The 144,179-nt window shown below is 40.2% G+C and overlaps 1 protein-coding gene across 4 annotated transcripts; it reads right to left on the bottom strand.

Moving 5' to 3' along the window:
- Window positions 1-53,602: 53,602 nt before the first annotated feature.
- On the bottom strand, window positions 53,603-133,121 carry FAR1 (fatty acyl-CoA reductase 1). Of its 4 annotated transcripts, none has more exons than XM_058688301.1 (13): window positions 132,876-133,119; window positions 130,997-131,094; window positions 91,671-91,866; window positions 87,670-87,845; window positions 80,578-80,757; window positions 78,192-78,369; window positions 77,115-77,159; window positions 76,883-77,001; window positions 75,463-75,530; window positions 73,802-73,973; window positions 65,987-66,116; window positions 59,505-59,632; window positions 53,603-56,758 (listed from the first exon to the last, which is right to left on the bottom strand). In XM_058688301.1, the coding sequence occupies exons 3-13, from the start codon at window positions 91,857-91,859 to the stop codon at window positions 56,596-56,598; spliced, it is 1,548 nt and encodes a 515-aa protein (XP_058544284.1). In that variant the 5' UTR covers window positions 91,860-91,866; window positions 130,997-131,094; window positions 132,876-133,119; the 3' UTR covers window positions 53,603-56,595. The 4 variants fall into 4 exon arrangements, with proteins under 4 accessions (XP_058544284.1, XP_058544285.1, XP_058544283.1 ...); XM_058688302.1 differs by lacking the exon at window positions 130,997-131,094 and adding an exon at window positions 119,054-119,249; XM_058688300.1 differs by lacking the exons at window positions 73,802-73,973; window positions 130,997-131,094 and adding an exon at window positions 73,321-73,492 and having other exon boundaries at window positions 132,876-133,121.
- Between the last annotated feature and the right edge of the window lie 11,058 nt (window positions 133,122-144,179).

Here is a 144,179-nt window from a genome sequence, read left to right as displayed (position 1 = left end):
GTTTTTTTGAATTGACAATATTCTTTAACCAGTCTTTGTTGGTATCTTCTTGTGTTAGCATATTTTGACTTTTCTATTATCTTCATTAATGTCACTGGTTTTGTGGGGTTTTTTGTTTTTGCCAAATTAGCAATGTGGCTACTTAATCACTTCTCTGTATTAATTGGATTCTTTATTTTATGGGATGATCAGGTTTATCACTTCTATTTTAAATTTATCTTTCTCTTAGTGAATTGCTGCTTTCAGAATAATCTGAAAATTTTATTACGATTCACTTCTCAGTATCAAAATAACTTCTATTGATTTCACTATTCATCTCTACTGTTTTTGCTTCATATTCCATTAATTTTAATCTAAATATCTTGTCAGTTCTTTAAAAAAATGCATTTACAGATGCCAAATGGTACTCTTCAAAAACACTCAAAACAGTAGTCTATAATTTCTCATTTTGTTTAAACATTCTAAAACCCCTTTCCACATTGCAGTTATGGTAGAATACTCATGCACTACCAAACATATACTTCCATCAAAAAGAAGAAAACAGGGGCACCTGGGTGGCTCAGTTGGTTAGGAGTCCAACTTCAGCTCAGGTCATGATCTCACGGTCCGGTCCGTGAGTTCGAGCACCGCCTTGTGCTCTGTGCTGACCGCTCAGCTTCAGATTCTGTGTCTCCCTCTGTCTCTCTCTGCACCTCCCCCACTTGAACTCTGTCTCTGTCTCTGTCTCTCTCTCTCTCAAAAGTAAATAAACATTTAAAAAAATTTTTTAAAGAAGAAGAAAACATCTATTGTGTAATGATAGTATCTACTCTATCATCAAATATATTCTTGAAAGGAGGGAACTATTTTGACCTGGTCTTGGTGAAAAACAAATCCTCTGCTTACAATTGTGTATATGTGATGGAATTAGAATTTTCCATAGATTAAACTAGCCCTGCCTCCAAATGTTTCTGCTCTTGATCTTTATATGTATTTCCAATGAAATCATCAAAGTGATCCTGTTTAAAAGCAAGTCAGGTCATGGCAATCATTTGCCCAAGATCATCCAATAGATTCCTATCTCACTGTTAGTAAAAACCAAGGGCTTATGAGACCCTACACAGTCTGGACCAGGTACCGCTTTGACCTCACCTCCCATTCTTCTCCCCTTTTCACTTTGTTCCAGCTACACAGCTTCTTGCTTTCCCTTGAATTCTCCCAGGATTTTCTGCCTCAGGGCCATTGTACATGCTATTCTCTTTGCCTAAAATTCACTTCACCTCTCACTCGCTCACTTCCTTCAGATCTTACTCAAACACCAACCCAGTGAAACCTTACTTGGTCTATTTAAAATCGGCCCCTAATATTTCCTACTACTTAAAAAAATTCCCCCCTACCTCTTATCATCAAAAGTACCTCATGTCCCTAATGTCTACATAAGGATTCAATAAAATCAGTTGATTGAGTGAATGAAAGTCCAAGTCAGGGCCCTTTTTGGTAATGGCAAGGGTTAAATACAACTTAAGAGGAATGATTCTGGAATATCATTGTTCATTGTAGAACAACATATGCTTTGTCATGTATTTATTCATTTCTTGTCTCAATCAGTAAATCAATAAATATTTAGTGTTTGCTGCATGCTTAATACTGCCCTAGGTACTAAGCACACGTTGGTAAGGGAAGAAAACATGGTCCCTGCCTTCCTGAAGCTCATGGCTTCTCGAAAGAGAGAAAGCCTATGAAGACAAGTTGACTGTAGTCTTGGCACATCACTACCTGAACATGGTTGACTTATGAGTGGGCAAACCAGATTCCTGGAAATTCACTTGCAGCATATTCTACACAGCCATTAGTCTTAAACACATGATTAAATAAGACAGCAACATCATGTGCAATGAATTTTAAGCCAGGCATGGAAGATCATAAAAGTTTAAGAAACAATAAATGTCTTCTTAAATTTCTTTTTCATCTCATGTGCTGTGTTAATAGCTGTCATTATTGAGATTTGATGACATCTGTATTCCTAAAGGAGGAGCCAGTGAGGCTGGCACTTTGGGTTTTAGATAGCTTTCAAGCAATAAGATTTAGAATCATTATCTAACTTAAATATTCAGAGAACATGCACATCAACTCCCCAACTCAGGCTGCCACAGATTTTCAACAGACTTTCTCACCCTGATCTCAGATGGCCATGGTATTTTTTGAATATGCGCATCCTGTCTGCTTTAATACATAGTATTTCGCAAGTTTTAGTCATTGCAACTAAAGCGTGGGCAAAGGTGGGGGTGGTGTGAGGGAAGAGCTTCTCATCGTGAGGAAATTTGAGACTAGTAGCTGTTCAGACCAAAATTGTCCATGTTTCCTCTGAGTTCCATAAAATTCAACTCAGAGGAAAAGTGTACCCCAGTGTCCAGCACACTGAGTGTTCTCAAAGACGTATTATTGCATGAATTAAACATTTTCAAAACTATTCAGGAGATATTGCAGGCAAAGCCACACACATCCAAGTTAGTGAACAGAATTGAGGCCAATGTGTTCTTTCTAATAAACTTAATTATACTGCTTTAGTTTGCCTCATTTGATTGTAAATATAACCCAGATGGCCTCAAATTCACTAAATTTCTGGATTCACTTTTTTTTCTTCCTTCGTTCCTTCCATTCTCCCTAACTTCCTTCCTTTCCTCCCCCCCTTTCCTTCCTTACTCCCTCCCATCCTAACTTCCCTGCTTCCCTCCCTTCTTTCCTTTCTTCCTCTCTGTAAATATGTGTGCGTACATATGAGAAAACCCATATACAGAAAAATAAATAAGGGTGTATGATCAAATGATCTATCACAAAGTAAACACATTGCAACCAGCATCCCGGTCAAGAGATAGAACACTGCCTACATCCACAAACCCTCCTCATGCCCCTTCCCCATTGTATCCTCTTCCCTACCTCCAAAGATAACCACTATCCTGACTTTTACACTAATCATCTTCTTGAATTTCTTTTGGGTTCAACCATCTCACGTATATCCTCAAATAGTAGTGCAGCAACTTTCAATAAATGGATTCCATACAATAAATATTCTGCATGTCTAGCTTCTCTAACTTAATATTATGTTTGTGAGACACACATTGGTGTAAATAGCTATAACTTATCCATTTTAATTATCATATAGTATTTTATAGCATTACTATGCCACTATGATTTATGGATAACATAAAAGATGTCTCTGGTTTGGGATTATGACAAATACTCCTGTTATCTATATTCTTACACACCTCAAGGTGCCCATGTGCATGTTTTTGTATTGGGTATCATTGTGGGTTGAACTGTGTCCCCCATAAAGACATGTTGAAACCCTAATCCCTGGTACCTGTGAATGTGACCTCAATCCTTTCTTGTTTTCTATACTCTTAGGTTTTATGAATACTTCATCTAAAGCGTGAATTGAGTTTGTAATCAACACTAGTAATCTTTCATTTTTAATCAGAGTGTTTAGTCCATTTGTTTTCCTATCACTGACATTGGGATGTTTTAATTTACCATTTTATTATTTATTTTTTCTTTGTCCCACATATTCTTTCTCCCTTTCTCTTGAAATATTTTTAATTGCTTCATTTTTCTTTTCTATTAGCTAGGAAGCCAAATGCTGTTTTATAATTCTTTTAGTGGCTGCCTTAGAGATTACATTACGGCTTGTGAATTTATCCAATCCAATATTAACTGGTACTTTTACCTTCTTCTTGGACATGTCAAACTCTTACAACATTTCAACTCTAATTTATGTGCTCTTCATCTTATAATTTATTTATAAATTTAAAGTGTTTAATGGTAAATATTTTAAATGGTTTTATACAGTAAATATTATTTATATTGACTTATTTTTTATTGACCTTTATTTCTTCCTACACAGCAAATTGGTATTATTCCCTTCTGCCCTTTAGTACTCTCTGTAGTTCAGTCTACTGGTTATGAATTTTCTCCATTTAGATGAGTTTGAAAGTATCTTTAGTTTCTACTCTTTCTTGAATGACATTTTTGATGGATGTAAAATTCTAAGGTTGACAGTTTTCTTTTAGCACTTACAAGTTCTTAGCCCACTGTCCCAAGGCTTCCATTCTTCCTGTTGATGTGTTAGTTGTTGATCTTACTGTGACTATGAAGAGAAAATCAGCAGCAGGACAAAGTCATATTAAGATTTTTATCTTGTCTTTGATTTTTGTCATTTTTACTATGATGTGTTTAGATGCGGAATTCTTTTTTATTTACCCTGCAAGATATTTGGAGAGAATCTTAAAAGACTGGACTCATATTGCTCTTTGGGTTTGGAAATTCTTAGCCACTATCTCTTCAAGTATTGCTTCTTCCCCATTCCTTCTGTCTGTCTCTCTCTCCCTCTCTCATACCTTCTATCCCTCCCTCTCTCCATTGCTCTCTCCATCCTCAGCCTACTGGAATGCTAATAACACAAATATTAAACCTATCTAGCATATTCCTATATCCTTCTGTCTCTTATCTTCTACTCTGTGTTTTTCCTACCTCTGCCTCTCTGTGTTTCATTCTGGGTGCTTTTTTTCTATTTATTTTCTAGTGCATTAATTCTCTCATTAGCTAGTAAACCCTTTAATTGTATGCTTAATTTTGGTTTTTAAATCTAGGATACTCACTTGACTCTTTTTTAAAACTAGCTTTCATGTCCAACTCTTGGTTTCAGCTCAGGTCATGATCTCATGGTTTCGTGAGTTCAAGCCCCACTTCAGGCTCTGCACTGCCAGCACAGAGCCTGCTTGGGGTTCTCTCTCTCTCTCTCTCTCTCTCTCTCTCTCTCTCTGTCTTTCTCCCTCCCTCTCTCCCTCCCTCCCTCTCTGCCCCTCCCCCACTCGCACTGTCTCTGACTCTCTCAAAATAAGTAAATTAATTAAAAAATAATTATAAAATAAAAACAGCTTTCAGTTCTCTCCTAAAATCCTAGACCTTGTATTTTATCCCCTTGAATACTCTGATCCCCACTACTTCAAAGTCTGGATCTGATCATTCCAATATATTAAGCCCTATTGCTTCTGCCTCTGATGGTTTTCATTCTTACTGGTTTGCCTCCTTGTGTTGCTGGCTAGTTTTTTTTCTGGTCCAGGATGCTATCTTTATAAAATGGTGGAAATAATTTGTGACCTACCTGATCATATCTTCTTCCTGAGACGACGGACAATTGCTATTGCCTGGTGTTTGGCACTGTGGGTTCATCTTAATTGTTAAGGATTGGGATAAAGCAAAGCTGAGTTACAGTCCCTGCGGTAGGTCTTCGAACTCCATTTCATGCTTACTCCTAGGGTCCAAAATTTAAGGCCCTAAGCCAAAAGCAAGTAGGGTTCACCAAGTTTCCCCCATGCCCAGCAAGTTAGCTGGTTATTATTAAGCTATTGTTACCCAGCTTCAAAGCCACCCTTCTATTCTCTGCTTTGTGCTGCTAGGGCTGGAATTCTGTGAAGAACCACATTGCAAATTGAATTAAACCGTCATTCTGTGATTTTTCAGCTATAAACTGTTGTATGTTAAAATATCTTAAATGCAGTTGTAATCACTGGACTAATAAATGGTTGTATGTGTATATTTAATATTATTTAATATCCTTCCCTGACAAAATAAAATTTGCTAACCCTATGTTTGTCCCTATTGGTTTTTCTTTTTCTCTTATTGGGCTCTGAAAGAAAGCCCAATAAAAGTCTTGGATCGAAACTGCAGTAGACACTGTGGGTCTGGATTTCTGTTGGGTATTTGGCAAGTTCTTCAGGATGTGCTCGTGGCCAAAATGGAGACAGGAGTTGGAGGCAAAGCCTGTGGAGTTAGGGCAGTGTTTTATAACATGTCACCCTGTCCTGAGAGCAGTGTTTTATAACATGTCACGCTGACAACCAAGCCTCACACATTCTCTGCTGCTTGTCATAACTCCTCCTCGTGTGGCTCTCCCCCCTCCACCTCATGTCCTGTCCTCCTTCTGACCCTTGGCTTCATTACCTATTCACAATCCTGCACCTGGTCTTTCCTTGGTGTTTACATTTGGAAATCTGAACATAATTGAACTAAGCATTCCATTTAAAAGATTGGAACAAAGTAAAAGAAATATGAGCGAATTAATAAAGATAAAGTGCTGAAATAATGAATCACAAAACAAATACCAGCAGAAATGATAGATAAACCCAGTACTCTAGGAAGTTTGACTAAGAAAAAGTGCAAGACAAACAAATACATCAGGAATGAGAAAGAAGATAAAACCATAGTTGCAAAAAATAGTAAAAATCATTATAAAATATCATATAAAATGTTGTCAATAAATTTTCAAATCTAGATGAAATGGCTGATTTTCCTAGCACAATATAAATTATCAAAAATTGATTCACGAAAAACTAGACTCTCCAAACACATTAACAACCACACAATCTACTAGCAAGGTTTCTCATAAATCTACCACTTTAAAGAGTAAAAATAAATAAGAACATTAGACCTTGCTTGTTTTACAGGCAAGATCTAACTAACCTAGCTATCAAGGAACACATAATCCTACCTAAATTACTGAAACTCTTTCAGAATATATAAGTGGAAAGTTTCCCAAACCATTTTATAAGTCTGTCATAAGCTTAATACCAAAACCTAATAAATAACATAGCAAAAAAAAAAAGTCAATCTCACTTAAAAATAAATATGGAAAAGTTCTAAAGAAAATATTTGCAGCTGGTATATTAAAACAACAATACCCATATTCAAGGATGACGTATACCTCAATGAAGCACTGTTAGCATTAGTATTGGTATAATGTATATTTACTGTCCTCTGCTGGCTATGCCCCCACCCTTACAGATGACAATCTGGGTGTCTCAGACCTTGGGATTCCCTGCCAAGATGTCCCTAAACCCAGTTAACTGGCCTGCACATGACTCTTCCCCTGTCTGTTCTTCCAAGGGTGGTCTCTGCTATTAGAATATCCATGCCTATGCCCAAAGTGTGGCCAAGGGTGGTTCTTTGCAGAGGGTAAATGATGCTTGAATGCATGAATTAGTGTGTATCCCAGTCTAGGGTAGAAAGATAGGGGGAGAAGGCCATGGGTCAAGGAATAGCTTTTCCCATACTACTTTTTTTTCTCATACTACTTTTCCCATGCTACTTTTTTTTGGGGGAGGGGGGATGTGGAGCAGAGAGAGAGAGGGAGAATCCCAAGCAGGCTCCACTATCAGCAAGGAGTCCTACTCAGGGCTGTGAGATCATGACTTGAGCCCAAATCAAGAGTTGGAGGTTTAACCGACTGAGCCATCCAGGCGCCCCACCCACCCATACCACTACTTCTGATACAGAACTCTGAGGGATACAAGAGTTCTAAATTTGAACCTGGTATTCTAGGTTATTATGAAGATATAAGTGTCAAGGTAGGAGGACAGGACGTATTCTGTTAAACAATTTATTAGCTTGATTCATAGCTAAATATCCTGACATATGGTAAATAAGCTTTTATTTGTACTCTTGTCTCAGGCCCCAAAAAGAGTGAGCCAGCCCACCTCTTCCAGATTTAGCACAGGTGAAAACCAATAGCAGACTAATAAATACAGCATGAATAAATATTAGTGGAATATATATATATATATATATATATATATATATATATATATATGGCATGTATGGGTATGTATACCTATGTGTACACATATGTGCATAGTTATGTATGTGTATATATACATCTACCAATAGGCAAAAAAGAATGTATATGTATACCTGTGCATACATAGACACACAAATAGTTCTACATTGCACACACTCACAAATACACGTACACCAGCAGCAACACAGAAAAGTTGGAGCTTCCAATTCTAGGCAAGATGAAAAACTAACAGCTGCTGTTGGCCCCCTTTCTCCCTACCAAACTAGAGATGCCAGAATAGATACAGGGAAACTGACCAAATGCAGAGCCAGAACCAGAAGCCTCATCCTTACCAGATTGAAAGTAGCCAAGTTTTAATGTAGGAAGAGAATGATATCCTGAAGTCAATGGAGTCCAAAAGCATGGGTGAATGTTGGGAGCCAATATAAAGGAGTTGCAGGCCAGCAGAGGTTTTTAATTGTGCCCTCAACTCCACATTCCTCTGCTGGTGGAGGAGACTGAGACTGGTCAGGCTCAGTCCCACCACCCCTGTTAGGCTGTCCCTCTGGCCAGATATGCACCCAGGATGCCTGAGCTTTTTCAATAGGGACTTTGTCAGGGCAACTCTATGAGCAAACTCATCAGGCTGATGTCCTAACCAATGTTCACTGTCATTGTTCCAAGGGAAGAAAAGTAATGGCAGCAGCTGGAAGGACAGGAACATAGGCCTGGTAGTGCTTTAGCTCAAAAGAGCAGGGAAGTCTATTGGAATGGGTACAGACCAGCTGGCTAGGCCTTGAGCATCCATTCAATCACTTGTCATGGAGAATGGCTATATCAGTTAGCTCTTTTTACATAACAAATCATTCAAAACTCTCAGTGGCTTAAAATGACAATTATTTATTTTTGATCATAGATCTGGAGGTTGACCTCTTAGACTGATTGAGGCCAGGCTCTGCTCCCTGTGTCTCTCATCCTCCTCCGGAGCCAGCAGGCTAGCCCAGACATGTTCTTTTTATGGAGATAGCTAAACCCCCCAAAAGCAATGGGAAATACAGAAGGCCTCTTTTGCCTAGGCTTGGAATTAATGTGCCATTACTTCCACCTCATTATATTGTGTCACCCAAGTCACATAGTCAAATTCAAAGTCAAACGGTAAGAAAATACATCATACAGCTTTTGCAGGAGAAATGGCAAAGTCACAAGGCAGAACATAAAATAATTTGCCATAAACTTTAAGAGATTGGAATCTTACAGAGTATGGGCTCTGCCCACAACAGACAACAAAACCAAGTAGAAAGTATTAATAATAAGATACCTAGAAAAGCCCTTAAATATTTAGAAATTAAACAACAAATTTGTAAATTTGTAAATAATCCATTGGTCGAAGAAGTCACAAGAGAAATTGGGAAATTGTTTCAAATGAATAATAATGGAAACAAAACATACTAAAATGTATAGTATGCAGCAAAAACAGTGCTGAGAGTGAAATTTATAGCTTTCACAGCTAAAGTAGAAAAAAAGGCTTAAAATAAAAAAAGCATAATTTTTACTTAGAGAAGCTAGAGGAAATATTAAAAATAAATACATAAACAAACACAAAGGAAGAAGGGGAGAAATAATAAAAATAAAAGCAGAAATAAATGATATAGAGAACAAACATTAGGAAAAATTGACACAGCCAAGAGAGGATTCTGTGAAATATCAAAACTGATCAATCTCTGGTAAGAAAGAAAAAGAAGGAGAGAATTCAAATTGTTAACATAAAATGCTGGAGGTGGGGAAAGCTTACTGACAATCAAAATATATTAGGGACATAGTAAGAACATATTTATGCCAATAAGTTTGATAGCATAGATGAAATGGATAAAAAAGCACAACATACTAAAACTGACTCAAGAAGAAAAAGAACTTAATGACCACATATCTATTAATGAAATCGAATCTGTAATTAAAAGGTTTCTAACATGGAAAATTCTAAGCTCAGAGCCTTCACTGGTGAATCCTATCGAATGCTAAGGAACATAAGATATCAAGCTTACCCAAATTCTTCGAGAAAATAGAAGAGAACACTTTTCAACTTATTTTATGTGGACAGCATTGCTCTGATACAAAACCAAGAAAGATACTGTAAGAAAACAACACACTATAACTCACGAACACAGATATAAAATCTTCAACTCAACATTAGCAAATCACAGCCAAGAGGAGCCTAAGGAGACATGATGACTTAATGTACATAGTATCATAGATGGGATGCTGAACAGTAAAAGGACATTAGGCAAAAATGAAACAAATCTAAATAAAGTATGGACTTTGGTTGATAATAATGTATCAATATTGGTTCATTAAATGTGACAAGTACATGATTCTAATATAAGTTGTTAATAATAGGGGAAACCGGATGTGTGATATACAAGAACTCTCTGTATTAGCTGTGCACCTTTCCTAGAAATCTAAAACTACTCTAAAATTAAAAGTTTATTTTTAAAAAGCTGTACGTGAATATTCTTATCAGATTTATTCATATTAGCAAAAGTAGATAACCCAAATGTCCATCAACAAGCAAATGCACAAATATATTATGGCATGTTTCTACCACAGCATGTTGTTCAACAATAAAAATGACTGAACTAAAGAAGAAGAAGAAGAAGAAAGATTGAACTACTGACACACAAAACATGGAAAATAGAAAGTGATGTTTGAAAAGACATAGAAGTCTCCAGAAACCTACCTTAGGAAGGAATACACTGAAAGCCAAGCAGGACCTTTACTCGGTTTCTATTATTTCCCTGCCCTGTCCTAAGATGTCAACCCATGGACTGGGGAACAAAACAAGATCCTTCTCAGACACCCCCACCAGCAATTAACCCAGCCCATATAGTTTTAGCTCCCTGGTGTGGAGGGGAAGCAAACTTACTGCGTAAATATTTTTCTAAACTCATTGCTAAAGTCCAGACTCAGTTTTTTTTTTATTTTTTTTTTTTTAAAAATTTTTTTTCCAACTTTTTTTTTTTTATTTATTTTTGGGAGAGAGACAGAGCATGAACGGGGGAGGGGCAGAGAGAGAGGGAGACACAGAATCGGAAACAGGCTCCAGGCTCCGAGCCGTCGGCCCAGAGCCTGACGCGGGGCTCGAACTCACGGACCGCGAGATCGTGACCTGGCTGAAGTCGGACGCTTAACCGACTGCGCCACCCAGGCGCCCCCAGACTCAGTTTTTTAAAGTTCCAAAGCCAAAAAAAAAACCCCAAACAAACAAAAAAAACCCCACAAACTTTTCATTATCATTCTTTTTGCAACAACCCAACACTAAGAGGTGAAAATGCTGAGGTTTAATTTCAAATGTGGTTGGAAATAACGGGGGTTAGGACTGCAGGGGGAAAACATTTAACTCTTGGAATAAAATATTGTTTGTTTTTTTTAAACCAGAGTTTACAATATAAATATTCTATGTTAGAGAAGGGAAATGAATCTTCCTTAAGGCTTTCCACTTTCTGGGCAGATAACATCAGCGGGAGATTCCTGGCTAGACTTCTTTGGGTCCCTTTACAAAGTTGTCAGCACTTTTCATAAGCTACATTTGCTTCTCTATCCCCAAAGAAATGCTAAGGCTCTGAAAACATTCTCAATGAGCAGATCTCCTGGTAATAGAAGGAGACAACAATGAGCTGTTGTGAATTGCTTCCTGTAAACATCCCGCTGACCCCCAATATGGCAGACTTCTTAGGTATCCTGAGCTGTAAGCCCCTGGTGGAGAAAAGGGTGATGATATTTCAAATATTCCTCATTAAAAGTATAGAAATTACCCTAGAACTAAACAATCTAACACCTGAAACTAATTTTCTTGACATAGTCATGGACTTTAATGACAGCTTCATTAATTGAATGGAATCACATGGGGATGAAAATCATGTTTTCCTTAATGACTTGCCAGATGATGGATTTGTTTGGTTACTTACTTTACTATGAAGAATTTCCAAGGAAGGAAAAAGAAAGAAGGATGAGCCCCGTGTGTCATATTACAACCGAGCCTGACCAAGAGGTCCTCCTGGGGTCTTGGTGACGAGCCAATGTGAAAATAGCAAGTTGGATTTGGCAGGATGGGGAAGCGGTGTGATGTCATCATTAGGAACCTTATTAATCAAGGTGAAGTTCGTGAACCAGTAGCATCAACATCACTGGGAAGCTTATTAGAAATTCAACTTTTCAGGCCCCATCCCTGTGCTACTGAATTGCAATCTGCATTAAATATGATCCCCAGGTGATTTTCAGGCACTTTAGAGTCTAAGGAGCACTGGTTGGGAGCCCAAGATTTGGAGTCCAATGGACTTGGGTATTCCAGCTCCACTTACTGCTGACTGTGAATAGGCCATATTATTTAGCCTCTCAGCCTCAGTTTTTCTTTCTGTGAAATAGGCAAATAGTATCTACCTCATGAAATTATGAGGATTAAGCAATATAAGCACTTAGCGTATTTTCAGGTATATACTCTATGTTGAATAAATGGCCTATAATAGTGCTATTGTGGCTTCTTTGTCCCTTCCACTGCAGAGAGGAAGTATCTTGGGAATCAGAACTGAGTTCAAATTCACGTTTTACAATTTAACAGCTATGTGATCTCGGTCGTGTTACCTAAGATTTTTCAGCCTCAAATTCTCTATCTATAAAATGGGTGTAATTTAAATGCCAGAGCCTCCCAAGTCTTAAGATATAGACCAATTACACAGCCTAGTGAAGTCATAATTCTTCACGAGATTTAGGCTGCCGGCAAGATTCCTGCTTAGTCTGTGTTGCATCTCCACATGCTGTCCTTGTCCCTCTGCGAGTCTCTCACAGGGCAAAGTTCAGACCTTTCCACGGTTGCCACAAGAAATCCATTTCCTGCAAGCATTTCATGAGGTGTGTAGAAATTTCTAAAGATGTAGAGCGTGGGTCACAAGGAAGAATCACAGGACACGTGGCCCAGTCTTATGCCACCTCCCCGGCTCCTTCCTTCCTTTCCTCCTATGTCTGCCATCACAGCCCCCTTGTCATCCCAAAGACAGCCTACCTTCAGCAGACGTCGTGGAACCAGCCGTGAACACAGAGTGAGAAGGGTGCGTTCTCAGGCTAGTAGCTCCTCTCTCCAGGCCTCCGGGTCCTCAGCGACATGTCAGCAGGAATTCCTCAGGCACAAGAGCGTCCCAAGAACTAAGGGAGGCCTCATGATTGATAATCCTTATGCAGCCTGGTACCTGATGGGTGGCTCGTTACGAAGCCACTATTGTCTGCCCCAATCTTCCCCTCCTCCATAAGTCCACTTCTGAGGCTGGGGCTCACTTTCTACAAACGACATTCTCCTTTTCCAGCTGGCTCCTTGTTCGGCTCTGTCTGTCAAGGAGGCCACAGGGAGCATGAGGGGTGGAAGGAGGATGAAGACTTTCTCCTTGGTTTGCTTCCCGTTCCTATCAGGTCTTCACCGCGCAGCAGCTGTTGGTTCCAGCTGCACAGGTGGCTCTAGTTTGCGGTTGTTCCTCACCCAGAACCAAGCCCATGAGCTCTCTCTGAAATAAGGCCCCAGCCACTGGCACCTCCCTCTGCAGAGTCAGAATCCCAGCTCCAAAGAGCCACTTCTCCAGACTCCAAGCTCCGAGCAGAGTTGCATTTGAGCATGCCTTCTCCCTAGAGGCTGAGTCCCAGCTCTGCGGGCTCCTCCTAGAAACTTCCAAGTTTTAGTAATCTCGACATATCCCCATCTCTAAGGGAGACAGCTGCTTCCTGCAGCTACTACCTTTGTGATACCTCAGTGTCCCCTTTTTGCCTGCCCAGCTCTCTTCTGTCTGGGAAATAGTTTCGTTATATCTCCCTGCTGAAATAATGGCATGGCTTTTGGCCTCTGACAGGATCCGTCTGATTTGGAAAGTTATGTAAAAGATACTAGTTTCCTTCCAAAACAAATTTTAAAAATCTACCTTCTAAATACCAAGTTTTGCCACTAATAAGGATATTCAAAAGAACATGCCAATGGCTTTGACAACAATTTCCAAAGAAAATTTTCCAAACTATTTTGGGCTCTGCCAGCATTGTGGGAATAGAACAGTAGTCCTGAGCATTTGGAACAAAGAGTCAAAACATGTTTCTAGAGAAAGAAATGCAGTTAGACATAACTCATAAGGCAGAACAGATGCACAATCTAGAGAGATGCTGACCTGTGTAGACACCAGCATAGACAAGAATAGGGAGAAGGTGAGGGGAGCCAGGGAAGGGCACCTATGAAGCAGGTGCAGGTTGTCACGTTTCTAGATGTTAATGAAGTCTATAACCAAAGTCAAACCAAAGTTGATTTAAAAGAACCTGGAAATAGCAGTTTAGTTAGTGGTGCTTAAAATGTCTGCGTTGACCACGGAGGAGTGGTACTTCAAAGGTGGTGGCCATGACTCAAATAGAAATTGAAACGGAACTGAAAATAATATTTTATGCTTATTTAATTAGTAAAGATAAACTGAAAATCGTAGCCCTCATTGTGGGTGATCTTGGTCTAAAGTACACACCTACACAGAGTTGTCACAGTATATATAAAGCAAGAGAGTAATAGCTTAAAAGAGTTAAAATGATATTCACCCCATTTAACCCAGCCATTCCATTACTAAAAATTAATCCTGGGCCACCTGAGTATCTGTCGTTTGTGCATCCAGCTCTTGATTTGGGCTCAGGTCATGATTCAGGGGTCATGGTATTGAGCCCCATGTCAGGATCCACGATCAGCGTGGAACCTGCTTAAGATTCTCTCTCTCTCGGGAAGCAAACCATAAAAAGACTCTTAAATAAATATAGAGAACAAACTGAGGGTTGCTGGTGGGGTGCTGGGTGGGTGGATGGGCTAAATGGGTGATGGGCATTAAGGAAGGCATTTGTTGGATTGAGCACTGGGTGTTATATGTAAGTGATGAAGCACTAAATTCTACTCCTGAAATCATTATTATGCTATATGTTAATTAACTTGGACTTAAATTAAAAAAAAATAATGATAAAAAAAGAAATAGAAGTGAACACATAGATTTATGCAGGAGTCAATGATAAGGACATAGCATGGGCTGAGGAAGGTGGTCAGTGGTCCTGTGTGTACTTAGGATCTTAATTAAATGAATAATACATAGAAAACCTGTTTTTAAAAAGATTCTCTCTCTCTCTCTCCCTCTGCCCATCTCCCCTGCTCACACACTCTCTTTCTCTAAAATAAAAAAATAAAATAAAAAATTTAAAAATTAAAAAAAAGAGTATTTAAATGCACTTGGTGAAATATTAATTTATAAAAATCCTATAAAGGGGCGCCTGGGTGGTTCAGTCAGTTGAGCATCCGACTTCAGCTCAGGTCATGATCTCACAATTTGTGGGTTCGAGCCCCGCCCCGCATCAGGCTCTGTGCTGACAACTTGCTCAGAGCCTGCAGCCTGCTTCAGATTCTGTGTCTCCTTCTCTCTCTCTGCCCCTCCCCGCTCATGCTCTGTCTCTCTCTGTCTCTCAAAAATAAATAAATGTTAAAAACTTTTTTAAAAACCCTATAAAAACATGAAAAATGTTTGTGGTGTGACAGTTAAGTAGAATAAAATCAGGATATAAGATGTGGAAGAGAGTGTAGGAAAGAGAACAAGAAGGAATGTTCAGCAATGTTACTCTTTGTTACCACGGGGATGAGCATAGGGTGCATTCTGAGAGTATTACAAAGGCATCATGCCAGTGAAAAATGGGGCCAGTGAGACAGAACTGAGAAGCCAGGCATGAACCGTCACCCCCTGTGGACTCTGCAAAGACTTTTGATCCTAAAATGAAGAGCCATCCTAAGAATCTCCAAGATTGCATGTGTGCTTGACTAAAGATAAGACAATTTTGTTACAAACTACAATCCTTCCCTTATTCTATGATAAACAGCCAAGTTTTAAAGTTACACCAAGTTCTTTCTCTTCTTGGGTTGGCATTGAAGGTGGTTGTGCTCCAGCAAAAGGAGACAGAGAGAGAATGAAGAGTAGAATCTGAGTTAGGCAGATAAATCTCTTGGGGAAGATTCTGTATATCTCAAGTAGGGAAGGAAGTGATAGACCACTGAGTTAAGCAGCTGGTCAGTGAAAAAAAGCCCCAACAGTTGGCCAAGCAATTAGTTCAAGAGATAATTGGCTGCAGGTGGTGAGTTAAGAGCCAAGTCTGGACTCTGACTAAAGGGATTTGCCAGGGTTTTGTATTTGACCGTCTAGGAGCCTTGGCTGACTGTAGAAAAGCTTGAAGAACTGATTTCTTAAGAGCCTCAGAGACCTCCAGAGTTCTAAAATTGATGCAGAACTGGGCTGCCATATTGGGCATAGAAGGAATTATTCTAAATAGAAGAGGAGATGAAATACTGGTTACTTAGAGTAAAGAGAAATTCTATTTTCCTGATGGTATTTTCTACTACTAGAGAAAACCCATAGGAGTCGATTTCTTCCTTGAGATTGTCCATTAGCCTTTTTAGAGAATAGCCAAGGCTACAGGTCTGCATAAGAATAGGCGGGCTTTCTTGCTTGCTGGGGAATGAAGAAGAGGAAGAGACCCATTTGGGTGAGGGAACTGCCACCAGAAACACTTAATTGCTTTGGAAATACTCCCGGAACCATGTTCTATGTGAGGCCCACATTCCATTAGGGCAGATAAAAAATGGAGACAATTCTGATAGAAGGTAACTGCTTTGCATAACCAAATGATAATGCTTCAGAAAGAAAAGCATGGCTAGGTTTCTTTAGGAGGGACTTCTGGAGGAGATTCCTAAAAGAGATGCTCTCTGAGCTGAGTTTTGAAATAAGAATAGACATTTTCTCAAACAGTGTATTGGGGAGAACAAAAGGGAGTTCTGGGTAGCTGGAATATTCAATATGAGGAGAGTGGTGGCAGGAGATGATGTCAGAGATGTGGTTCTGGCCAAGGTGGTGATGGCTCTTAAATACAGAGTTAAGGAATTGGACATTATGTAGATGTTGAGAAACACTGAACAGTTTTGTTTTCTTTTGTTTTTTAAGATCTTATTCTTAAGTAATCTCTATACCCAACGTGGGGCTCAAACTCACAACTCCGAAATCAAGAGTCACACACTCTACTATCTGAATCAGCCAGGTGCCCCCACACTGAACAGTTTTAAACACAGTAAAGAGGTGCATTTTAGGAAAAGGACCCGTGTCTGTGGGGGGATGGAATAGAGTGGGCCAAGGCTGGAGGCAGAGGAGGTAAGCAGGGAACTCCTCCAATGTTCAAGGCAGGAGAAAATGAACACCTGAATGACAGTCATGACCACAGCAATGGGAAGCTTGCATTTCCGCCTGCCCTTCCTCTCCCTGATGCCAAGGATGCAGGCCTTCCTCCTACCTCTGGCACTCACCCCAGGCCAGCGGCTGCCTGCCTGCACTAGGCTTGCCACCACGGTCTGACGCTGGCTCAGGGCATGGATGCTGGCATGTGGAGGGATCATGTGATGGGGCCCAGAAAGAGAGGTTTGGGAGTCAGAGGAGAGGAATACAGTTCCCAATGCCACCATGTTATGGACCAAGGTGTACCCGCCCCCCACCCAATTCTCCGTTCACCCCCTAACACCCAATGGGACTCTATTTGGAGAAAGGACCTTTAGTAAGGTAATTAAGCTTAAATGAGGTCATAAGGGTAGAATCCTAATCTGAGAGGTTGCTGAGCCTATAAAGAGAGGGAGAGACACCAGAGGTATTTTTCTCTCCCTTCACGTGCATAAAAGAACGTCCCTATAAGGATGCAGCAGGAAGGTGGCCATGTGTAAGCCAGGAAGAGAGGTCTCACCGGACCCTGGTACCTTGCTCTCGGACTTGTAGCCTCCAGAACTGAGAAAGTAAGTTCCTGTTGCTTAAGCCACTGTATGCCACCTAAGCATAAGGATTGTTTTGAGCTGAAGGAAATTGAGAAGAAGCAGATAACGAGAAAAGCTTTCTTTACCTAAAAATAGGACATAAATCTCCTACCCTCTCTAGCAGGAAAAACAAAAGTTAATCACTGGAGACAACTTTAGACCTTTATCAGCCTGGTGCTGGAGAGGAATCTACATAACAAATTTTCCTAACCAGCTTTGACCTACCACTAGTTTGCTGCCCCTAGAAACTCAAGGTTCTTTTCCTCTGTCTTGACACACTCTAAAAATGTATTGTTATTTTGCTAAGAAGCTATGTAAGCCCAATTTCTGTTTTTGTTTTTGTTTTCTTTTTTCTTTTCTTTTTGTAAGCCCCAATTCTAATGAACCCTTTGAGTTACTCATCTCTGAGTGCTCCCATGTGTCAGGGTGAGGCACATGCTAATAAAGCTCTGTTTCTCTCTTGTGGCTATTCTTTTTCTCAGCCCAATGTATAGGACCCCAATCAGAGAACTCATGAGGATAGTAGGAAAAAGAGTTCTTTCTCCTGACACTACCCAGTGTACGGCATTTTATTATGGTAGCCTGAGTTGACCCATATGCACCATTGGCAGCTAAATCTCTTGAAGAAATTATTTAAGCTGACTGAGCCTCGTTTTCCTTATCTCTAAAATCAAATGGTAAAATAATAATAATCCCTACTTCACAGGGCTCTTGGGAGTGGTCAGATGAGGTACACAACCAGCAAATGGAGCTTACATGAAAGCTCTTTGTAAATTGTACATATGAAATTAAATAATAAATATTCCTTCCATGAGTGCCCTGGACTGATGAAAGATGAAAATATTTTCAATCATGGGGCGCCTGGGTGGCTCACTTGATGAAGCATCCGATATCAGCTCAAGTCATGATCTCACAGTCTGTGAGTCTGAGCCCCGTGTCGGGCTCTGTGTTGACAGCTCAGAGCCTGGAGCCTGCTTCTGATTCTGTGTCTCCCTCTCTCTCTGCCCCTCCCCCACTTGCGCTCTTTGTCTCTCTCAAAAATAAACATTTTTAAAAAAATTTTTAATTTTTTCAATCATAATATTAGCTGAATTATTATACTTAACTGTAATATCCATCTCTTGGATATATTTTGAATGTACTTAATTAGCCAATAATCAAAAGCTAATTGATCACAGATGTCTAAAGGGCTTTCAGCCCAAATTCCATGAGGGTAACCCGTGCCAATAAAACTATTTGGGGAATTTCTATGTTTCATAAAAAAGAACACAGGCTTCCAAATATATGAAATACCCCAAATATAGCCTATAGAAGAGGACACGTCCTTCTGTAGACACATTCTAAAACCGTTTTTAATAGTCTTCAACATTCGTTTTGTTTTACTAATGTTTGTCACATAGAAATCTGTTAATAAGCTTGAACAGAAAGATAATCACATATAAAGTGTATTTGTAATTGACATAAATATTCCTATTATCTTAGGGTCTTAAGAGTGTTTCTCTATCTTTTTTCTCTACTGCCCCCAAGTAGCCTTGCAGGCATTTTTTCCCTAATATCATCCCGTGAAATTTTATTGCCACTGACATACTGTCTACCTGTTCATATGTATGTCTGTGCTTTATATACAACCAAGAACCAATTTTCACCTCTTTGGGGTGATATTGCCCCTATTGAGAACGCCACGGCCTTAAGATGATTCATACAATAAATAAATAAAGCTGATTCATACAATAAATCTAATTGGTCTTCACGATGCAGCTGATGGAAAATGCACTCAATGTGAGAGATGAACCCATTTCTCAGAAGGCGTATCCAGACGTAAAGATAGACATAGCTGGAAGGGCCTGGCTTGAAGCCAAGCTGTGGTCATTCTAGGAGCTAGGTATGGCTAGGTATGTCTACTGAGAACCTGTTTGCATGAGAAGCCCAGGAATCTTCTGAGAAGGAATTTACCCTAAAGGGAAAGAGCACAAATTTGAGTCAGAGAGAGTAAACCAGTGGGAAAGATGAGCAGGTATCTAAGCCCCGCATGAGGTGTGTTCCATGGATCGTCCCTCGTCCCAGTGGACTCATCCTAGGTCCTAATGCAAAGATGGTGCAATACAAGATCAATGGAAACTAAAACATCCCACGGGCCTCCCTGCCATTGTTCCCAGGGCAAACAGAAGCAAGGGGCCAGCGGCGGCACCAGCGCAAGGACCGCGTGTGTGCACTGATAGGAGGGCTCCAGTGGCTGCTGCACGTGGGCAAATGTGACCTGTAACTGCTGTCCTCATGCCGGTCTCACCTCCCTGAGCTGTGTGGCCTGGGAGCCATAGATCATACCCATATTACTATGGAGGTTGAGGGGCGTCTGAGTGGCTCAGCCGGTGAAGCGCTGGACTCTTGGTTTTGGCTCAGGTCAGGATCTCAGGTTCGTGGGTTCGAGCCCCACATCAGGCCCTCTGTTGCCAGCACAGAGCCTGCTTCATATCCCCTATCTCCCTCTCTCTCGCCCTTCCCCACCTCTCAAAAATAAGCATTTAAAAAAAAAAACCCAAATGAACAATGGAGCTTGATATGTCCACCCAATGGCATCCAAAATCTTAGCACCACATTCAGGGGCTTTACAAGGGAGTCTGGGCCTGTTTTTTAAGCTCTGGCATTGAAGCCCATTGAACTCAGGTTTGACACCTGTTTCTTCCATCAACGAGCTGTGTGATTGCAGGCACGTCCCTTACCCTTTCTAAGCTTCCCATTTTCACCTCTGTAAAATGGGATAATAATCGCACCGAGTAGATTCAATTAGACAATGCATGCAAAGTGCCCTTTGCACCATCCCAACACAAGGCAAGTGCTCAAAAACTGTTGGCTGTTTTCAGCCCTTGACCATGATCATTCCACTCAATATTCCAGCCACATGAAATCGAGGAAAATTCTCAGATATGCTTCTGACCTTTGTAATGTTTCCTGTCTGGAGTGTTTTTTTAATGACATTTATCTGTCTGGATAACACATAGCCACCCTTTAAAATTCGATTCACATGTCATCTCTGAGAAGGAGATTCCAGAAGAATTAGTGAAGTTCTCTGCAACTCTTTGCTAATCCCCCGTTAGAGCTCTGCTCGCACTCCCTTCCTCCCCCCTCCCACTGGACCGTGAGCCCTTTGACAGAGAAAGCTGACCTCAACTCACTTCCACATCTCCAGGGGCCTAACACCGAGTCTGGACCAAGAAATGAGGCACTGGCGCAGGGCCTATTAATAATATTTCTAGAGCAATGCCCAATTCCAGGTGCCCCCACCTTGCATAGCCCACTTTGGCTTCTCTCTGAAGCTTCATAAAGCCTGAGTCACTGGATTTTCTACGACCTCGGGAATGCCTACTGCTGCTACCTAATCTGCCCAACCCAGCAGGCTTCTCTTCTTCCAGCCCAGGATGATATGCAGGTGTTTGCTGCAAGGATACTCTGTGAATGTTAGCATCTTATGATAAACAGGTGGTAAACACCGCATTTGATATCCCAAACACGTATTAAGTGCCTCCTGTATGCCAGACATCTCCCTTTCAGGACCCAGTTCAGAGCACGGAGGCTCAGCGATTGAGCCACTTCTCAGAGATCACTCGGCGGCAGAGCTGGGATTCACACCCACGCTTTCTGACTCCTAGTCCCTTGCTCTTTTATTATATCATGTTGTCTGTCTCTGTCACTGAAGCAGACCTGAGGCTTGAGGGACAGCTGACTCTGTGGGAGGAAGGCCGTTGAGGGGAGGATGCAGACGCGTTATGCTCACAGGGTTGCTGTGGGGACTTCCCTTCTATGCACCTAGAGGGCTGCCACCCTGTCGACGAGTGGCCTCCGATCTCTGCTCACCTCTGTGCTCATCCTTCCCAATTCCAGGGCCACACACACACACACACACACACACACACACACGTGCACACAGACACACACATTCATTTTAAATTTTAAAAGTATACTTTTTTAAAAGTTTATTTACTTATTTTGAGAGAGAGAGAGAGAGCAGGGAAGGGGCAGAGAGAGAGAGGAAGAGAGAGAGAAAATCCCAACTCGGGGCTCCATCCCATGAACCGTGAGATGATAACCCCCACCAAGGTTGGGTGCTTAACCCCTTTGACGATTAACCGACTGAGCCACCCAGGCACCCCTGCTGTTTGTCTTTTTTTTTTTTTTTAATCTTTATTTTTGAGAGGAAGAGAGAGACAGAGCGTGAGCAGGGGAGGGGCAGAGAGAGAGGGAGACACAGAATCTGAAGCAGGTTCCAGGCTCCAAGCTGTCAGCACAGAGCCCGCCGGGGCGGGGGCTCGAACTCACGAACCGCGAGATCATGACCTGAGCTGAAGTCGGATGCCCAACCCAACCGACTGAGTCACCCAGGTGCCCCCTTGCTGTTTGTCTTTCTAAACCTGTGAAGTGCTTCTGAGCCAGCCTCCCAGCTTATGATGCACAACTCTAGCCAGGTATCTACTCTGGGATGGGTGGACATTACTTCCTTTTTTTAAATTGTGGTGAAACAGACCTAACATAAAATTTACCATTGTAGCCATTTCTAAGTGTACAGACCAGGGGCATTAAGTACATTCACACTGTTGTGCAGCCATCCCCACCACCCACCTCCAGAACCCTTTTCATCTTATAAAATTGAAAGTGTGCCCATTAAACACTATCTGTCCATCCCCCCTCTTCTCAGCCCCTGGGAGCCACTGTCTGCTTCCAGTGTCTACGAATTGACTGCTCTAAGTACCTCATCCAAGTGAATCATACCATATATGTCCTTTTGTGACTGGCTTATCCCACTAAGCACAGTGTCTTCAGGGCTCGTCCATGGCATAGCACGTTTCAGAGTTTCCTTCCTTTTTAAGGCTGAATAGCTTTCTATTGCATGTATATACCACGTTTCATGTATCCAGTCGTCCATCAAAGGACACTTGGTGCACTTCCTCCTTTGGGCTCCCGTGAATAATGCTGCTGTGGGTGCTGGTGCACAAATATCTGTTTAAAATCCCCTGCTTTCCATTCTTTGGGGTATATGCCCAGAAGTGGAGTTGCTGGATCAAACGACAATTCTTTTTTTTTTTTTTTTTTTTTTTCAACGTTTTTTAATTTATTTTTGGGACAGAGAGAGACAGAGCATGAACGGGGGAGGGGCAGAGAGAGAGGGAGACACAGAATCGGAAACAGGCTCCAGGCTCCGAGCCATCAGCCCAGAGCCTGACGCGGGGCTCGAACTCACGGACCGCGAGATCGTGACCTGGCTGAAGTCGGACGCTTAACCGACTGCGCCACCCAGGCGCCCCTCAAACGACAATTCTATGCTTAATTTTTTCAGGAACCACCGTACCATTTTCTGATGTTGCTCATTTTTTTTTCTTAATTTAGAAATTGTTCCCTTAATATTGCTGTTCTCTGTGCCTCCTTCCCACCCTGACTGGGCTTTGGGGGCCATATCTATCAGTATGTACAGGCTCATGTTTGCTGCTCGTGACCCATACCCTTCCATTTCAAGGGCTCCAGCCTCTAAACCTCTGTATCTTTCCTGCCCTTGGAACACTCCACCCGCCTCATATAGGTGAGGCCCAGAACCCACCCCCAGACTTTCTGTGGAAGCTAACACCCCAGAACCTTCGGATTGTGGTAGACACAGATCGGAGGAGGTGTTGCTTAAATCTGTTGTACAAAACGAGGGCCCCATAAGGGCAGCTCTCAAAAAGCAGCCATTGCGTTTGTCTCATTTGGGGAAGGAGGGACAATGACCTTGGAACTTCCCAAAGACTTAAAAAAAACCCTGAATTTAAAGTAAATAACCTTGGGGCACCTGGGTAGCTCAGTCAGTTGAGCGTCCGACTTCGGCTCAGGTCATGATCTCTCAGTCCGTGGGTTCGAGCCCCGCGTCGAGCTCTGTGCTGACAGCTCAGAGCCTGGAGCCTGTTTCAGATTCTGTGTCTCCCTCTCTCTCTGACCCTCCCCCATTCAAGCTCTGTCTCTCTCTGTCTCAAAAATAAATAAACATTAAAAAAATTAAAAAAAAATAAAAATAAAGTAAATAACCTTTGTCTCCATTTCTGGTAAAATAGCTAAGTTTATGTACATTTGTTCTTTGTTGTGATTCTTTAACTCATTTTAGATTTTCAAATGCCTTGTCTGGTCCCATGGGCAGCATCCTTACAACCAGAACGTGCCTGCCTTTGGGAGAAGCGATTATTAAAAATTGGCGTGAGGGGCACCTGGGTGGTTCAGTCGGTTAAGCATCCGGCTTCGGCTCAGATCATGATCTCACGGTTTGTGGCTTTGAGCCCCATGTCCGGCTCTGTGCTGACAGGGTCTGGAGCCTGCTTCGGATTCTGTTTCTCCCTCTCCCTCTGCCCCTCCCCTGATCATTCTCTGTCTCTCTCTCTCAAATATAAATAAACATTAAAAAAATTAAAAAAAAATTGGTGTGAGCTTGGGGCACCTGGGTAGCTCAGTAGATTAAGTGTCCAGCTTTGACTCAAATCGTGATCTCTCAGTCTGTGAGTTCAACCCCCACATCGGGTTCTGTGCTGACAGCTCAGAGCCTGGAGCCTGTTTCAACTTCTGTGTCTCCCTCCCTCTCTGCCCCTCCCCTGCTTGTGCTCAGTCTTTTGCTCTCAAAAAAAAAGAAAAAAATCTAAAAAAAAAATTTTTTTAAATTGGCGTGAGTTTAACGTCCAATAAACTCAGCCTGAATCCTCCCAAGAGAGACTGAGACAAACCAAGGAGAGAAACACACTTGGGGAGGAGGGGGAAGAAGCTTCCAACTATGAAAAAGAACACATGTTTCTTAGCAAGCATCACCTATTTGCTGAATCGGTGACTGATAAAGTTTCATTAAGGAGAGCAACCCAGTCTCTGTGTAGAGTCACAATCCTGGTTGGGGATAGTCCCTGGAGTTTATGTGAAAGGGGATGACCCCCTCCCCCCGCCGCCCCCTGTGGGCCCACCAGGATTGTGACTCTACACAGAGACTGGGTTGCTCTGCTTAATGAAACTTTATCAGTCACTGATTCAGCAAGCACCTACTGGTCCACTCTATGCCAGGTACTGAGATAATAATAATGGCCCAGCTAACATGTTTATCAAGTTCAAGGGCCTCTGCCAACTGCCTTACAGGCATTGCTCAGTTGATCCTCAGGACAATGCTAATTGCTTACCATTGTCCCCACCTTGCAACTGAGGGCTCTGAAGCTCAAGGTCACAGTGATAGAGGGGATTTTCACCCAGGCACCCAGATGCGGAGCCCATGTCCTTAACCACTTTGCTAAAATGCAGACAACCACTAGGCACTTTTAAGAATACAAATTTAAGGGGCGCCTGGGTGGCGCAGTCGGTTAAGCGTCCGACTTCAGCCAGGTCACGATCTCGCGGTCCGTGAGTTCGAGCCCCGCGTCAGGCTCTGGGCTGATGGCTCGGAGCCTGGAGCCTGTTTCCGATTCTGTGTCTCCCTCTCTCTCTGCCCCTCCCCCGTTCATGCTCTGTCTCTCTCTGTCCCAAAAATAAATTAAAAATGTTGAAAAAAAAATTAAAAAAAAAAGAATACAAATTTAATAAAGCTTTATTGTTCCCCATTCCCTGCCCCCTACCAGGGAGCTCAGAGTCCCATCGGGAAGAATCAAGCAATACTATTTCAATACTCCCTCATAAGAGCTAGTGTAGTATGCTGGTCCAGATACACAGGTGACATCAAAAACACAACTAACAAAAGAAAAAGTGGTCTTGGGAGCTCCTGGGAGGGGCATACCCTGTCTGAGAGGTCACCTTCCAGGACTAAAACGGGAAGTAGACCTATCATGGAGGAGAGCACAGAGACGCAAAGTCTCCAGGAGCAGAGTGAGTCCCTGACCCCAGCGCGCAGCTGGAGTTCACTGCGCCATGTTGCTCTATCCAAAGCAGTGGTTCTAGAAGGGGGTGAATTTGCACCCCAGGGGACTTTTGGGAATGTCTGGAGACATTTTTGACTGTAACAACTCAGGGAGGGCTGGAGTGCTACCGGCATCTCGTGACAGTGCACGAGGCAGCCTACCAACAACAAAGAATTATCTGGTCTGAAATGTCAGTAGCACCAAGAAGTTCAGAAACCCTGACGTAAAGCAAGTAAACATTGATCATCAGGGGAGCGGTCAGTCATAGAAAAGCTTAGACAAGGGGGAATTATAGAAGCCAGCTTTTAGCAGAGGACGTCTGTTACGGTTGAATTTTATTCCCCCCCCCAAAGAGATGTTGAAATCCTAATCCCCAATCTCCCAGAATATGATCTCATTTGGAAATAGAATGGTCGCAGATGTAATTAGTTAAGATGAAGTCATACGAGAGTAGGATGGGCCCCGACCCAACATGGCTGACATCCTCGTAAAAAGAACACCAGTGACGGAGGCATGCACCAAAAAAAAAACACTGCCACGTGAAAATGAAGGCAGATATAAGGGGGAAGCCTCTACAAGCCAAGATACACCAAAGATTGGCAGCAAACCACCAGAAGCTAGAAAAGAGACCTGCAACGAGACCTCTTTTATGCCTTCAGAAAGAAACAACCCCGTCCACACCTTGGTCAGACTTCTAGCCTCCAGAACTGTGAGAGAATAAATTTCTCAGGTCTCAGGCAGCCAGTCTGTGGTGCTCTGTCGTGGCAACCCTGACTAACCGACACACCATTTGACAATGCCTTGGCAAATGGACTTTGCACACCCTGGACCCCCAGGCATGGGCATCGTTCAGTCCCTATAATTTCCCTTTGTTTCAGCCTCACCAAGTTAGAGATCATTTTGATACTCATTCCCTCCCCAGCCCAGGGAAAGGATAGGCTGGCTCTTCAGCACACGTATACCAGCCCTGATACCGCTGAAGACCTGAGCTCTCCTGAACGCTGACAGAAAAGAATCTCTGTCTCAGAGCAGAGAGCCAGAACTGGCCGGTCTCACCTTAAGCTGGCGGTTTCCAAAGTGTGCAGGGGGAATGGGCTGCAAGGGACGAACAAGACCTTCCATCAGAGTACAGGAAGGAAATATGAGGCATTATTTAGAATTTCTTTAAAATTAGAAATAGGCGCACCGGGGCGGTTCAGTCAGTTAAGCGTCCGACCTCAGCTCAGGGCATGATCTCATGATTCGTGAGTTCGAGCCCCACCTTGGGCTCTGTGCTGACAGCTCAGAGCCTGGAGCCTCCTTCGGATTCTGTGTCTCCCTCTCTCTGCCCTTCCCCCACTCATACTCTGTCTCTCTCTCAAAAAAAAAAAAAAAAAAACATTAAAAATAAGAAAGTCAAGAAAGTCTTAAGTAGGAAAGAAACTGTAGCCGTTCTGGGGGGATATCAACAGCACAGTAATGAGTGTGGATTCTGGAACCAGCTGAACAATTTCCTAGTGGTAATAGTTGTTACCTGCTTAATCTTGGGCAAGTTATTTAGCTTCTTTAAGCCTCTGTGAGGCTCATCTGTGAACAAAGATCATCAAGAGGAAACACCTCTTGATGTTGTAAGGATTAAAAGAGATACTGCATTCAGAGCGCTTCATACAGGGCACCCGGGAAGCCACGTTATGATTCTATTTTAGGACATCACTCTCTTGGACCCACATCTCAGTGCAAACTAAGATTCAGACCTCAAGCCACCACATTCTAGAACTTGCTCTTCAAATATTGGTGGGCGCTGCCTAAAAAGCAATGTTTGAAGAGACGCAAATTGGCTCCAAAACCTCCTGGTTTACTCAGTACTGGGAATAATGGCTTTGAAGTCATCTGGTAGCATGCAAAGGCAAGTCTGGAAGATACAGGCCAGTATATGCGGCATTTGTATAGAAGATAGAAAGCCAGGTCTACCAGACTCCAGTGCACCAAGCTGTCTTTATTCTAATGTGGTCAAATCAAAAACGAGTTCTTCCTCAAATGCCTTATTTTTTTCCTTCAAAGTATTATTACTTCCTGGTTTAACATCACAGCACTAGGGGCTATTCCTGCCCCCCCCCCCCGCCCCCCAACACTAATCAGCATTAATTCAATTTTTAAATTCAAATGAAAACATGACAGGTGGTGTTATTATGTTCTTAGCCACTCAGGCTTCTAGCTGGTTTTACAACTGCATTCCTCTCCCCATCGGAAAATCCAAGTCATTTGCTTAGTTTAAGAAGGAAGTATTTGCAGGTGCTGAATTGGCCTGGTAGAGCCAACGCGGAGGAGCCCTCTGCCAAATTACGTTCAAGAGCGCCATCTCCTGGTCAAAGTTGAAACTAGCAAATGAAAGAATAAGCAGGTGCCTAAATGGTCTTGTGCCTTTAATCAGCAGCTTAACTACTTAACCATGAAAATGAGCTTCCCAGGGCTAATGAGAGTTGCCCAATTTGCAGAAAGTGGGTGTTTATTTTTGTAGCACAATTTTCCAGCTGCCTGAATCTCACGTCCTTTACAGCATATAGCATCTGCTTATGCTGTGTTGTTGGTGCATATGGTTTTGCTTAAAGGCCCTTCCTGGATGCTGAGGGGGCACAGCGAGGCCTTCCTGGTTTGACAATTAAATTCAGAGATCCACAAAAATCTTTCAGGTTCACCCTATTAGGACCTGAGATTCAGGTGTAAGTCTCTTTATATTTCAATACTAAAGAAATAAACAAACAAAAGATTAAAAGACAGGTTGAACCTTGATAATACCTTATAAAAGCAAGGAAATGAATGAGAACTGAAGCAACATGGTCCAAGGTCAGCATACCGATGCCCATCTATCATTCTGCTCTTTTGTAAAAAATGCCGTTGTTTCTGCAATAACAAGATACGTGCGTTCCTGGGGGAGGGAGAAAACACTTTCTGTAAAATTGCACACTAAAAATAATAAGACTTATGGGAAAATAGGATTGAGGCAGACAATTCAAAACATACACAAGTTTGCAACCAGAGCAGTAACCAAAGCAATAACAATCTGAATTTTTTTTTAAATGCCAGCAGAGTTTTAAAAAGAATGCTCAGCTCCTAATACATTAAAAAAAAAAAATTCTACAGAAAATGAAGGACTTTGACTTGAAAAGGAAGAAAGAAGGAAAGGACTGATAGAAGGCAATGTAAGAGAAGCTGTAATGGAGTCATGGAGATAAGGAACTGATGCCCAGGATCAGGGACCACTGAGTAGGAAGCACTCCTGAGACAGAGACTGTGGCTCAACTAAAGTGACACGAAGCAAGGGACAACTGTGTGTTACTTCCTCCTGCCTCCCCACTCTGCTTGCTGCAGCGAGCTGTGTTCCTGCGCTGCGCCCTCAGCTCCTGGCCGGCTGGCAGCGTCACACATGAACCAGTGCCACCTTCCACATTTCATGGACATCGTTCCCACCGCTCATCCAACACATCTGAGCTAATTTGTGTTAAAATCACTCACAACACACAAGTGTTATAGCAAAACAGACTGAACGTGGGATGCTTCCCTAGCACACATTTGACTCTAACCCCTGCAGAAAGGGTGGATCTGTCGGCCCCACTTCTTCTGGCCTTCTCCCTACAATTTCAATGTTGGATTCACAGATATCCCCATCTCCCAGGCACGGGGGCCCAGCCAAGGCTCTGGGCTTCAGTTATGTCTGAAGTGCTATCAGGAAGTAACACACTATTATTTGACGAGCTTATTTTGATTACTAGTGGCAGCATGTAAGCTAAAACTGTCTTAAGGAGGAAATTGTGCTAAGCTACTCAAACTCCAGATGTAGATATGGCTTCAGGTGTAGCTGGATCCAGAAGCTCACATTTGGTCCCTGTATACTTCTCTTTCCTACCTTCACCCTCCTTATTTGCTGCTTTCTTGGTGATAGGGCAGTTCTTTTCCAGGCCTCGCCCATGGATGGTACATGAACCCTCCAGATGCATAATCCTTGTAGCTAGCTAGCAATCTCAGAGGAAACAGAGCTTCTCTTTCCCAATAATTTTTTAAAAAGAAATCCAGGAATTGCCTTATTGCCCTAGTCCACCATGGCAGGAGGATGAGATTTCTGGCCAGGACAGGGTTGTGGGCTGCTAACACTCAGAGGTTGAGTCAGCCTCACCTAAACCACACAGACATGGAGGGAGAGAAGCACCCACCAAAGGAGAGCCAGATCCAGTACCTGGAAAAGGGGGAACAGGTCAACTCAGACACCACGCATGGTGGTCCAAGCCAGGAACCCATCTAGTAGCTTGTGACATTTGGAGAATCTGGTTTCTGATGATATCTGAGGGGCTATTTATCTTGGACTTAAACAAAGAAACAGAAAAGTGTGGATCTTGCCAGCTTATGTATTTTGTTTGGCTGGATAGTGCTGTTTGCCTTTTTTTTTTTTTTAATTTATTTCTTTAATTAGCTGCCAACATTTAGAAATTGCAAAACTTAGGGCTTCTCTTAAACCGGAGCCACACTGCCCATTTTCCCACATGGTGACAACAGGCTGAGCTGAGTATCGGTTGCCTCTTTATTGAACAGTCCTCCCCTGTTCTGGGTGGTCCCCACTGCTGCCTGTGCTCCTCCACCCTCCCCCAGATCACTAGTTTTGTTACCCACCTGGCCCTGGAGGCATCTAAATTTGTAATTTGCCATGTAAGTGCAGCTCTGGTCACCTAGTCAGTTGGCCAGAATTCTCTAGTCAGGGAGCACCGGGTCAGGTGCCTCGTGTCTTGCTCTGCTGTCTTGTCCTTACTGTGTTTCAAACAAGCCTGAAAGTGAGTGGTCAGGTGCTCTATTACTAGGACTTTGCTGTCTTAGCATTAGACCTTTAAAGTTAACTAGCAGGTAAGTTATTGAGATATCTATTCTAGCTTATTCTCCCATCTATAAGCAAATGAAAAGGTAGATTTTCCCTCCCCCCCCCCCTTCTATAAGATCAGCCAAGCATTTGTGTCCAGGAGATCTAAGTAACCTTTGCCTTGTGGGAGAATTAACAGGTTTTGTTTGTTTATTTTCAAGGGCCTAGTCATATAGAACCTTGAGCTGGATTGCTCCAGAACGGAAAGTCTTCCAGGGGCTGAAAATAGGGAAAACACCCAAACCAGAAAAGAACTATATTCTTGGAGACTTGAAGGATAGAGGGGAGATGCTGGATTCATAAATAGCCATGACCTTTGCCTCACTTAAAGTTCCCAGGAGCAGGACTCAGTATCTGTTGGGATACCTTCTATTGCAAATGATGGAAAACACAGGTAAACCAGGCTTAAGGGGGGAAAAAGACAATGGAAGTTGGGCGATTTATTGGTTGGTTACTAAATAGTGCGTGGGTAACTAACGTCAGGTATGGCTTGATCCAGGGATCTAAAATATATCATGAGAACTGTTTTTATCCATCTCTCAATATTGTATTTCCCTCTCTCTGCTGATTTCATTGGCAGGATCCATGTAATGTTCTCCAGAAGCTGTCTCCAAAAAATCATATTGGCTTTTCAATAGAATATATGTCAGTTACTCGGCCAATCACTAAATCGATGAGACATAGTACTCGAATTAGCCAGTCACATGCTTCTTCTGTGAAACTTAGAAAATTGGGTATTATAACTGAAGGAAGCAGGGGTTGGATGCTGAGTAGCAAAAAACTACGAGAGACTCCGAACAGAAATGGCTAAGGACCCTGGCCACCGGGCACAAGGGCTTAGGAATCTTAGCCAAGATCTCTGTGTTAAAGCGTGTTATAACATGCAAGGGGGTCACTGCTTCTGAATGGATCCAACAGAACATGGGCAAGCAGAACGAAGAGGTGTATCCACCTGCAAGGAGCCTTCTTTGGGGGTTGCCCATAAGCCCCCAGGGCTCTTGCACAATTAGCAGGCAGGAAAGTTGTGCCATGTAGGCATGCACATGTACACACACACACACACACACACACACACACACACACACAGGCACACGTAGTGATAGACTTTGCTTTGCCACTAATTCCGACAGATAAAGGACTAAGCCAAATCCGTTTTGGAGTGTGATGTTTCTAACACCCAAATAACCATAATAAATTCATTTACATTCATCATGTAAACTTTTTGTCTCTGATCTACTGTCTCGTTCCTGCAGTTTCTGAGTGAGCACAACTGTATTCCACTCCATTCTCCTCTTGCTTCTTCTGTCTGCTCTAAGTCAACTCTCTCTAGGGTCCCTTGGTCACCAGGCACCACATGTCACTGGCCACAGCTGGCATTAAAGCTGTGTACCACACAGCCCTGGCTAGTTACAATCTCATTCTAATCTGCCCAAAGGAGATGGTTACATCCCTTCAAAAAGCACCTTCATTTTTGTTAGAGAGAATTGGCTCCCTAACCAACACTATCTATCTCCAGTCAAAAAAATTTAAAGGGCGACTGGGTGGCTTGGTTGGTTAAACATATGACTTCAGTTCAGGTCATGATCTCACGATTCGGGAGTTCGAGTCTTGTGTTGGGCTCTCTGCTGTCAGCACAGAGCCTACTTCAGATCCTCTGTCTCTGCCCATCCCCTACTTATTCCCTCTCTCTCTCAAAATAAATAAACTTAAAAAATTTTAAATTAAAAAAAAAGGACTTCATATCGCAGCACACAGAGGTTTTATGAGTTTTAGCACCTTTTTACGTCCTTACCATGCTTCAATAAAATTCTACTGGCTAATGTTGCATTTGAAAAACAAGTGTGAACACTGAGCACCTGAAGCCTCAACCTTGTGTGTATCAATATGTGCACACATACATATACACTTACATGCCCCATGTGTGTTTGTAAATATCCACCTGCACATAAACATATACTTGGTTCATTTTTTGAATAGCAGGTATGTATTGAGCACTTACCATGTGTCTGACACTGCTGAATTGACAGCAAAAACTAGCCCCTGCCTGTCCTCACAGAGCTTATAGTCTAGCCAGGGAGATAAATATTAACCAAACAGTCTCACAAGTGTGATGATGGAGCTGTGTTGCACTGCTGCCCCAGCTCAGTGGCAATTACAAACTGGTTCTATCCAGCTCTCCCTTGGACAGGGAAAAGGTTCCCTCCTTGATTCTTGCATCCCTCGTCATCAAGACCCCCACCTTACATCCTAGGTATTCATGAGGGTGCTGAGGCATAGAACAGGGGCATGTCCGTAGTGGATGACAGGTGTTTTAAATCCCTTCTCGCCCCTTATCGTCTCTCCCGGAAGGAAAAGAACAGTCACCCTGCAAGTTTGCGCTGGAATATTCAGTCTTGTGCTTAGAAAAGCAACACTCTCTTCTTTGCTTACAGTTAAATATCTGCAGGGTTTTGCAACTCATTCCACAGTAGGGGACTTCTATCTGCCTGTTGCGGGGGAAGTCAAGGAGGTCAGTGAGCTCGGTGGGGGGGGGGGTGGGGGGTGGGAAGGAGATGGGGGGAGAAACACGCACGTGAACTATTTTGAAATATGATCAACAAACACAAGGAAGACTAGCGTGGTGGAGGAGACCCAGCAATGAGGGATCTATTTATGGAGAATTGAGTGGAATCGTTTAATGGAGAAATAAGTGGGCTGAGCCTGGAAGCGATGAGACCAGGTTGGAGGTCACTGACTTGGAGGATAACATAATGGTTTGGACCAGGGTGAGGACAGGGGCAATGTGGTGACTGTGAGCTCCGTCTTGCAAGTAGCACTACTCGCACTTTCTGAGCAGGCTAGATGCGGTGTGATGCCATTTATTGAGCGAAGGAATGCCTGGAGAGGGACAAATCCGGGGAGAGGAGAACTAAAGAGTTTTGACTTGCAACAGATAATCTCTGCATTTCATTTTTATCTTAGGGTCTCAGTGTGTGCTTTTAGGGGAGAGTGAGTGCAAGGGTGGACGAGGGTTTCAATCCTGGCTCTACCCCCCACTCCTTATTTGGCCATGATGAGGACCAAGGTGACCACCCGGAAATGCTGACAGATCCCTGGCCCAGCCTGAGGAACCAGTTTTGAGCCATCCCCACCAGGGGTGGAGGATGGAGGGCAGGAAGTGGTAGGGGTGGGGAGGGTGAGAATAGAGTCAGCTTAGGGTGGGGAGTAGGGTGAAGGTGAAGAGGAAAGAGGACAAAGTCAGAAACGGAGGACACTCTGTTCTTGAAGGACTTGCGAGCTGTTTTAAGGTGACTCAGAGTTGGGGAGGAGATGGTCACACCACACCTGACTCCCCACTGAAGGCTTGGGGCACCACCAACAGAGGCCAGCATGCCGGACAGGGCTGTGTAATAACCCAGGGGCACCATTAGCAGGGACAGAATGGTTTGCAGACACTGACCTGCATCAAGGAGTGGAAGAGCATGAATGGACTCAGCCTGAGTCCACGGAAGCAGAAATACCTGGGGGTGACTTTGAGACCACCTGGAGCCTTTTGTAAGCAGATGGGCCCCACCGCGATTAAGATGTGAAATTCAAAGTTCATTCAACCATGTCTTATACTCTCAGGCTGGCAAAGCCAGGTAGATTTACACAGGTGAGGCTGGCAGTGGCCAGCAAAGAGTGGATATGGCCTACGTGGTTCCCCACCCGTGCCTTGTCCTCTTTCCAATAAAAGTCCCCCCAGATTCTACTGTTTTTGTGCTAGAGTCAGAACCCTCAGTATTTCACCTCATTGGTATGATCTTGTAGCTCAGCCCTTCCATGCTACATCTTGCTTAAAGTGAACATATGTTCTCTGTTGCCCGGCAACACGACAAAAGCTGGGATACGAGGCTAGGTGAATAAGATGACGATACTCCTGCATCCACTCAAAAAAAAAGGAGCCCAATATGTGCCAGGTATTGTGTTGGTTCCCTACTGAACCGTATGCTTACTTCAGAATAAACCCTGATGGTAGAACTGGCACATCTAGAAGCGACATTTGTCCTTCTGTATGGATTTTACTTTTTACATGAGATTTTGCTATTGTAAGAACTAGCATTTACCATTGACGTTGAAATACACACACACCTGCACACACACCTCTTAGCAACTGCTGGCTAAATAGCATAACACCCAGCACACCTGTTTTCAAATATCATTCACTCTTCTTTTTTTTAAGTTTTTTTTTTTTTTTTAATTTGAGAGAGAGAGCAAGTGGGGGAGAGGCAGGGAGACAGAGAGACAGAATCCCAAGCAAGCTCTGTGCTGTCAGTGCAGAGCCTGAAGCTGGGCTCAAACTCATGAACCGTGAGATCATGAGCTGAGCTGAAGTCGAGAGTCAGACACTTAACCGACTGAGGCACCCAGGTGCCCCTCAAATGTCATTCACCCTTAAAATCATGGTCGGACAAGCCAAGTGGGTAATCACTGAGTGTGATCGTGGTCCAGACATATGCTAGAAAGAAGCAGTGCAAAACAACTCTGTCCCGAGAGGTATTATGCCCCAACTGGACAGATAAGAGATATATCTGAAACCATTAAATGCCCTCCAAAAGGGACAGGCACCTTCCAGGCAAACAGTAGGACTGCCTTCCTGGCCCTTTTGGAGGCATGTGGAGGTATGAGGCCTTGTGACAAGTTTGGTCTCATGTTCAGGGCAAACATTTAATTGTCCATGCAAGACACTCCAGAACTCTCTTTCCCCCGGCACAATGATCGACACCATCTGTTGGTGTCATTTTGGGTCCCTAAGTGTTCACTATGAGCAGAGCCCTATGCCAACCCATGATGGACACTTAGCAGGAACAAGAAATCAACCTGTTTTTACTTAAGCCAGTGAGTGTTGGAGGTTGTTTGTTACCAGGGCATGGCCCGGGTTATTCTGACTGAAACACTAAAAGAGTGAAGTGGCCAAACGTCCAGAGTATGCTAGAGCATAGGGGAAGGTATTAAAGAACTCATAACCAGCAAAGGCAGCGATACTTTTTCAAGAGAGCGTTCCAAAAACCAACAGGCCGCCAAACTTGACACTGACTCTCTACAAGAGTCTAGAAGGAATAGGCACAAAGAATGGTGTGCGAACGCTTCGAAAAGAAAGCAGAGACCGTAAGGAGTCGATATGGCTTAAAGACAATCACAAGCAACCAATTTTCATTTACTTTGCAGAGAGGGGTTTTGTCAGGTAACTGATAGTGTACTCAAATTAGGATGGCCTTAGAATTTTATAAAGGAATTATATACAAAGATGAACAGGATGTAGGAAAACCCAAGGGGTAGTACAGTACCCCGGGCCACAACAGGGGGGATGTCACCCCCCTGAGCCTGAAGGTGGGTGCGAACCTGAAGACAGAGCTACTACAGCAGAGCCACACCCCCTTTGGTGGAGGAACCTGGGCGGCCTGAAGTAATCTGACATTAAGGGAGCTTGGAAAATAAATATCTCGATTTGTCTTTCTCCTTCTGTCCAATTCCCTGTCTCTATTGGCCAACCTCAACTGAAAATCCAACCAGAGGGCAAAGGAACTGTTGATATAGTCCAGATAAGTCAACCTCCTGGGGCAAAGAGCAGGTGGAAAGCAGGGTAGAGGAGAAGGGTGGAGAGCAGATCTGGAGGGGCAGATAGGAGATATCCGGCCAAGATTATTAGGAAAATTAATATGTAACATATCTGGACTTGAGCGAGGTATTTGACAAAGGTTGTTAGGAATTCCTTAAGGAAGCAATACTGGTCACACCCTCTTCTCTGCTGCATAGCTCTTTGCACATATGCCCCAGAGTTGGCAGTGGTAACTATGGTTTCATCTCCTTGGCATGCTTCCCCATCTCATTTCTGCCAACATTCTCAAAGAAACTTGCCCCCAGTCCTTGTGTTTGAGATGTAATCAACTGCCACGCTTTATCTTTCCCTAATCCCCAGCTCCAAATGGTGGGCATCTGCGTCCGTCAGACCAGAGTCCTAGGGACATCACGGCTGGAACTAGTGAGAATGATGCTATCTTGCCTTTGGGCTACAGTGCTGGAAAGACGCAGGTTTGGATCACTGGACAGCCATCTTCCCTAGCTTGGCAGAAGAAGCTGTTTATAGTATGAGAGTTTGTGATTCTCACACAAAGAAAAGCAGGGAAGAAATTCTAAAAGATGAACAAATATTCTCTGAGTTTCTTCACACTTGTTTTTATTTTTTGAGAGAGAGAGAGAGAGAGAGAGAGAGAGAGAGAGAGAGAGAGAGAGAGACAGAGTACGAGCAGGGGAGGGGCAGAGAGAGGGGGAGACACAGAATCCGAAGCAGGCTCCAGGCTCTGAGCTGTCAGCACAGAGCCTGACACGGGGCTTGAACCTGTGAACTACGAGATCATGACCTGAGCCAAAGTCGGACGCTTAACCAACTGAACTACCCAGGCGCCCCTCTCTGAGTTTTTTAGTTAAACATTCCTGAGGTCAATCACCTTCTAAATTTCTGACTTACATGATCCACTCCACTACTTTTTTTCATTTTTGCTACTCTGAGCTGGATTTATTTTGCATATAACAGAGATCTCTGATTACCTGTATTGTAAAGCCTTCAACATTAACCTCATAATTAATCATAGCTGATAGTGTCATCACCAATTATTAGAAACAATTTTAATCCAAATACGAAAGGCTAGTATAGTAATAATAACAACTACTATTGAGTGCTCAGTAAATATTCGTGGGATGAATGATTGTCACAGAAGTAAGCAAAAGCCTTGCCAAAAAGCAAGACATGGGGGCCCAGCCTGTGCCCTTCTCTAGGAACTTCAGTTCCTGCCCGCCCTATCCCACCATAATGCCTGCCACTACTGGAGAAGCCACAGAAGGAAAAGAAGCTCATGGTCAGTTTCTTCCCTCTTCCTTACTCCATTGCCTTCCACTCACCAAGCTGCCATTTTGGGGCATCTTCCAGGTCATACGCAGAGATGCGCAGAAGATTTGAGGAAAAGGGCAAGGCCCTCCATAGGTAATGTTGTGATGTAGCCTCAGGGCCCTCTGGGTGGCAGGTCCCAAGGTACAGGCTCTTTCTCTCATGGAATAGCTTGTGTGGTTTCCCAAGCCCTTCCCATTGCACCATCCTCTGCTGTGAGTGACGAATAGGCTCTGGCTGACTGCTCACAAGTGGCCCCTCAGTCCCTGCAGCCTCTCGGTACTGGCAGGACTACATTGCGGTGGCTCTCTCAAGGTGACAAATGTCCCAGGGAGAACATGCCCCTTGCCCTACCATATGCGCAACCCACCTATTCACTCCACAGCCCTCTCTCCTTGCTCTGACATCAGGGTCAACTCCAGCCAGGTGCATCCCTTGGCTTCTCCAGGCACTACTCAGCCATCAGCCTGTGAACTGTACAGAAGCTTCCCTTACATGGCTTAAATTGAAGAGGGGGTCTAACCTCCTCTCCTCCACAGACAGGGGACGGGAATCACACAGCATGCCAACAACTCTTTCAAAGAAATGCTCAATCCTCACTTCTACCTACCCTCCAACCCCCTACCTCCTCTTATAAATGATCCAGGACATTGATGGTAGGATAAGGGTCAGAAAGCTGGTAAGAGACTTCTAGTCAGCTGAGCCTTTCTTAGCCAAATTCCTTTGTTTACAACCACACTATCCAATATGGCAGCCACTGGCCACATACAGCTACTGAGCACTTGAAATATGGCTGGTCCAATCTGAGATGTCCTGGAAGTATAATGGACACACCAGCTTTCAAAGACTCAGTGGGAATAAAGCAATATGAAAATACCTCACTAATATTCTTTATATTGAATTACATGTTGGAATAAATATTTTGATATATTGGGTGAGTTAATTAATATCTCATTAAAATTTATTTCACCTCTTTTCCTTCTTTTTTTAAAATGTGGCTCCTAGAAAATTAAAATACATATGTGACTCTATTTCTGGGAACAGCGCTGCTTTGAAATGTGTGGGCACATGGCTTAGGACCTTGCCCAAGCTCTGAGACAGGAAAAGCCACTCTCAGGAGTCTGTTATGCGAGGTTGGTAGAATTCCTTAGGCCGCTGCCTGGCACGTGTGAACACTCAATAATTAGGGCAGGGAAAAGACTGGAGGTGGGAGAAGGTGATGCTGTTAGCTGATGGTGTTATCGATATTACTCACCTCCCTTTACCCACCTGTAAAATAAACAATTGCGGCTCTGCCGACCTCACAGGGTTGCCGTGTGGTTTGAGTGGCAGAGTGTGGGTGAAATGAAAGCTCCTTAAACTGTAAATAGCTGCACAAACACAGACTGTCGCAGTGATGATAATCACGATAGTTGCTGGAATACCCGGGCCCCCGCCAGGAGCGCTGCCCTAAGCGGCCCCAGGGGCCCAGGGCACTGGCAGGCTGCCCCCCACCCCCCACCCCCACCCCCACCCCCACCTCCCCACCCCGGGCCCGGCTCATCGCGGGGCGCGGGATCGCCGCCAGGTGGCAGGGGAAGCCGAGCTGCGTCCCTGCCCGGTCCCCCTTAGTGCCGCCCCGCCCCGCCCAGGACCACGCCGCTTTCCCCCAGGACCCCTGCGTGAGGCACCTTTTGCTTCTCCTGCTCAGATGAGGGCGAGGGATGTGAGAAGCCCACAGCTGCTTCTAAGATGTGCTCCTGCCCTTGGGGAGCTGCTGCGGGGGAAGGAAGGAAATCGACCTCCGTACAGCCCTCCAAGAGCGGAGATCTGCTGCGGAATGGGGAGGGACCGCAGCTGTGACTGGGCCTCGGGGAATAAGGGGGCGCTTCTTCACATGTGGGATCTGACTCGGGTGTGTTCCGGAGGGCTAGGTGGAGAGGCGGCGGGGTGGGCGGGGTGCGGAGGGACGTTCCTAGCGCGTGCCCAGGGCCGGGTGCACTTGGAAAAGGGGGGAAGGCATATGGAAATGAATCTTGGGGGGGAGGGGGTGGTGAGGGCTACAGGCACTCAGTGAGTGGAGGCCGGCGAAGTCAAACGTCCAGGAATGTTCAAGATAGTCCTGTGTCAGAAGAATTGTACTGCCCCAGCGGACAGTAGCAGCTGTGTTGAGAAACTGATCGGCGGGGCTGGAAAGGGGAAGCGTTGAGTCAGAGCGCATGGTGGGTGGAACGATAAAGTGGGGCCAAGCTCAGAAGGGGCCTCATGGCTAGACTCTGTGTGGGGGCCTCTGGCAGGTGAGGCAGAGCTACTGAATCAGGCAGGCTACTGAGCAGCCTTCCCATCTGCAGGGACACTCTCTCCCGTTTTCTAAACCCCAGCAGACGTCCCTGCAGGGCTCTGGAAGGAGAAGCCTAAGTGGGGGTACTCAGACCTCCAACCCACCTGTGCCCCCCCCCCCCAGGCTGCTTCCCCACCCCACCCCACCCCTGCCCCATCCCTCACCCTGGGCCTCCTGCTCAGATTTCCCAGTGGTCCTGTCCCCGGCGGCCTCCCTTTGAAACTCCAGACTAAGTATGGACACAAACAGGTCCTTAAAACCGTATTTGCCGAATTGAATTCACTGCCCAGACCTGGTGTACCAGCTCAGTGAAAGAAAACCCATGTTCCTTGCTGTTCCTTGTCGTTTGTGCATATTTAGGTTGAGTAAAAGGTGGCACCACTGGGTTGTCAGAATCTCTGCTCTGAGCCTGTAGGAAGGTCTTCATTCCAGGAGCAGGCCAAAGAGCTGGCTTGCCTGTTAATGATTGTGGCTAGCATTTACGAAGCCCGTTAACTGTGGGCCGGGCATTGCCCAGGGTACATTACATACCTGATCACATTTCATCCACAGTGGCCCATTTCACAGGTGAGAAAACTGAGACTCAGACACTAAATGAGTTGCCTAGGGTGCTCAGGTGTGAGAGCCAGGCCTTGAGCCTAGGTCTGCTTGACTCTAAAGGTCTTGGTTCCTTTCCTTACATCAGCCTGTTCCTCTGTCATGAGAAAATGGTGGTTTGTTGGAAGGGAGGAAAAGGGACCTAAATCCAGATAACCCACAGGCAATGAAGACAGGCATCTTCTTTAAGCCACGCGGCAGAACATGGTCCACAGAGGGCTCTCTTGGCCCTCGCTCAATTCAGAATGGGGCCCAGGAGAGCTATGGAACGGAAGCAGGAAGGGGAACAGAGCTTGCGTGGGGCATCACCTTCCAGGGCTGCCCAAGGTGGACTCTACCAATTTCTCGCTTTGGGCTGGCATCGTGGCTGCACAAGATGGTGGCTGCTCGTGGAGGAAGAGAAGCCTGTGCCTGTGGACACAGCACCTCACAGAGCCACCCCTCGCTCCCCAGAGCACCATAAAGGCCCACTGCTCACAGCCACTAGAACCAGAGCACAAGCCACATCCACCACTGTTTCCTTTTCTTTGCATCTTCCTGGGTGAGGGTCAAGCCTCATTGTCAGAGCGCTACTATCCTGCATGAAGAAACGAGAGATATTAATTGCTTTTAGGACTGACCCGTGCAGGGTTGCTGTGCCCCTCACCAAATTCCTTCAACTTGGAACAAGGAATCGACAGAACAGTCTTTTCATCCATCTGTCCATCCACGGAGCACCAGGCACTGTGCTTAGGCCCAGAGAGCAAAAAAGGAATAAGAATAGTCCAATCATCAGCTTTTGGGGGCCATTGTGGGGAAACTGAAAATATAAACTCAATTTTCCCACTCCACAATAACTTGCGAGTACAAACGGGGGCCCATTCATTCAAATAAACTCACTCAGAGTTAATTCCCTGTGAAGGGTCCCTCAAATATTTCTCAAAGTTCCCAAAGAATGTTTGACACGTAATCATGAACCAATCCATCAGTTTAACCAACACTTAACCCTCACTCTACAGCCCGCCCAAGTTTCTTCCTTGTCAATGTCCTCTAGCCTCACAGCTACAAAGGGGAGCTTCTGCACACCAAGAAATGACAGTGCCCTTTCTGAAAAAGCCATAGCTACTCCAATATGGTTGCTACAAGAACACAAAGCCTCTGTGCAAAGTAGAGGAAGCTCTTCCTTGCTTTGGGTGGACTTGAGTCCCATTCCCAACCCTTTGTCTGGGTGTGCATGTGCAAGGCACAACCTGTGCCAGCCACACATGGTAGGGCTGGGAGCCAAGGCTGCCCGACCCCCCCCCCCCCCCAAACCTCTAGGCCTGAAGGTGCTAAAGTGATACTGGGCTCCTTGCCAAGAAGGAGAGGATGGCCTCTCCTCACATTTGCATTGGTCCTTGTCACCAGGGGACCCTGAATTTGTGTTGTCTGAGCCCAGACTATGTGACTCACCACCCCCCCTCCCAAGATTCACCAACATTTCCAGGGGCTTGGCAGAGAATAAACGCCTCCTGTGAACAGCCCTAATGTGTTTCTATCTGCCATCTTTCTGAGTTCCGATCCCACACTCAGTGCTTCTCCCCAAACAACCCTCATGCTTATCCGCTCATGCAAACAGAATCCAAGAAGGCATCCTGTCCACCAATTCTGACCCCCATTCTAGGCTCAGCTAGAACACTCTTTGTGCATAACTACAAGGCATTTATGCCAAAAGCTATCATAGATCTGTCTGTGGACCAGACAAGGGTGTCTCAAAGAAGGAACACTTGAATCAAGCCTTAAACAATGAGTAGGGAAAGTTAAAGTTAGGGATGACATTGCAGACAGAAGGAACAGCCTGGGCAAAGCAGCAGAGGCTTCAGCTTGGTGTTGTTGGAGGATAAGTGCCAGGCAGGGAGGGAGTGGGGAAGCCAACTGGAGGAGCCAACAGGAGCCAGATCAAGGATGGTTTTATAGACTCTATTGAGGGGACTGGACCATACTTTGCTTTAAGGCAAGGGAAGGGTATCAAAGGTATCTAGCAGAGAGCGAAATGATCAGTTGTGTGCTTTAAAAAGATGGCTCTCGTTACCTAGAATGAATTTGAGGAGTACCAGAGGGGAGGGGGTGGATCTACCAGAGAGTGGGGGTGTTGAAGTCCTTGGGCTAAGAGGTGATGAGGACCAGAGTTGAGCAGAGGAACAGGAGGAGGAGGAGGATAGGGAAGAGCAGGAGAGGGAAGAGGGGGAAGGAAGGAGGGTAAGGAGGAAGAGGAGGAGGATCGAGGCAAGTTCATGAGTCGTAGAACAGGGAGGACTCCCAAGTTACAGGCAGGGCAAGCACACTGAGGCCGTTGGCTAAGACGGACGACACAGGAGAGGGAAGAATTGGACGTTGGGAAGATGACCGTGAAGGTGTCTGTGTACATCCTTGAGGGGTGACCGGAAGACTCTGGAAACAGGGGTCTGAAGCTCAAGAGAGGGGTCTGCAGCTTAGTCCCCAGCGACATCCATAAAGAAGATTGGGGAAACGCGGGATATAACTGTTAGGGAAAGCCGGGGAGGGGAGAGAGTCAAGGATGATAGGGTGGCCAGTGGTGTCAGCTGGTGCAGACAGGAGGGCACATGAGATAACCACCTGCTGATAAGCGCCCGCTGGGTGTGACCAGCTAGAGTGCAAGGTGCTGAAGTGCTGGTGGTAAGGGAGAGAGCCAAGCGAAGAAAATGGGCCACTCTGCCAAGATTGGAGGGGACAGGGAGAAGTAAGAAGGCACCAGTGTGAGAAGCCAGTGGAGCGAGTGCCTGCCGGTCAGTGGGGTCCATTTGAGCAGGAGAAGGAAGCGGGGTGGGGGGGGGATAGTGATTGATAACTAGGTATTCTGGAACAGTCGTGGGGAGAAGGGCACCTGAAGTGGGGGGCTCCTCACTTGAACAAGGGGTGCAGCTCCTGAGACCCAGGGGAGGGTGGCCACACTGAGAGGTAAGCCTGGGAGCAGAGGGGCCCCTGCCTGAGGCTCTGACCTTTGCGGGGAGGAATCTGGACTGATGTGGGAACTTGGGAAGAGTGAAGAAGCCACTCCATGATCACATGAGCAGTGGGCAAAGCATCCCACCAGCAATGCCCAGAACATGTGTGTATTGATTTTCCCTGCAGCCTAGGAGCGAGATTATTTGCCCTGGTAGAAAAACAACAGCCTGAGCATCCATGCTATTCCTTTCTTTCCATTTTCTTTTCTCCAAAAAGCAAGTTATCTTGTGCAACATTAAGCTGCCTTTTTCATGTCATCGATTCAGCTAGTGCCACAGCTTTGGTGGAAGGTCAGAAATTGCCCTGAAATAATGTTACTGTTCGAGTTTCCCAAAGGCCTCCCCAGGCCTTCTGCGGGTCTGCCTCCTCAGGCCCCTGTCAGCCATGCCTATTGGGATACTGGCTAGACCTCCTGGAGGGGTCTCTCTCCTCATAGCTTGGCTGGACCTGCCTGGATGAGAATAATTGTGTATGTTTCCGGTGTGGGAGCTGTGTCTCTGTAGCAGACAGAGACAATATTTCAGGTTGAAGAGTCCTGGGCTTGTCTCAAGCTCTCCAAATAGCAGAGGCCTGAGAAATGAGGTCTATCTGGGGAGAGTGAGAGTTGGCCAAGCGAGAGGCTCCAGGCAGGTGCCCTCTTCAGAGCTGATCTCCCTTTCTTTCTCGCACTGTGACTTTCTCTCTTTGAAGATGCTGATGCACAGGCTCCCTGGTCAACCCTTAACCCAGCCTCCTAGGTCAGCCCTGGGTCAGGGAGAAGGCAACAGAGCAACAGGGAGAGAGTAGGGAAGCACCAAGTAAGCACATCCGAGAAAGAACATTGAGCAACAGTACCCTCCCACCCCAGCGGAAGTTGACCTTCTCTCTGCACTTGAATCTGTTCCCCTCCTGCTGGTCACAGACACCGCTGGTGCCTCATCCCTACTCCACTCCTACATCTGCCCAGCCTGTTTCTTCACTCCTCCATTTCTGGATCCGCTGCACTTTCGCTGGTCCCTCAAAGCTCAGCTGTGTCCTGTGCCCACATGCCTTTGAGTCTCCCCTAAAGCCCATTGCCTGTGCCCACCTCATGCAGCCCAGGCCCAGGCCTGACTCTTCCTTTGGCAGCTATTGCCAGCTCAGTCCTGCCCATGGCCTCATGCTGGTACTTCTCCCCATGGGCTGACTTCTCAGTGCCTCCCACTCGCCTGACATTGGCTTCTGAGCCCAGAAGCAGTGGGAATGACCGACCCACTGCTGAGGCCCTCTTACTGTAGGTCCAATCATCTGCCTGGGTCACAGTGATGACTGCTGTGCCCCTGTGATGTCACCCCCACTGCCTCTGAGTTCCTTGAGGGCAGGGAAGGGGTTGTAGCCACAGGTCCCTTCCCAACACCTGACCAAGAGCCTAACACAGGGAACATTTGTGGGCGGACACATGGAGAGATGGACAGATGGATGGATGTGTGGATCAATGCATGTTCGAGGCTGCCGGGTGGCCCCTGCCCCAACTTTACCCCAGTGAGGCTCCATGACAGTCCAGTCCTCACTACTTCCTGGTATCTCAAAAGATGAGACTAGCTGGCTCCAGATTTTCTGACCAGATGGAGTTTAGGAGTGACAATCGGGTTGGGAAGATCAGCAAGAGTATTTGTCCTAAAGCTGCATTTCCACAGCAAGCACCTTTTTTTGTGGTAGCCCTGAGAGATGTACCACCACATTCTCCTTCCAGGGAGGACATGCTGCTCAAATGCAGAGCGTGGTCAGCAGACAGCCTCTGAGACAGCTCCTGCAGGGTCTGTCTTGCTCTGAGAGTTGCCATACCCAAAGTTCGCCCTAACTGGAGCAACACAGATCCGGTGACTGAGTGAGAGGGGTGGGGTATCTAGGTTCAGTCATTCAGCTTGATGCAAAGCACCTAACAGGCAATAGTGACTCCCAAGCTCCCTGCTTGAGGGCTGAAGCCTCAGCAGGCCTCCAACAGAGTTTAATTTCCTCCTCTGCCAACCTGTTTTCAGTTCCTTCTTCTCACAGGTGTCAATCCCTAGTAAACAGCTTGATTCTGAAACCCCAACTCAGAGTCTGTTCCCAAGAACCCAAGTGGCCTCATTAATTTTTTAAATCTACAGATAAAGACAGCAATATTTTATTTATTTAATGTTTCTTTATTTATGTTGAGAGAGCGAGTGCACGCAAGTGAGCAGGGGAGGGGCAGAGAGGGAGAAAGAGGGAGGGAGAGAATCCCAACCAGGCTCTGCACTGTCAGCACACAGCCCGACATGGGGCCCAATCTCACAAACTGTGAGGTCATTACCTGAGCCGAAATCAAGAGCTGGACGCTTAACCGACGGAGCCACCCAGGCTCAGAATTGAAAGATTCTTATATTCAAGCTTTCCATAGCTTTGAGACAAATTATCCCTATCAAAGAATACCATGCAATGGCTAGGGGGTATTGGTGGGGATGATGGAGGAACTAAATCCCCCCCACTGACACTGACACTGACCTCTGACTTTCCTTTCCACGGACACTAACCTCTGGTGTTCGGTGGTTTGGAAGGCATGAGAGTGCAGATGGATTTAGCAAGGGGTGGGGGGGTGGACAGGGAGCTGGTTGCCTCCGCTGGATCTAGTGGGACAAAGGGAGCTGCAGGCTTCTTCCTGAATATCAGGCACATCCCTAATCAGACAGCCAGAAATACCAAGGTCACCTGGCTCTCTCAGGAGGGGTTTCCAGAACCTTGGGGAACCTAGGATTGAGTGTAGCCTTGCTATATGAAAGAAATAAAGATCAGAGTCTGGAGCTGCTGAGGTGCTTGGAAATTGAAATTCAGGATACCAGAGGGGGGGAGGTTCTTCAGGGCAGTAGCTCCTGAAATTGCATATGGACCCCCTTGGGTCTTTGACCAAATACTAATCAGGAAAAGAGTTATCCTTCGGGGTCTGTGTAAGCCAAATGGAGATTCTGAATGTTACACAATCCGAAGTGTTTCTATTCTAATTGGACACAATAAAGTGGCCCCCAGGCACTGAGTGGAAGAGCTCAGAAGGGCTGTACGTAGAAGCAGATCTGTTCTAGCCTTAGAATAAGGGCTACATGAAAGCCCTACTCCTTTAAGCTGATCTACCAACAAATTAACTCCTACAAAACCAAAACTCAATGTTCTTTAAAGGAAGAAAACAAAGTCCAGACTCTCAATACTGTCATATCCACATGGCTCAGCAAGCAATAAAAATTACTAGATAGGAGACAGAGGAACAGGAAAATGTGACCTACAACCAGGAACAGCAGCAGCAACAACAACATAATGGCTCCCTAAAAAACCACACTCTGAGAGGACACAGACATTGGAATTAATAGCTAAGGACTTGAAAAGAGCTATTATGAGTGTATGGAAGATTTAAAGGAAAAGATTGATGTAAGAAATGTCGGTAGAGAAACGAAAACTATAAAAAGACAGCTAAATGGAAATTGTAGAACTAAAAATGGTCATATCTGACATGAAATTTTACTAGATGGGTTTAACAGTAAATTAGACATTACAAAAAGAAAAAAAAAAATCAGTATACTTGGAAACAAGTCAATATAAATGATCCAAACCGAAATACAGAGTGAAAAAGGGACTGAAAAATTAAATATAGCCTCAGTGTCTATAAGACAATATTAAGCAGTCTAATACATATATATGTGGAGTCTTAGAGGAAAAGAACGTGCGAGTGACACAGAAAAAATTTTGAAGTAATAATGGCCAACATTTTCTAAATTTGATGAAAACTATTATTAACCCACAGACCCCAGACAAAACTCAGTAAAACATAAGCAGAATAAACATAAAAAAAAAAAACAACACCAAACAACTCCAACTCAACATATCTATGATAGTCAAACTGCTGAAAACAAAATAAAAGTAGCCAGAAGAAAACGTGCATGTTTACCTAAAAGGGGGCAATATAAGAATAATCACCGACTTCCCATGAGAAGCAATGGAGAGCAAAAGACAATGATGTACTTAAAATGATATATTTGAAATGCTAAAGAAGAAAAGCTGCCAACATAGACTTCTTTTTCCAGGGAAAATATCCTACAAAATGAAGATAAAAAAAGACATTTCCAGATAAACAAAAGCTGAAGAATTCACCACCAGCAGACCTACACTACCAGAAATGTTCATGTTTTCAGGCCAAGGGGAAATGGTACCAGTTGGAAATATGGATCTACATGAAGGAATAAAGAACTCCATAAATGCTAACTACGTTTTGTTTTCTTAAGTTCATTGGCACGAAAAACAGTTGACTATTTGAAGCAAAAATGTTTCTGCAGTTTGTAATACTTGGAAAAGTTGAAAAAAAAGAATATTTGACAACAAAGGCATGAAAAATGGGAAAGAGATAAATGTAACTACTGCTGTAAGGTTCTTATGTGTTAAGTGTTGTAACAATTCAAAGTTAACTGATGAGTAGAAATACTAGCAAGCTGAGCTGAGTAATGTACACAAAAAATAACAACTATACTACAACTAAATTGGGTTTAATCCTAGAAAAGTGAGGCTGTTTTATCATTTAAAGTGGAACAAAGCACCAGATATGCAAATTAGAGAAAAAGTAATCATAATGCTTTTCCTCGTCTAGAATTGTGCTTTTTCATCCCAACAAGCTAACTGTGAAACCGTTTTTATTCCAAGCCGTTTAGAGATGCACAAGTTTGGCAAAAGACGGCAGACACATTGCACACATGCCACGCTTGTTTTCTGCACCCATGACAGATCACACAAGGCATTCTCTTCTGCTGAGTGTCTCTTGAGTCTCAAAATTTTTTCAACACAGGTATCAGTTATTAACCAACTGGCAACAATAGCTAAGATAAAACCTGTTTGTGATCCCCGGTTTGGAACCAGGGGAATGGGAATGGGAATGTGGAATGGAGTTTTATCACAGCCACTGGATCACTTAAGAATAGGTTGGAAGACTGAACTTATGATTATAAATAATACCAATAATGCTGATGGTGACAGTAAATCAATGCTCACAAAAAACTAGCTGCCATCTGGCTTTCTTGGCTATTTGCAGTTGAAGGCATCCCTGATGTGGACTTGATGTCTAAACTGAAATGAGAAAGTTGGAGAGAGTAGACACAATTTTGCAGGTAGAGGGATGTCGTGATCAAGGCAAGAGAGACTAGAGAGATTTGGTAAAACACCAAGTGGTTTGGACATGAGGAATAGGAAGAATGTGAGAGCCAAGAAGTTGTCCAGATCATGATGAGCTATTGAAACCGTGTCATGAAGTATGGGCTTGGTCCTGGGGACAGTGTGCAAAAGGGGAGCCCCTTAGGGTTTTAAGTATATAGGGGTAAATATGAACAGATTTGTGATTTAGGAAGATCACTCAGCTGCTGGAAGAGCATGCTTTGAAGAGGAACCAGACAAGGCATGGAAATCAGTTGCAAAGAGTAGGTCTGCAGGGGTGAAGGAAGAACACTGCACATAGGAACCTTCGTCTTAGGGGCAAATGGGGGACTGTGCATCAGAATTAGAAACTCAACTCAAATGGAATAACTAGAAAGTTCTTGCCAAGGGAAAAATGGTAAAATGATGGGGATGGTTTTGTGTACGTGTCTTTTTGAGAAGACGCTAAAATGTCTGCCCTTATGCCAAGGAGGAGGGTCTCTGGATATGATCATGCTAAAGGGAAGGGTCCAGGACCCCAGTATTGACATTTCTTCAAGAAACAGTCCATTTGCTCTGGGATGGTCACAGATAGGTAGAATTTGATGGTCTGTGAAGCCAACCAAGTGTGGATATACAAAGTGTACTTGCAGGTAAAGTGCATCTGACAATACAGGAGAGGTAGGAGGATGGTCCTAACATGACAGGAGTTAGGACAATACTGATATTATACGAATGAAGGAATTGAGGGTTGAAGACATCAGAGCAGGGTGGGCAATTCTCACAGTGCATTGTGTACTATGAACTGGAAAACAATTCAAAAATTGGCCCAGGCCTGTAAGATGGATTCTGGCATAGTGGGGAAGGCAGATGATGTAGTCAGGTAAAAGTGTTCCATTAGGTCATTCTACAGTGCTGTTAGATGTTACACACAGCCCACCCTCCCAATGGCTTTAGCACTGCTAAGCATTCATAAAGCTCACCTCGAGTTTTTTCTAATCTAAAGCACACACCATTAGGAATCACCACGTTCCAGAAATCAACTCGCCCTTCAACTAGGCTTCTTTGAATAGATATCTTTATCAAGAAAGACTCTGGAGGTAATACAGTCATCAGAGTTATTATTTTGATTATAACCTGCTAAGAGTTTAGAAGATAGAATTTAAGCATGATTTTACATTAGTGGATAAAAAGTCTTGTTGAATAAAAGACTTGGTAAAATTTGTCAGTTGTGGAGTTTCTAACTTGGGGCAAGTGCACTGTCTGTTTTGTTAGCATCTCTAGCTTTATTAAAAAGATAAATAAATGGTTAACAGTGTAAACCACTTTCACATCCTTTTCGGCAAAGTCTCCTCAATTGCAAAATCTTGTACGTGAGGAGGGAGCTTAAAATCTTGTGACTCACAGAAGGAAGAACAAAACAAACTTCACGTTATCAGTAAGTTGGAAGGCTTACTGAGTAACTTCTATGTGCCAGGTGCTTTAACAGGCCCTGCTCTAAGGGAGAGCTCACAATCAAATGCAGAAATCAAAGTGAAGAGGTATTTTCAATCTAATGGGGGAGGTGGGGCAAGTCCTGTTTTCATAAAGCTTAAGGCCACAGAACTCTGATCATTTCAGATTTTCTCAAAGATGACATTCTCAAATTAGCAACACTTTCAACTGCCTGCACCATGTTATGGTAGTTAAGAGAGATCGCCACGGCGCTGGTTCCAGAACTCTGCTTGAAGAAAGAGGAACACCTTCTCAGTCTACCAAGAGCTGAATGGGAGCAGATTCTCTGTCAAATCACAATTAACCAATGTAGAATATGAACAAAGACCTGGTTTCAAGGGTCATTGGTGCCTAGTACGTTGTCATTCCTTAATTGTGAGACTGAATTCCACCTCAAGATTTGGAGTTAAAAATCCAGAATGAATGGACCTTGACTCTTTATTGGAGAAAAGACACATTTTTACATTTTTGTTACTTTTCCAAATTCCATGCACCCACATCTGTAAAGTTATTTTAAAATAAAAACTCTTTGGTTAAAAAAAAAAAGAAAGAAAGAAAAAGAAAACTCAGGCTCACGGCAGAAAACTTAGAAAATATGAGAATAAAGGACAAAAAGCCAAACCAACCATAACTCCACCACACAAGGCTAACTTGAACATTTTGGCATTATCCCTGCCAGGCCAGACCCTTTTCTATGTATTACTATGTGTTTTGTATGGTGTTTTCTATAGTGATTTTTAGTTTCAAGTAGAACTTTCCAGACCTTGTCCCAGATCCTAGAACAGCACTCTGCCTGGACCTTACTGGTACCTCACAAAGACTGACTATAGAGCCCAGAGCTTCTCCACCTTCAGTGCACTTTACAGTCACTTGGGAGTTTGTGAAACAGACTGCCGGGCCCACCCATTTCTGACTAAGTCTGGGATGGTTTGGAAAGCTGCATTTCTATGGAGTTCCCAGGAGACGCAGATGCTGCTGGTCTAGGGATCCTACTTGGAGAATCAAAAAACTGAAGACCAGAAACTAGTTGTTTAAATACTCTTGTGGTTTGTATTCTCAAAAGTACTTAGGGACACGGTAGGAGTAGACTTTTTTCTCTCAAACTAATTTCATTTATAAATGTAATGGGTCAGTACATTTAAAGTCACAAATCTATTGATATTTAATAGGTGGGCTTTGGCTGGGGAAACGGAGTGTTTTAGACAAGAGGTATTCCACAGCCTAGAGTGCACTGACCATGCACAGGCCTTCGTTGGCCCCTAACTTCTTCATCTTCCCTTCGCCGTCTTCCCCTGTAGCACCAAAATATTTCCTCATTGCACCGCACTGCCCAGCCTTAACATGTGCTCTGCTCTATACATGGAATGCATCTCGATCCCAGCCTTGTCCCAATCAGACTTATAACCACGACTTAAATGTCAGGTGTTTGTATAAGCTCTTCCCTGAAACACCAAGGAGTGTTTTTAGTGCTTTTAGTATCTCGTCTTTTTCTTTCCTTGTATGTTGTATTAAAATTATGTTTACTTGGGGCACCTGGATGGCTCAGTTGGTTAAGCATCCAACTTCTGCTCAGGTCATGATCTCGCAGTTTGTGAGTTTGAGCCCCCACGTCAGGCTCTGCACTGACAGCTCAGAGCCTGGAGCCTGCTTCGGATTCTGTGTCTTCCTCTCTCTCTGTCCCTCCCCTGCTTGCTCTCTCTCTCTCTCTCTCTCTCTGTCAAAAATAAATAAATAAACAAAAAGCCTGTTTAAAATTGTGTACTTATGTATGTTAAATCACCAAATCCTAAAGGGTAGGCAGTGTGTTATATTCATGTCTGGACCACTGAGAAGCTTATAGTGTGGTAAGTGATACGAATGGATAAACAGATAACTGCAGAATAAAACATAGCACCAGACCCATAGTAAGTTCTCAATATTTTGATGAGTGCTGGGTTTTAAAATGAAGAAGCCAATAAAGGGGCGTGTGGGTAGCTCAGTCGACTGAGGGTCTGACTCTTGATTTCGACTCGGGTCATAATCTCACGGTTCGCGAGTTCAAGCCCTGCATCCGACTCTGCTCCAAACAATGCGGGCCTGCTTGGGGTTCTCTCTCTTCCCCTCTCTGCCCACCTCTTCCCCCACCCCCACTCACATACATGCTCTCTCTCAAAATAATAAACTTTAAAAATAAAATAAAAGGAAGAAGCCAATAAAGACATTTAGAACAACAGCATGTCAGGCAACTTCTCTGAATAGTCCAGAAACATTTATGTTCCTACAGTATTGTCTTGGGCATTGTGGAGCAGGGCTTTACCTAAGTTCACACCTACGCTCTGCCACTAGAACTGGTAACATGGGTAAACAGTTATACCATTTGCCTCAGTTACCCACCTATAAATCACAGGTGATAGAGGGACCCTCCTCAAAGGGTTGCTAAAAGGCCTAAGTGGGTTGATATATGTAAAATGTTTACAGTACTGGCTGATACACAGCATAAATGCTCAACAAATGTTCGCTAGTGTTACTTCTACTACATGAAGGGTACAAGGCTGGTTTGCCTTTCAAGAAACCAACAACCAGGTGGGGAGAAATGACAAGAATCTATGAAAGATACAACATAAAGCAGAAAATTAGGTATTAAATGTCAAAAAAATTAAGTACTGATCTACAATCTCCCAGGATGACTATTTTAAATGAAACCACATTCTTCTGTATGTTTAGGTTCAGATGTTTTAAAAAAATAAAACCAAAACAGCTCTAATACTAGGTTGAGTCATATGAAAGCCTTAGACCTTTATAGGTCTAAGATGATCAAATATTAGCATTTTTACACGGTTCAGACTAAAACGTTCTAGTTATACTTGGTCACCAAATCTCAAGATCAAACAGATTTACGCATGAGAGAGATACAGACAGCGAGAATGTATTAGGTTTTCTGTACAACCAGCGGAAAATAAAGCAATTTTGTCTCCAAAGCATCTTTGGAGGACACCTACTTCAACCCCATGAAGCTGTAATATGAAAATGAAGTTAAACATCTAGTAGAGAATCTTAAGGTAAATATTTCGAAGACAGTAACTATGAATATTTGTATATTTTAATGAATTCAGAAAAATCTCCAGTGCCTCTTTTCTTCTTGTATAAAATTAAAGGCAGTGTCTGTGATCTGTGACAAAGAAAGAAAGAAAGAAAGAAAGAAAGAAAGAAAGAAAGAAAGAAAGAAAAACAATTATAGCCTTATTCCTTTCATTTCAGGCCTACAGTAAAGATATTAAATTCATACTTCTCACTTTGTGTTTTTCTACATAAATGTATTTTACAGCCATCAACTTGCAAAAGGAGCACGTCAAACTTAATGTTACTCAAACTTGTCTTTAATAAAGAAAAATCAAGGAATTATTTAACAATTAGACACAACTATGCTCAATTGACAAAGATGATTTGCTTAGGAATCTTAAGAGTAACAGAAATAGAAGAACATACCACCATAAAAAAAAAAGATAAATTCATTCTATGACTAGAAAATGCTGTAAGATAAAAACATTAATTATTCAATAAGAAAATATTTCATATTTCTTTTATCACAGAGACTGCAAGTTTAACGAACTCATTTCTCTATCAAGTTATGCAGCATACCTTCCTGTCTCTAGTTTCTCATGCAAATGGTTAGAGAGTTTTTCTCCGAGTAGAGCAAATCGGTGCTAATGGTTTCGAGTCAGGGCTTGGAGGTGGCCTGGAAAAAGGCCATTTACACTCACCCGAACCCAGCCCAACACCTTTTTTACAGTTAGTCTCTATTACCAGTGAGTGATCCCTCATCCTCCCTCAACAGATAAATTACTACAAATGTACCCATAAATTAAAACGGTATCATTCAACATGGAGGAGAGTGGCTGGAGCGCAATGAGACGCTGACAGTCTCCTGGTAAAAACTACCTCATTCCAGACAAATACATGAAAATAATACTTTAATGAAAGGCATTCATCCTGTCCATATGCTTCCCCTAAAATGCTTGTAAAAAACTCAGAATTAAATAACATTAAGATACAAGAGGTAATAAGTGCACCTAAAAAAAGGTAAGTAGCATACGTGAGGCCTGCTTCCTGGAGTTCTAACCACGTCATCTCACGGGTAATTTTCAGGATAATTATCGTAAAAATACAATAAATACTATAATGGAAATATAGGGATTCATTTATTACTTTTTGGTTTACAAACAAAGGCACCCAATAATGCTTCTATTTACTTCTTATAAAAGATTATCAATTTACATTTAAAACAAAAAGCAAAAAAACCCTGAACCAGTTCCTATAGACACACACAAAAAAAGGGGAGAAATAAGATTATTTTCCTCCCTACTTCCAATCTTTATTACCATTTTTATACCGTGTTTATACCATTCTTAAGTCAAAGAACACATTGCCATGCTTCTTTGTTGACTTTTAAAACATATTAATGTTGCCAAGTCAAATTTAAATATAGCCACAAATGATGTCACAATTGACAAACGCACAGAATTATAAGAATCAAGAGTGAAGAGAGGGGAAAGGCCCAAATGTTTTACAATATAGCTTTTTATCAAATGAATTACATGAAATGTCAAATTTATTAGGCTATCATGTTAAAAATGGAGCTCGTGTGAAAATATAATCATCAAACAAAACTAAAACTCTGTCTGACAAACGACATCAACAAAAATGATTTCCAAAATCTTTGAGTTAAGCTTAAGTCTAGCTGGTGGGGATTAACAACCTATGTATTCTTCACACTAATTTCAGAACTAAGTTCTACAATGATTTATTAATTCATTCATGAGTTTCTTCTGACAACAGAATTCTAAACACACAAAATTAATGCAGTGGCCTCAGCACCCGCCTAGCTAGCATTTCCCTACACTGGATTACAAGAACAATGCCATGGTTCAGAAGACATACCCCCCTCTGTACTTCACATGCCTGTCAAAGTTGGACCTGATTCTTTTGCAAGATACAAAGACACTTCATCTGATTCTAAGTATATCTGGCAGAGCACAAACATCATACAAATGTTAGCATGTTTTCAACCCATTACGGAAATGTATTTGGAGAGATGGAGTACTCAATGTATAGAGCATCTAGAGTTAATTATGGGCCACTTTAAATTAAAGGCATCATCATTTATTCCATTTTTAGACACTGTCATGGTCTCTCACGCCTTACACAAGGTATGGTCCTAGACCAGAGACTTAGTATCGTTTCAAAGAATATGAACATATATATATATATATATATATATATATATATATATATATACACATACATACATATTTCTTTTAAAATAATGTTTAAAAGTTTTACTACAGAAAATCTGGCTTCACCATGGAAGCATTTTTCCTTCTCAAGATTACACACCTGCATGGAAGAAGGTGGTTTCCTTTACATTTAGGTTTTCACAATAACAAAATAAACTTCTTGCATTTAAATTGACAGAGAAAGTAAGATGTAAAGTTCTACGTAACGTTTTGTATTGTGAACTGACCTCATTAAACACATTCAAGATATACTGTTGATTTAAATATACTACAACTTGATCAGCTAAATTCGAACATGTTATGCTGATCAATCTGTTAAACCAAACGTATGTTAAAACAGTAAGGACAGTTTACTACTATTAAGGTTTAAAGGTTTAAAGGGAATAATAATGTATCATTAAAATACACATTAATTTTCTTGCTATTACTTGTTTCTATAATGCATCTCTTTAAAACTACATGCAGAAAAAATAAATGATATCTCATTCAACAGTTTGCTACTTTAGGTGGTATGTAAATAAAGTCCTTTATTTAATTTTATACACATTATTTTATGCACTATTTTATTTTTCTTGAAGGAATTCAGCTCTCAAGGTCAAAAGTTAGTATGTGTTTACACACATGTGAGAACATTTTCTTAATGTTAGGACTATCTGCAAATATATTCTTCCATAATAAAGCATTATCAGTTTTCACTGGAAAGACTGTATAAGCCTTAAAAGTCCTATTAATATAATGTACACAGGGAAGAGAGCACAAATATGGTGAATCCCTCCCCACCTGCACCCTTCTTTGCCAGTCTCAAGAAATCCTCCAGCTTCAAAACATGAACACAATTTCACAGGACTGATTTTTATTTGGTCACAATGTGGAGAAGAAAACTGTATTCGTCTTCTTTTTGACACTAATAGTCTTATTGAATTCGTTCTCATTTTCCTTCAAAAAAATACATAGCATATGGTGATATGGATTCTCAAACTCATTAGATCCAGTAGGGCCTTTAGAATAACATATAGCCTTCTGATAATGGAAGCAACTGATTGCTTACAAAAAAATGATGTGCATCAGACCACTAATCAGAGAAAGGAAAATGAGAACATGTCTTTCACGTTGGAGACCACTTAATAACTTACGAAATGATGTAAAAATAGTTTGGCTATAATTTTAACAAAACTAAAACCCACTTCAACTGATGAAAAAAACCAAACACCGAAGAATTAAATATCTACCAACTTAGCTATGTATTCCTGTCCAAATAAATGCTTTCCACTGCACTATATATTAGAATTAGAAACTCACTATATGTTAAGGCATATTTTAATCAATATGTTCCAGAATTGCACAGTTATACTGGTCAGTGTTCCTATTTTCCCATTCCTACCCTCACCCCACCCCTTGTCCCCAGGGATCAAAATGTTAAGTCATGGTTTTGGTGGCTATTGTAGATTTGAGCTGGCATAACCACAGTGTGTTCACTAGATTTTTGTAAGCATAAACATTAAAATGTTACATAAAATGTACCATACTGTACTCCACACTCTGATCTAAGATGGTTTAATGTCTTGACAAAAGGTGAGATGACTTAAGTACATTTTACATTTTGTGCATTTAGACCACCATATGCATAGATGTTCTAATGCTAAATTCTCGTCTTCAGTATCTCATAGTGCTGGATGCCCGGAAGTATGACAGAAACTTGTAACACAGACTAACCACAAAGTACCAGATGTTTCTTGCCATTTGTGATCTTGCAATAAAAATGCGCCAAATCAGGATCACAAGGATAGTATTGAAACCATACCGTATGTTCCTCAACCTGAAAAGCAAATCAAGAGACATATCAGACAATGTTTTCTAGAATAAAATATTGTTGGATGGCAGATAATCAATGCCCCATTGCTGATCTCATCAAAGCTCAAATCCATTACGGTATAATGACTGCAGAGCAAGTCATTTTGAAATGTAGCAAGAAGAAACAAGTTTTCTTCCTCCACTCTACTGTCCAACTATTTGGTTCGGGAAGTTGCTATGACATATAGATCTCTTTGTGCTAGGCTAAGATTGGCCAATTGAAAAAGAGTTCTCAAAGAGTTTAAATATACAGATTGTGTATGAGCACCTATTCGTTTCTCCTTTTCTTTACTACCTTAATGCCCTTTCTACTTGTGGAACAATTCATCCATTTTGCTTTATGACCAGCTTTAATTCCAGTCTGAAAATAATAGCAACCCTAGAGATTGATACAAAACAGCATTGAAATACTTTTTTCAAATGATGACACCTAAAATCATCCACCCAGTTTAGAACTGAACTGAATTTCTATGAAAGAAAGTTATTATTTTAAATGCTAATTATGTTAAAACTATTTAATTCTAAAAACTATGTCTTTTAAAAAAAAATTTTTTTTTAACGTTTATTTATTTTTGAGACAGAGAGAGACAGAGCACGAACAGGGGAGGGGCAGAGAGCGAGGGAGACACAGAATCGGAAGCAGGCTCCAGGCTCCGAGCCATCAGCCCAGAGCCTGACACGGGGCTCGAACTCACAGACCGCGAGATCGTGGCCTGAGCTGAAGTCGGACGCTTAACTGACTGAGCCACCCAAGCGCCCCTAAAAACTATGTCTTTAAACATATTCCAAAAGTTTCACTTTCAGAGGATATTCCTTAAAAAAGGCATACTGAACATAGATGGGAAAGTGTAAAATATTCTGATAGAATTCTTCATTATTCCATATTTAACTTCATGTTTGTTATTGTACCACAAGTATAGATAGTGTCATTCTAGGATTAAAATGTCGGATTTTTTGTTAATATACTTAAAACTGTAACCAGTGATATTAGTATTTTTTATGATAGGTTATATTTTATTTCAATAAACTTTGATATTTAGACCAAAGAAAAAAAGAGTTCAAATCCATTACTAATGTGAAACTTATTTAAAATTAACTAGAAGCCCTTAAATTAGAAAGTCTGCAAAAGTCAAACAAACCTGACCATGCAGTCCATCAAACACCACCTTACCTCTATCAACCACGAATAAAACAAAGATTTTTTATAACAAAAAAATTTGGGACACAAATTTATTCATTCAACAAGTATTACTGAGCATCTTTCTGTATGACCAGGACGAGGTATACTGTAGGTAAAACAGACATGCCCCTTCTGGAGCTTCCCATCTAATCTAAAAAGGTTTGGGCATTATATACATCATCCTACAGATAAAAAAATAAAATATTTTTAAACATCTTTAGGTACTTCTAAGCTGTCAGACATACAAATTCACTCCTTCACTTACAGCTGACAGTCACACTATCAAAGGCCAACTGGACAAATCCTCATCTATGAAAGAAGCATGGCATGGGTCCATATAGAAGGGCCCTCCCAGTCTCAAAGAGTAACGTTAATGTTACTGTACTCATATTTCAAAACATTTTTTATATTTTCAGTGGTGTTAGAAAGGAATACAAATGTTCAGGTACATAACAATTTACATAAATTCCATTACCTTCAATAGGCAATCCAAGATAGGACTATAATATACAAATGATGGTATAGACAAAAGAGCTCATGGGGCACCTGGGTGACTCAGTCAGTTAAGTGTCTGACCTGGGCTCAGGTCATGATCTCGCCAGTCTGTGAGTTCAAGTCGCTGCATTGGGTTCTCTGCTGACAGCTCAGAACCTGGAGCCTGCTTTGGATTCTATGTCTCCCTCTCTCTCTCTGCCCCTCCCCCAATCACACTCTGCATGTCTCTTTCTCTCAAAAATAAAAGAGCTTTGAATTAGGAGTCAAAAATCAGTATTCTAGTTTGCTCTGCTGCCTAATGCATATGACCTGCAAACACAACTTCCCTAAACCTCCATTTCCTCAACTATTTAACTAGCTGCCCTGCAAAGCCTCATAAAGTCAGAAGACCAAGAGGAATAATGTGAGTCTTGAAAGCTGTTTTATAAAAACACTGCAAATAAAAGAGGTTACTATTGAAATTAACTACATCTCTGAATTATGGGTAACAGTGATTTTTCCTGTGTTTTGAGTTTTTTTAAACAATCAGTATATATTACTTTTATAATGAGACTAAAGGAATAATTATAACTCTTGTTTTAAAAACAAAGAAAAAATTCTATGCTGAATGATGTATTATTATATCGCTTTTCCTCTTCCAAAGATGTATTTGACAAAGGGAAAAAAAACAAAAGAAAAAACACAACACTTCAAATAAACTACCTCTAGTTTAAAATACATTTTTATTTTCTCCTAATATCTTTACTTCTTCAGTAGCAATACAAAGGAAGGAAATACAAAGGAAAATAGTGATTTTCAAAACTAAATTCCACCTGAACTTAGTGCTAAGGAACAGGATAAAGACAGTAAGTTTGAACAACCTTAGGCTAAATACTACCATAGTTCCAGTGCTAATGTAAGCACTTTTCCTAAATAAAATATTACACTAGCAATATACCAGCTCACCAAAAAATAAAATAAAATAAAATAAAATAAAAAACTGTGTGATAATTCATAAGGAAGACACGATGCAATCAAGCCCATGTAAAAAACTTACTTGTTCAGATGTTTTCTAGCTGCAGGGAGGCCAGACATTTCTTCATTCAATACATATTTCTTAGTTCCCATGCAGTAGTTCTCTATATATTCTGCCCAATGTAACTGCCGTACATCAATATTAAAGGTCTATAGAAACAAAACAACTATCAGTTTTTCTCTTGAATAACTTTTTCACAACTCGTCAAAAATTCATACTTTTTTTAAAGGCTAATTCCACATGACAAGATTACAAAATGTTTATAGTATTAACTTTTAAAATCTTACTGCTGTTCACAAAGAAGTTCTTAATCCCTATTTTATACCTCCCATGAAACACAGAAACATTTCAGGAGATAATCTGAAAGCTCATGTCAACATTCAAAGAGAAGTACATATGAAGTGTAAGGAAAAAGCAACCTTCTTTTTACACTAAAAAAAATTAAATCCCATTGTCCAAATAATCTATGTGTTCCTCACCACTTTATACACATATTAATATATTTCCAGTATTTCTTCCTGAACATCCTGCAAACCACATGTATTACCTTTCCTATAGAACAGTAATGACATCAAGAGAAAAAAAGACTTTATGAAAGCTAGCTTAGGAGTTTAGGTAACAGTAAGGAGCCCATCTGATGAAAAGGATAGATGAATCTAGAAAATAAAGCTTTACAAAAATGTTATTTTGTGACAAAATAAGAAGGCTATGCACTGCTCAGTGCTTCTCCATACACGATCAGATTATTTTTCAGAGTGAGAAACAGATTATTCACTATTTATCATCACTTATCTGAAAATATCAAGTTGCAGACCAAAAACAACTACCATAAATAAATCACTAAAGTAACACTGCACTAAATGGAGGCTCGATTTGGGGCGCCTGGGTGGCTTGGTCGGTTAAGCCTCTGACTTCGGCTCAGGTCATGATCTCACGGTCCGTGAGTTCAAGCCCCGCGTCGGGCTCTGTGCTGACAGCTCAGAGCCTGGAGCCTGTTTCAGATTCTGTGTCTCCCTCTCTCTCTGCCCCTCCCCTGTTCATGCTCTGTCTCTCTCTGTCTCAAAAATAAATAAATGTTAAAAAAAAAAATTAAAAAAAAAATAAATGGAGGCTCGATTTAAGATGGGAGAGATTATGAGACTATGTTAACTGGACTCCCACAGGAAGAGTGAAAAAGAATGGAACAGAGACACCATCTGAGAAGACAACAGCTGGGAATTTTTATTTCCAAAATGATGATACATTAAGCCACAGATTCAAAACACACATACACCATACACATGCAAGTACCTGAACATATCAAGAATAAAACTGGTGAAAGTCAAAGATGAAAATTTTGAAGACATCAGAAAAAGATGTTATGGGTTACCTCCGAAGGGACAACTATTAAACTGACACTTGACTTCCCAAAAGAAACAATAGAAGCCAAGAGACTATGAGAAGATGTCTTCCAGTGCTCAGAGAAAACTGCTAACACACAGTTCTATACAGTATAAACATCTTTGAAAAATAAAGATGTTTGCAGAAGAATAAAAACTGAGACAATGTGATATCAGCAGATAACTCACACTAGAGGAAGAAGCACACCAGAGGGTATTCTTTAAGCCAAATGAATAGGATTCTGGATTGGAAGTCTGGAGACGGAAGAAGAAATGAAGAGCCACAAAAGGCCAATTATGCTGGTAAATCTATGTGAATACTTAGTAGAGTGCAATTAAGAATAATGGTGGTGAGGCATACAACACACATACAGAATTAAAATATGTAACAACAGCAGAAAAGTATTAGGCCTTGCATTCTCCAAAACAAAAGAAGTATCAATATTATATGTCTTTAATGAAGTGAGGAAGGATGCTGTAATCTTTAGAGAAACCTAGTAATACAACTGAAAAAGAGTATATTTTATGTAACTGATACAGATGGGGAAAATACAAAACTGTAAAAAATAACCTCAAAGAAAACAAAAACTTAAGACAAGTAAGACAAATAGAATGCACTAAGCGTTAGATTTAAATCTGTTATCAAAAATTAAATTATGGATTAAATCCTCCAAATAAGGGCCCAAAATTCTCAAACTGAAAAATGTAAAATACAGCAAAACTATATGCTGCTCATAAGAGGAATATCTGATAGCTAAGGATACAGCAAGTTGGAAATACAAGGACAGAGAAAGATATATTTCTACCAACAATGTATATAGGAACTCCCACTGGCCAACGCCTTACCAGAAGGGTAGGCTGTCAAGTTTTGCATTTTTGCAAACTGTTAAGGAGTAAATATCTCAGTCTAATTTCAGTTGGCATCTCCATTTTTATGAGTGAGGTTGAGTATCTTTTCCAATGGTTAATCATTTGCATTTACTTCTCTGTAAACTGTTCATCTCTAGCCCATTTTCAGTAGGACTGATGTTTTTTGCAATTTCCACACAAACTTTTTATGTAATACGAAATGCACGCTAACATCACATTGAGATACCACCATATACCCACCAAAGTGTCTAAAATTAAAAATTAAAATGAAAAAGTCAACTGTTGGGAGGATGCATATTAACAGGAACTCTTGTACACTGCCACACAAAATGTCAATCAGTACAACTACTTTGGAAAACTGTTTAGCATTATCAACTACGTTGAACATACAAATACCCTTTGACTGAGCTATTCTATTTCTAGATATATATCCTATATAAATGTGTGCACATGGCTCAAAGAAGAATTATTCCCAACAGCCAAAAACTGGAAATAACCCAAATGTTATCAATAAAAGAAATGAAAAAAATACTGTATGATACCATTTGTATAAAGTCAAAAATGAGTATACTATTTAATGTCAGAATTCAAGATAGTTGTTACTTTTGGAAGGTAGTTATTGGGAGGGGGCACAAGGGGATCTTCTGGGGACAAAAATATTCTATTTCTTCACCTGGATGGTCACTTTCTAATAATCCACTGGGCAGTATGTGTTGTGCACTGGGATGGGGACAAGGAAGATGGGAAGGGAGAACATAAGCAATCAGTAGAAGCCACAAATCTTTTAACCTGGGATTCTCTGCAGAACCCTGGTAACTGGGACCTTCTGTTTTGATGCTGCAGGCAAGGATGAAGATTGGCTATTAAGCCTATGGCCCCATCAGTTAAGGTGTCTTACAGAATATTGCTGCAAAAAGATAAAAATTCCCAAAGCTGTATCCTCAGAGCAAGGGTGAAAAAAAGAAGTAAACCCACCGCACACAGAAGTGGGCAAAAAAAAAGTGCACACTCAATGCCTTTATCACGCACGACCAGTAACATGTACTAAATCTGCACTATCGAACATGGTAGCCACAAGCCACATGCATGTCTGGGAACTTTGAAAGTGATTGGTCTGAACTGAGATTTGCTGTGGAGTATAAAATGCACACAGGGTTTCAAAAGCTCAGTATAAAAAAATTGAAAGTATAATATCATATAAACAGTTGTTTAAATTTTCAGTGATTTTTAAATTTCTGTTTAAATTATATATTATTTTGGATATATTAAATAAAACATTAAAATTTTTTAATGTTTATTTTTGAGAGAGAGAGAGACAGACAGAGCAGACACAGGCGGAAACACAGAATCCAAAGCAGGCTCCAAGCTCTGAGCTGTCAGCCCAGAGCCCGACGTGGGGCCTGAACTCATGAGATAAGAGATCATGACCTGAGCTGAAGTCAGACACTTAACCGACTAAGCCAGCCAGGTGCCCCAAAGTACTAAAATTTTTAAAGAAAGACGTGGAAAGAGAAAGGAAACTGTCCCTGGGAAGATGAAAAAGAAATCTCCTTTGAGAAACTATAAGCATGAACCAGCCTATTTAAGGCCCACATTCACTTGAGTTAGGCTAAAAACTTAATCAGATATCTGAAAGTGGTCCTGGCCTGTTAATGCCACCTGGCTAGTTAATGCTAATAATCACTCACTGGGCTACTGGCAGAAGCAAAGGCGAATCCTTATTGGAAAAGTGCAATTTCAACATATGCTTCAAAATATTTCCACAGAAATCCTCAAGGAATATGAATATACAGTCAAACAATAAGAAAAAAAAACAAGGTGCCATGAGTGAGACCCAGCATAAACAACAGACGATCAGGTGTTACCACTGCACAGCCTTTAGAAGTTTGAATTATCAGACACAGAATTTAAAACAATATGTTCACCATGTTTCAAGAAATGTCTGTAAGAGGGGTGTCTGGGTGGCTCAGTCAGTTGAGTGTCCGACTCTTGATTTTGGCTCAGGTCATGATTCCAGGGTTGTGGGATCAAGCCCTGCATCAGGCTCTGTACTGAGTGTGGAGCCTGCTTAGGATTCTCTCTCTCTCTCTCTCTCTCTCTCTCTCTCTCTGTCTCTCTCTCTCTATGGCACCTCGGTTGCTCAGTTGGTAAAGCATACAACTTCAGCTCTGGTCATGATCTCATGGTTCACAAATTTGAGCCCTACATCAGGCTTTCTGCTGTCAGCACGGAGCCCACTTCAGATCTGCTGTCTGCCCCCCTCTTTCTACCCCTCCCCAGCTTACATGAGCTCTCCCTCTAAAATAAACATTTTTTTAAAATTAAAAAAAAAAAGATTCTGCCCCTCTCCCCCGCTTGCTCTAAAATAAAAATCAAAAAATAAAAAAGAGAAATAAAGGAACATCTGTAAGATCTGAAAAACAAATTGAATTTCTAAACATGAAAATCACTGAACCCCCTTATTCAACTGGGTGGCGCAGACAGGGCTGAAAGAGTGCCACAGACCTTTTATTAACCATTAGCTTTCCAGCCAGAAACAAAGAGATAAAATATGAGATAAAACTTAAAAGAGGAAAGAATGATGTAAAATATATTAAAATTTCACAAGAAGAGAATGGTGAAGAGGTGTATATATATATATATATATATATATATATATATATATATATTTTTTTTTTTTTTTTTAAGTTTATTTATTTTTGAGAGAGAGAGAGAGAGAGAGAGAAAGAGATCATGCATGCGTGAGCAGGCGAGGAACAGAGAGAGAAGGAGAGAACCCAAGCGGACTCTTCTCTGACAGCACTGAACTCGATGCGGGGCTCGAACTCAGGAACCGTGAGTTGATCACCTGAGCTGAAATCAAGAGTTGGATGTTTAACTGGCTGAGCTACCCAGGCATCCCAAAGAGGCCATATTTGCAGAAACAATAGCTAAGTATTGTCCTGAACTGCTAACACACTTCAAACTTCAGATCCGGGAAGCCCACTTGTGAAACAGGATACATTTTTAAAAATTATACCTAGACACATTCACAGTGAAACTGCAGGACACGAAAGAAAAACTCTGAAAAACAGACAGGAATAAGAGAGCACCTGTAATGCAGCAGCAAATTAGACTGATTTTTCAACAGCAACAACATAAGTGAAATATTAAAGGAATATAAAAAGAAAGTTATCCTTCATGTACTGAAATCATGTTACAGAAACAGTGAAATAAAGACATGCCAGGCAATCACAAACTGAGAGCTCACTACTAACAGACCGCCTACTAAATCATATTCTGGGATTCTGGATACATTTCAAACTGAAAGAAAAGGGTCCTAAAGAGAAGATCGAATAGCAAAGCTACTGGTAAATATTTAGTTAAATCTAAATACAACTAAACAAAGTCATATCTAATTACAGGGTTTCAATAGAGAACTAAAGTAATGTATAACTATGTAAATTAGTGGGGTGGTAATCACAGTTTAAACATTTTAAGGTCCTAAATATCATTAAAAAGAGGCTATAGAAATTGCTTAATTTAGACTTTGTTAGATATGTATGTTAAAATACCTAAGGTAACCTCAAAAAGAACACACACAAAGAGTTTAAGTTTCAAACGAACAGAGGGCGAAATGTAGAATGATAAGAAATTAAAGAATATATGAGGTAAAACAATTTCAGAGGGAAGGTTTTTTTCTCAAAATTCAAAGAAAACAAACTGAAGGAAAAATGCATAAAGAATTCTAGTTTCTCTCTGAATCTCACTAAAGGGAAAAAAAGAACCAACATTTCTTTTTTTTTTTTTTTTCAACGTTTTTTATTTATTTTTTTTGGGACAGAGAGAGACAGAGCATGAACGGGGGAGGGGCAGAGAGAGAGGGAGACACAGAATCGGAAACAGGCTCCAGGCTCCGAGCCATCAGCCCAGAGCCTGACGCGGGGCTCCAACTCACGGACCGCGAGATCGTGACCTGGCTGAAGTCGGACGCTTAACCGACTGCGCCACCCAGGCGCCCCAAGAACCAACATTTCAATCATACTTTGAAAACATCTCTGCCACTCTCAAGTACTTATGTTATAAATTCTAAGATAAAGCAATTTTATTTTACCACCAACAATTATGATTGAAGCTTTAATGAAACACATATAAATAGGTCAAATGTCTTTCTTTTTGCATTAGTGACTGGAAAATATCCAATTATTTCTCAGGTTGCTAACGGCTGTCCAATTAATATGCTATGTTTTCTAAAATAAAACAGAAAATACTTGCCTTTTTATCTTCAGGGTTTAGTTGATTCATCAACATATTGACATTGTCAGTATTCCAAACCCAAGAATTACTTGTGAAATATTCAAGAAACACCATAGCTTTGTGAAGACGAGTTATTGTTTTCATCATCCTGTATTATGAGAAAAATTGACAGATTCATAATTCGCATAGATTAGGAAAAATCTCATCACCACCCAAGATGCAGTTTCTATATTGAGATAGTAGCAATAAAATTATAATTCTGTAATTCATTCAGTAAGTGACCAAACCACCAGAGAATATTTCTGCATCTTGGAAGAACATTTTATAAATCCAAAATGAAAAAAAAAATTTTAAGCAGCAGCAAATGAATTTAATACTGCCTAAACAGAGTTCTACTGATATATAAAATTTTCATAGGAAATACAATACGTTAAGGTCAAATTTTCTTCTATAATCCTAAGCAAATAAATGGATTCAATTAGTATTCCCTTGTTCTTCGTTCCTTAAATCACATTTTAGTTTGGCTAAAATTACTAAGATTTCCTGTGAATTTATAACATAAGGAGTTATATTGTGATCTCCACTCTTCAGCATCATGGAGGCAAAGTACACAGAAATATTCGTTTGCCATTTGATCATCTCTCCTACATACATTTTTAGAGTAATTTTCTCTTTAACACAGACAGGTATCACTCTTGATTGTCTGAATGTGCTGTGAAATCAATGACTGATGCTGAAAACTTTCTGAAATAGATATTCAAGATATTCACTTACCTCCCCAAGTCCCCCATTATTCATCCTTACAGAAATATTTTTGTTTGATATTTCTTGCTTGTTCCTTTTTAAAAAGGATGAGGGACCTTAATCTTTAAATCTGTCATTTTATAGATCATGGCTCACTGTCAGTCACTGATATCACAACACTACCCAGAGCAGTAACATCTATACAGTAATAATTACCTATGGTAAGTAGGAAAAGGGAAGAAAGAACTTTTTGAAACAAAACACACACCAAAAATTCCTGACCTCTGATAAACAGAAAAATAGTTTGTGGAAAAATAAAAGAATTGTTTATATTCCCACAATAAGGATTAGCATTTACATAGTTTAGAAAGTCCCAAAATTAGGGGTTTTAGAAATGGAGAAAGTGGGAGAAAACTAGACCACCAGAAATGGAGGGAAAGTCAAAACAGCAATATTAGCTAAGCAATTCTGATGACATATTCGATACATTTAGAAAGAAACCCTGAATCCAGAATACCAAGAGAAATTGAGACAACATGGACTATGCAGAGAAAAACTGGTTCATGCAAGAAAAGAATTCCAAAATAAAACCTCCATCAAACACAAAAAGAATTATTGGGCAATGAAGGTTGTATTTGGACAGGGATAGCTCAGACAGATAGAAAGCACATGGCGGGGGAAAAAACAAGACATGCTGCTTTTAGGAAAGATTAGACCTTTTCTTTTTTCCCTAAAAAACAAAACAAAACAAAAAGATGTAACAGATCTGTAATTAAATCAATATCTACCATTACAACCAGTGTAGTATACTTGAATAACACGCATACACATATTTACTTAACATCATTTTCCAACATACATCTTATTAACAAGTTTTTCTTCCTAATTTCTTTGTCACTGACAATTCTCACCTAGTCTTACCTTCAGTTTCACTCAAGTGACAAATTACCCTGCAACCATTCAGCCATTCAAAACATAATTATGATAAAAAATTGGGAGAGGGAGAAGGAAATCTGAAAGGCCATATATGTGTAAAGTTCACAGAATATTTATCAAGCAATAAAAGTACTGGATTGAATACTATGGGGATAAAAAGAAACTTGAAACCTTGCATAGTCACTCTTTGGTTAAAATGCCCTATGAGCAGATAGATGCCTGGGACTACATCGCCATGTATGTTCTGAGTATGTATTCTTTATGATGGCAACCTGCAAAAAATAGTCACAGTCCTTTAGGGTAGGGATAGCTCTTCATGGTCATCTAGTCCAGGATTTCTCAACTTCACCATTACACACATCTTGGGCCAAATAATTCTTTGTGGGGGGCTGTCCTGTTCAGCATCTAATGGCCTCTACCCTTTAGATACCAGTAGCATCCCTCCCCTAGGTATAGTAACAAAAAACGTCTCCAAATATTTTCAAATGTTCCTTGATGGAGATACTGCCCTCTATTAAGAATCACAAAGCTGTGGGGCACCTGGGTACCTCAGTCGGTTGAGCATCTGACTTTGGCTCAGGTCATGATCTCATGGTTCACGAGTTTGAGCCCCGCATCAGGCTCTGTGCTGACAGCTCTGAGCCTGGAGCCTGCTTCAGATTCTGTGTCTGCCTCTCTCTCTGCCCCTCCCCCACTCATGCTCGCTCTCTCTCTCTCTCTCTCTCTCTCTCTCTCAAAAATAAATAAACATTAAAAAAATTAAAAAAAGAATCACAAAGATGAAAAATATCAGACTCAATGAAGTTAAGCTAGAGAGAGTTAAAATAAATAACCAAAAAAATAAGGCTATGGAACCATATTTTTAATATCATTTCTAAGAGTGATGAAATATCTACTGCATTTCAAGAGCTACAGTGAATAATTTATACTGCTTCTATTTGCAATAATGTCATGCATCCTACTCCCCAATGACTATTAACCAGGAAGCCTTAAGATGCATGTTTGATTTGTACTTTTTATAATTATGTTAAGATATATATGTAAGTTAGATTTTTATCTAGCTGACATGCAGAATAATGTAAACAAGTAGACACCACGAATGACATGATTAACATTACTGTAATAAAGAAGGAGGCACTATATTAAGGCCCCAATATAAGATATAAAGCCCACTGCCTTGCTCAGTAAATATCTGAACAAATTACATACTATGAATTATAAGACTTTGTACTTAACATTTATAAAATTGCCTAAATAAAAAACCTTTCTGGCTCTTGTTACTTTTAGACTATAAGCTCCTAGAGGTCAAGGATCATTCCTGCTTTGATACTTAGTCTTGCACGGGACAAACCTCAGTTAAGGAGATTCTTCACTTGATGTTTTCTATTTGGAGCAGACTTTAACTTCCAAAGGTGATTATATTACCTCCTATCCTACACGCTCACCTACAGTATCACCTTGACTATCGCTCCATCAAGAGGTAAAGGTAACGTATAACCAACAGAATGAGGTAGGAATGACACTATGTAACCTCCAAGGGGGGGTAAGAAAAAGTGAGAGAGCTTTCTGCCTTGTTCACTGGAATACTCACGCTTGAGGACTTCAGTTGCCATATATACCATTCAACTCCCTCTAAGGGTGCTGTGTTGTAGGAAGTCCAAATTAGTGCATGTGGAAAGACTGCACAGAAAGGCTCTGAAACCACATGATGTGAGAAAGATGCCCAGCCACTCTAGCTGCTCTGAACAATCCCTTTTCTTTACTACTCCCACAGTGTACCTGAGCCAGCCTCTATCTCTTGAAAGACCCTGAGCTAGAACCACCTACATAAAGCCTTCTAGAATTTCTGACCCACAGAAATCATGAGATAAATAAAATGATTGTTGTTTTAAGACACTAAGTCTGATGTCAGTTATACTTCAAATGAAAAAAAAAAAAAAAGATTCGAAGTTTGAGGTGATTTGTCATGCAGCACAGGTAACAGAATAGGTATGAGTACCAGGAAAGTATCAATACAATCAGTACTGGGAATGAGGGGCTACTATAATAAACATCTAAAACATGTAGTATTGGCTTTAGGATCAAGTCGTAACAGAATCCTAAGGCCCTTGAGGAGACCACTAATGAAACCTGGAAGGACCAAGAAAAGAATGTTGGTGGGAACTTCAAAGAGCTTAAAGGAAGATGCTGGTGAGGGCTTAAAGGAAAGTGAGGAAAATATTGTTGGAAGTTAGAAGAACGAAAGTGTCACTTGTGGTAACATGAAAAATAAAAACCGTACCTAATAAACCTGATCTAGCTGAGAAGGTTTCCTCAAAAAGAACAAAGATGATCATTTAAAAAAATGAACTGAGTAGAATCTGGGAAGGAATGTAAAATGTCAGCCAGGAATCAGTTAAGAAAGAGCTTCCGAGGGGCGCCTGGGTAGGTCAGTCAGTTAAGCCTCCGACTCTTGATTTCGGCTCAGGTCACGATTTCACTGTTTATGAGTTTGAGCCCTGCATCAGGCCCTGCACTGTCAGTGCAGAGCGTGCTTGGGATTCTCTCTCTGCCCCTCCCCTGCTTGCACTCACTCTCAAAAACAAAAAAAAGAAAAAGAAAAAGAAAAAGGCTTCTGAGCATAGATCAAATCCAGAAAGTAGATGTAAGACTCTTTAAGATCTCAGAAAGATCTAAAATAGTACCTCACAGAACCTTTCAGATAAACAAAAACTCACTCCAAATCTTAAAGACATGTCTCAGAAACTCTACTGTTGAGGAGGCAGAATCTAAGAGTATTATTCCATAGCAACCTCATAAGGAACTCAAGATAGAAAAAGGCATGTCCTAAAGAGTTCTGTGGGTATGGCTTTGATATAATGGAGTAGACTGCTTTAAAATTAGATATACAGGAAATGTGTACAGTTTGAAAAAGAATCCTATCAGTTTATACTTAAAGGGACAGAGACCGTACTAAGTGAATAGAGGCCTCTGGATCAAGACTCAGCAAACCAGAGCTTAGGGGCCAAAGCCATCTGTTTTTATAAATAAAGTTTTATTGGAATATAGTCATGCTTATTCATTTACATACTGTTTATGGCTGCAGAGTTGAGTAGTTGCAAGCTGGAAGCTACAATTAACAGCAGAAGCGAGTAACAGCAACAGAAACTACATGGCCCTTTACAGAAAAAGTTTGCTGATCCCAGCCCTAGGGACTCACAACCTTTTATGGGCAAGGAAGTAGGGTAAGAAGATGATTCAGTTGCAAACACAGGCCTTTTTTTTTTTTTTTTTTTTAAATGAAAAAAGAAGGATGACTCAGAGGGCAGAGCCAAGAGCCTCAGAGAACAACCAGAGAGTAGGACTGAACCCTAATTAAGAAACCATCAAACATGCCTAGCTGGAATTCAAAACTGTTACAGACCAGTGATTGCGCAAAATCGTCCAGTCATTTTCCTATGCTTATCCATGTTGGGTGTGCAGGCAGCAGGTAACTTATCACTTTCATTCATAGGTTTTCAGACCAACACTTGAGGAACTGTACCTGCAAAACCACTCCTAAACAGCCTCATCTGCAACTGTGCCAGATTCAGCAGACCCAACAGTGGCTTCAAGCTGATGCAACGAAGGTCTTGGTAGGGGGGAAGAAATAAGTGTATCCTCCACAAGGGAGGAACATGAACTGTCGTGGCCAGGAGGCTGACCACAGCCAATTGCACTTTCCAAAATGGCTTCAACAATACCTTTCAACTCACTTGCTCAATTTTACATGATCTTGAACATTCTCTACATTCCCTTTCCTTGAGTCTCAGAGGACATGTGACTGGCTTGTGACTGAAAGAATAAGTTGGTAGGTAGTGGTGCTGTATCATTTCCATAGGTAGGTCAGAAGCACACAGCTTCGCCAGCCTGCTGAAATGCTTCTCCTTGAAGCCTTCGGTCACCAGATAAGCAGTTCATTTCCCCTAAGGCTACCACCAGTCCTTGAAAAGACACTATAGGAAGAGATCCTGCCGCCACTTTAAGAAGAGACAGTGATACAAGGTGCTCTGCTGCCTGCCCCCTTTCAGCCCCATCTGAATCTGACAATCCCGTGAAAGTCTCCCAAGCCAAAACTGTCCTGCGGATTCCCTCCTGAATTCCTGATCCTGAGAGAAACAATGAACTGAAAGAAATGATAAAATAACTTCTGCTGTTCTGGGGCGCCTGGGTGGCCCAGTCGGTTGAGTGTCCGACTTCGGCTCAGGTCATGATCTTGCAGACCGTGAGTTCGAGCCCCGTGTGGGGCTCTGTGCTGACAGCTCAGAGCCTGGAGCCTGTTTCAGATTCTGTGTCTCCCTCTCTCTCAGACCCTCCCCCATTCATACTCTGTCTCTCTGTCTCATAAATAAACGTCAAAAAAAAATTTAAAAATAAAAAATAACTTCTGCTGTTCTGAGCCACTAAGTTTGAGATAATATGTTATGTAGCAACACCTACTATAAAGGATTTAATAAATTTTGGCTATTCATTCATTTTTCAAGTTTACTAAGCCCCTTTTACTGTATCAGGCAGGCTTTGTTTTTACCCTGTTTTACTTTTGTGGACATAGTTTTGGCTTTTCTGCTCTAACGCGCAATAACCTTATTAATATCAAGCAAGCATGCAATGCCATCTCTCATAAATTTTACATTTGCTTTTTAGCCAGGAAAGAATGATGCCAATCATAAATACTGCATTTCGCAGATCATTCTAGAAAAACGTGAAAATAATTTTGATACACTTTGGATCTTTTTTCCATGAAATATTTCTTTAGTCTAAAGTTGTTCAACACCTCTCACATATTTCAATACTTAACATACTGGGTTAGGAACGTAACGGACAACTGAATCCACAGAAAAGCCCTGCAAGTAACTCAGATCCTGATACACTATAACTGGCAGATACCTCACTTTTATTTTTTGACAGTTGATGGAAGATCTGGAATCAGCATCTTCTTTATACATAAATACTCAAATCCTGAACTCTCCAATCAAAGGCTCCACTGTAATGCCAATGTAGTTAAAAAAAATAAATATATTTGTGGTACATTTCACTATAATTCTGGTAAAGACAGTGGGAGGGGAGGACTTTAAGTCTGTGGGGTTTCAATAAGAAAGAAAAGAAGAAAGAAAGGCTATATAACAACCATAAGAACATAGAAAGTTTTTCATTTGTTAACTTTTGTTTTAAACTATGACATTCTCAACCTGGAAAATTAGTCAAAAACTGTAATTACCATATTATAAGCTGAATGGGCAGCTGAGATATTTCGAGCAATTAAATTTTTAGAAGCATTCTACGTTTTTTTCATATAAAACTCCACAATCCACTCAGAGCAAAATATTTCACCCTTAATCCCCTATAGACTCACCTCTAAGTTTTTAAGGGGGAGAGACGGGCTCAATTTCAGCTTATAATAACAATGACAACCTTGATGCTGGACATTTCCTCTATTATGGGATTTTGGAGGATCAATGGCCCAATAAAATGAGATCCACAGTCTCCCCAAATATCCTCAATTTCTAAGAAATGTCCTAGCGTCCTGATTGTGATTGTGATTATTCAGGTTAGTAATTCTAAAGGTAAAGCTCATGCTAGCAGACTTTTCGTCTCTCCAGCAAGCTTCCACCACCTTACCAATACATAGGTGTATTCACTGCTACTCCTCTTACCACGGTTTCTGACCTGTCAACCTGAGTGCAAGATCGAGCAATAATGCAGGTACTGTATGTCTGACACCCTTCCAATAATGAAGCAATAAGTTGTTGGAATACAACTTAATATTGGGGCGCCTGAATACTTGGTTTAAAGGATTCATCTTGAAGAAATGATTTAGATAATATCCTGTAGGAAAAATAAGCGTCAGAGCATTTTGAATGTTATTTGCTATTCAGAAAAAAAGACCTAAAGTTAGACCTAAAATTCAGCACACGACAATAATTTATTATCCAAACTTTAGAATAAATTAGAGTGACAACACTACCTTCGCTTTTCTGACAAAGTCTTAAATTCAAGAGTCTTCTCATTCACAAAAGGCCATTAAGCCTTATCATAAGCATAAACAAATACAGAGTTAATTCATATGCATTTTAGTGTAAGCATGGGTTGTTTAACAGTCAGAGGAACAGATAAGACAGAGCCAGTCACCATTACCTTGGGCTTCTTCCAGTCATCCTGAGGTAGATATCATACAGGAATGCTGGGGCCTTATGGCTTACAGCAATCCAGTAATGATATAAAAGGTGATTGGAGGTTAGATTTACATTGGGCCGTCTGAAGGCCTGTTCGAGAGGATTCCTCTTGAAAGTGGAAATTACATGGTATTCTGAGGAAGAAAAGTTGTGTAACAGCTTTGATAATAACCATGTAATGAAGTTTTGAAAAACAAAAACCATGTTTTTACAAAGCAAAATATTTTACCAAAGATGTCAGAGTTCGCTCAATTAAAAAACAAACTTTTCTACTCTCGATAATAACTAAGAGAATATGGGTATCAGACTGCTGAGCTCGGGTGGTTTTAGGACTGCCGCTATTTATGAATTTTAATTAGATGAATGAATTTTTGCTAAAATTCACTCTTAAAAATCCTTTTAATGTTTTACCTATGTCAGTTTACAATGTCACTTTCTATATTTCACCTCTCACGATAGCTTCTTTCTTTCTGTTCCTCTTTCCAGATTCTTATTACTGTACTTACTTAAAAAAGAAAAGGAAAATCATCATCCTTTGCTTATGAATAATTAAGTTGCTCAAATTAACATACATCAACAAGCTTAAAACAACCCAAAATTAACTTCTGCTGTAATTTATTTAGTTAATACATTATCAACACAATCAAATCTATGATCTATGTTAATACTTTAATAGAAGTGTATATTGAGATATCCACTTAAAAATAACGTTCAACTTGATTTTTACTAAACTTTTACAACACAATGAGAGATTACCAAATAAACCTAACTCATTTCAGTGTTTTAAAATTCTTAAAAGAATACTATTTAAATAATTATCCAAAAATTAAAATCGCCCTAGATTTTTTTTTTTTTCCTCATATGCCCTAATGGTCAATCTTTACATTGAAATAAAAATGCCACGGAAAAACCCTAGGACAAATGACATAAAGACTTACTTTAAAATCAAAATTGTTCTGCAAGGGTAACAAAAATCGTTCAATGAGAGGTAAAATAAGACCTATTACTAAATCAATGTCAAAAATATATTTTACTTTAAATTTGAAAACATAAACAACTAAAACATTATTCAATTTCAATAGGCTTTAAGTTATATTATTCCTAATTTAGAACAAGCAACACAGCATACATACTCCGTGGATTTGTGAATTTAAACAGATTAATAAATGTCATAGAAAATATTCTGACAAAACGTATCCTTCTTGCTAACTCCTTAATTCATTACTCTTGGGGCAGCCAGCTAGCTCCTTTGACATAAGAACTCTTGTAGTTGGAAGGGATATTGCCTTTGGATCAACAACATCAGGATTGAGAGCACCCACAAGGGAGGAAAAGAAGCCCTGTTTCATTGCCATGGGCATCTGTGAGGGTTGCCACAGACAGCAGCAGAAAAACAGACAAGGGTGGGCCAAGGAGGGAATATACTGCAGGATATTTTTTAATTTGTGAAGTACTGCTAAGGATCACAAAGCAGTACTGGCTAATGTGGCAACTAAAATAAGAATAAATTGGTAACTCAGTGGCTTTAATGCCTCACGGGTATATTCTAACATAACAACTCAGTGAACATTTGAAGTTCTTTAAGATTTATTCTAACATTCAAAAACACAGGTAAAATCATACCAACTTCACCCCAGTGGAAAGGATTAGTGCTGCCTGTTGTGCAGTTATACACCATGATGTTTCTTGGTCTGCAAAGACAAAGATCAAAGCAATGAAACATAAAAAGAGGCTGGACTTATCCAATCTAAATCTTATACAATATTCAATTAGGAGGAAATAAGGATGCTGGGTACCTTTTCTACATTGATTATTTTAAAAATTAACCTTAAAGGATTAATTTTTATGTCTGAAGGACTATATAAAACTACCCTTTTTTCCCTCCCCTACCAAAAAAAAATTATTAAAAAAAATTGTTTTTCTTTTCATGTTTTTCTTGCTTATACTAGCAGGACTATCTGTTTTAAAAATTTTTTTTTTTCAACGTTTTTTATTTATTTTTGGGACAGAGAGAGACAAAGCATGAACGGGGCAGGGGCAGAGAGAGAGGGAGACACAGAATCGGAAACAGGCTCCAGGCTCCGAGCCATCAGCCCAGAGCCTGACGCGGGGCTCGAACTCACGGACCGCGAGATCGTGACCTGGCTGAAGTCGGACACTTAACCGACTGCGCCACCCAGGCGCCCCAAGACTATCTGTTTTTAAATGTAACAAAAATGACAAACAACTACAGCTCGTCCTGTCTCAGAGGCTCTAATTTAAAAAACTTATGGGCTGAGTTCTCTTTTACCAGAAACAATATACACATATAATTGTATCTCTCCTTTTCTGGGATATAAAATACGGGCTTAAAAAAAATAAGGCAGTTTATTTTATTTATTTTTATTTTTTTTAATTTTTTTAATGTTTGTTTATTTTTGAGACAGAGACAGAGCATGAACGGGGGAGGGGCAGAGAGAGAGGGAGACACAGAATCGGAAGCAGGCTCCAGGCTCTGAGCCATCAGCCCAGAGCCCAACGTGGGGCTCGAACTCCCGGACCGTGAGATCATGACCTGAGCTGAAGTCGGACGCTTAACTGACTGAGCCACCCAGGCGCCCCAAGGCAGTTTATTGATTAGGGAAAAAATATATTAAGAGTTACCTGTAAATGCTACTACTCCCTTTTAAAAAGAGGCCTGAGTTGATTCAAGCTGCTCTAGTGTGCCATCTCCGAGAGTTTCAGATTTTTTATACATTGAGTTTACACCAAGTTTTAGTTTGGATTTAAAAAGCAACAGGGGGTGGTAGGGTTTGGGGGTTTTCTCATTTTTAATCCTGAATGAACTTGTCCCATCCTGTAGGTAATATATGAAAATTAACATTAATTCTTAATTATAGCTAATGGAACTACTTGCTATATTACCTGTGATTAAACCAGTTCTTGCAATTGGAAGTGGTAATACCTATACATATCAGTAAGGATTAATTAACATTAGTCATTAGCTCCATTTTCCCAGTGCAGTTACTACATATTTAACAAGTGACATTGTCACCTCATATACCTATTAACTCCGGAATACCAGGCTGCCGCAAGACTCGTGTTGACAACTACATCTACAGGAACAAGATCTGCAAGGGCATTGTTGGAGGCGCGCATTGTTCGAAGAATTCCTTTCCCTGCCTTTGTTGAAATTAAAAAAACACCTTAAGATATATAAGCCAGAATGCATATATAAGACATACAGAAAACAGAAAAATATGTAGAATATTAAATCAATCAAAAGATTTACTTACCGCAATAAAGAGACCACTTGGTCCATTAAAGTTATCAATCCATCCCTAATACAAAAGTTAAAAATAGAGTGAGCTTAGAAATATTATAAAACTAGAGATTTATTATTTGAAATCTACAACCCCATATGTATACTTAGCAGTTTTCTTCTAAAAACTAAAAGACTAGATTCAGGCCAGAATCTCTCTCTCCTTCCTAAACAAAAGCAGTCTGCCCTGAAGTCATTTTCAGAGAGTTACCTCCTCTTCCATTAATTAACTCTCTACAAAGAGAATTTTATAAAAAGGAGTTTATACCTGTCAAACATTTTAGCTAAATTAAACTTGCACAAGTTTGATTCTGTGCTATTTACTGAGGCAGCATCGCGAGATTAGGGGGAAAAGGGAAATCCTCCTCAGAATAAAACAGAGGAAAAGAGAACACTTGTCAAAGCAACAAAAGAGACTATACTTCCTATAATTATAGAGACCCAGATTTTTCCTAAATCAATTCATCTGTTAGTTTATATCATCTTACTCCAGGAATTCATAAATACCGTAATGTCCTGCTTTTCCACAGCAAATTATCATAGAAATGTCTTATACCTTTCTTAGCTTGTGATCTATACAGGGAGAAGCCTACACATTGGAAGGCTTTCCTCTTTTTGGTACTAAAAAGCAAATGAAATAAAATAAGGTCCTGAATATTTTCAGTTCTATTCCCTTCACCTCCACAAGGGAAACTAATCAGTAAATAATTTTAAAAGCCAACAAATGTTGATGTGTCAGAGGCCAGTATCTTGTCAGTCACAAAGAAAACGCGTAAGGCAAGGTATGCTTTGACTCCAGACAATATCACAGCCTTTGATTTAATTTTTAGTTAAGATTTTTAAAATGTTTACCTGCATTTCTATATCCGTGGCATTACATTACAAATAAAAGTACCAAGAGAAGTGTCTCTATGAGAACAATTTTGCCACAGTAAGCCACGCACAGTAAATAACACCTGCTCTTATATCAAACAACTGCCAATTCTTTTTAAACAGAGACAAAACTTATAATTCTCAATTCCATTATTTACAAAGATTTCTAACAACTTACTGGAAAAGGTTCTTTCCAACTGGCACCAACAATCGATGGCCTTACAATCGCCACATTTAGCTTTGCTCCTTCTTGTTGTACAACATATTCTGCCAATGCTTTCGTGTATATGTATGTATTAGGTCTGTCTCCTATCAATTTTGGTGTGATATCATTTACCAGGCCATCATCCATCCACCTGGTTAACAAGGAAATTGCATGCAAAAATATTTTCAGATGTTTTACTATAAAATCAAAACCACTTAACTTTGCATATTCAAATGTATCTGTTGCTCTAACTCAATTGATTTGACAACTTTTACTAAAAAAAAATAAATGGAAGTTAATCTTACTTTCATTAAACATCAACTACAAGTCCACATCTCCTATATACAATTTCTATATCCAAAAAGGTCTGAAAGCCACGAGTTCTTTCATAAATAATATGGTAGGTAGCAATAACTGATCTCAACTGATCTCAACTGATCTATGGCCTTGTAAAAAATACCACTTAGGGTAAATATTCATACACTTCAAATATGTTTAATCAGGGGTACTATCCCAGATCTCATTATTTCATATTGCATAATACACAGAGATTATATTTCCTTTCTGAAGTCCAAATAAATTCCAAAATTTAGATTTCATATTAAGAATTATAGACCTGTATATAATGACCAAAACAGCATAATATGTTGCAATAAACAGTTACAATGAACATACATTTACAATTAATATAAAAGATCTAGTGGTCTAAGTAGTTCATGTAAAGCACTAAAAACTATTATGTTCTCACCAGCGAGACTAACAAATACTAAAGTAAATGATCAAAATAAACTGAACCATGCTATAAAAATTCAACTAGCAACCTACTATGAAGTCACAAAATTCCTCCAATTCTCTCAATATCTCTGAAGAAAAGGTCCACTCTGATCCTATATAAAAGGAGGGTGATACACTAGGTGATACCCATGGTCTTTCCAATTCTCCATTTCCAATTCCATTATGTATGTACCTGTCTGCAAATACTCTTCCTTACTGTTTATAATGTTACACAGACTTGTACACTTAGTGTATTATCACACTCAAAAGATACCCTACTAACTGATGAGGAAGCACAAAACAGAAATTATTAAGGTAAGCTTTCTTCTGTATGTGGAAGTACTTTTTGTGTGTGGAAGAAAAAGAACCTAACAAAATTGAAGGGAGGCTGCTACTCAACTTAGGAACAATTCCACAGTGGAGAGGAGCCTTGAAAAATGGAACAGTTGCTACATTACAACAACAACAATAACAACAACAAACTGGCTAAACCAAGGAGACATTAGGCAGGAAGACTTATCACTGGGAGTTGAGTTCATAAAGCCAATCCATGAGTTACTCTAAAATTATCTGTTAGCTACATTTCTTTGTAAACAAAGAAAGGAGGTGCAGAATTAGAAGGTTACAAGCTCTTTCTCAGAAACTTAGATGTTTGGATACACCAATTGCTAAAAAGAGAAAAAGTAAAAAGCTTCATTAACTTCTACATTCAACTTCTCCCAGAGATATTAAACACTTCTGACTACTGACCTGTTGAGACCATGAGGTAAACATCTGGGACCATCTAAGAAATGGAGTTAGAAAACAGAAACCAGGGAATTACAAGAATGTCTTGGTAAGCTCCCATTCTTATTTTACTTATTTTCTTACAATCTATCTGTTTCCTCACACTGATCAGCAGGAAAGCCTTAAAGAAAAAGACTTATTATGTGCTTATTTTAGGAGAAAACTTGGAGAAGCAATGAATACTCTATAGTGCCCTTTGGAAGAAGATAATATGAGAAAGCAGGGGACAATAACTGAAAGTGGATAGGATTTGGGGAACGAAAGAAGGCCTAAGGGAAACAGACAAGAAAAAAAAAGAAGCCCACAGGGCTATTATATGAGGATTAACAATTATGTTTAGATATGATGTACACAGGAATTTTCTATAATTCTAGTCCATTAAAGAAGAAAAGACCCTACTTTTTGTTTTTGCTCTGATTCTGTTTGTTTGTTTCACTTTATGAGAAAGCGCAGCCTGAAACAAATGAAATCCTGGCCATGCAGACTTTATTGTGGATGAGCTGTTCAGAGACCTTCCTCCAACCATCACACCTGGTCAAAAGTTCAAGCTCAACACTGACTTCACCATCATTCATGCAGATATAAATCTACACAATAAGCAGCACAGAGTAGGTATGTAATAATTTGTTGAATAAGAAAGAGATAAATGTACACATACGTGTAGGTGGAGAGAGAGAAGAGAAGTGGAAAGAAAGAGAGAGAAACTGAAATAGACCAAGAGACACATATAAATAGATAAAACTTTGGCTCCAAAGTTTGGGGATCAAAGCAAGTGTGTATAAATTTAAAACAAACATACTCTAAAGAATCAATCAGTTTCTTGGGATCCACAGGAGGTGGATAGACTACTTCATCAATATGCTTTCGATTGCAGTAGGCATATGCTGTTGATACATGCATGAATACTTCCAGATTCTTCATTTGTTGTGCAAGGAGAATAAGCTGACGTGTAGCAATCACATTTAACTGAACAGCATCTCTGTAAAAGAAAAAGTGACAATGAAAAATTGGGAAGCTTTCCCAGTGAAAAATTCGAAAGGAACTGATTTCACCTGCTAAAAAAAAATTAATTTCCATTAGGAAGACAGAGATTTTTGTTTCTTTTTTTTTTTTTTTTCAACATTTTTTATTTATTTTTGGGACAGAGAGAGACAGAGCATGAACGGGGGAGGGGCAGAGAGAGAGGGAGACACAGAATCGGAAACAGGCTCCAGGCTCCGAGCCATCAGCCCAGAGCCTGACGCGGGGCTCGAACTCACGGACCGCGAGATCGTGACCTGGCTGAAGTCGGACGCTTAACCGACTGCGCCACCCAGGCGCCCCAAGAGATTTTTGTTTCTTTACAACTGATCCCTTAGGTCTGATTTTGTGTATTTTATTTCAATATAAAGAGCATCCATTCTATCCGCTGTGTTTAAAAAGAAAGATTTTCTGATTATAAAATAAATCTTATAGTAGTATTTAAAAAATAAAAGTACAAATTAAAATTTTTAAATAACCCAGAAATAAAAACAGAAAGCTTCAGTCTTTGGCTTTTATACATACATTTTGATGCCATGTTAGACTTCTCTTGCACTTTGATTTTTAGAAGTATACTGTTTCAGGATGTGGAATTACAAAAGAGAAGAAAGCAGAATGGTTAAGTAATTTTAAAATTCTAAGGCAGAGTCACCAGTAAGGCTAAAACAGTCAAAGAAAACTCAGACACATGAAGTTATATTATAACATATAATCCAGAATACGTTTGTTTCCCTGTGTAGTAATTAATCCAAACACTTTAAAGACTAGCTTATAAAATTCAAAGGGGTATTATAATAAAATGGGTACATTTTGTCACAAGATTCAAAAATGATCCATGTATTATTCTATTCTTGAAATTTATTCGAAGTAAATAATTTCACAAATGCAAAAGTAAATATGTAGAAAACTAATCAATGAAGCATCATCTAGTAATAGTGAAAGCCTAGAGAGCCCGGATATTCACTATGAATGAAATGAATAAACTTCAACAAAGTAGTATTTTATCACAATCAAAGAAAAGACTCATTTAAAATAATTATATGACAACTATAAAAACATGGGATATCTGCATGAATATTTTTTAAATATACACATTATAAAAAGTAAAGCAGGATTAAGAACAAGACTCTAGAGTAAGACCTGGCTTCAAATTCTGACTTGGCCTACCTATCAGCTAGCACTGGGTGACCTTGCATCATCAGTCAAGCACTCAGGCCTCAGTTTCCTCACCAGTAAATGGGAACTATAAGAGTCTACCTACTAAGATTTGCATAAAATTAAATGAAATGAAAAGCTTGCAAGTATTTAGCATTATTCCTCAATAGGCACTGAAACAGGCATTCAGTAAATATTACTAAAGGTAATGAGATGGTGGATAGTTTTGCTTTCTATTAACCTTTTCTATTAAAATTTATAGCTTGTTACTTGAAAGGGGGGAAAAAGTTGATATAATACCAGTAATACTGTGCTAAAACTGGCAAAGTAATACATTGTTGATAACTACACTGATAAAACTGATCCAAAAGAGATTAAGACAAAGTAGTAGCAGGAAGTATAAAAAGGATATAATTACTCATCTAGTTAACCTACTGAAATTATCTTGGAGGAAAATCTTGACCTAACACTAATTTTTCAAAGAAAGAAATAAAAATTCCCTAAATTTTCTATATCTAGGGAACAATACATAAATTATGGCATATCAACGTGGTGGAATACCAGCACATCACAAAAATTTTAACAATGAAAGAAATTAGAAATGTGGAAATTGTTTCCCTAAATCAGAAATCCTACGTTTACGTTTTATGTTCAAAGAGAGACAACAAAAGAATTTGTTTTAAAATAACAATCGGTGGTTTTAAGTACTTTCCAGAATTCTTACATTTTTAGTACTTAAGAAGAAAAAAAAAATCCAATTATTCTTTTAAAAGGCCAGGATAGGTCACTGATAGAATCTGGTCCACTTGACTCTAAAGCAGGGCTTTGATGTCTATCGCCTTTGCACAACAGTGGGGATGGGGAGGGTACTGATTTGGAAGAGGTGTACAGAGAATATTCTGTTACGGGTTCCTGAGGACGGGACAACAAGTTCTGGGTCACCAAGAACAAGAAATAATTCATGAGAGAAAAACTCCTGTGCATTATTTTTTCTTTAAATTTAATAGAATCCGAGGGTTCATGAAAACATACTAGAAGGATTTTTTTTTTTTTTAATGAAATAATTGGTTTGAGATTTACAACCAGGAGTATAGCTTTTTTCTTCCTTACCTCAAGTGAGGTGGGAGGGAATCTGTTCAAATGGAATTCCAGCAAAAAAGACATTTCACAGAGAAGATACAGTCCACTGGACTGTAAGGCAATAAGCTATTTTCTTTTGCATTTGCAAAACAATGAAGCTGGGGAGAATAGTGTTTTGGGAGCAGTACACAAAGGATATTCTGTTACAGGTTTCTGAGGACGGTGACAGAATTTCTGGGTCACTGAAAATAAGGAATAACTTCAGAGAGAACACTTGTGTACCTGTCTACTACTCCTGTACCTGAGAGCCCAAACCTGAAGGCATATTATGCCCCCATAAATAACTTTTAGTATCTCTGCAACGCTAATAATCTCGCTCTATTTTACCACCATTCAATTTCTACTCCATTGAACTTCAGGCTGAGACCCTGACATGTTAGATCAGAAAGCATTTAATACTAAAAATATATATGTGTGTGTGTGTGTGTTTGTGTGTGTGTATAAAATATTCTCACGGTTTGATTATATGGAGTCATAAATGCATCTTAAATAACATTAGCTTTTGGAAGATGGGGCAAAATGAACAAATCTTTATAATTATGATCCCTGTCATTAACATGGAAGCCGTTCCAAAAAAAAAAGGAAGAATTCAACTTTAACTGCCAATAAATTTTCTTGTTCATCTATCTTGTACAGACATTCTGGACTGTTCAAAATTTGCATTGACAGGGGCGCCTGAGTGGCTCATCTGCTAAGCGTCCGACTTCAGCTGGTCATGATATCATGGTTCATGAGTTTGAGTCCCAAGTCAGGCTCTGTACTGACAGCTCAGAGCCTGAAGCCTGCTTTGGATCTGTGAGTGTGTCTCTCTCTGCCCCTTCCCCGCGGCATTCTGTCTGTCTCTCTCTCAAAACATTAAAAAAAATTATACAAAATATGTGTTGATAATACTAAGACCTTATACCAGAGATCTCATGCTTGCCATGACAGACACCTGAGAGCTTATTAAAAATGTAGACTGGGGCACCTGGGTAGTTAAGTCGGTTAAGAGTCTTGATTGGCTCAGGTCCATGACCTCACAGTTCCATGAGATCACACCCCACATTGGGTTCTGTGCCGACAGCACAGAGCCTGCTTGGGATTCTCCCTCTCTCTCTGCCCCTTCCCTGCTCATGCTCACTCACACTCTCTCTCAAAATAAATAAACATTTAAAAAAGAAAAGAAAAAATGTAGATTGTTGGACCTCACCCTCAGACACCTTGTAATGTCTGAATTGAAGCCTAGAAAACTATATTTTAAATAAGCTCCCCAGGCCATTCTGATATCTCTTTCCTCCTTCCCCACTTCTGAGAAAATGCTTCCTAAGTGAGATCTCACCACTACTACTGCTGATTTTTTTTTAATTTAATGAAGATGCAGACACAGATGTCTAGGGACCAATTAATCAATCTTAAGGTAAGAGACCCAGACGTCTATAATTTAAAATCATACCCAGAGGTCTTGCTACAAATTAAGATTCCCGGGTACTATCCCAAACCAGAGGGTCTGAATTTTGCAAGTATAGTCTAAGATTCTGCATTTTTAACACATTTTCCAGGAATTCCTAAGATTCATAATGCATTCTTAAGTGGAGAGTTGATGCCCTTAGACTCAACTTAGCTTCTTGATCTCTTCTCATCATCCATCTTCACTTCTACTCCTTTCTTGACACCTACTCTCCTATTCATAAAGTTCATAGTCACATATTCTCATGTTCCAATTGCTACATCTCTGACATCTCACACTAGTTTCTTGATACTCTCCTACTCTCAACTCCACAGGCCCTGTCCGACCTTCACTTTCCTTATTACCTTAGGGGCACCAAAACCCAGGATCAACTATTTAAGAAACTCCCTTCATTATCCTCAAAATCACTCTCTCCTCATCTTTCTCAGGTCACTATTTCTTTATAATGCATAATCTTGATACCCACTTTTTCCCACCTCAAGGTTTATAAACCACCATATCTAAAACTAAATGAGCTCTACTGCCTCTCAATTCTCACAGCACTTAATGTATGCTCTTCAGTAACTCCTTATTTTCTACGCTTTATTATGGTTAAGCAATCTATCTCCCTTATTAGACTATATGGACTTTGCAAACAGGATCTCTGTGCAATTTATCTTGGTTTCTCCCAAAATACTGGGTATAATATTGGAAGTATAATCTGGGTTATTTTTTGCCCTGGCAATAAAGGCTTTGTGCCATTTTTTATTTGTGGGTTAACTTAAAAAATGATTATAAAGAGTAACTGTTTTTTAAGCAGTTATTATATACCAACCTACGGTATCTAAAAAAAAAAAAAAATTAATCTTTATTTATTTTTGAGAGAGAGACAACGTGTGAGGCAGGGAAGGAGCAGAGAGAGAGGGAGACACAGGATGCGAAGCAGGCTCCAGGCTCCGAGCCATCAGCACAGAGCCTGACACGGGGCTCAAGCTCATGAACTGTGAGATCATGACCTGAGCCAAAGTCGGATGCTCAACCAACTGAGTCACCTAAGCGCCCCCCTAAACTATGGTATTTTAGAATGTATGGCCCAAATCTAATGTTGCAATATTCCCACTTACATGTTAATATCCATTAAAACTGCTTACCAGAAAACAATAATTTCAATGTAATGACTAAGATTAGGTCAGTAAATATAGATGCCTTGACAAGGCAACAGAGTTTATAATTCATCTATAATGCCCATTCCACTATGAGATCGCTAGTAAAAGAGAGAATAATGAAAAGATTTCCCTTTCGTTAACGGTAGCCCCGTGTACCCTGAGGAGGATAGACAGAGGGAGAAGGTTCCTTGAAAATTTGGTTCGTAAGTCACTTTGAGGAGTTTCATCCTAATTAATGTTGCCAGTCTGCAAATCAATTTCCCATTTAAAAGCACCTACAGCACAATTATCCAATAAACATATACCTGTTTTTCTTGAAAACAGTTTCATAAGGCTGTGTGAATTTTCTGTTGGTTATGAAAAATAATGAAAGCTAGAACTATGAGGGGAAATATCTGTTAGGTTGACTATTTAATACTAAAAACCTACCTGTAATCACACTGTCCAAAGATAAGTGGCAAGTATCGAAAGATGTTATCTAAATACACATATATGTACACACATCTTTCATGAAAGTGAGATTCTACCATACCTCTACTAAGATTCTTTTGTCACTTTTGAATCATGAACACATAACGGCTGCAGAGAAATAACTAAAAATAAATAAATTATTATCACCAGATAATAAAAGATAAAGTCAAAGTTAAAACTAAGGTATGTAATTCCAAAGCTCATGTCCTTTCTGGTACACTCAAGTATAAAATGGACTTGCCCACGATATCACAGTGGTAACATTAGCACAGAATAAAATAATGCATGAGAAAATACCCTGAAAACTATAAAGTACAATTAAAGAAATGTAAGTGACTACTACAGTGCCCTCACCTGGAACATAGGCAAAACATATTTTAACGCTTTGGCACTGAACTGTCACATTATATATATATATAGTATCAATTAAGGTTTATACTTCTATATAGAAGACGATGAGAAATAATCTCAAAACCCTTTATAATCAAAATTTAACTTAAAAACATTCTAGGAAGGCCTTCAAGTAATTGTGAAACCTAAAATAATCTGCCCCACTTTAACTGGCATACAATCGACCATACAATTAGATTAACATTATAAAATGGTATTTTTGAACATACCATCAAAAAGAATCCTTTGAATAAGCACCGTTTTTCGAAGTACATATTTGTTAGACTTTTTTTTTAAAAAAGTAAACATTTAAAAAGCTTTTTTCTTGAAAAGGCATCTGAACAGGGGCGCCTGGGTGGCTCAGTCGGTTGAGCACCCGAGTCGGTCATGATCTCGCAGTCCGTGAGTTTGAGCCCCGCATCGGGCTCTGTGCTGACAGCTCAGAGCCTGGAGCCTGTTTCAGATTCTGTGTCTCCCTCTCTCTGCCCCTTCTCTGCTCATGCTCTGTCTCTCTCTGTCTCTCAAAAATGAATAAATGTTAAAAAAAAAATTTTTTTTTTTTTTAAAAAAGAAAAGGCATCTGGACAGAAGTCCAGGTTATTTTTCTAATTAAACTCATGTCCAATGTAGCCTATCCCTAACACTGCTACCAAGTTTTTTAAAAAAACACAAGGTATGACTTAAGTTTATAAGCCATTTTATCTTATGCTACAAAACCTGAGCCTAATTCATTCTAATTTTCAGATGGGTATGTGTGGAGTGGAAAAATAAATCTGCTGGGATAAAGGTTTCTGAAAGAGTGGAGGAAGAGGAAACAAACACTATTAGTTGTTAAAACTAACACTCCTACTGAAGGTAAATTTCTCTTTCTTCTACTCTGTGCTTCCCTGCCCTACACTTAAATTCATGGCAACTTCTTCTAATACACAGACACTAGCTATCCAATGTTTTTAAATTGATAACAAGGAGAAAAACTCCTTTAACACTCTTTAGGTCACCAAAAGCTACAATTGACACAGGGCAAACAGTTTCAAATCACTTTCAAAACAATTTGACTAAAAAGAATTCAAATAGATCTTTTAACTATGTTGAAGTTCACATATCATATAATATCTTTACTTACCTTAAATTTTCATTAAACCTTACTGTAGCTGCACAGTGGAATATAATATTGATAGAATCTATGATGATCTCTTTATCTTCTTCACTAAGAGCCAGTTTAGGTTGGGTGAGTTCACTGTTGATCGCTATAACTTTCTCTCTAAAATCTGGATTTTCATCTCTCAATCTGTCAAAGAGCTATCCAAGGGGAAAAAGTATTTTAAGGCAGTATTTTTCAACTTTCTAAAACCCATTAGCACCCCACCAAGGATCGCTATTCTTAAAATGCCAACTAAGTTCATCCTAAAATTTCTATTCTTAATTGCCATCATTCTGTATATAAAACACCCTATGAAGCCCACATTATTATCCCCATTTTACAGATGAGGGATCTGAGATATACAGAGGTTAAGTAACTTGCCAAGGACACAGAGCTGGTAGTTTGCAGAGTTAAATCTGAACTGTTCACGCCTTTGCTGACTAGATTATATTGTCCCTCAGACTTAAACAGTACAGACATTAGGGCAATGTTTAAAATGACCATTCAAATTTCTAAAATCCAGATCTTAATATATCACTTCATTTTATTTTTGGTTTTATTCCATTTCAGTTGATTACAGTACAATACCATTATTCGTAGTCTACATAAAATCTGAGACCAAATTTTAAGGGGAAAAAAAGTACATTGAAGGAAAAAAAATACTGGTAAGCAAATATGCAGATCAGACTCCGGGACGAACTTGAGAAATAGCATATATACAGGATTCTAACCCAAAAATTCAATATTATTTAAGTATTCCAGAAGGAATGAATTAACTAAAGATTCAGTTAGATCCCAAAATGATTACAGTGTAAAGGCACATTCAGTTGTGAGTCAAATTTAATTTTTCATCCCAGATTTCACAGAAGAGCACTGATGCTATCTCCAGATCCCTCCTCTATTACACTTTGACTCTCCATTTCATTTCAAGTCCATACTTGCAGTTTAAGCAGAGATTCTCGATCTGGAAAGAAAGTCTATAGACAGCACATATAATTTTCACTTTCACTTCCCTTCTACTACTGTTAGCTAGTGACTTCAATATTAATGTGTTCTTATATTAATTATTACATATCTACCAAGTACTTCATATGAGCCAGGCACCTTCTAGACACTGAGAAAACAAAGCAATAATCTTTGCCTCAAGCTCTTTAGAGTCTGATTGGAAAAATCAGACAAACGAACAATTAATATACAGTGTTAAAGGTAATAAAATAGGGTAATATTACAGTGCTATGGGACTGTATGGGAGAAACAACTAACCGAGCTGGGGAAGGACCAGAGATTATAAAGTTGAAGAACAGTGTTCCAGGCACAGAAAGCAGCATGTATAACCACCTGAAAGTGAGACAGCATTTATGTTTGGGGGTTAAAAAGAAGTCAGTATGACTTGGCCAATGACTCAACATGAGGGATAAGGAAATGTGAACTCCACAAGGACAGGGACCACATCTACTTTGCTCAGCACACAGGTCGTAAATAGCCGAGCGCCTGGCAAGATGCGGACATGATGAACACTTGTTAAGTGAATAAATTCATTAGGTGGAAAATACTGGAAGAGCAAGAAGTACAGTTATGGAGATACAAGTTCAGTTTTCTGAAGGATGGGTGTGAAGTGCCCATGTGGCATCCAGAAGACAGGTCTAGTAGAAACAACTGGCTCCGTGGGTCTGGGAGTTTAGGGGAGAGAAGAGCCAGGCCACCCAAATAGACTTTACTACCCCCACACAGGTAGCCCTGGGAATAGAAGACCACCCAGGTAGCAGCAGTGATGAGCACCCAAGGTCCAGACTAGATGAAGCTTTTTCCAAATCTAATTTAAAATACAACCATTTGTCTCACATAAAACAGAAGGTGCTGAGTAATCACCCAACTGGATCTAGACGAGATCAAGGCCTAGGACAGAACTCTGGAGAGTATCAATATTTAAGGGGCAAGCAGGAAAAAATCAACCTGAGGAATGATCAGAAAAGTACTTTTAACACCTTGAATTTACATTTTTCATTCTCCCAGATTGCCAAGGACCTTTTAACTCCCCATCGTATCAGATATCTCCACCACCAAGACAGGCTCATGCTGTTTCACAAGTTACATCTCAAACCTGATACTCTTCCCTTTCTAGCTATTTATTCAATACTATGTCTTCCGGTGCTTTTAATTCACCGGTACCCCAATTAGTTCCTCCTTTACTATGTTCACTAATGCCCTCTTTGATATACTTTATTCCCTTTCTAGAATTTATTTTGTGGTTAATTATTTTAGTTAATCATCACCATCTTAATGGAGTTTCCTTTCCCAGAGACATTCATCAGTGGTTCTCACTTTGGGGAAATTGTACCCCCCAGGGAACATCTGGTGACATCTGGAGACATTTTTGATTGTCACGACTGGGAGTGTGGGGGGAAGGGGCTTCTGGCATCTAGCAGGTGGAGTCAAGAATGCTGCTGATCATCCTACAATGCACAGGACAACTCCTGATAATGAAAAATTATCCTGTCCAAAATGTCAATAGTTTGAGAAACTGTACTATAAGACAATGTCCCACTATAGCATATGCTCCTAGCCTATGCTCTTTACTCTTTTTCAAAATCATAGCAGGCTTTACCTTTAAGTTTCTTACTAACTTCAAGTGCGCATTCATTGATACTTGACATAAAAAAAAACCTCATCTTATTGATTTACTAGCAATGCTATATACATAATGGGGAATGAGTGGCCTAGGATTAAGTGGCAGGACGGACCAGGAAGGAATTAAAGGCATAAAATGACACAATTTTATGGATTACTTTAGTCAAAATTTAGACAAATATATGAGGACAAAGTATCTTTATGTTGAAAATAATGGTCATATGTTTTGGTTAAGTCACATAAGTTCAATAAATTGCAGGCTTTAATAAGTGTAAGGTATGCTTTCTCTTTACAAATTAGATTTATTGTGGAGAAAAGTCTTTAGATCCACTGCCCTGGAGGTCCCAGAGGAGATGCCCAAATCTTTGACATTTTACCCGAGCCCCAATTCCAACCAAGACATTAACTTCAAGAACTGTTCCTATTTGGTCTCTCTTGACACTTCTATACCCTCTCTTCTCTCTTAAAAACTCTCTAACTTGTAGGCAGTCTTCATTATGGCAAGGATTCTATCTTATTTATCCCTCCATTCAACCCCCTACATCAATCAAGTTCCCAGCACTGAATATGCATAGTAAATGTTTTCTGAGATATAAAAAATGAGTAACAATGAATCACCTCCCACTAGGGGAGGGAGTAATCAGGAAGGGAATTAAAGCATACTAATTACAAGTGATTAAAAGGTACTAGATAATACCTAACTAAAAACTTACATAGCTACTGTACTAAACTTACTATCAATGAATGTCAGATAATCTAATTCATTCATTCTGAGAGAATTCAAAGTTTAGGATTATGAAATAATTTTACTCCAGCTCATTTCCATTTTTTTCTTAGCAATATTTTTCTAAAGGTTCAAAATACATGACATATTCTCATATCCTATATTACCCCTCTGTCATCATGTTACTTGTCCAATAATAATATGTGACTTTTCTACTTCCTAATACTGTTATGGGAAGCAATCAGTGCTTACAAATTTTTAAGTGTTATCACAGCACAGTGTTTCACAGCACATTAGGTAGTTAGAAACTACGTCTTCGTTATTATTCTGAATACTATTTAAAATATCTAGTAATTACAAACAATATGTTCCAAATATTCTGAAAACACATTAAGTATGTACCATATAGCTATTTTAGAACTTGTTATACAATTTTGCCCATCACAGAGGAAACCTTCCTTTCTCCTACTGATCACAAGTCATATCCCATTTATTACCATCCTGCACGACTTTTTTTTGGGTACTAATTTTTTCAGGACACGGAAGAAATAAACTGAACTGTTGATGATTACAGTAATTATACATACACACATTCTTTTCTTTCTTCCAAGTGATCATTTTCTACACTTACCTTGCCACTAATAACTTCTTCTACTCGCTCTTGGGGTGTCTGTCCCGCTTTCTGCCTCACCAAAACATATACTGAATTCACCTTAGGACAAGACCTCAGCAACTTTTCCAAAAGTACCTTCCCTAGGAAACCGGTAGCTCCAGTGAGGAGGACATTCTTGCCTTCATAGTACTCTGGGATTGAAACCATTCTGATCCTAAGGAAAACACAGCAAATAAAGATCAGTTCAAAGATTTGTTACTTCTTATGCACTAAAAATCTCTTGCTATTCAAATAAACAGGCAAAAGTCAAAATTGAATATTAGCAAAAGGGGACTTTAACCTCTGGTTAACTGTAGTAAAGTGGAAAGAATAACGAACTGCAAAAGTGATTTCTGGCCCCTGTGTTTTCCACCTGGATCACCTCAGACAAGTCACTCACCTTCTCTGGGCCTAGGTTTCTTTAGTCCAGTTTGTACTAAATGACTTCTAAAAATTCCTTCCAGCAATAAGAACTCAAATCTTCACTTAAACCTCAGTTAAACCCTACACACAAATGAATTCTATTTCACTGTCTCCAAAAGGATTTATAACACCAAATAGAGGTCAGCAGCAAGACTCAATTGTCTAGCTTGTATAACATGGCGGGGTATCATATTCACCTATCATCACCAGTTGAAACAAGAAGAGGTAACATCAAGTCCTTTCTCTTCCATGTCTAGTGACAATATATCCAAAAGGTGCTTAAATCTCCCTTTTAAAAAAGTCATAGTAAGAAATACGTGAGCTGAATTATCCCATTTGTCCAAATTCCACTAAAACAGCAGAAAAGATAGTATACTAAGAGACTGAACAAACAAAAGAACCATGATGAATGGAAAAAAACAAGATGCAGAAGGATTCATGCAGTCTGTCACTATTCAAAGCTCAAACCCTTTCAAAACAATGCTCTTTGTTGTTCAGAAATGCACACACAAGATGATATTAACAGATGCATGAGAGGGAGTGCAATACAATCAGAGAATAGGAACTTCAATTTATGTTTTCTTTAAGTTAGGGAGTAGATACACGTGTTTTATGTTCTAACTTTCATAATTAAAAAAATAATAAATTCATAACATCTAAAGATAAGAAAAAGACCCATTAAAGAGCAGAAGGGAGGTGCCTAGGTGGCTCAGCCAGTTGGGCATCCGACTTTGGCCCAGGTCATGATCTCATGGTTCTCGAGCTCCGTGTGGGGCTCTGTGCTGACAGCTCAGAGCCTGGAGCCTGCTTCAAATTCTGTGTCTCATTCTCTCTCTGCCCCTCTCCAACGTGTGCTCTGTCTCTCTTTGTCTCTCAAAAATAAATGTAAAAAAAAATTTTTTTAATAAAAAAAATAATAAAATAAAATAAAAACAAGCAGAATGGAGAGAAGGAAAGAGTTTCTAGAAGAAAAAGATAAGACTAAGTTGACAGAAAAGCCATAGCAGAAGAAATAGCAACCCAAGCAAAGCAACCATAGGAAAGGACTTATAAGGAGGCAAGAAATGTCCCAATTCCCTGAACAGAGAACACCAAGCCCAGAATCAAGAAACTGAATTAAAAGGGTGCCTGGGGGGCTCAGTCAGTTGAGCATCAACTTCGGTTCAGGTCATGATCTCACACTCGTGGGTTTGATCCCCATGTGGGGCTCTGCGCTGATAGCTCAAGAGCCTGGAGTCTGCTTTGTATTCTGTCTCCCTCTCTCTCTTCCCCTCCCCCACTCACACTCTGTCTCTCTCTCTCTCTCTCTCAAAATAAATAAACATAATAATAAAAAAAGTTTTAAATAATAAAAAGATAAATAAACTGAATTAAAGCATAGGGAAATCAGGGGCACCTGGGTGGCTCAGTCGGTTGAGTGTCCAACTCTTGGTTTTGGCTCAGCTCATGGTCCCAGGGTCCTGGGATTGAGCACCGCGTTGGGGTTCTGTGCTGAGTGTAGAGCCTGCTTAAGATTCTCTCCCTCTCCCTCTCCCTCTCCCTCTCCCCCGCTTGTGCACACTCTGTTTCTAAAATAAAAAAATAAAATTAAAAAAAAGTCATAGGGAAATCAAGGGAATTAAAGGATTGCTCACAGAACAGCAGAGCCACTCAAGACAGCCTTACTTCCGGTATAAACTTGAGCTCCCAAGGCTTAGTATCCAGATCTGCTGAGAAGAACATCCAGCATGGGTGCTAGGGACAAAAGAAAAGTAGGGCTGAGCCTGACATTGCTCCAGACATCCACAAATGACGGGGGAGGTGGAGAATCAAGAGAGAGGAAACTAAACCAACGAAAGAAAAAAGTCTCAAAGTACTTGAGCCCTAGAATAAATTTTAGGTCCTAAGTCTATCTATCTGGCTGCTGTTGGCCCTTAAAACAAATTCACAAAGGGGCGCCTAAGTGACTCAGTCAAGTAAGCATCCGACTACAGCTCAGGTCATGATCTCACAGTCCATGGGTTCAAGCCTCACATCAGGCTCTGTGCTGACAGCTCAGAGCCTGGAGCCTGTCTGTGTCTCCCTCTCTCTATGCCCCTTCCCTGCTGGTGCTCTGTCTCTTTCTCTCTCAAAAATAAATAAACATTTAAAAAAATAAAAAATAAAGTTACTATAAAACTTCAGGCGACTGGGTAGCTCAGTCGGTTAGGTATCCAACTTCGGCTCAGGTCAAGATCTCGCGGTCTGTGAGTTTGAGCCCCACTTAGGGCTCTGTGCTAACAGCTCAGAGCCTGGAGCCTGCTTCGGATTCTGTATCTCCCTTTCTCTCTGCCCCTCCCCCACTCATGCTCTGTCTCTGTCTCTCAAAAATGAATAACATTAAAAAATTTAAAAAAACAAATAAACTCACACAGAATTCTGCATCAGTAATCTCATTCAGAGAAAAGCTCTTTTGGAAAAACAGACCGCAAAAAACTGAGAGGAAGCCAGCCAGTATCAGCCCCCAAAACCAACCACCCTGATCCTTCATAAACATGACTAGATAACCAAAGATCACCAGATATTTAAGAAATACCTAACAAAATAAGAAGAACCAAAATGAAAAGCAACAGAATCAACCGCTAAGGAAACAAGGGCAATAAAATTTTAAACAGAATTTAAATTCTAAAGAAATTCTCCAAGCCATTCACAAAAATATTGCATCCATAAAATAGCAAAGTACATGAAAAAGGAACAGAAGAATAAGAAAGCACTTGAAAATCCAAAATCCAGATGTATAGAGAAAATCCAATAAACACATAAATAAACTATTAGAATTAAATGAAGTTAAGAAGGTGGCTAAATACGAAGTTTATATGGAAAAAAGCAAATGTATTTCTATACATCAGCGACACGGAAAATGAAGTAACAAAAAACTGGAACCACTTAAGATACCATCCCAAACACCAAAACACTATGGAAAACAGCAAGTATTAAAGAAGACACAGAGAAACTAAAACCCGTGCACATCACTTGTGGGAACGTGAAACGGTTCAGCTGCTATGGGAAAGGTAGTGGCACCTTAAAAAGTTAAACAGAATTATACAACCTTGCAGTTCCATTCTGAGGCATACGCCCCAAAAACTGCCAACAGGTACTCGAACAAGTACATGCGTGTTTATAGCACACTGTTCACAACAGCCAAATAGTACAAACAGCTCAAAATGTCCATTAACAGATGAATGGATAAACAAATTATGGTATATACCTACAGCAGAATACTATTCAGCCATAAAAAGGAATGAAGACCTGACACACACTACAATCGAGGAATGAGCTTCAAAAACATACTAGGTGAGGGGCGCCTAGGTGGCTCAGTTGGTTAAGCATTCAACTTCGACTCAGGTCATGATCTCACAGTTTGTGAGTTTGAGCCCCACATCAGGCTCTGGTGCTGACAGCTCAGAGCCTGGATCCTGCTTCGGATTCTGTCTCATTTTCTCTCTGCCCCTCCCCCAAGTATGCGCTCGCTCTCTCTCTCTCTCTCAAAAATAAATAAAAATGTAAAAAAAAATTTTTTTTAAACATACTAAGTGAAATAAGATACAAAACATCAATACTACAGGATTTCATTTATATGAAATATCCAGAATAAATAAATCCATAGAGACAGAATGCATACAGGTGGTTGGCAGGGGCTGAGGGGTGGGAGAGTGGGCAGTGGAGACAAAATGCTTAAGGAGCTTTACTCTGCAGTGATGGAAATGTTTTGGAACTAGACGGAGGTGGTGACTGCACAACACTGAACTGTACTAAATTGTTCACTTAAAATTTTTTTTTTTAACATTTATTTATTTTTGAGACAGAGAGAGACAGAGCATGAACAGGGGAGGGTCAGAGAGAGAAGGAGACAAAGAATCTGAAACAGGCTCCAGGCTCTGAACTGTCAGCACAGAGCCCGATGCAGGGCTCGAACTGCGAGATCATGACCTGAGCCGAAGTCGGACGCTTAACCTACTGAGCCACCCAGGCGCCCCTAAATTGTTCACTTTAAAATGGTTCATTATATTGTGTAAATTTTACCTCGGTGAATTATATGTTTTTAAACTACCAGAAGGTAGAAGTAAATCTGAAAGATATTTGAGACCTCTATTCTGAAAACTACAAAACACTGAGAGAAATTAAACAATACCTAAATAAATGAAGAGATTTACTACATGCCTGGATTAGAAGACAACTTCTAAATAAATGAAATGTCAACTCACCATCCTTAGGGTCCATACAATCCCAATCAAAACCTAAGCTGTTTTTGTGGATGGAAACTAAGATCCTAAAATGTTATGGAAATACGATGGGCCAATAATAGCCAAGACAAGTACTAAGAACAACAAAGCTGGGGAACTTCATTACCATATATCAAGATGTATTATAAAGCTGCAGGAATGTGGTACTAGGACAAAGAATAATGCAGTCAATTTGCTATCCATATAGAAAATGAATTTTGGGGGTCCCTTACTGGCTCAGTCGGAAGAGCGTGTGATCCTTGATCTCAGGGTCATGAGTTCAAGCCCCATGTTGGGTGTAGAGATCACTAAAAAAATAAATAAATAGAAACTTAAAAGAAAATGAATCTTGACTTCTACCTCACACTACACACAAAAAATGAACTCTAGATTGACTATACACTTAAATGTGAAAGGTAAGATAATTACAGGCCTAGAAAATGACAAAGAACATCTCCATGATATTGGGGTAGGCAAACATTTCTTAAATAGGACACAAGAAGTGCTAACCACAAAAGAAAAATATCGATAAACTGGAGGACACTAAAATTAAGTTCATCCCATAACACTGTAATAAGCAGAAAAGACAAATTAGAGGAAAAGGTATTTGTGGTATGTATAATAACAACTGATTACCACCCAGAATATATAAACAACTACAACTCAACAAGGAGAAGAGATAAACTGATAGAAAAATGGGAAAGGCTTGAGGCAAACATAAAGGAGAATCCAAATGGCATTACCAAAGAAGATCCAAATGGTCAATCAGCACATGAAAAGGAACTCACCATCTGTAGTTATTGAGTTAAAATCACAATGTGATCCCACTACACTGTCCCCAATATGGCTAAAATGAAAAAGACAGACAATACACAGTATCGGTAAGGATGCAGAGAAACTGGACCGCTCACCTACTGCTAGAGGAAGTACAGACAGGTTTAACACTTAGCAAAAGTGGCATTCCTACTAAGGCTGAACATTCATATATCATACTTCACAATTCCACTTCTAATTATATACCCAAGAGAAATGAGTATATACATTCACCAAAAGACTCATCAACAAGTATGTTCATGGGAGCACTATTCCTGTTAGCCCCAAATTAAAACAATCCCAATGTTTGTCAATAGTATGTTGTATAAATTATAGCATATTCACACAATGGAATATTAAAAAAACAATGAAATGAAGGAACAATCACTACATACAACATGGATGAGGCCCACAAGAATGCTGAGCCAAAGAGGCCAGACACAAACAGTGCATACTACATAATGCCACTTACATAAAGTTCAAAAACAGACAAAAACTCATCAGTTAAAAGAATGGTTATCTTGCAAAGAAGAGGCAGTGACCAGAAGAGGGTGGGAGGGGGCTTCTGGGAGACTAGTAATGTTCTATTTCTTGATGCAGGTTGGCTCAGTTTTTAAAAATTCATTAAGCTGTACACTCAGATTTATGGACTTTCTGAATGTATGCTACATGCCAATAAAAAGTTTACTTTAAAAAATAAAAACCTCGGGGCGCCTGGGTGGCGCAGTCGGTTAAGCGTCCGACTTCAGCCAGGTCACGATCTCGCGGTCCGTGAGTTCGAGCCCCGCGTCGGGCTCTGGGCTGACGGCTCGGAGCCTGGAGCCTGTTTCCGATTCTGTGTCTCCCTCTCTCTCTGCCCCTCCCCCGTTCATGCTCTGTCTCTCTCTGTCCCAAAAATAAATAAAAAACATTGAAAAAAAAATTTAAAAAAAAATAAAAATAAAAACCTCGTGTGACCATAGGTCTTAGTTTGCCTGGAACAAAGCTGGTTTGTACATGCTATCCCACCTGAATTTTGAGTATAGCCCTCTGAAGTGTTTTAGTTTGCACGGTAAATTATATGGCTACTCTAGTTATAACCTGCTTCAGGTCTAAGCAAGACTATTTCAAGATTTCAGTGACCAAAAGCCTAATTAAAACTATAGCCCACTGAAGGGAGATATGAAAAAAACTGCATCAATATACCTAATAAATCCAGTAGGTATTGATAACAACTATATGCTGATTACAAATGTTAACCACAGTGTGCTGAGAATATGACCTAGAACAAGTCATCTAATTCCCTCTCTGAGCTTCATTTTCTTCATATGTAAAAATGTATTCAATAAACATTTCTTAAGTACCTATTAGATACCAGGCACAAGAAAGTTTTCCACAGGTGTACATATGCATTTAAAACAGAAAAAATATCAGGCAGTTTTTCCTTTAATAATTGAGGGTTTATAGCCTGAATATGTGATCGGCTCAACCCTAAACTAACACAACTACATGTTTTTTCCCTCATCTACAATGACGTCTTCCCCTAAAGCCTCAAAAGCAAATCTGTAAATAGAAAATTTTTACCAAACTTAATTCTTTCTCCTCAAGCGTAGCAGTAGAAAGGCTGCTTGCTAAGACAGTTTCAGGATGAAACTGCTTCTTACCAGTTTCAGGTACTGTTTACATGTGAGTTACACGGTTTTCTTCACGGAAGAAAGAACAGAATTCCCATAAATCTCCCACTTTATCACAATGTCACCAAAAACTTTACAAGCACTAGGCATTTTCAAACTCTAAGTATCCTTGATTCCCCCCATCCACCAATACATTAATTTCACCCTACTGCTAACTTATTGACAAAGCCAGCACAAATGAGAATTCTTTTAAGGCAAGTCCAGACTTGTAACATCTTCCACATAGCCCTGCCAATGTAGCCAGAAGCTACTAGAAAATGCCAGGAAAGAAAATGCTGCCAATCCTACAGCATGCTGTTTCAATTTCGACTGTGTGAGTTCTACATAGCAAGACATCAAAAGCTATCATCTGCTGAAAAACAGCTGCAGCACTGCAATGCTGAGGAAAAACCGCAACATTATCATTCCTGCCTGCTGGGGCGGAGGGGCTATAAAATGTGACTCATATTTATTTTTACTGTTCTTGAGATGCCTTCAAGAAAACATCACTTCACAGTGGCAGCTGAGTATTTTCTTTAAAAAATACCTTATCCTCACAGAACTACAACAAATAGTACTAAAATCTGTGTGGAATCACTTAAGACCCCAAATAGCCAAAGCAATCTTGAGAAAGAAGAAAAAAGTTGGAGCTAGCACAATCAACAGATTTTAGGACACACCACAAAGCTGCAGTAATCCAAACAGTATGGTACTGGCACAAAAACAGACACACAGGTCAGTGGAACAGGATAGAGAGCCCAGGAATAAACCCATGCTCATATGGCCAATTAATCTATGACAAAGGAAGCAAGAACATACAATGGCGAAAGACAGTCTCTTGAACAAATGGTGTTGAAAAAACTGGACAAAAGAATGAAACTGGGCCACTTTCTTATATCATACACAAAACTCAACTCAAAACGGATTAAAGATCTAAATATGAGGGGCGCCTGGGTGGCTCAGTCGGTTAAGCGTCCGACTTCAGCTCAGGTCACGATCTCACGGTCTGTGAGTCCAGGAGTTCGAGCCCCGCGTCGGGCTCTGGGCTGATGGCTCAGAGCCTGGAGCCTGCTTCCGATTCTGTGTCTCCCTCTCTCTCTGCCCCTCCCCTGTTCATGCTCTATCTCTCTCTGTCTCAAAAATAAATGAACGTTAAAAAAAATTAAAAAAAAAAAAATCTAAATATGAGACCTGAAACCATAAAACTCCTAGAAGAAGAAAACATGAGCAGTAATCTTGTTGACTTCAACCTTAGCCATATTTTTCTACATGTCTCCTCAGGCAAGGGAAACAAAAGCAAAAATAAACTACTGGAATTACACCAAAATAAAAAGCTTTTGCACAGCAAAGGAAACCATCAACAAAATGAAAAGGCAACCTACTGAATGGGAGAAGGTACTTGCAAATGATATATCCAGTAAGGGGCTAATATCCAAAATACATAAAGAACTTATACAATGAAACAAACAAACAAACAAACAAACAAACAAAACAATCCGTTCCAAAATGGGCAGAGCACCTGAATAGATATTTCTCCAAAGATACAGAAATGGCCAACAGGCATGTGAGAAGATGCTCAACATCACTAATTGTCAGAGAAATGCAAATCAAAGCCACAGTGAAATATCACCCCATACCTGTCAGAATGGTTAGCAGCAAAAAGACAAAAAACACAAACAACGTTTGTGAGGATATGGAAAAAAAGGAACCCTCCTGCACAGCTGATGGGAATGTAAATTGGTGCAACCACTATGGAAAACAGTACAGAGGCTCCTCAAAAAATTAAAACAAAATTATCCTATGATTCAGTAATTCCACTACTGGATATTTACCCAAAGAAAACAAAAACGCTAATTCAAAAAGATAATGCACTCCTATGTTCTTTGCAGCATTATTTACAATAACCAAGATATGGAAACAACCTAAGTCTCCATAGATGAATGGGTAAAGAAGATGTGATATATGTATACAATGGAACATTACTCAGCATATCTTGGCTAGAGAGTATTATGCTAAGTGAAATAAGTCAGACAGAAAAAGACAAATACCATATGATTTCACTCATATGTAGAATCTAAAAAACAAAACAAACAAACAAAAAGTAGAAACAGGCCCATACACACAGAAAACAAACTAGTGGTTGCCAGAGAAGAGGGGTGGGGTGATAGGCAAAAACAGGTGAAGCAAGAGTGAGAGGTACAGGCTTCCAGTCATGGAATGAATAAGTCACAGGGATGAAAAGTACAGAATAAGGGATTTAATCAATGGTACTGTAATAGAGTTGTATGGTGACAGTTGGTAGCTACATTTGAAGATAATGTATAAAGTTACCGAATCACTATGCTGTACACCTGAAACTAATTTAACATTGTGTGTCAACTAAAATTAAAAAACAAACAAACCTTCTCTTATGGTTCAAAAGTTAAAGAGGCAGAAATCTTTCAAAAGACCAGTAAAAATGCTGGGTACCAAATGTTTCTAATCTTTCAAGGTATTCTTGCCAAAGTGGGTTTTCCTGGTGCTTTTATATTATGTATTTATATTTACATTAAGAAAACATATTACAAATGTACTTAAATGAAGATACATTCACTCACTTCCTACGTTCACTCACTTGAAGTCCAGATGGTACCACTTTGAAGCCATGAGATCCTAAGATAAAATTACTACTCTGAACCTGTTTCCTTATCTGTAAAAAGGGAACATGAAATAGGTCTTATGGGCAAAAAGAGCCTGAAATGGCCACAAATGGAGAAACCATAGAGAACTTTCAAGATAGCACTCACTCAGTCAATATAAACTGCACCCTTGCAACATAATGGTACTCTCATAATAAATGTCTTAATATTAGTGGAAAGCTAATCATGCTGTCTCATTAGTTTTAGAAACTTGGTTAAGATAAATAAGTAAAGAGCAGATCCTACACCTCCCATTTCAACTTTTTTTTTTAAAGGAGTTCTTTCAATAGATAAAGCTATTAAAGTGAGAGATTAGGGTATTAGAATATTCAGAAAGCCACAAAAATCTAGCAAAGAAAAAAAAAAAGCAGCTCTTCACTACTAAGAAATAGGAATTCCTTTCCTTGAATTAGAGCTGAAAACTGTAATTAAAAGTCTTAATATTCTGTCAACTAGTTGTTTCAGACACTTGCTAAGAAGAAAGACAAATGTGAACAATTATGTGGAGAGCAGGGCAAGGTAGGAAGAAGGAATGAGAGGCAATTCCAAGGGCTTGAAGCCAAAGTTTGACAGAAGACTCACCAGTGATGACAAAAATACATAATAAAAATAAAGGAAAAGGAAAATCTATTAAGCACAAAAAGTTGTATCTCTCATGTTTTCAGATATAATTTTCCACAAGCCTCCTTAATAATTTTCTTGCCTTAGGTCACTCAGCACACCCATGGGCAGAGCCAAATTTGAAGCAATATCTTCACACTAAATCCCACATTTTGCAGGGGGAATAAAGTTTCTACTTGCCCTTAGTGGTGAGGTAAAGGCATCAGCTCACTGATAAAGACTGAGTGCACAGCACTGGAAAAGAGGTTCAGAAAAAGTATAAAGTTGGAAAGGATGGTCTTGAAGGTCTGTTTCATTTTGCACAATTCACTACAGGAGTAAACAGAACTGCATTTTCCCCTACAGGGCCTTCAGACATATGATAGACACAAATCTGCTTCACAGAAAATGTTAACATGAAAAAAGGCAAATTCTGGTAGAAGAATTCTTAAAATTCCAAATCATTTGACAATAAAAGCAGAATAGACAATAAAAGCACCCATCCACCTGGGTGGATCAGTCCACTCTTGATTTCCACTCAGGTCATGATCCCAGAGTCATGGGATCCTGCTTAGGATTCTGTCTCCCTCTTCCTCTGCCCCTCTCCACTGCTCGTACTCTCATTAATTCATTCATAAATTCACACATACATTAAAAAGTTGATGGGCCAAACCAGCAACACAAATAGAAATGTAACTATTAACTGGTCAGGTAGACTTAATTAAAATATAAAGGCAATTAGATTTACCAGGATTTCCCTGAGGGCAGCCAACAAAGAGAACATAAGAAGTTGGTCCATCAAACAGAACTTGACTCAAAGACCATCTAGATGGGCTTAATTATTTTCACTATCAGTCTGAATAAAAAGACATTATCCTCAGAAATACTCGTTTATCAGGCGCCTGTGTGGTTCAGTATGTTGAGCACCTGACTTTGGCTCAGGTCACGATCTTGCAGTTCATAAATTCGAGCCCCGCATCGGGCTCACTGCTGTCAGTGCTGAGCCCACTTCGAATCCTCTGTCCCCCCCTCTCTTTTGCCCCTCAAAAATAAATAAGTATTTTTAAAAAATAGAAATATGCCCTTATCAAAGGTTAGTGGATTTATTTCCAACTCCACTGCACCCAGCCCACTGCCAAGACCTTACTAGATAAAATCGTTCATTGGAATGTTAGAAACAAAAAACCCAGGTCAGTAGAGGTGGTAAGACAGGGTAGAAGACAAGATGCTCTGGGGTCTGTCTTAAGATAAGCAACAAATTCAAGCATGTTTCTGCAGGTATCTATACCAAAGTAATCCTATGGATCAGTGAACTTTGAAAACATGTATTGTACTTAACTGCCTATGAATAATAGTAGTGTTGTGTGAGGGAGCATGGTGGATCAGAATATACACTTAAATATGTCACTTTGCCATATGGATTACTGTGAGCAATCGAGATTTAACAGATACAGAAACAAGTCTTCCCTGAACTTCCCCTATCTGATTAAAAGCAGAAACTTCTGAGAAATGAGGACTGCCATGAAGACTCTGAGGGAGTTTTATGGTCATGAAGAAGATGTAAAGTTAGCACTGAGATGAGTCAGCACCAACAAACATTACTAAAATAACCCTTATCTTCTATTACTTTTCTCATATATTTACCTTCCTACAATTTACTGCTTTTAGAAGCCCAAACTCCTTTTCCTTTGTCTGGTCACTTCTTCATAATGTTTTTGCACTTTTAATTAACTTCATTTGCTTTTTTATTTTAATTCCAGCGCAGTTAACATACAGTGTCATATTAGTTTCAAGTGTACAACACAGTGATTCAACAATTAAATACATTGCTCAGTGCTCATCACAATAAGTGTACTCTTTAATTCCCATTACCTATTTCACCCATTCTCCCACCATCACTTCATAATTTATCACCCTTTGTTAATATGGTATATAAACTCTCAAGTCTAACCACCTCTTTTTGGTTTTTCATGTCTTTTCTGTGAAGCCCTAGCCCACATAAAAAAAAAGTGTTTATTTATATAATATATAAATACACACACACACACACACACACACCCCTCTCCTCCTGTTAATCTGGCTCTTGTCAGTTTAATTAACAGGCACCAGCCATAGAACTCAAGAGGGGAGAAGGAAAGTTTTTCCTCCCCTACAATGAGTAGGAAAGTAATCTCTAATGAACCCATTTTCAGTACTGTATGAAATCAGGTTCTGCTATAAACTGCTTCCTGCTAAATAATGTAGGCCCTTTTGTGGAAACGCCTTTCAGATGACCCTGATATGGTGGGAACCCCTGGGCTTTGAGTCTAACAGAGCTGGGTTGGAAACCAGTTTCACCCATTTATCTTGGGGGTGAACTTACTTAACCTATTTGGTTCTTTGGTTTTCTCATTTCTAAGATACAGATAGCATACCCAACCCTCCCTTTACTTCACAGCATCTGTGTAAGGATTAAATGTAATACACAAATGATGAGAAACGTAATTCCATTTTCTTATTCATCTTCCCCATATTCTTTGGCAGTGATTCTCAGTACGATCCCTTGGCAGTCAGTCCAAACTACAATATTTTAGTCTAGAAATGTGTTAGGGGTCTTTTCCGGGAAAAAAAAAAAAATCACTTAATTATGAGTTTAATTTTTAGAGTAGAAAAAAATTTTATTACCAAAGTAAGACTAACAGCTATTTTATCTCTGGACAGGACACTGGTATATTCACATGTACATATACCCATTTTTTTTAATTGGGGAAGGAAATGAATGATTTTAGCAGAAGCAGGCTTAAACCAAACCTCTGAGGGCCTGACAACAACTGACAAGACATGCCTACTTACTGGCTAACAGGGTTTAACAAACCATCAAATGCTTCCTAAGGTAGGAAATCAGGCTATAGTCCCAAGGCAGCTTTATTAGGAGCAACCCAGGTAATCCCTCTACCCTGGAGGGTCTCAAACTTGCAGACGGTGGTACAGAACAACTAGAGCACTCCCAACACTAGTAGTACAGCAAGAGTGGATACAATTACTTTGGAAAACTGGCGACATTTACTAACGAACACCAAAAGATGTGAAGAACAAGAAGATTAAAGAAGTATTACTTGCAACATCCTAAAAGTGGGAAAAACTCAAATACTCATTAACAAAATAGATAAATACTGGCATACTCTAACAGAAAAATTCTATATAGCAATGAAACCGAAAGAGTTCTCAATAGTAGTCAAAGAACCCAGATGCCAAAATAATACAGCTAGTGTGATTCCGTTCATACAAAATTCAAATAAAAGCAAATTAATCTAGGGGTCAGAAGTCAAGCTATTGTGGTCACTGCTAGGGAGAAGGGAGGAGGCACAGTGGTCTTCTGGGGCTCTAATATTCTATTTCTTGCCCTGAGTATGATTACATAAGTGAATTCATTTTATGATTAGTCACAGATTAAACTGTACTTGTGAATTTCTCTGTATTAGACTTCAAAAAAAGTTTATTTTCCAGATGCTTTTTTCCTACATCATTAAAAGGTGCTTTGTTTTTTCATGCCTTTTTCCCAGATCTCACTATCAGTTTAAATAATTCCACAAGAGCCTCTGAGACGACACATCCACCTGCTCAAAAAGCTGCATAATTCCCTGTACTCATAGAATGAGTCTAGACCAGAGGGTGGCAACTTCTGCCCCAGGCCAAATCTCCCCGATTCCCAGTTGTTGTTGTTGTTGTTTTTTAAGTTTATTTATTTATTTTTGAGAGAGGGAAAGAGTGCAAATGGGGAAGGGGCAGAGAGAGAGAGAATCCAAGCAGGCTCTCCACACCATCAGTACAAAGCCCGACCTGGGGCTCGAACTCACAAACCATAAATAAGAACATGACCGGAGCTGAAATCTAGTCAGACGCTTAGAACTCCTTAGCCGGCCTAGCTCTTTCTTACCAGTTACCTCTCCCCAGAACCTGGCCCTAAACCTAGAGCCCCTATTTCAAAATTTTATTTCAATCCTAATAAATTCTGGACCCTCTGGACCCTGTGGAAATGAAACATTCTATTGACAAAGTTGTATCCAAAGACCCCTGCTCCCGTTTCTCAAGGCACAAAATTTCACACCTTAAATATTTTTACCAGTCAAATTTAGAACCAAGTTCGTGAGCCACTGCCCCCCCGCCCCCCACCACCCCCTGCCCAGCCAAAAGGTTAATTTGTATACCCTCTTTGGGAGGCTCCAGCCTTATTTTTAGGCCAGGTGAATCTCTCTATTAGTGCTTCCCTAACTTTAATGGGCACACAAATGACCTGGAGACCTTGTTAACACACAGATTCTGATTCAACAGGTCTAGGATGAGCCGGAGATTCCTCATTGCTAATAGTTCCTAAGTGATGCCAGGAACCACACTGACTGATAAGACTGTACTAGACCCAGTGATCCTGAGTGCCAAGACTATTTAACAATCTGTAATAATCTGTTTTACTTAACAAGACAAAAAGGAACAAAGAAAATATCAAGACTATTCCCCCACTTTCACATGCACACACACCTTTACATTACATATCCATGGTCTTTAACATAAAATGTGATGTTCCATCTATAACCAATGCTCAATCTTACTCATTCTGAAAAATGCAAATGAATACTACAAGATTTATTTTTTCACTTACTTATGAGACTCACAAAGACCAAAAAATTGATAGAGTTTTTACACAAGTAAAACACTCTTTTCTTCTTTTTTTTTTTTAAGTATGCTCCGCGTCCAACGTGGGGCTTGAACTCATGACCCCAAGATCAAGAGTCACATGCTCTACCAACTGAGCCAGCCAGGTGCCCCCACAAGTAACAGCCTCTCTTATGTGCTGGTAGGAATATAAACTAGTGCAAACCATGGGAGGGAATCTGACAATATCTATCAAATTTTACATGTTCATTACCTTTGCAGTTCTATTTCTAAAAGTTCATCCTGCAGCTATTCTTACAAGTGTGTGCAATGATGTATTTAATGCAACATAGATAGCAAAAGACTGAAAACCTAAATGTCCACCAACAGGTGAATGAGCAAAGTGGCATACCCCTATAATGGCATATTCTGCATCTCAAAAAGTAATGAGGCGGTTCAACATATGTATACTGATAAGAAATAGCACTCAAGATAAATTTTAAAAGCCAAGAAGTAATATCCTATATGATACACCACCCTTTATGACACAGAAAAGGAATGAAAAAAAGTATGCACATGCTTATAAATACATAGATTATTTCTGGCAAAAAAAAAAAAAAAAAGCCAAAAAATTGGTAATGATGGTTATCTCTGGGAGGGATAACTTGGTAAGTGGGGAACAGAGATGAAAAGCATTTACTTTGCACTACATATCCTTTTGTACATTGTTAAATTATGTACTAGGTGCATTGTGTTATATATTTTTTAAAGCACTTTTTATAAAATAGAAAAATCAGAGGGTACCAAAAAATATACGAAAGCACAAATTTTCTTCTCAGTTAGCCAGTCTCCACTATATTCTGTCTTCTATTTACAAACTCATTTTCACTGTTAGGAAAAAAGTTTGACAAATCTTTTTTTCTTGTGCGACAGAAGCAGGAAAGTTTATTACAGCAAAAAGAACACTCTCGAGATATGACAGTGGGCAAGAGAGACAGACCAAGAAACAGGGACAGAGACAGAGAGACTGAGCTGCACTTGACAAATCGTCGCAAAAGTAAAAAGGGTAGTAGTGTTAAAAAAAAAAAAAAAAAGGCGGGGGGGATATTATCTTCTGCTAATCTTTATAACTTACATTTTCATTCCTTCTCTTTATTAGATGGAAAATTATTAGATTAGATTAAAGACCAGATGTTAACTAAGAAACTGTTGAAGAACTAGACTCTAACAGACTGGATTTCCTGAATGCAATGTGAGAAATTCATTCCTCTTTAGGATAATCTTGACCTTGGGATCAGATGCACCTCTCTTCCATCTCCCGAGAGCTCATCTACGTTCACCATGTTCACTAAGTTGTCAAGTACACAGAACTACCAAATACAGTTCTGCAGTGAAGTCTGGACTTGTTCTACCTGTATATGTTTCTTTCTGCACCAGCATTTTTTAACACAAACAGTAAAATCTGACAAAGTATATTTGTAAGGACTTAGTTCTATGTTTTAGCAGTTAGCAATTTATTCAGGAAAACTAAGCACTGAATATGAAAGTCTCAAGTTAATGTCTCACCATTCAATCAATCTTCCTATAAATTTCTACCACTTAATAGCTATTATCTTGAAATAAGGGTCCATTTAGCGGTCCTCCTATTAAAATCTGGCTCCTCTGTGCCCTCACCACATAAACAAACCCAAAGTAAAAACCTACCAATGGAGACAGCAGGGAGAGCCAATGGACAAAGAATAAGATAGTCCATTTATCTTTTCAATGGGAGTCACTGACTTCCAACCAGGGGTTATTATTCTGTGTTTAACATAGCACATCCAATCCCGTTTTGTCTCACTGTCCTAGACCTTTAATCTGGACGACCACGTGGTAGCAACACCAAAGGAAATTCAAACACTAGATAAAAAGTTGAGCTAAATGGTCTTTTAATATCCTTTAGATTCCATAACTAAAAAGTAGGAAAAAAAATTTTTAAGTATCCTTAGAAGGTAGAATTACAAAATATTCTAAACAAACCGTTAGCAAAGATTTCTGTAAAGGGTTAGACAATAAATATTTTCAATTCTGTGGGCCATTCATACAATCTTAATATCAACTACTCAATTCTGCCATTTGGGGCACAAAATCAACCATGAATAATTAAGTAAATGAATGAGTATGGACATGTTCCAGTAAAACTTCATTCACAAAGAGGAAGGTAGTGTGAAAGTCAGTTTGCCAACCCCTATTCTAAACAATGATTTCCAATATTTCATATTCAGAAAAATGAATACAAAGGAGAAAGGCATCAAAGGGAAACCAGTATGGTCTGAAAATTCATCTCCTGTGATTTCACAACTACTATACTTACCATATGTGTCATGTAAAACAGACAGTAAATATTTGTTTGATGTAATATCGTCAAAAACAAGCCAATACATGAATGCCAGGCTTCAGAAACAAATACGCCAGAGGCTAAATGCAAAATGAAGACATAACCTATAGTCTGTTACAAAGTGTGTAAAAAAATCTGTTACTTTTAAAAGGAAAGCCTATTAAAATGTTCAGGCTGAGGTTTGGGCAATATTATGTTGGAGAAAAGGCTACAAGTGAAGAAGAGCACAGGATACACTCTTGTTGCAGACTCAGAAACCCTAGATTACTATCCTTTATAAAATAATTTTGATGTAATAATAAAAAAATAACAGAGAATTTAAAGAGGTCATGAGCTAAGCCAACACTGTAGCAAGATATAAAAGTCTGTTTATATATTGATCCACGTCTAAAAGAACCTAGACTATTCTTCTCTACAGAAAAGTATAACATTGTTTACAATTTTCCTTAGCTAAAGGTTTTATATGGGGGTGGGGAGCAGGAAGGGAAGGAAGAGACTAAGCACATGATATTATATCACATAAAAATGAAAATCCTCCAGAAAACTGCATGTAGCTACAATAACCATGAGGGATCGCCTCAGCTTCTTGTTTTTCCTTTTGTTTTTCCACTAAAAGAGATGGGGATTAGGTATCTCTAAGTAACCTAAATTAGTTAACTCTCTAATCCAGAAGTTCATGAACAGGCTTTGGGGAGCAGGGATAGGGGTAGAGGTCCAAGAACACGTTAAAACAAAATGTTGTTGTGTATGTGCACAAGTACGCACTCCCAAGCATACATCTATACATCTTTCTAGGGAAAGAATCCAGTGCTTTTATCAGATTCTCAAAGGGTCAATGAGCCTAAACCATTAAAAACTACAATCAAATTTTATGTGTATTATGTGTGCATGCCGAAAAGATGGACTTAATGCGCAGAGAACAGACTTCATAGGTACTGGTGAAAAACCCCCTTCACATCTAATCTGGAGTAAAAATGCGTAAATGGCTAAAACCAATCTCCCTTGAGGCCTGTTACGGATTGAGCTGTGTTCCCCAAAAGAGATCTTTTGAATTCCTAACTTCCAGTACCTCAGCATGTGACCTTATTTGGAAACAGGATCTTTGAAGATGTAATTAGTTAAGGTAAATGATGTCACACTAAAGCAGAGTGGGTCACTAATCCAATTATCACCGGTGTTCTTATAAGAAGAGGGCCATGTGAAGACACAGAGATACACAGGGAGAACTCCAGAGAATTCCATGTGACAACAAAACTAGCGATTAAAGTTATACAGCTACAAGCCAGAGAACATCAAAATTGCTACCAAAAACCTAGGAAGAGGAAAGGAAGGATTCCTTTGCAGGTTTCAGAGGGAGCATGGATTTCAGACTTCTAGCCTCCAGAACTATGAAACAATAAATTTCTGTTGGTTAAAGCCACCCAGTTTGTGGTACTTTGTTACAGCAGCCCTAGGAAACTAATAGAAAGCCAAATACCATAGCAACTAAAATTAGGGTACAGTGGAAAGATCTTCTAAAGATGATGCATGTGCTCTCATGCAATAATATCATGGACACTTTCCAACACACATGATACAGCTTCAGTTACCAAAATACACTCTACTAAATACTTAAAAATGGAATGGCTTTTCCAAATGGGTGCAGAATAAAACAGAAAAAAAAAAAAAAGCTTTATATTCCAAAAGTGAAAGATCAAAATAAGGTTAACGTTGAGGTCCCAGAACCAATCATTGGGGTGTATTCCTTACTGTGCATTGGCACATTGTCAAATCTCAAGATATAGTAGCAGATTCAGGAAAAGCAGGACTCTGATTATCTACTGCTATGTAACAAAATCACTAAAAAACTCAGTACCTTAAAACAGCAATAACCATTTTAATCTCTCTCACAATATTTTTGAGTTAAGAATTTGGGAAGGATTCAACTAAACAGTTCTAGCTGAAAAGTTCTAGCTCAGGATCTTAGATCCTTTGCATCTCTCCACATGAAGTAGTTTGGGCTTCTTTGCAGCATGGCAGTCTCAGGCTAGCTTGCTTACAAAGCTGCTACAGGCTTCACAACCAGTATTCTGGTGAGCTAGGCCAGAAGCTCTCTAACCTCTTCTGACTTTGCCTTGAAAGTCACACAAGTATAACTACTCCTGCATTCTACTGGTTACAAGTGAGTCACAAGACCACTCAAATTCAAGGGGAGGGGCCATAAACCCCACCTCAGGATGAGAGAAGAGTCAAGGTCACAATGAAAGAGCATGTGCAATGGGAGATACTGGTAAGACCATCTTCAGACAACACCACCTGCCACGAAGAACATGGTGAAATAATAACAAATTTATTACTTCTGAGACTGCCAACTATTTAATCCGTGTTGGACCTATTTCATGGCCCTAGGGAACAACAAAGAGTTGTTTCTTTTTTTTTTTTTTTTTTTAATTTTTTTTTTTCCAACGTTTTTTATTTATTTTTGGGACAGAGAGAGACAGAGCATGAACGGGGGAGGGGCAGAGAGAGAGGGAGACACAGAATCGGAAACAGGCTCCAGGCTCTGAGCCATCAGCCCAGAGCCCGACGCGGGGCTCGAACTCACGGACCGCGAGATCATGACCTGGCTGAAGTCGGACGCTTAACCGACTGCGCCACCCAGGCGCCCCGAGTTGTTTCTTATAACATATTTTCAGCCACCCAAAACTAAAAAAAATGGCTGCATGGGCCTCATACTTTGAAATATTTTGCCTTTTACCAAACAACCTCATTTACTGAATAAAAATTTCATTTTTGCTTGTTTACTTGTCAACTTCTAATCAGTAAGTTACCACTTGGAGTTGACACACTTCTGGCCAAAAGCAAGCCAACTCATTTCAGTTTGACTATGAAGAGTATATATACTTTAAGATTTCTGATTGTCTTCCATCTGGAGGCATACTGGGAACCACTGGTCTTGTGTCTTTCTGCTATATTTTAATAACTCTGCAATCATTATTTGCTGTTTCAAAACTCAACATAAAAAAAAAAACCAACTGCCTCTGCAAGTAAGCTGTAAGCAACAAACAAGAGGCCAAAATGCAAACTCAAAATGTACACTATTTACTGTACTCAAGCTGGTAAGAATAGTGGGTTCCTTTCTCCTTTTTCAAAAATTAAGGCTTATGAGGCATTTTTCCACAAACAAAAGAATGGCTGTAGCATCTTGGTTAACATTTCTTTTTTCAATAAAAGATGCTAGTGTCCAACCCTGTTGTGAGCACCCATTGAAGGAGATATAATGGGCACTCTGTTTGCCTACACAGACATTGGCATACGAATACTTAACTCTCTGAATCCTATCTTCCTCAGTGTCTGAGATACTTCTTGGTGGTAAGGAATCTCAATAGGTTCATTAGTTCTTTTAGGGGCACTACATAACTATTTTGTACACATACTCCAATAAGCATGTGCTCTAAGGCTTCATTATCCTGGAAAGTCTTAGCCATTAACAAAATTCAGACTCCAAATTCCTTGGAGTGATGTAAAAAAACAAAAGACATCTTAAAAAGTCAAGTTCTCCTGCGTTAGAAAGTAAATGTCAATTCTACAGAATTAAGATTATCTGCTGACAAGAAAAGTTAAAGTTTTCAGCAATATCCATTTCCCTTTGTTTTTGTTTCTGTCCTCAAGGCCTGTACCAGTGGGGTAACTTCTCTACTGTAAAGCCTACGAAGAAGGGTTGAGCTCCGATTAACAGTTTGCTAATTGCTTGTAGTAAATCCATATCTTCAATTCTATTCTGGGAGAAAATAATTTTTACAAAGTAGTTGTCACAAGCCACGTGATTCTTTCTTAAACTATTGTGCAATGCTTTCTCCTTACCTTAATGAAAATGTTTTCATTTAAAGACATGAAATTTTTATCCTGATACTTACTCAGAAAAGTGAAATACAGGGGCACCTGAGTGGGTCAGATGGTTAAGTGTCTGACTCTTGATCCTGGCTCAGGTCATGAACTCACGGTTCCTGAGTTCAAGCCCTGCATCAGGCTCTGTACTGACTGCACAGAGCCTGCTTGGGATTCTCTCTCTCTCCCCCTCTCTCTGCTCCTACCCGACTTGCACGTGCTCTCTCCCTCTCAAAATTAATAAATACTAAAATTTTTTTTAAAAGGAAAAGTGAAAATATAGGATTCAAATATACATAGGTGTACTAATACTTTAAGTGTACCACCAAACACCGGGCTTCTTGAACTTTTCCAACACAACTAAAATTGTGCTTAGCAATTCATGGAAGTTGTGCATTTGACTCCATAATATATCGAAAGACTAACACAAAAATATTTCAAATTCCTAATGTTAAGAGGAAAATATATCATATTTACCACAAACATTACATTTGACCACCTATAGATTTTCCCAAAAATGGACTCAGGCAGATCGTGTGTGGTGTAATTTAAAACTACCAAAATCTGTTCATGAAGATTAAGATCTTTGAGAACAAGCTGGCAGAATCAGGTATTTCACTGGTTATAAAAGTAGTTTAGATTCAGTTTAGAAGCAGTTCAGACTCCGTCTGATTATTACAGCAAACGCCTTGCAACCCTGAACAGCAGAAAAGTGCTTTGAAGCTTCTGCTTTATGCTGTATTTCCTGTTTCTCTTGTGTCACCTTCTTATGCACCTTTTGAATCTGTTCTCAAGGCTGAACCTAAAAACAGGTACATACATCCTCCAAGGCAGCATTTTCCAAACCATGGTAAATGGGGCTGGGAAACTGTATACTTTATCCCAACTAGAAATCAATAAAGTGTATTAGCATATCGAAGACTACCAAATGTCCCCAGGTAAAGCAGGCCACAGACCCCAAAGCCTTGATAAATTTCCCAATACAGCTAGGGAAACAACGCTCCTGAACAGCTCACAAATTACCTTCTAAGGTAATGTTTATCCAAAAATAGGCCAAATGTCCCATGGATTTAAATCCCAATGATTTAAAAAGCATGATCTTCTGGGGCGCCTGAGTGGCTCACTCAGTTAAGCATCCCTTCAGCTCAGGTCTTGATCTCAGTTTTTGGGCTTTGTGCTGACAGCTCAGAGCCTGGGGCTGTTTCGGATTCTGTGTCTCCCTCCCCTGCCCTTTCCCCACAAGCTCTCTCACTCTCTCATAAATAAACATGAAAAAAAATGTTTTAAGCATGATATTCCTTTGATGCATAAGATTATTTATGAATTGGGGTGGCTGGGTGGCTCAGTCAGTTAACGATCGGTCCGTTAAGCATTGACTCTTGATTAGGCTCAGGTCAAGCACTTCGTGACACTGAGCTCCACATCAGGCTCTGTGCGGACATCAGCACAGAGCCTGCTTGGGATTCTCTCTCCCTCTCTCTCTACCCCAACCCCCCCCAAAAATAAATAAACTTAAAAAGTTTTTTAAGGGGCGCCTGGGTGGCTCAGTCGGTTAAGCGTCTGACTCTGGCTCAGGTCATGATCTCACGGTCCGTGAGTTTGAGCCCCGCGTCGGGCTCTGTGCTGACAGCTCAGAGCCTGGAGCCTGCTTCAGATTCTGTGTCTCCCTCTCTCTCTGGCCCTCCCCCGTTCATGCTCTGTCTCTCTCTCTCTCAAAAATAAATAAACATTAAAAAAAAATTTTTTTTAATGTTTTTTAAAAGACTACTTATGAATAAACTATCAAGTCAGTTATTAAGAGGTGCAAAAATGACCAGGTTGTTCAAAAGTACCAAAGACTTCAATCTGTATACAGTTAATAACTCTGGCTGGTGCAACTCCCAATGCTACAAAGCTCCTACCACATACACACACTCAAAAGGTGAAATTCTGTAATTTCAAGAGAGGCATTCACTGTTGGTGAAGTTGTATTGTCTGAGTCCTTATTTTTACTTTTTAATTAAAAATCTGCATTAGTTAAGCTTCATACATTTTATTTGTTTTATTATACCTGCAGAATGTATTAAACAATTGCATCATGAGGATTTGAGACCTACAGTGTTCTAACTAGTCTAGACTTTAAGACAAATATATTTTTCATAATTCAACTAGGAACTATCCATATCCCTAAATGCTGAAGAAAACCTCTCTCCCTCCAAAATGCCTGGACATTGACAATTATTTTTTTTTCCACCAAAAGTGGGAATTATTGAGCTAAAAAATGACCCAGCTAAATGGCTGGGATTAAAACAACTTGAGAAGCACTGTTTTAAGGGTCCTACCCTGACTACAGGGCCACTAATGTAGGGGCAGGTGCTCTCCCTGCCTATCAAATCTACACCAACCAAATGTAATATAAGGACTTGGAATCAGGCCCTTTACAGAACAACTTCTCTGAACTTGGATGTGAGTGATCCCTCCAGTCTCCAGTTCTGGGAATCATCAAAAAATATCTTCAAAAGGACTAAATCCCATAACAAACCCTCTTCTCAAAAATCCTTTCCTGGTTTACCTTTAAAATTTTGCCAGGTTCATAGATATAGCTTGCAACTAAATGTCAGGCAGGAATCAGCCCAGAAAGGTACAAAAAATATGAGAGAGGGGCGCCTGGGTGACTCAGTTGGTTGAGTGTCTGACTCTTCATTTCGGCTCAGGTCATGATCCCAGGGCTGTAGAATCAAGCCCCACATCAGCTCTGTGCTGAATGTGGAGATTGCTTAAGATTCTTTCTCTCTGTCTCTTCGCCCATGTGCACACTCTCTCTCAAATGAAAAAAAGAAAAAGAAAAAAGAAAACATGAGGGAAGTGTTTGATGACTTTGTGGATTCTTAGTATCTGTTTCCAGCTGTGAAACTGATTTAAGCTCCTAAAAACCCTACCCAATAAGCCTGTAACAACCGTGGGTTATTGTGCTAAAGATGGGGTGAGAACATGTACAGCAAAGTAAAAACACCAAGAGTATAAAAACTCAGGTAATTCTTAGTCAATTTATCAACTGAGACTTAAAGCCACAATGCTAAAAACCCTACTGTAAAGATACTTTCTTTTCTAGAAACTGAGATCCAGAATGAAAACAGCCAAAATAAGCACAACAGACCTACCAAAACTCAGTAATGAGTAACTACACTGTTGGGAATGCCACTAACCACCTGACCTTGTGCCAGTCAATTAACTGCTCTCATCCTTCATAAAATTCATTGAAAAGAAGGCCAAATCACTAATGATTAAATGCTTCCTCTTCTAGCTCTCAAAGTCTATGTATTAGAGTTAACTTGTTTCCCAGTAGTACATTAGATCCTCAGAGAATTATTAACTCTAACAGGTCACAAAGGTTATCACTTTAAAGCAATACGCCTAAAATTCACTAGATCCTCAAACAGTCCAATGTCTCATTAGCGGCTAATTCAACTGTTCCTATCTCCTGAGGCTTCTGCCTAATGTAAAAACCATTATTACGATTTTATTTTAGGTGCAACCTACAAGTTTTTAAAACCATGTATTTCTAAGAACTTTATTTAGGATCATCATTCAAACTAGATGGATGATAAACACAATCTCAGGACTTAATAGAGAATCAATCCCTTCAGACCAAAACACAATTCTAAACCCCATTATCACATGTAGGAGTAATTTTAACACAAACATATATATAAAGGGGCACCTGGATGGCTCAGTTGATTAACTGTCCAACTCTTGATTTTGGCTCAGGTCATGATCTCACAAGTCGTGGGATCAAACCCCATGACGGGATGCACGCTGACAGCACGGAGCCTGCTTGGAATTCTCTCCCCCTCTCTCAAAAATATATAAACTTTTTAAAAAATGTACAACTCAAAATACTTTAACAAACCCTTTCCTCCACAGATCTCAACTATATAAGGGCAAGTTAGGCCAAAGTAGTTTCTCTTTTTTACCTTTGAAAAAATGGTATTTATATATTTATAAATAAATATGACTTAATATATGACTTAAAAGTCATATATTCTACCTCCTATTAATTCAGGATGGACAGTACTTGGTGGAGTTCTTGAGCAAACAGTTAAGAAAGAATTCTTGAGACGTCTTTGGTGCAAAAAGGTGATTTTATTAAAGCACGGGGATAGGACCCGTGGGCAGAAAAAGCTGCACTGGGATTGTGAAGAGTGACTGATTATATACCTTTTTTTTTTTTTTTTTTTTTACACATTTATTTTTGAAAGACCAAGAGAGACAGCACAAGTGGGGGAGGGGGCAGAGAGAGAAGGAGACACAGAATCCGAAGCAGGCTCCAGGCTCTGAGCTGTCAGCACAGAGCCAGATGCAGGGCTCGAACTCACAAACCATGAGATCGTGACCTGAACTGAAGTCAGACACTTAACCAACTGAGCCAGCCAGGCACCCCTGATTATATACTTTTAAGTTAGTGGGGGTTAGGAATAGCATAAGTCTCTAAGGAATTTGAAAGCAAGGCTTTCAGGACCTTGAGGGGCTATAAGATAAGGTTACTTTTAGTGTTTAATAAAAGAAAAACATTAAGGAAGTAAGGCAGCCATGAGTTGCTTGAGGAAGGTCACTCTCTGCATGTTTTCAGGGGTGTATCAGTGGGCTGCAAGCTGTAAGGAGATTTAATTTAAGCTACGTTCTCTTGCCTTTGTTTCCCTCATCATTTTCCTCCCTGGACAACTGTGACCCTTTTAAATCTTTAAGGTTGCTGAAGGTAGAAGGTCTCATCTTCCATAGCTTCTTCCTGCTGAATAGAGTCGTAGAGATGTACCTATCTATGGGTCAAGGTTGGTCAGTTGAAAATTTAATAGGAGTTAGGAAAGGCTAAGGTGGCTATATCTAGAGTTGATAACATATGGGAGTGTCCTTGAACAGAAAGGATCATCTGCTGGCTTGAAGTTGTGGCAGTGAAGGCGTCTTGGCACCAGGTGGAGAGACATGGGAGAAAACAACAAAACATGATTAAAATAACAAGAAGGAAAAGAGGCCCAAATAAGAGTCCTTTGATAGTTGACAAAAATCTTTCTTCAGTCCAGGAGTTTAAACAATTATTAAAGGAAAGAGAGGGATCATTTAAAGCGCCAATTTGAGTGTCTGTCAGTTGGATATTCAGAAATATTTTTGTGGTATCTGGAAAGTATACACAGCATTCTGTTTTTATGAGAGTGCAAGTTCCACTTTGTGCAGCAGTTAAAACAGCTAATGCCATTTTTTATTTTGTAGAACTGTTTAATGCATTTGAGTTATGTTAGTGTTTAATAATGTTATTTTGAGCCATTTAAGGCTTTGATTGTGTAATAGGTGGTATGAACCAACATACAGACTCTGTTTTGTTTAGTAAACAATTGGAGGCACTCTAAGAGAAACAAGAAAAAAAATACAGGTTAATGGTTAGAGCAAAATTATAAAACCGAGTGTCTGAGTCTCGAGGGCTGCCAGGGAAAAGATTCTTAGATGTCAGGCCTGAAGCATCCTCAGATGGAGTGAGAATAGGCGGTGGGAATCAGATGGGTTTTGCTGGTTTGTAACTCAAATGTTTGTGGTGATCCCTCTGAATGGCCCATAGAGCAACAGGCAAAAAGATTGTCTATACTTGAGTTTTGTGACAATTCCTTTGAAGTTTACCTCAAGTTGTCTAGTCCAGGAAAACAGCAAACATTTAAAGACAATCAGAACTCGAATTTAACATCCATAAAGTTTACCTTGTCTTAAGGAGCATTGCCATGAAACATAATTTTTTCTAACAACCTTCATTCCTAGTGATAGCCAAATCAAGACTAATTCATTTGTAGAACAAGTCCAGTTTTAACAAACTAGGCCTAATTATTTACATAAGCTCAGCAAGAACAGAGATTGGTCATATAGATTTTTCAAATTTAGCTTTGCTGGAACTTTTTATAAGGAATCTCTCTCTAGATTGAACTTTCAGTAGCCTCTCTAGGCCAGAAGCCATGCCAAGTACTTGCCATCAGACATGCCTGCATTTGGGCAAATTCCTTCTAAGAGGTCCCAAAGTATCCTGAGGTGGCTGCACCTGCCAGGAAGTGACATCTTTACTCACCTAACAAGGCTGCTGGGAACTCTGTAAGCAAGGTATCAGGCCAACATTTCCAAGGGGCTTTACTGGCTTCGTGCTTCATAAAGTCAACCTTAGTTCCTTAAAACTGTTTGGTCATATCTGAGTGTATGTATGTTGCTCTCAAATATGACATTCCAGTCAAAGACTTGGTAAAATAACCAGTATTTCCAATGGTGACCTGTTACAAGGAGAACAGATTCTTATTGAACTTATGCAAACAACTGTAATTGCCATGAAAGAAAGAACACTTACTGAGAGTTTTTGAATTTCAGAGGGTTGAGGTAGGGAGAAAAGTTAAATGCTTTAGTTTGTTTACAAATGAATACTTTATCAGTTTTCTGTATGTCATAGATATCTTAAGAGAAAGTTTACTTAATCTGGAAGGGCAAACATTAGAGAACCAACAATATTTCCAACAAGAGTCACAAAACTATAATCTCCCTCCGTTTATTTAGTCCCATGTTACCAATTCTTGCTCAATTTGAATGCAACTTTTTAGTTCTGTAAATTTTTACCCATTTGTTTTATGATCTTAAAGATGTCAAATACATGTATTTGTCCTAAAATTCCTTTTTATAAACATCCTTGAAGATGAAACACGTTTTGTAAGAGCATCAGAACAATAACTATAAATGACAAAAGACTCAAAAATTGACATGGTTAACAATCTGATAGGAGAGTTCAGTATGATGCAACTGACAAGGAAACTCCGTTATTTCTGTGACACATAACACTTCCACAACTGGAATATCAAGTGATGACCCTATGCCAAAACATATTAAAACTTTGAGAATTTTATGGATATATTTGAGCAGTTATAGCATTTACCAAGCAATACAACCAAAGGCTTACCATCATGTTTGACAGGGCTTTCCAAAGTAACGTACCAAATAAAAACATCCAATTGGTCAAAAAGATTTCATTTACAATTTAAAACCCTGGAAAGTTTGTTAAAACCTTAGAAAGTTATAAAGCACATCCTAAATAGGATTACAGATCATCACAAATCTTACTTATTTAACCACGGTGGCAATAAGAGATTCTAAAGGCAAATACGTAGGGTTATACAGTTGTTAGCAAATCCTAGCTCCTTTAACATTGAAGTTTTAAGTAATCAAAGACCTGATAAAGACAAAACATAAGCTTTGGTTCTCCCAGCAGACAAAAGAGAAAAGACCTTTGTTTACAAATTTATTTTTATCAAGAGCAGATCAACAATCCAAGAAAACTTTGTCTTTTAAACAGAGAGAAAAGCAGAATTTTAATCTTATACCAGTGTATTTTTAAAATCCATTCATTTCAACCTTAGTCTGTCCTAACCACACATAAAATTCCTTTCCAAAGATTTCCCTTCACGAACCTTCTACAACTTTCCTTTGCATTCAGATTTTGTCCCAAGCCCTTTCTCTGCAAACAACCAGTCTCATTTAGGACAAAATTACTTTATTTTACCTTCAACAAAAATGTATTTTCATTCCTTATATTTTTCTTACATATCTCCTACTTTTCTACATACAGAGTTGCCTTTTCCTATTTCCATCACTTAGTTACATCTAGCAGAATTTTAAGTCTTAGAAACTTTAGTCTCCAGTGAAAACTAAGTGGTAACTAATTGGGAACTGTGACACCAGAATTTTTTAGATGGCAAATTTATAAATCAACTAAGCACAAAGCAGCTTTTCCAACAGACCCAAATATCCTTAGTTTCTCTGCAATAAGTCAAAAACATAAACCTATGTTTAATAATGCTTAAGCATTTTATCATATTTGTTAAAGACCTGGATGTTCAATGAATTCAATCCAGTTTATCATCCAAACAAAAGTTTCGGGTTACCAAAGACCTTGAAAGCTAACTTAACAATTTTCCATGAAAACCCTGAGACAGATAAAATTAACCATCATTTTTAGCCATCTTTTTGCTGACAAATTGCAACAGAGATATTCAAGAGCTTATCTGACCTTCAGTAAACCTAGGTAGAAAAAGTCTTGTATTTAGTGCTGATAATTCTAAAGACATGTGCATCTTAATTAAACCAACAAGCTTAATAAATTAGTTCAAATACCAAATATGTTCCACTTGGGTCCCCTCATGAAGTCCATCACTTTGTTCACCATTGTCAATTTTTACCTGGGGTCCCAGTGAAGAAATCTGAAGTGGGCAGCGTTAAGTCCAAGGGAGTGCTCTTCACTCCTTGATAGCGAGGAAAGGAGGAGGGGCTAATGGTGCCAGAAGCATGGAAGATGCAGGTTGCACCCAAAGTTGTGCAGAAACAGGAAAAGGGGGAGTGGAATGCATAAGAGGTGAGATGCCTCCAGGAATGCTGGAGGTGGATAAAAGCCAGTGGAGAGAGAAAGAGGTCTCCCAATCCTAAAGCCGTCAGCTTGGACAAATGAGCATATGCAGATTATTTTTTTTTTCCCCACCAACAAGTGGAAATGGGCAGTCCACGTCAGGCCAGAGATAGGGAACTTCCCCGAAACAACGGCAGCTGCTTGGGAATATACCTTAAAAGTCTCCTTCCTGAGGTAGACTAACAAGAGACAATTGGTTCCAATTATCATAGTCATTAACTCAAGAAATGAATAGTAAGAGCCCCCACATACAGCTAGAGTAACCTGAGTCTATGACAAAGGAGGAACAGTGAAAGAGAGAGTGTCAGTGTCCCCTTCATTAGGGATGGCCTGTGTTTCCTCCAGCAACCTGGGTTCATTCAGAGGAGACCTGTTTACACAATCACCCAATTATCAGGAGGAAGTTTATCGGCCTGGTTAGTGGCCAAACACATTTGGGCAAACACATTCTGCAAGTGGCCCTCAGGTCCGGATCCTGATTTAGGGCCATGAAAGTCTGGACATAGGATACCTCAGTCCATTTTGCCCTGTTTCTTGCAGAAGAGATCTAACCGATAGATTGCATTAAGGCTAGTCAGTGTTACAGAAGATCAGTCCTTTCCTAAATTTTCCAATTTGAATTGATTCTAGTGGGTTAAAAGGCATCCCAAGGGACAGTCCCTGGGGACTGAAGATCCCATGTTTCTAGAAAAGTAGAGAGGGTCCATTACCAAAAATCCCCGCCCTCAACTTCCAGGGGGTATACCACGAAGGATACATCACAGGTTCTTGGCGTCAAAGCGACCAGTGGCGTCCCTCAAACAAAACTGTTATGATCACCAACCAGTCACTAAGGGGCCCTAGAAAGGGATGCTAGCGTCCCTTAGCTTCCCCATTGCATCCTATACTACAAATGGGTGCCTGGTATATGGACCAAAATACTGTGCCCATGCCATGCCTTGAAAGCCGTGCTGTAAAAGGCTGTGCCTTAGTTTACCTTGTCTTGAGGAGCATGCCATGAAGGTCATGCCTTAGTTTCCTTGAAGGCTGTGCCACTTTTAACCAATGGAAAACACTAGAAAAGTTTCACCATTCTGTAGTTAGTAAAGGACAGTGACAGAAAATAGTAAAGACAGAAATCCATCATGATGTAAGTGACATTCCAACACATATAGTCTTTACAGACAACTTCCCTAGGAAACAGTTCCCGGTTGGGTTTCAGCTGGCTCCCAGTAGAAGTTTCTCAGCCAGAAGCAGCTAGACCAGGGATGTGGAGGGGATCACATTAGACCAATAAAGAGGAAACCTCACACAGGAGTCTTTAAGATCAGCAGTCGTGCTAGTCACTTAGGTGGCTGTCTCGTGCCCAGCACAGACAACTTTGTAAGGACAGAAATAAAGAGAGGGCATCAAGTATCTGGGTCTTATTACCATCCCGGCCAGAGTACCAACTTCCAGCCAAAAGGCAGAATTTCTCCTCCACAGGCTAGAGGATTACAGCCTGAGCAATCGACATGAAAGTGTTCCAATAAGACCATACTCCTTGAAAAGCCCCTGAAATAGGAGTAAAGGAAGAAAAGAGAAAGTATTCACCAACTTTGCAACAAGGCTCAGAGTCCAGAAGGGAAGACTCAATGCCCCACCCTGGGCGCCAGATGATGAAATTTGAAGTTCACGAGCAAATGGCTAAGAAAGAATTCTTGAGATGTGTTTGGTGTAAAAAGGTGATTTTATGAAAGCACAGGGACAGGACCCGTGGGCAGAAAGATATGCACTGGGGTTGTGAGGAGTAACTGATTATATACTTTTAAGTTAGTGGGGTTTAGGGATAGCTCAAGTGTCTAAGGAATTTGAAAGCAAGGCTTTCAGGATCTTAAGAGGCTAATTACTATTAAGACAAGGTTACTTTTAGTGTTTAATAAAAGAAAAACATAAAGGAAGTAAGGCAGCCATGAGTTGTTTGAGGAAGATCATGCTCTGCATGTTTCAGGTGTTTATCAGTGGACTGCAAGCTGTAAGGGGATTTAATTTAAGCTACATTTCTCTGCCTTTGTTTCCCTCATCAGGAGCTATTATAGGAAGTACCAAACACATATTCCAAAATCTTTGGTAAAATCATTCAACATATGTATTATGCTGGCGATAGTTTATTTTTCCCCAAGAATCCAGCTAAGAATTGGTATATTTTGGGGGTACCTGGCTGGCTCAGTTGGTAGAGCATCCAACCCTTGATCTCAAAACTGTGAGTTTGAGCCCCACACTGGGTGAAGAGATTACTTAAAAAATAAAATCTTAAAAAAAAAAAAAAAAAAAAGGGACTGATCTATTTTTTTTTAATTAGGCATATGTATAATGAGTTTCACAATTTTTATCACTCAAATATGAAAAATATTTGCTTGTAAAAGGTGAGCAATACACACAGAAACAAATTTGAGTTGAATTTTAGCAGTATGCTTTTGCCTATACATTAGAGAATGGTTTATTAAACTGAATCCATAAACCTGTAAGGGTATTTGAATGAGTTCTGAGAGTCTTATTAGAATTATATGAAAAACTAAGTATGCATGTATAGCATAGTAATCCCCCCTTACCTGCAGGGGATACATCCAAGACCCCCAGTGGATGCCTGAAACTACAGATGGCACCAAACCCTACACATACTGGTTTTTCCTATATATACATATATTCCTATGATAAATTTCATTTATAAATTCGACACATAAGAGACTGACAATAATGATAAAATAGAACGATTATAACAATATACTGTAACAAAAGTTATGTGAACGTGGTCTCTCTCAAAATATTTTATCATACTTCTAATGATGTGAGATGATAAAATGCCTACATGATGAGATGCAGTGAGGTAAATGGTGTAGGCACCATAACTTAGTATTAGGCTGCTACTGACTTTCTGATATGTCAGAAGGAGGATCATCTGCTTCCAGACCGAGGTTGGCCATGGGTAACTGAAACCATGTAAAGCAAAACTATGGACAAGGGGGGATTACTGTTTATTTTTCTGAGGCTAAAGCACAAAGATTTGAGGAGATACTCAAAGAGGTTCATGACCTTTGGCTAAAAATCTCCACATTATGGAACATATTTTAAGATTTTATTCTCAGTTAATACTTCAAAGTATTTAAGTCAATACTCCAAAATAATAATATATAATGGTAAAAATTCCTTAAATGCAAGGATTTCTCATATGACTGTCATGCCAACATTTCTGGCAAAAATTCCATAAAAGACAAGAATGATATAAACTAGGTATTTCAAAGTAATCTAAAAACTGTCAAACGATTAACATTTAAACACACACATACAAGTCACCATTTACAATCTCAAAGTGATTTATATTTGAAAGCTGATGCCACACACACACAAACATTCTAGATAAAATGGATCCATTAACACATGAGGTACTAAGATACTCAGAAGGCTTTTTTTTTTTTTTAATTTTTTTTTTCAACGTTTTTTATTTATTTTTGGGACAGAGAGAGACATAGCATGAACGGGGGAGGGGCAGAGAGAGAGGGAGACACAGAGTCGGAAGCAGGCTCCAGGCTCCGAGCCATCAGCCCAGAGCCTGACGCGGGGCTCGAACTCACGGACCGCGAGATCGTGACCTGGCTGAAGTCGGACGCTTAACCGACTGCGCCACCCAGGCGCCCCACTCAGAAGGCTTTTTAATGGAACATGTCAAATAATTCACCAGACAGTGATACAGTCATAAAGAAGTGTGTCCATGTTTGTAATACAGAAATTGGCTTTTTTCAAATATTGATTTAAGATCTAAGTATGTCAATAACATGCCGTAGGGTTCTAAAAGATATAAAGAGATACAGATTTAGGGGCGCCTGGGTGGTTCAGTCAATTAAGCAACCAACTCTTGATTTCAGCTTAGGTCATGATCTCAGTCGTGAGATCGAGCCCCACATTGGGCTCTGCACTGAGAGTGAAGGGCCTGCTTGGGATTCTCTCTCTCTCCTCTCTCTGCCCCTCCCCCTCACACGTGCACACGCGTGCACTCTCGTTCTCTCTCAAAATAAATAAACATTTTTTTTTAAAGATGGGACTTTTTCTATGAAGCTAAAGTTAGATTTTTCTAACTACATGCTTTCTCCAGGTGATCACCCTCATCTCATCCCCTAACATTCTTTCTCCTTGTCTAAATCCTACTTTCATTCAGAAATAATGTCATCTCTCATTTAGAATCTCTATCACCAATTTTGGTATATGATATCATGTTGCCACATTCTGTTTTATATACATATACTCAGTCATTACTCCTGAATTACAGATTATTTTATATAATTTCCCCTGCTTAGCACAGTATAATATACAAGTCTCAAAATATGAACAATTTATACGAACAATTTCCACTTCACTTAGATTAGCATGTCTATTTTTACACTCATCATGCTGTTTAGTAATAACTGGTAAAAATGTTGTGTAGGGATTTGCTTCAAAATAAAAATAAAAATCGGTTTATAATTTTTAAAATTGGTGATGTGCATTTTATGTTGGCAACTTTCCGTAATACAAAGTTTAAAGGAGATTCCTTCTTCTACTAGAACACAGCACTTTACAAAGACAGGTCCAATAGTTTTCATCTTTGTACATCTGCCCAGTGGAGAGTAGATAAATTTACTTCAAAACACATTTCACTATTTACACAGAACTTTCAATGAAACTTTAACAGCTTTTGTGCGATACTTTATTTAAATAATTCTTTGATTAAACTCAGACAAAACATATATTCACTTTTAACTATTTACTAAGTACCTACTACTTTCTCAAATATCCTGTCTTAGTAAATGTAGGATATCAAAAATAACACATCCTCTCTAATACATTGAGAAGCTAATAGTACTCTCAAGGATCCATGGGAAAAAAGGGCAAGGAGAGAATGCAAAGGGATGAAGTGAAAGAAAAAATAGTAAAAAGCTACTATAGTTTTTAAAAAGAGATCTAAGGCACCCACATTTTTAATTAAACAGAGGGCATACAGTTTGTTCAGGCTGGACAAGTCTAAAGGTTCCCTTCCCCACTCCATTTTACAGATGAGGAAATTAAAGCTCAGAGAGGGGAAATGACTTGCCTCAAGTTACACATCAAGTTGCTAGCAAAACCAAAATTAAAACTCAGATCTGCTGATTCACAGTACAATTTTAATTTTCCACATCAAAGAACTTTCTTCTATAATATTCATTAGCTAAAAAGAATGACTATTTTATTATTAATATATACTTCAGTTCTATATATTACATCATACTAAAAAGAAAAAAGGTTATAAGCTAAGTAGAGGAAGGAAATGAGAAGAAATTGCACACAGCAAACTGCTAAGGCAATATACATGCAGACTACATGCATATACCACTCTTCCTTAATTCTGAGACACACATTTGACTTTAAGACACAGTAGCCATTGGGAGTCCCTCTCTACTTATTAGATGGAGTGCTGTCCAATTCATGAATCATTTTTCTGTTTTTTTGGTTTGTTTTGTTTTTAAATGCTTATTAATCTTTGAGAGAGAGAGAGAGAGAGAGAGAGAGAAGGAGGGGCAGAGAGAAGAAGACAGAGAATCAGAGAATCCCAAACAGGCTCCGTGCTGTCAGTGCAGAGCCCTATGTGGGGCTCAAACTAACAAACCATGAGATCATGACCTGAGCCAAAATCAAGTGTCAGATGCTTAACCAACTGAGCCACCCAGGCGTCCCATGAACCATTTAACAGAGACAATTAGATTGTCAAATTAAAAAAAAAAAAAAGATAGTATCCATTGCATAAACATTTTATTTATTTTTTTTAATTTTTTTTTAACGTTTATTTATTTTTGAGACAGAGAGAGACACAGCATGAACAGGGGAGGGGCAGAGAGAGAGGGAGACACAGAATCAGAAGCAAGCTCCAGGCCCAGAGCCCGACGCGGGGCTCGAACTCACGGACCGCGAGATCGTGACCTGAGCTGAAGTCGGACGCTTAACCGACTGAGCCACCCAGGCGCCCCAAAACATTTTATTTTTTAATTTTTTTAACGTTTATTTGTTTTTGAGACAGAGAGAGACAGAGCACAAGTGGCGGAGAGGCAGAGAGAGAGGGAGCCACAGAATCCGGAGCAGGATCCAGGCTCTGAGCACACAGCCTGATGTGGATATCAAAAATATCAAACTCACAAACTGTTGAGATCATGACCTGAGCCAAAGTTGGACACTGAACCGACTGAGCCACCCAGGCGCCCCATATAAACATTTTAAAATAAACTCTGTAAATTACACCTTCATTTCAAAAAACTACTAAAATATGAAAACATACACCTCTCAAGGTAATATAATGCACCCTTAAAAGACACACAATAATCACCATCATTTAAGAGCCAGTGTCACAGGACAAACACACAGAGCAACAGTCCCATCTTCTAACATAACAGTTACTGAACACCTAAGGCTATGTGGCATTTTTTTCAATTGTAGTTATTAATATAAATAAGTATTTCTTGCCCTTGATCTTACATGCATGAGATTTGGAGTTTCACAAAGCAAGGTTTGAATCTCAGCTCTCCTCCTAGCTCTCCAACCTTTGGAAAGTTACTTACTAACTTCTCTGAGCCTCATTGTCTCATCTGTAACAGGCTATCCACTTTGGAGAACTGTATGAGAGCTAAAGGTAATAATTTATGTAAAGGAACAGTACAATACCCAGATGAAATATTATATTTCCTCCCATGATCCCTATGGGCCAAATTAAACTAAAAACTAGACCCTGTTCTTCTTGACTTGTAAGATTCTTCCATCTCCATTGCAGAGATCGGAATAAACCTGTACTGATCCTGGGGCAAATCCTACTAGTTTGCTTTTGAATAATTATTTGATAAGAAAAGCTTATTTTATTGTCTTGAAATTCATCTCTTTTCTTCTTTAAATTGGGAACAGAAAACAATGGCAAATTTTAAGTTAAATTGGTTACATGTAAATTCAGCACTTTCATATTGTCTTACTGAACTGAAACTCTAAGCCCATTACAACCCCACTAGAAGAGAGGAACTACAGAACCAATGTGTGCGAAGAGGAAAGGGTGTAAAGTCCAAAAGACACAGTTGAAATGATTCACTCAAGTGAGTGGTTTGCTTTGTTTAACCTTAAATTCATGTATTAAACCCTAAAAGAACAACATTCAGAGTTCAGAAGAGCCAAGACCGTATCTCCAAGCCTCAAGGTGATTTAGTAACCTGATCCCTCAGATTAAACAAATGCCATCTTTCAGTACGTACAGTTTCAGGATGTGTCTAGTCACTTCCAAGACAGGAAAGTATCTACCAAAGTATCTCACATGCAGCAGTATACACTGAAATAAGGCCATCTTTTCCTCTATCCGAAACATAGTTCAGACTAGCTCACCCACATATTTCCTATTAGCTCATTTCAGTAGAATGACTTTTCCCCCATATATTAAGTAATGCCCATTTACTTAAACTGGGAAAATACAAAGAATATGAGCATTTTTTTTTAATTTTTTTTCAACGTTTTTTATTTATTTTTGGGACAGAGAGAGACAGAGCATGAACGGGGGAGGGGCAGAGAGAGAGGGAGACACAGAATCGGAAGCAGGCTCCAGGCTCCGAGCCATCAGCCCAGAGCCTGACGCGGGGCTCGAACTCACGGACCGCGAGATCGTGACCTGGCTGAAGTCGGACGCTTAACCGACTGCGCCACCCAGGCGCCCCGAATATGAGCATTTTTAAGCCACCCATGATCTTACCAGCCAAAGATTAAAATATTAGAAAGGAACATACCAACATCTTTCCTATGAATCTGTACACCATATTTTAAGTTTGTACAGAGCCACTAAATATGAGTAACTTGCCACTAAATATGAGTAACTACCAGCTTATACCTTAGTATCTCCATTCTGGTTTTTTGTTTGTTTGTTTGTTTTTTAATTTTTTTTTTCAACGTTTTTTTATTTATTTTTGGGACAGAGAGAGACAGAGCATGAACGGGGGAGGGGCAGAGAGAGAGGGAGACACATAATCGGAAACAGGCTCCAGGCTCCGAGCTGTCAGCACAGAGCCCGACGCGGGGCTCGAACTCACGGACCGCGAGATCGTGACCTGGCTGAAGTTGCCGCTTAACCAACTGCGCCACCCAGGCGCCCCTCCATTCTGGTTTTTGAGACTAAATTCACATAACTTTTTTCCTGACTTAACTCAATGGTTCGTCAGAGTCTCTCAGCTACACATGTTGTTGTTGACTACTTTCTCTATTTCTATCCTAAGTTTTCCAAAACAGTATATTCTTCAGTATCTACAAAAGTCTCTCCAACTCCTCTTCTTCTCTCCCTTCACTGTCTCTCTTCTATTAATTACTGACAATTTATTTTAAAATGGCTCAGGCCAGGGGTGCCTGGGTGGCTCAGTCGGTTAAGCAGCTGACTTCAGCACAGGTCATGATCTTGCCATCAGTGAGTTCGAGCCCCGCATCAGGCTCTGTGCTGACAGCTTGGAGTCTAAAGCCTGCTTCAAATTCTGTGTCTCCCTCTCTCTGCCCCTTCCCCATTCACATTCTGTCTCTCTCTGTCTTCCAAAACTAAATAAATGTTAAAAAAAAAAAAAATTGTTTTTAATAAAATAAAATGGCCCAGGCCTGACCTTTAGATTTGCTTGTCAACTGTGAACCTCCAACAGTTAACACAGTGCCTGGCATGAAACATACGCTCAGTTAAAATTTACTGATTAACTTTGTCAATACTGACCTGCCACTTATTAGCTGTGTGGCATCAGGCAAATTAAATCTCTCTGAATCTCAGTTCCCTCATCTAAAGAACAGGGATAATCAAAGGAAGATGATACTCGGAAAGCTCAAAACAGCGTCTGGCACAAAGTAGAACCCACTAAATTTTGCTATTATTATCAACATAATCTAGTATAGGACTCAAAAATGTTCCTGATTATTTTTTGGTTGAACACCAAATCTACTTCTCAATAACCCAACTTATTTTCAACATATTCTCTTACCACAAAAATCAAAAAATATTTTCATGCTCTTTCCCTTACTACCTGTCTCCAATCCATCATCAACTATCGGTTTTCTTTTTTTTTTTTAGTTTTTTTGGAGAGAGTGAGCGAGCAGGGGAGGGGGACAGAGGGGGGGGAAGGGAAGGAGTGAGTGAGAGTGAGAGAGAGAGAGAGAGAGAGAGAGAGAGAGAGTGTGAGTCCCAAGCAGGCTCCACACTCAGCATGGAGCCTGATGCGGGGCTAGATCCCACTGCCCTGGGATCATGACCTGAGCCGAAATCGAGAGTCAGGAGCTTAATGGACTCAGCCACCCAGGCACCCCCATCGTCAACTATTCTAATTCTTCTCTCCTAACCACCATACAGAACCATTATTTATAAAACTAAGCTACAACCACAGACTTAATTGATCTCCACACTTAAATCTTCATTCAAATGTTCCATCCTCCTTAAAATCCATTTTTTATGTGTCATTCTCATCCACAGTTGCTTACAGCTTGTCCAAACTTCTTGAATGTCATCCTCAAGTCTTCCAATAACCCATATCCAAACTCTTCAAAAGGTGTCTCAAAACTCACCCCTTCCTGGAAACCTTCCCTGATTAACTCCATACCACTCAGATTACTTCTTTGCCCCGAGTCACCTCAGCACCTCAGCACTTAGGTATTCTGTCATCCTAAGGGTAAAATGTGATCAGTGAATAGCAATACCAAGAAATTTCTTCCACAAAATTATTTCTACTTCCTAAAGAACGGTCCATTAGCTATGATGCTTTGTTGAGCTGGCTAAGAAGGAACTATTGTATAGAACATATGCCCTCTTTGGCTTCCGTCCTCGGGACTTCTCGTCTGTCAAGAAGTGCTAAACTGTTCACAAACCTCTGACCTATCCTCAAGCAGAAACTGCATCTCGGTGCTTATCACCTCCTCGAGGCCGTTTAAATTTTCTGGAAATGTGGCAGTGGGCTGCTTTCTTTTCTTCTACCTCTTCTCTGCCCCCAACCTCTGCCCACATCCCACAAATAAAAATTCCCAAAGGCATCAAACAGAAAGGCAGCAGAGGTGACACACACATACCATGTGTTTCTTTCCTCTAAGTGAAAAAAAACGTTGAACCTACTTAGGTACAAAACTCTTCCCAAGGCTAAAAACCTCCCCAACAAGCATGATGCGTAATCAAATTCTACTGCGTGGAAGTGGTTGATCCTACAGTAACAGAACTGTACTTATGTGTTAATTGTCACTGTGTTACTGTAAAAGATCTTGCATCATTTTTATGCTGTATTACATGCGCTCAACAAGATAGTTAAATTCCCCTACAGGGCAGATTTTCTGAAAGTATCTTCATGCTTTAAACCAACATGGTCTAATTTTTTTTAAACATGAAATTAAACGATTCCGCACTGCCATCCAATCAAAAGCAAACAATATTTGTGCCTTTACTTTGGAGAGGGTGAGTTTGTGTGCCGCTGTGGCAAAACAATCAGATGAACTGTCCCGGGATGGTGGGGGTGGGGGGCACAATCGGCGTCAGTAGGGAGGGTTAAGTCTGCGTGCTTGGCCCACGATGAGTAGTGAATGAACCTATAAACCTGGCTTGACTAACTCCTACCTGAGACACTCTCCAGTCTCTCCCAAAAAGCAGTTATTCTTGCTCACTTAGTCATAAAAGATCCACACCTTTTAGCTATCATAATAAGCCTACCTCATCTGCTCCTTGTATACTTTCTCCTAACTGGCCACCTAACGCCTTCTAGTCAAACAGCCTCCATCCACACCTCACCTAAAACCTTTTTCTCAGGGACCTTCCGGTTGGAGTAGGTGCCTCTTACTCCAAACCCACGTGTCCCGGTCTGTCCAGAGATCTTAACCTTCCAAAAAACAAAAACAGAAACAAACAAACCCTACCTCCCTTCACTCCCAGCTGATTTCCCCCCATCCTCTATCAATGCCTACTTCCAAAAGGCCAGTCACTTTCCCCGGTTCCGCACCTTCTCCCCGGGCACCCTTTTCTGAGCATCACCCTTTCCCCATCACTTTCTTCCTCGTCGGACCAGAAAATCCTTCAATCACAGGCCTCTTTTGCCCCCCTGGAGCACAAGAGCCCGCTCCTCCGTTAACTACCCGCCCCCCCATCCTCGCCACTTCTATGCGGCCTCCCCACACCAGACTGAGCCCCCAAGGCTCGGCGGCTGCAAACCAGGCCCCTCCCTGCGTCCCCGCTCGCCAGCCCGGCAGTCTGGAAGGAGGCGGCCCCGTCCCAGCCGCGCTCAGACCATCCGGGCAGAGACAGGCGGGCGCCCCCGGCTGCGGGCGGCCCAGGGTGGGGGCGGGGGCGGGGCGGGGCGGCGGGTGTCGCCTCCGGCGGCCTGCCGCCCCGGCTCCCGCAGCCGCGGCCCGGGCCAGGCGAGGAGGGGCCCGCAGCCCGCCTCTCCCGCCCGGCGTCGCTGCCTCTCACCTAGACTCAGAGGCTCGGGCCTCGCTTTCCCCCTGGCCGTCCAGCGATGTCTCCGCCGCCGTCGCGCTCTCCTCACTCGCTCCTCCACCACCCCCGACCGGCTGCTGAAGAGCGGACGGGTAGTGGCACGCCCATTGGCTGCGGCCCGCACTCGCGTCAGCCTCCCCGACCCGGACCTCGCGATGTGACTGGCTGGCGCGGAGCCTCTTTTCCACGTCTTGTCCGGATTGGCCTGTCTTGTCTCTCGCGCCCCCTTACCGGGAGGATACCTCGACCCCCCCTCCCCGCCTCGCCCTCCCACCCCCTCAACCCCGTTTCCATCTGGGCGGGCTGGGGGCGGGAGCGGGCGCGGGTGGGACGCGAACGGCCAATGGGAGCGCCGAAAGAGGGCCGGGAGGCGGGCTCTGCGGCCGGCCGGCCCAAGCAGGAAAGTTCAGCCAATGGGCGCGCGCCCCACATCCCGGGCTCAGGAGCGCCTCTCTGGCCTCTAGCGTTCCGGCGGGTCGCGCCCAGGGCCACACCCGGCTGGCGGTGGCGCGGGAGAGGTACCAGCTGGAAGGGTGGGAGAATGCGGCGAGGCCCGTGCGGGAGAGCGCGGGCGGCCATTGTGGCGTGCTCCCGCACCGCCTACGCGGGGTCTGTGAGTGGGGAGCTGTCGCTCGGTGGTGGACTCCCGGAACTTCGGCGCGATTCTTTGTAGGGAGCGAGCAGAGCGTGCGCCTCGTCCAGCCCCGTGGACCAAATCAGGCCGCAGTGCAAAACTTCCCGCTGGTGAGAGAAGTTGAATAACGGTTACCTCAGGGGGATGGGAGGGCCACAAGGGAACCTACGGGGAGCTGGAAACGTTCTGTCTCTCGATCTGGGTGGTATCCGTATGTAAAAATGTACCCAGCCGTACAGTTCAGGTTAGTGCACTCACGACACTTTAATATAGAATATTGTATAATCCCTCTTTTATAAAAAAAATAAATAAAAGGATTGTGAGAATAACTGTAATAACATTCCCATGACGGTGAGACTCCCGCGGTATCAACAGTCTCACTAGGATTTAGCCAGCCATCGTTCAAAAACTGCAAATCAGAGGAGGAAAAAGAAAAGGATTGTTGAGAATTTTAAATGAGTGAAAGCTCTGGGCACAGAGACTTAGCGCGCACGGGTTGATACTTCAGGATGCGCGAAGATGGTTCCGAGTGATTTTTCTTTGAGGGTGTAGGGCTTGTTTCAGTGCCTGGCCCCGTTAGTGGCCCCAAAGCACCCATTCTGCCTCACCTAGTTGGAAACTGCAATAATTTACCGAGCTGCCTACTTTGTGGCCGACCAGAGCTCCGAACCCAGGAAATTTTCATCGAAATACCATGGCTTCTGCCCTGGAGGAGCTCACCGACCAGCCCGGCGGGCCAGGTACAGTCATTCCTGCAGGAGGGCCCAGGACGACAAAGCCAACAAAGCCGCTTGCCCTCAGGGATGAGGCATTCCCATAGGTGACGCCAGATAGTGTGTGCCTAGAACCCAGTCCAGAAGCAGAATTGTGAAATCGCCGGGCCAAGGTGAAACACTTGTTACAAATGGGTCAATAACCACCTTTCCAGAACAAACATAAGACCTGTGGGCCAAATTCTAGCTTGTGAAAGAGCACGCGCCGGCAGCAAAACAGATTACATGATTCATATTTACTACTTGAGTCATTAAGCGGTTCAATTCAGATAAATGCCTTGGTTTAAAGTACCTGCCCCCGAACTAGGCGTGTAAAGTCAGGTAAGACAGTATTTTTCCATAGAGCATAGGGTATAAGAGGAAGACCTCAAATGGATCATTCCTATATAATTCAGGGTGAGGGAATATATATAAAGAGGATCGAGCCCAGCCTAGGGAATTGAGGGGCATATTCTCAGAAGAACGAAGTCCACCACTGCTGAGATTTATCGGCATGTGCAATTCAGACACTATTTCTGGAGAATACTTTCATTGCAGATTTTTTAGTTTCTGTGCAAACATCTTGATTTTTTTCAATAGATAGATAGAACTATTACTTAGTTCTGAGGAAAACACATGAAGAAATTAAGTAATTGCTGAATGAGTACATCATGAAATTCAAAAATAACTTTAGGTTTGAGAGCATCAAGGCATCTCATTTGCTTAAAGTCATTGTGTGTGTAACATGCACCTCCAGCAGAGACACTCCCCACCACAGCCCCCCCCCCCCCCAGATGGGCTTTCTGAAGGAGGACTTAAAATTAAAACAATGGTTCACTCTCCAACATGGTACAAACTCACGGGGAGGGCATGTTGTTGGATGGCCAGTGTCCCTCAGTGCACCATCATTCTTAAATGGATCCAAAGAATTCATATATCTACAAAGAGTGAGTAATAGTCTCCACAAAAGGTGATGAAGGATTTTGCCTAGAGTCTAACCTATAAAATGTAGTAATACCAAAGAAAGTAATCATTCATTCAAATGCTTTCCCCATCTTTCAGCAAGAGCCCTGAGAATTGGGCTGCCATATATATTGGAATCAACTGCCTTGTAATTTTATTCAAATATAAAATACTGTATGTGCTTTTGATCCTTGCTATAGAAACACCGTTCTGTAAACAAAGGTAAATTACACCAAACAAAAATAATTTAAACCTATTAAAAAATAGTTTACAACCTAAAGAGAAATACCATGTATTACTGAGAAAACATGTAGGAATAAACCCAGAAACACATATGCTACACATACCAGTATCTCAGATCTCTGCCTATAGGCCCAGCCAAAACAAGAATAATAAAAGCATCTTTTTTTCTCTCTAAATATAGATTGGCAGGGGTGCCTGGCTGGCTCAGTCAGTAGCACATCCAACTCTTAATCCCAGGGTTGTGAGTTCAAGCCCCATGTTGGATATGGAGATTACTTAAAAAGAAAGAAAGAAAGAAAAAAAAGAAAGAGAAAGGAAGGAAGGAAGGAAGAAAGATTGACAGGATAAAGACATTTATAAAAATTAGTTCTTTGAATTGTGACTCTTGTAAGTTTGGTCCTGGTTACCCATTGGTATTGTTTTTTTAATTTTTTTTTTAACGTTTATTTATTTTTGAGACAGAGAGAGACAGAGCATGAATGGGGGAGGGTCAGAGAGAGAGGGAGACACACAGAATCTGAAACAGGCTCCAGGCTCTGAGCTGTCAGCACAGAGCCCGACGCGGGGCTCGAACTCACAGACCGTGAGATCATGACCTGAGCCGAAGTCGGTCGCTTAACCGACTGAGCCACCCAGGCGCCCCACCCATTGGTATTATCCATAAGTTGCTAGTCTTTGTTTTCCTTGTCTGTCTTTTGGGGTATTTATCATAAGGGGGAAAAATCGTAAGATGGGATATTCCTTTCATCTTGTTCTGTCTTCAGAGTTTGGCTTTAGTCCTCCACCAGCCGGAAGGTACAAGTGTTGGCTTGAGTCAGGTAACCAGACAAACAGGCTGGCAACCCAAGATACAACATGACAAGCAGCATTCTCTTTGTCCAACATTACCAGCTCCTAAGGAAGGTTGTCTTAATGAGAGGTCCCTGTCCATGAGGGGGCTTGTTGCCTCACCTTCATTAGTGTTAGGAAACTCTCATCCTAATGTCATCCACCCAATACACAAATTAGCTGGTCTATAGTTGGAAGCATCTCATCTTCCCACAGATAACAAGAGACATCAGGTTCATAAACACTGTTCTTACCTTAAGCCTGTGACAATGAAAGTCTGCGTTCTTAAGCTGACTTTGGGAATGAACTTACTGGATTTGGGGAGGGCTACATCTTTTGCACTCTTTGGGGACTCCTCTTATGTCTATGGTTAAGGGATAAAAGGCTTATTGATTTAAAAAAAATTTTTTTAATGTTTGTTTTTGAAGAGAGACAGCGCAAGTGGGGGAGGGGCAGAGAGAGAGGGAGACGTAGAATCCAAAGCAGGCTCCAGGCTCTGAGCTGTCAGCACAGAGCCTGATACTGGGCCTGAACTCATGCACCATGAGATCATGACCTGAGCTGAAGTCAGATGCTTAAGCTATTGAGCCACTCAGGCACCCCAGGCTTACTGATTTTAAACCATAAAGAAGAATACTGTTTTTTGATTCAAATAGGTATATTTTCTGAATTAAGTCAAACAGAGAAAGAGAGTACCATGTGATTTCACTTATATGTGGAATCTAGAAAACAAAACAAATGAACAGACCCTTCAATACAGAGAACAAACTGGTGGTTACCAGAGGGGAGATAGGGGTAGGAGTGGCAAAAGGGATTAAGAGGTAGAAACTTCCAGTTATATAATAAGGCATGGAGATGAAAAATACAGCATAGGGAATATTGTAATAGTGTATAGTGATAGATGGTATCTACACTGATGGTGAGCACTGAGTAATGTATAGAATTGTTAAATCAAAATACCTCTGAAACTAATATAACACAACATTGTATGTCAATTATACTTCATTTTAAAAAGACAGTATAGGGGCGCCTGGGTGGCTCAGTTGGTTAAGCGGCCGACTTCGGCTCAGGTCATGATCTCACAGTTCGTGAGTTGGAGCCCCACATCGGGCTCTGTGCTGACAGCTCAGAGCCTGGAGCCTGTTTCAGATTCTGTGTCTCCCTCTCTCTGACCCTCCCCTGTTAATGCTCTGTCTCTCCCTGTCTCAAAAATAAATAAAACGTTAAAAAAAAATTTTTTTTTAAATAAAAAGACAGTATACTCTTGAATATTTAGACTTTTATCTTTTTTAAAAAGGTTTTTCACAGAGCTCTCATCCCTAAACAAACGCCCTCTTGATACTGATAGGAAGAGCAAATTAAAAAATTAACAAGGCAAAGAAAACTCTCATATAAGTTAGTTTTATGTTTCTGAGTTTATACCTAACTTATGGCTGAGATTTAAAATGAAAACTCTAAGATCTCTTTTTGCATGTCTGTGTCTAGGTGTATATGTTATGTAACATGATATTTTTCTACCTTCATATGATATTGCCAAAATTACTTTGTAAAAGAGCTCTATTTAGTCAGGTAAAAAAAAAAAAAAAAAAAGCACTTGTATAAATTAAGTATACCCAAAACTCAGAAATACAGAAACTAACCCAAGTGTTTTTCAAGTTCACAAGATCTAGAACAATTTTTGGTAAATAAAAGCTAGTTGGTTTAATAAAAACAATCATGTCTTCAGAGTTGTAAACATTAAACATAATGAAGACATACAACTTTTTCTACTTGGGTTTACTAATCCAATGAGTTTATCTCTACTAGATGTTTAAGATTGTAAAATTATAAATTCAGTTTAAAAATAAGATGTACAATAAAAATAAATTCTTTATGTATGTCAAACACAGCAGTACAAAATAAAACTTGGAGAGAGCCATATGTTTTCACTTTTAAGTTCTTTCCTTCTATGATTTTTTTTTTAATTTGGCTGATTTATGTACAGAAGAATAACTTAAGATTATGCTACCTTTGTTTCAGTAAGCAAAGTATTGTGTCTACTTAAAAGTAGTTTCCAAAATCTTTTTGGAAACTTGAAACCTTGAAGTTATATTAAGTTAAATTGTGGATATTCATTGAATATCTAGATCATTTTCAAATAAGGAAATATACTAAAACATTAATTGCTGAACAAAAGTTTTTACACTTTTGGCTTCTTAATTTTTATAGAGAGAAAAAAGATATTTAAGATAGTAAACATATCTTTTACCACCTTAAAAAATTGTACTATGAAAAAGCATAAGTCTCTAAAAATTATAAATTTTTATAATTATAATTTATAATTATAATTATGTAGTCACAAGTTTACTAACCTATTGCAGGATGTTAATATATAATAGTTCACAATTACTTGCTTCCTGATTTTCACTGGAAAATAAAGGTTACTAATGGTTAAAATTTATAATCTATATGTCAAAATAAAACTACTAAAAATAATAACAAAGGGAAAAAAACCTTTGTGTACAAAGTATAGGAGGAGAATGGGATGTGTTTTTAAATAAAGAGTGTATGATGAATGTAGGATGTGTTTTTGGGGAAAAAAAGGAGTAGTTTGTCTAAAGTAAAATGACTAAGTGTTCCAGAATAAGAAAGAGAAAAGGAATAAGACAAAATCTAAATGGATGTAGAAAATTGCAGTTTTGTGGAAAACAAATTTTATGTTACAAGGTCAAAGCTAACCAAAATTAAATGGATCAAATGTAAGAGTTTTGTAAAATGACCTCAATAATATAGAAAATGAATTTAATTTTCTCCCCATTAAAATGACAGTTTCTTAGATTATTGGTCTGCTTTTAATAAGAGATTATAAAAGGTTTTTCTTTTGTGTTATCTGCCAAGGAAATAAAGATTTTATGACTTATCGGAATAATTTCCTGTACTTCACGTTGTCTTTGTCAGATCTGATTACTTAGGAAAACTGAGTCTTCGATACGAAAGGAGCTGAGGGTTTGTTTGTTTTTTTAACAATTATATGACTTTCTATATTTACCTTTAAAATCTTTTAATTGCCACTTTAATTAGATCAATAGCTAAGCATTTTGTCCCTGGGATACTACTTAATGGAGTATTTTATTTTTTTTTATTTTTTATTTTTTTAAAACTACTTTTTTTTAACGTTTATTTGTTTTTGAAACAGAGAGAGACAGAGCATGAACAGGGGAGGGGCAGAGAGAGAGGGAGACACAGAATCTGAAACAGGATCCAGGCTCTGAGCTGTCAGCACAGAGCCCGACATGGGGCTCAAACTCACAGACCGTGAGATCATGACCTGAGCTGAAGTCCAATGCTTAACCGACGGAGCCACCTAGGCGCCCCCTTAATGGAGTATTTTAAACGTTTAAGTGTTTTTGACAAATTTCCCCAAATCAAATTCAAAATGAAGTCTTTTGACCTGGAACCAACTTTGGAATTTCTATAAGGGTCCCTAGGTGATCTCAAAGATTTGTTGTCTACCCTTATGAAATGAGATTAAACTAATCAGCTTTTTTGAGATGTTAATTGTATGAGAAACATTGTCAAATACAAGTGATAATTAACTTTCTTTAGATCTTATTTGTGTATGTTACCAATATTTCAAAAATTGTACAAAATTCCTAGGAATCTGTGTGTCCTTACTGTCTGTATAATCAGTCATAATTCTAATTATTACTTGAAAACATTGCATGTCACAGAAATAACCAAATGTTCTTTGTTAATTGTATCATTTTTTAATAGTGAACTCTCAGCAGATCTTTAACCATGGCTATTTTTAAGTCTTTTGTCATTCATAAATCATTATTGCTTTACTCTTGATTGTTCTCTGAGAACACTTATAGTTAACTACAAGCAAAACTGCTTCATCTCTAAAGAGATCATGGAAAGGACGCTGACAAGTACTCTAAAATACAGGTTATATGGGGATATGAATTTCTAGAATTCTTTTTAAAATTTTTTTAATTTTTTTTTATTTTAGAGAGAGAGAGAGAGGACAAGTGAGAGGGGCAGAGAAGGGGAGAGAGGAAGAGAGAGAGGGAGAATCTTCAGCAGGCTCAATGTTTGGCACAGAGCCTAATGCAGGGCTTGATCCCACAGCCCTGGGATCATGACCTGAGCTGAAATCAGGAGACAGACACTTAAACCAATGAGCCATCTGGGCTCCAGAATTTCTAGAATTCTAATGGAGAAACTGATTGGTTCATAAAACTGCTAACCCAAGATCAAGCAAACAGAAAGTAAATAGATGGGGGCTCCTGGCAGGCTCAGTTGGTAAACCATGCAGGTCTTGATCTCAGGGATAGGAGTTCAAGCCCCACTTTGGGCATAGAGCTTATTTGAAAAAAAAAAAAAAGAAAGTACATGAATGAACTGATGATGATTACAGTTTTATGACTTCTTATTTAAATCATTGTTGGACCTTTAATATTTTGTCTTCCAGATTTAAGAAAACCTTTTTCTCTCTTTTTCTGAAGCTATCTGTAACTTATCTCAATTTGATAGTCTATGCCTTTGTGAACAAAACTTAAAATATTTATCTTTTTCTCTGATCCCTCCAAAATTTAGAGGCTCTTCATAAATATTCTTATTCATGATGATATAGTTGTTTTCATAGGTTCAATGAGAATCTGTTCTCTTTATAATAGAACATGATTGGAAACATTGATTACACTATCAAGGCTTGGACTGTAATGTCATATTTGACAATGATGTACATAGACTCAAATGTGACCAGATGGATTTAAGGAACTAAGGTTGACTTTAGGGAGCTAATGCTTATAAAGCCTCTTGAAATACCAGCCCCATATCTTGTTTACAGGATTCCCAGCCCTACAGGTGAATAAGGAAGGTTACTTCTTGGCAGGCCCAAAAACCTTAACATGTATTGGGTACTTGAGAAGAGAGGAATTCACCCAAATCTATGTATGCTACAGGCAAAGTGTGATAGCAAATTCTTGGCTTCATATCTTAGCCTTAAATGGCTTTTAAAGGCTCAATCTAAGATTCCTTATTAAAAGTTCCAACAGAACAGACTTGAAAAGAACCTATGTGATAAATCACTATTCTTGCCACACTTGTGTAAACAATCAGGCCAAGTTTAATGAGACTAAACTTATTTTACAAACAAAATAGTTTCACTGTAATTATATTTAATAAAAATGGGATTGACTCTAGAGAGAAAACTACATTTCCCTGAAAAGCTATCCACTCTTACAATGAAGATTCTAGCCCTAAGTGCCTGGGTATCTCAGTCGTTAAGCATCTGACTTTGGCTCAGGCCATCATGACCTCACGGTTGGTGAGTTTGAGCCCTGCATCTGGTGAGCTCATGCCCTGCTTCGGGTGAGCACTGCTTCTGTCTCACCCTCTCTCTCTCTCTGCCCCTCTTGGGAGTCTTTCTCCCTCTCCCCCTCACTCACTCATTCCCTCTCTCTCTCAAAAAAAAATAAATAAATAAAAAGACTCTAGCCCTGTTTATTGTCTTCGAGGTTTAGTTATCTGACTACAAATTGGTCTGGATCCTGAAATTCTAGTTTCCTCCAGTATGTGGCCACAACTCTCCAAACTAACATTTACCATTTTTCCCACCCTTCTGACTTGAAATCACAAAGAATGATTTTCCCTTTTCCCTTAGTCCTACAAGCTAAAGCTGGATGACCTGATATAAACTTCAGAAAAACACCACAACAGATCACAGATAAACAACCTTCATGTCTACTCATGTGGGCCACTCAGAAAATTCACTGGAACACCCAGTAAATGTAACAAGGGACATTCAAACTACAAACCAGGAAATTTGTCAAATTACAACTGACATCTTCATTCTACCATATAAAGAAACTTCTTGCTTAAATCTTAAGCTGTCCTCTGGACTCAGAAACTAAGTTTTTAACCATTAATATTTGTTTTTCTTTAGTTTCTGTGAAAAATACCCCTCAGTAAATGCCTGATTGCTCATGTCGTATGGAGATTTAACTTAGATGAACAGCTACCCTCATCTGCACCATTGCGTCCTGAATGGACAGCTCTTTAAATGAACGGACCTATCCTCAAGACTAAGAGACTAAATCACTGAGAAATAGAATAGAAACTCAGATTCTGGACCATGAATCTTTTGGGGGAATTGTCAAAGGGGGAGAAGGAAAGAAGGCAGAATATGCCACTTTGGTATAAGGACTATTTTGAACTGAAGGCACTTAAAAAACAGCAGATGCAAAGAAGGGTAGTCTAATCTCCCCTGTTCTTCCTGAAAGCAGGAGATAAACACTCCTGTGTGAAAGTGTGCTCCCTATACCAGGAAAAAAGGAACATTCTTCAATGGGGGGAATCAAAGCCAAGAGAATCCTGTATAAATAGACTATGTTAAAATAACACTTATCTTCCTTTAGCCTCCCCGTATGGTATAGTTACTTTTCCACAATTGCCTTGTTTTTTTCAAGCTAATGTGAAAGCGTGTGGGTTTGCCATTTCTGTGGGTCTTTCTTATGAGAGGTCCCATGTCATATAAAACATCTAAGTTTATATACTTTTCTCCTGTTAATCTGTCTTATATCAGTTTAATCTCAGGCCTGGCTAAAGTAGAGGTAAAATTTTGCCTCCCCTACATTCTCAACTATCTCCTCTATTGATTAAAGTGTCCTGGTAGCTCACAGATGTTGGAAAGAAGAGGAACAGTATTTGGGTTTTTTTTGTTTGTTTGTTTTTGTTTTTCAACGTTTTTTATTTATTTTTGGGACAGAGAGAGACAGAGCATGAACGGGGGAGGGGCAGAGAGAGAGGGAGATACAGAATCGGAAACAGGCTCCAGGCTCCGAGCCATCAGCCCAGAGCCTGACGCGGGGCTCGAACTCACGGACCGCGAGATCGTGACCTGGCTGAAGTCGGACGCTTAACCAACTGCGCCACCCAGGCGCCCCAATATTTGTAATATTCTTGATATACCATCTGTTATCTTTTGCAAGAATAATTGTGAAAAAAAAAAGCCATCTTGCTGGTTAGTTTCTTTCCTCATCTGATTAGATGGTCGTTTTTCCCCTTTTTTGTGGGTGGCATTGTCATTGTTCAGACCTCGTTTGGGGGCAATGAGGGTCTCCCTGAGACCTGGAGACTATTCTTTTCTTTTTCCTGTCTCCTTTTTTTCTTTTTCTTTCTTTCTTTCTTGGAGATTAACTCTCTTTGTACATAAATCAGGACAGAGCTCCTGTAGATGCCCAAAAATGGGGATGACTAGATGATCATCTGTATTCCAGCATCGCGTGTCCAAAGTGTCAGCCATACACTCTGACTCACCTACTTCCTGCATTTGGGTGGTGCTTTTTGAGAACTCTGCATTAAGTCTCTAAAGATAAGTGCCGTCACATCCTTGAGCTTCTAAGGAGAGGTCTGCTTCCAGAAATATTTGCAAACAAAGGCCCCAAACTGGGAGAACCTCAGGCAGAAAACCACACCTATGTATAAGAATTTGTCATTAAATACAAAGGTGTGACTCTTCAAGGAACTAAGATTTACATTTGATGCAGTCTCTAATCTCTTACTCTCCAGAGCAGAGTGCACAGATTAGTTTTCCATAAACAAAACCAGTTCATTAATGTTATATTTATTAGAGCAGCCAATTGCAGGGTTTTTTTCTCATGAATTAGGCAATGGTTGGCTTGAGAATAAGAAGGCATAGTGATTAAGAGCCCTGACACCAGAACTGAACTCCTGGGTGTAGAATCCTAGCAACACCACTTACTAAGTGACCTTGAGCAAGTTAATCCTCTATACCTCAGTTTCCCAGGGGTAAAATGGAAATGACAATAATAGCACCTATCTCATGGGGGTGTTGTGAAGCTAAGTGAGTTA

This window comes from Neofelis nebulosa, chromosome 10, assembly GCF_028018385.1.
Source record: "Neofelis nebulosa isolate mNeoNeb1 chromosome 10, mNeoNeb1.pri, whole genome shotgun sequence".
Taxonomy (NCBI): domain Eukaryota; kingdom Metazoa; phylum Chordata; class Mammalia; order Carnivora; family Felidae; genus Neofelis; species Neofelis nebulosa.
Note: the sequence above shows the minus strand (reverse complement) of the source record. Positions and strands in the feature narration are given on the sequence as shown.

Bases quoted from the DNA above. Each gene is read 5' to 3' on its own strand.
- FAR1 (XM_058688300.1), bottom strand. From the start codon at position 91,859: ATGGTTTCAATCCCAGAGTACTATGAAGGCAAGAATGTCCTCCTCACT. The intron at 73,493-75,462 runs GTATGATTTTAC...TTTTTCCTACAG, and splicing joins TTTCCACTGGGGTGAAGTTG to GATATTATCTAAATCATTTC. The intron at 59,633-65,986 runs GCAAGTATTTTC...TTGTTTCTATAG, and splicing joins TAAACCCTGAAGATAAAAAG to ACCTTTAATATTGATGTACG.